This window comes from Podarcis cretensis (genome assembly GCF_951804945.1).
Source record: "Podarcis cretensis genome assembly, chromosome: 18".
NCBI lineage: Eukaryota > Metazoa > Chordata > Lepidosauria > Squamata > Lacertidae > Podarcis > Podarcis cretensis.
In genome coordinates, this window is record NC_137188.1 from 13,922,793 (window position 1) to 14,060,286 (window position 137,494).

Below are 137,494 nucleotides of genomic sequence, written 5' to 3' on the forward strand. Positions count from 1 at the left end.
TTCCTCCTCACTTTCTGCCATCAAGGTTGTGTCATCTGCATATCTGAGGTTGTTGAGATTTCTTCCGGCAATCTTAATTCCAGTTTGGGATTCATCCAGCCCAGCCTTTCGTATGATGAATTCTGCATATACGTTAAATAAGCAGGGAGACAATATACAGCCTTTTGAACCAATCCGTTGTTCCATATCCAGTTCTAACTGTAGTTTCTTGTCCCACATAGAGATTTCTCAGGAGACAGATGAGGTATCAGGCACTCCCATTTCTTTAAAAACTTGCCATAGTTTGCTGTGATCGACACAGTCAAAGGCTTTTGCATAGTCAATGAAGCAAAAGTAGATGTCTTTCTGGAACTCTCTAGTTTTCCGATTAGTTCTACTTTTAGTTTAGTGTTTGTTTAATTTACTTGATTTATTTCTTTGCCCCCCGCCCATGGCTGAGCCCCTCCACCTGCCACAGCAGGGTGGGGCCTGAATTGGGTCGAGGGGGACCCGAGAGAGGACGTCAGGCGGAAAGAAGGTTCGATTTGGCCGAGGGCCCGGCAAAGGCTTCCCCCGGCCCCCGCTTTGCTGACTCAGCTTCTCCATGAGCTGGCCGGCTTGTCATCACGTTTTGGAGGGGCTCGCCTGCGGCAGCTGGGCTACTCCGAGCACCATTCGCACCTGCAGCTCTGAGCTCATGCGCCGGTGACACCCAGGGCCTGCTCCACCCGGATGACTGTGTGGGTGCATACCCTCCAATATTTCTCCCCTGAAAGGAGGGGCGTCCTATTCCTTCCCCTCCGATGTTTCTCCCCTGAAAACAGGGACGTCCTATTCCATCCCCTCCGACATTTTCCCCCTGAAAACAGGGACGTCCTATTCCATCCCCTCCAACGTTTCTCCCATGAAAATAGGGATGTCCTATTCTATCCCCTCCAACGTTTCTCCCATGAAAACAGGGACGTCCTATGGGAAAGAGGGACGTTCCGGTATCAAGTCAGGAACTGGGACGTCTTCTGTATATCTGGGTCTGTCCCTGGGAAATAGAGGGGCCTACACAATACAAAACACTGTTGCTGGATATAGGTTTTATCTTATTTATTTTTTATCTTATATTTTGGAAATGTACATCCGGGTTTTTTCCCTCTTTCATTTTTTGGGGGCCCGCTAACAGAGTGGGGCCCAAAGCTAGAGCTTGTTTAGCTTATACGTAAATCTGGCACTGATCCACTGAGGAGAGTCCAGAGGCCGCACTGAGAATCTGGACGGCCACATTCGGCCCCCAATATCCTTCGCCCTAGGCATGGGCCCCCTCAGCTGACATTATCGTGAGTTTATGCCCTGAGAAAGAGGCATATCGGAGACCCCTCCACCCCAGAACAATTTTTTTTTTTTTTTGCTTTAGGCAAGACTACAGTAATTCCCCACCCAAGAAATCCATCGTTCGTGCCAAATCTGGAAAACGCCGCAGAAAGGGATTTATATTTCCCCGTTTGAACAAAGCCTGGCTCCAATTTTGTCCACGCGTTTTGCTAATATCGAAACCCTAGAGAGGGGGGTGGGAAAACCGAGAGGCGGGGTGGAGCCCCCCCCAAAAAAAAAATCCTGACTGCATGAGGCAAGTGTCCTTCCCCCCACCCCAGTCACAGTCTCCCCACGCCCAATTCCAGCTTTGAGGAGTTCCCATTCCCACAGAAATTGGGGGTGGAAGCCAGCCAAGACTTTGAGGGGGGGTGTCCTTTGGGGGTCCCCCTCCTGGGCCTGAGCTAATGGTTGGTATTCCAAATTATAAAAGGCGTGTATTTATGACCCCCTCATTCCTTGACCCACCCAGCAAGGAGGAGGAGGGGAAGGGGTCCAAGATATCCGTCACTGGGACGCATCCTGGCAACAGGCCGGGCGGTGGAGCCTGGCTCCGCGCCGGCTTTCTTCAACTCCCAGCCTCTGGCAATCCCCAAGAAGAGCACCGCAGGACTCGAACCCGCAGCGACTCTCTCCCCTCTGGGTGTTCAGAAGCAGGGCCCCGTCCCTGACCAGCGGGGAGGGAGAACATAGTTTGCAGCCAACGAGAGCCATGGATTTGCCGGGTCCTCTTTCAGAGACAGCCGGGTCAGTGGAATCCTGGGGGCGGGAGTTCCACAGGTTAACGCAGCGCTGAATGAAGCGTAGAATTGCAAAATTGTAGAAATGGAAGGGCTGCCCAAAATAATTTTCAAGGAGGGGGCTAGGCTCCCCCAGTATCCCACCGCCTTCTCGTAGCTGCGTTGGGCCCTAAAGTTGGGTGGAACCCAGCAGCTATGACCCCCCAGCGGTCATCTAGTCCACGCCCTTGCAATGCAGGAATCCCAGCTAAATTGTACATGACAGATGGCCATCTGACCTCTGCTTAAAAACCTCCAAGGAGAGGCCACCGCCTCCCATCCCAAACAGCGCTGACTGCCAGAAAGTTCTTCCTGATGTTGAGTCAGGATCTCCTTCCTCAGAACTGGGACCCACGGGTTCGAGTCCTGCCCTCCAGGAGAAAACAAGCTTGATCCCTCTCCCACATGACACAGCTCTTGAGATATCGGAAGATGGCTCTCCTATCTCCCCTCAACCTCCTCTTTTCCAAGCTAAACATCCCCAGCTCCTTCGACCGTTCCTCATCAGGCTTGGTTTCCAGAACCTAAGGACTAGAAACCTGTGCTGTTTTTGCAAAGCTTTAGCTAAGCGGCGGAACAGGAGCTTCTCGCATGCGATATATATCAGGCCATTGGTTTTAATCTGGTATATATGGATACATCAATGTATATCTTGATGCGTGTCCATAAAAATAGCCATATTTGTTTTAATCTGGTAGGTATTGATCCTTATCAGTATCAATAACTATCGATAAAAGCAGGCATGCTTCTTTAATTCTGTAATCACAAAGAAAAGATACTTTGCATTGGGTATGAACGTTTGTTTATCTTTTGATAACAATCAATTAAAGCAGACCAATTTGTTTCCATCTGGTATATATGGATACATCAATGTAAATATTGATGAGTGCCCACAAAAATAGCCCTATTTCTTTTAATCTGGTATGTACCTATCCTCATTAATGTCGGTAAATACAGTGGTACCTGGGTTCCAGAAGTCCGTTCCGAAACCAAAGCCTTCCAAAACCAAGGCACACTGCTTTCCCATAGAAAGTCACACAAAACGGGTTAATCCATTCCAGACTTTTAAAAACAAGCCCTAAAACAGCAACTTAGCATGGATTTTACTATCTAGCGAGACCATCGATCCATCAAACGAAAGCGAGAAACAATGTGCCGTGCTATAAAATAAACATTTCTGTATCAATAAAAACAGGCAATGAAAAGATGCTTCGAGGTGGGTACCAGCTTCCCACTACGAACTTTTGGGAAGCCTCGAACTTTTGGGAAGCCTTGCAAAAAGCGTGGTTCCAAAAGTTGGAGCGGCGCAGCTTCGGAGAATCACGATTTTTACGCGCGGCACTTTTGCGCGCGGAAGGAAGGAAGGAAGGAAGGAAGGAAGGAAGGAAGGAAGGAAGGAAGGAAAAGAAAGAAAGAAAGAAAGAAAGAAAGAAAGAAAGAAAGAAAGAAAGAATCTCGTGGGAGAGGAGGGGAAGAAGAAGAAGACCCCCGGGGGTCTGTCGCGCGCCTCCCCGGAACAAAGGGAGCGCGCGTGGGAGGCGGAGCGCGGAGGCGGAGGCATCGGCGGGCCGCCCCGGGCCGAGGCGGGGCTGGAGGCGGCCGGGCAGCGGCGGAGGCGCAGGGCCGGGGCAGAGGCGCTGCTGGCCGGCTCGGGCGTCGGCGGCCTCCCGAGGGAACAAAGGGCGCCCGGCCATGCCTCCTCCGGCCCGCCGCCCTGGACGCGCGCCCTGGACGCTGCTGCTGCCGCTGTGCAGCCTCTGCGGGATCTGCACCCCGAGCCCGGACCGGAGGTGAGGGAAGCGGCGACCGAGAGACCGAGGGGGTCCCCCAGGCGCCCCGGCCCCGGGCTCCGGAGCGCGCGCAGAGCGCACAGGGGTTCCTGAGCGCGTGCAGAGTGACCTCTCGCTCGCCTCCGGGAACCCAGGAGCAGGCAGAGGGGGAAGAGCCAAGGGGGGTGTTCCAGAGCATGTGCAGAAAGCCCAGGGGTTCCTGAGCGCGTGCAGAGTGACCTCTCGCTCGCCTCCGGGAAGCCCTCGCTGCAAGAAGCAAGGAGAGCACTCCCGAGCGTTTGCAGAGAGCCCAGGGGCTCTTGAGCATGTGCAGAGTGACCTCTTGCTCGCCTCCGGGAACCCTGGAGCAGGCAGAGGGGGAAGAGCCAAGGGGAGTGTTCCAGAGCATGTGCAGAAAGCCCAGGGTTCCTGAGCGCGTGCAGAGAGACCTCTTCCTCTGCTCTGCGAATTCTTCAGGGGGAAGAACAGAGGGGGGGAGTTCTGGGGCATGTGCAGAGAGCCTTCTTCCTTGCCTCTGGGAGGCTGTAGAGAGGAACGAGCCCAGGCTTTGTTCCTGAGCATGTACAGAGAGCCCTCTTCCTCGTCTCCCAAACCCAACTGATTGTGGTTGTGAGCCGAGAGGAACACCTTCCTGCCTCAGATGCTGGGTGGAATTTGGCCGCATCCGACCCACGCAAAGGATGGGGGTCCAGGAAATGTGTTTCCCCCCCCCGCCAAACTGCACCCTGGCCAGCCCCACAGAGCCCCTAACTTAAATGCACAACATTGCACCGTTTTTGGGGGTGGCGTATAATTTTGACTCCTGCTTTACCTCCCCAACACCCTTCCTTTGCCCTAAGGGGGTGTGGGAAAGGTCAGGGACCCCCCCCCCCATTTCCGAACTGGTCCATTAGGACAGAACAGCTCTCCTCTCGCCCCCAATCTGACGGCCGGCTTCTGGGCCTCCCCAGCAGGGAGTTTCTGAGCTGCTGTTTTCGCACTCGGGTCCCCGCTGCCGGGCTTCCCTCTGAGGCAACCTTTACAGCAGGGCTGAAGGAGCTCCCTTTGGCCTCATCCAGCGGGCCAGGCTCCCCTTAGGATTCCTAAGTGGAGCCTCCATAGACAGAGCCAGTCTATCTCAGAGGAGAGGAAGGCTTAATCCTCAGGGCTAGTTCTGACGCGTGGCTTTAAAAAGGCCAATTCACGGCGGACAAGGCTGCCCATGGCTATTACGCTCCGGTGTCCCCGAATCGTAGATTTGGAAAGGGACCCCCAGGTGTCATCCAGCCCAACCCGCTGCAGAGGCAGGAATCTCAGCTGAAGCGTCCATGACTGATGGCCTTCCAACCTCTGCTTGGGCGTCCGCCAGCTCCCATCCCACATCTCTTGACCGCCAGAAAGATTTTCCTGGTGTTGAGTCGGAATCGCCTTGCTTGTCGCTGGGAGCCGTGGGTTCGAGTCCTGCCCTCCCGAGCAGGAGGAAACAAGCTCGCTCTTCCACGTAAGATATCAGAAGGTGGCTCTCCCATCTCCTCGCAGCCTCTCCTCTTTCCCAGGCTAAACATCCCCAACTCCTTCGACCGTTCCTCATCAGGCTTCCAGACCCTAGACCATCTCGGTCTCCCTTTCTTCCCACCTTCCAGCTTCTCAACACCCATCTTAAATTGTGGTGCCCAGAACTGGACACAGGATTCCAGGTGGGGTCTGTCCACGGCAGAATACCTTGGCGTTAATGGCTCTCCTTCCTTGAAGATTTTTAAGCGGAGGTCGGACGGTCTCTGTCCGCTATGCTTTAGCTGAGATCCCTGCACTGCAGGGGTTTGGACCGAATAGCCGCTGGGGGATCCCCTTTCCAACTCTAAAATTCCATGATAGTCTAACCTCTGCATGAACGTCGCACAAGCAAAGCAAGACAAATACTCCGTAATACTCAAAATAGTCCGGCATGAAAAGCCCCAAACACGGTTCCATGGGTGATTCTGAGTCAACTTCCTGGGACAGTTTATTGTTGGACATTGTTTCTAAATTTAGTGTTGTATGTTGTTTTATTTGTCTGTTTAACCATATTTGCACAGCAGTTTTTAACATTGTGGGTGTCCTCTATTTAAGAGGCTTCTACTCTTCAGCCTCTTATAGTTGTTTTATCTGCGAGTCTTTTAGTTCCTATGGTCTTACAGTTGTTTTAACTGCGTGTCTTTGTTGGTTTTTAGCTCTTATCTGTTTTAATTATTAGTTTCTTATCCATCCATTATCTGTGTTTAATCTTGTATTTTATTCGGATGTTTTATGCCTGTTTCCTTGTCCTCATTTGCCCTAACAATTATCGGTCAAAAATCCCAACTGCTATTTTATCTATATGCTTTTCTTAATCCTGGTCTGTGACCATAATAAAGTTCATTCATACTCTGTAATAAACCGGCCACCCAGGGAGCAAGTCCTAAAGTGACAAAACTGGAAATCTCCCATAAGCTGGACAAAACCAGCCAGGGATAGATCAGCCGGTCGAGAGTGAGGCTCTTAGGGTTGTGGGTTCGAGTCTCGCGTCGGGCGGAAGACCCTTACGCTGCAAATATTTACTCGTTTTTTGCCCTCTTGCTAGACCGGTCCAGAAAAGGCGGTCGAGGTTTTGCAGATTTGAGCTTCTCATTGCTGGTTTCTTGATCTGGGCCGGTCCTAAGCGCTGCCTGTCGCCCAGGAGATCTCTTGCAATGATCTCCATGGCGATTGATCCCGCTGAGGGGGACGGAGTGTGCAATGTTTGGAATTTGGAGGGGAGGAGGGGAAAAGGCAGCCTTCGTTTCTCCCGGGGCGCCTGTTAACCTCCGGCGAAAGAGACCCAGCCGGCGAAGCTGAATTATGTTTCCAAAAGCATGTGACGCGAAGAGCTGTCTTGCACGAAGAAGGCCCATTGGGGATGGGATGGGCTGAGCAGCGGGGAGAGAAGCTGCGGAGGAGAATCACGACGGAGTCCGGAGAATTTGAATCGCATGTGTGTGCCATACAATGTGCCGCCGGCGCCTTAGCGGTGGGTTTGGACTAAAAGACGCAGCACAAAAGGGGAAGGCAGCGAGGCGGGAGGAGGAAAGACGAGCGCTCTGGCAAAGGGGGAATAGTTAACTTTGGGGGGTCTTCCCTGGGCTGGCGGGCTTTCTTCTGTTCCCATGCATTCTGCCCCACTGATGACACAAATGCAATAAGGGTTAAGGCGGGACCACATGGGTCTACATGCCATTCCGCTTTTTTAAGTTGTTCCTACCTGGAGGGGCTGGGAAGAGGGAACAGGGCTTTGTGAGCGGGGAGAATCGGTGGCAGAGAGAGTTCAGAATCGGAGGCAGGAGCGGAAGCAGGAGAGGAAGGAGGCCAAGAGGCAGAGATGGGTTTCTTCCCCCTCCTGCGGCAAGAATCTCCCTTCCCTACTGGTCTCCCAGGACCAAGAGAGGCAAGAAAAGGGCGCAGGAGAGGTGGGCTAGCTGGCAGGTGCAGTCTCCGATTGCTTGGGGAAAGCACCGCAGAGAAGGGGAGGCAAGGAACCTCAGTCTGTGCTGGTGATTTTCTAGTGAAAGCCCTAAACAGCGTCTCCACCCCGGACACCAGGGTCCATCTCCCGAGGACCTTCTGGCGGTTCCCTCATCGCAAGAGGTGAGATTACAGGGAACTAGGCAGAGGGCCTTCTCAGTGGTGGCGCCCGCCCTGTGGAACGCCCTCCCGTCAGATGTCAAGGAAATAAACAACTATCTGACTTTTAGAAGACATCTGAAGGCAACCCTGTTTAGGGAAGCTTTTAATGTTTAATATTGTATTTTAATATTCTGTTGGAAGCCGCCCAGAGTGGCTGGGGAAACCCAGCCAGATGGGCAAGGTAAAGGTAAAGGGACCCCTGACCGTTAGGTCCAGTCATGGCCAACTCTGGGGTTGCGGCGCTCATCTTGCTTTACTGGCCGAGGGAGCCGGCATACAGCTTCCAGGTCGTGTGGCCAGCATGACTGAGCCGCTTCTGGCGAACCAGAGCAGCACATGGAAACGCCGTTTACCTTCCTGCTGGAGCGGTACCTGTTTATCTACTTGCACTTTGACGTGCTTTCAAACTGCTAGGTTGGCAGGAGCAGGGACCAAGCAACGGGAGCTCATTCCGTCGCGGGGATTCGAACCGCCGACCTTCTGATCGGCAAGTCCTAGGCTCTGTGGTTTAACCCACAGTGCCACCTGCATCCCAATAATTATTATTATATGTGGATGGCAGCGGGGATGGAACCCGGGGCCTTCTGCCTGCCAAGCAGCTGTTCTGCCGCAGAGCTGCCCCCTCTCACCTCCTTCCTCTCTCCCTCTTTTTCCCAGGGGCTACTTGGTGGCCGTGCCCTCGGTCTTCCGGGCAGGGGTAGTGGAAACCATCAGCGTGGTCATCTTCAACCCGGCCAAGGAGACGACGGTTCAAATCCAGCTGACGGTCAAAGGGGAGACGGTGGCGCGAGGGCACGGAACGGTTTTGGGTAGGCCCCCATTTACGTACGTGCAAAGGGCGCCCGGGCACGGCTGCGTGGCAGCCTCAGAGCCCTTATTTTGCCAGAGAAGGGGCTTGAGTTTGGTGTGTCTGTGTGTCTTGAATATCGTAGTTAAATCTGGCGTGTTTGCACGATATTCTTCGGCTTTCTGAATCTTACATTTTTCCCTCTCTTTTTCTTTCCGGCGTTTGTGTAGGCAAAGGAACCATCAAGCTCAAGGTGAGTATATACCAGGGTGGATTTAAAAATAAACTATTTTTTTTAAAAAAGAGAAAAAAAAGGGTTTTTAAAAAATGTAAATCGGATTAAAAAAAAAATTTAAATTGGATTTTTAAAAATAAAATGCTTTCGGAGGAAAAGCCTTTCTAAAGATTTTCTAAGTTACATTGTAGCCCAAAGGCTGTTCATCAGGAAATGATTTGTTTTAAGTTTCTTATGAGTGCTAAAACTCAGGTTTTTTTTAAATTGTTTAACTGCAACAGTTAACAAACATGGATACATATGCTATAATGTTGGTTTTTTCAGTTAAATAGTTACTAAGGAAATGATTGTTTTTCTCCTTCCAATAAAGTACAGCAGAAAAGTTATCCAAAAATAAACAGTTAACTCAGGAAACCTCACCATAATTTCACAATTATCTGTCTATGTGTTTCTAAGAGTAGAACCAAATCTGTAATTTTTGATATAACTGCAAAAACTACTTATTATTCCAAAAACGAAGCCTTCATCCGGCTGTCAATATTAAGATTATACCAGCAAGAATGAGTCTTTCTGTAAAAAAAATGATTTAAATGAAGTCTTACTGACTAGTGATTTAAATTGATTTGATTTCGATCAAATCCACCCTGATGCAAATTGGTGGGCAGAAAGAGCTCTTATAACCCCGCCTTCTTTGCTCCTGTTTTAAAGCCATTCAGGTCGGTCGGCATGGCGGATTCCAGTGGCAGCAGGTTCCGCAGGCTAACCATGCACTTACTTTTTTTCCGGCGTTACACCTGGGAGGGAGAAAGCACATCTGATTTTATAAACTCCTGGCCTTCTCTCTGTCCTGGGCGCTCCAGCTGAGATCCACAATTCTTTTTTTTTTTTTTTTTTTTAAATTTTTTATTAAATTTTGACATAAATATATTTCACAAACATACAAAAGACAAAATGAAAAAGAAAAAAACAGAAAAAGAGAAAAAAAACAAACAAACAAAACATGAAATACATACAACTTTGATGACATTGATCGACTTCCCTTTATCTCGATTTCGGAAATTATTATCTTGTTTATCTATCTGCTGTGTCTATTCCTTAATAAAACTTTTTACGTAGTGAGCGTTATCTCATGCCTACTGTGATTTCTATAAGTACATATGTGTTTCTGATCAACATTTTAATTTTCCCCTTGTCTCTATTTCCATATATATCCTAAATTTATCCCATTCATTGTTAAATTTTGCACTTCTTTGATTTCTTATTTTCTGTGTCAATTTAGCCAGCTCCAAATAATCGGATAATTTAAGTTGCCACTCCTTTAGTGTTGGGATTTTTGGTGTTTTCCAGTACTGTGCTATGAGGGTTCTGGCGGCCACCGTTGCATATTGAAAAAAGGTTCTATCTTCTTCTTTGATATCCTTACCAATTATCCCCAGCAGGAAGGCTTCGGGTTTTTTAACAAACGTGTATTTAAGAATTTTTTTTAATTCATTATAGATGGATTCCCAAAATTTTTTGAGAATCTCGCACGTCCACCACATATGAATGAATTCGCCCTCCTTGCTCTTACATTTCCAACACAGTTTATCGCCCGTTCTATACATTTTATGTAGTTTTACCGGCGTTATGTACCATCTGTACATCATCTTATACATGTTTTCCTTTAGTGTCGTGCATGCTGAAAAATTCATATCTTTACACCACAATGCCTTCCATTTGTCAAACTCTATGTTGTACCCTAGGTCTACCGCCCACTTCACCATTACATCCTTTACTTCCTCGTCCTTGGTGTCCCACTCAAGTAACTGGTTGTACATTTTTGATAATAATTTTGTTTTACTTTCTATTATTCTATTATTTCAATCTGAAATCTAGATTTCTTGTCATTTATTCCGATCTTATTATCTTCTCTCCACATTGAATTAATTTGATGGTATTGAATCCAGCCAGTCAGCTTGCTTTTTATTTCTTCATAAGTTCTAATCCTCCACCCGGATTCTGTTTTGGTTAGTAAATCTTCATATGTCCATCTTTCCCCCTCTATATTTAATTTTTTAATTGTTAAAATGTCTATTGGTGATAACCACCAGGGCGTTTTCTGCTCCAGCAGTTTTTTATTCCTTTCCCACACTTCCAGCAGTGGCCCTCTGAAAATGTGGTTAGAAAAACCTTTATGAACCCTTCCCTTGTCTCGCCATAAATAGGCATGCCAACCGAATCTTAGATCCACAATTCTAAGCTTCGTCGGCGCCAGGCGCAGCGCTATAACTCCCTTTTGCCTTCCCGACCAGGTGCCCCCGGGGCTACGGGGCCAGGCTCACCTCAAAGTATGGGGCAACCGGCACTTGGCAGAAGAGGGCTACATTTTCCACAACCACACCACGGTCACCATCGACAGCAAAGGCGCCTCCGTCTTCATCCAGACCGACAAACCCGTCTACAAGCCAAAGCAGAAAGGTGGGCATTTATTCTTTAATGTGGGAATGTTCCGGGTGGCAGGAGAGGATATATTGTTTATTGATATCCTTCCTAACTTGTGCTAGCAAGTTCCTTTACATAGCAGAGTTACATTCCCCTTTTACATGCACGGCAGATAGCTGGTCGCAGGCTCGTGTAAGCCTCTCACTATTATACAGTTTGGTCTGTCTTCAGATTGAATTGTACATTCCTGGTAAGTTCCCTTCAATCCCTAATAACAATAATAATTTATTATTTGCACCCTGCCCATCTGGCTGGGCTTCCCCAGCCACTCTGGGCAGCTTCCAACAAAGATTAAAAATACATTAGAATGCCACACATTAAAAACTTCTTAAAAGAACAAAGAAGCCACAATCTTATTCAAAGTCAATAAAGGAAGTTGACTCACATCAGTTCACAGTTGGATCCCTGAAGGCAGACTTAGTTACAAAGATGTACATGTGGATCTGCCCCATATGGGGGGATAATCCCAGTGACTCTGCTGGGGGAGCAGTCCTAGCTAAAAGCTGGTCAAACGAAGAAGGAAGTCAAAAAGAGGGAGGTGTGCTGTGTGACTCGTCCTTTGTTACCTGGACAGGTAAGGTCACATGCAAAAGGGAGGATGCCAGCTCTCCAATTCCACAATTCTGCAATGCTCCTTTCCTTCTCTCCCTCTCTCTCTATTTCTTTTAAAATTCAGTTTTACGTTATACAATTAAATTCAAACGTGAACCGCCCACATTTAGGATGCCCTGAAGCCTTAGCCTTCCCTCCATGGTTTTCATTATGATCAGCCTTTTATCTGCTACATCTTATCATTTTTCTGTTTTGCTTAAAACCATCCTTTTTTCTTTTTCACCCTAATTTTTAATACGTTGCAAGTGTCCCTAAAACCCTGGCTAAGTTTTTAGCTGTTTACAGTGTAGCTTGTAGATTTTTTCCCCATTCTTAATTAAATTTTCTCTGGTTTCTCGTTTCCCCCTCTCCTTCTCTGTTTCTAGTGCTGATCAACCTGTTCACCGTCAACCCGGACTTGCGGCCCGTCGATGAGAAGGTGAGGAAGGGGCTGTAATAATATATATTTATCCTGGGTTTGTTTCCTCTGGGGTCTTCGAAGGAGAAGGAGCTGGCCAGGCTGGAGGCCTGCGGAACTCCCTGCCACTTGAGGCCACCGCCAAATTTTATGGCTTTAAAAAAGGACTGGGCAAATTCACGACGGAGGAGAGGCTCTTCCTACGCTCCCAGGGCAAAAGGGCCGTAGCTCGGCGGCTGGAGCAGCTGCTGGGCATGCAGAAGGTTTTGGCTTGGGGGGGTATTTCCCGGTTGGAAATCCTGCAGAGGTGCTGCTGTCGGTCAGTGTAGGCTGCCCTGAGCTAGACTGTTCAAGGGGACTAAGCGGTGTCCTAAATTCCTATTTAATTCATCCCTCTTTTTGTTGAAAACCATGAGGACTATAATCTTACATTGTTCTTAATGGCTCAGTGGTAGGACACCTGCTGGGCATGCAGAAGGCCCCATTTAATTCAGCCCCCTTTTAAAAAGCAATGGGGACTAGCATCTTACTTTGTTTTTAATGGCTCTCCGTCCGAACACCTGGGAAGCTGCTGCCAGTCCGTGTAGGCATTACTAGCTGACCCAAGAACTAAATAAAAGCTTCTTTGGGTTAAGTTTTGTGCAGGATTCCAAGCGAGTAACTCGCCTCTCTTTTCCCCCTTCCAGGTTGAGGCCTACATTGTGGTGAGTACCTGCTTGGTTCTCAAACTGAATCCGTTCCAGAAGTCTGTTCCAAAACCAAAGTGTTCCAAAGCCAAGGCGCGCTTTCCCATAGAAAGCAATGCAAAACGGATTAATCCGTCACAGACTTTTAAAAACAACCCCTAAAACAGCCATTTAACATGAATTTTACTCTCTAACGAGACCATTGATCTGTAAAATGAAAGCAAGAATCAATGCACTGTACTATAAAATAAACAAGACGGTATTGTAGATGATAAAGATAAAAATTAATTTTCCCCCTTACCTGCACACATGACGGTCATTCTTTGTATGGGCGGCTTTTATCCACTTCCGCAATCAATCCATCAGTCGCTGGACTGGGTTCCACACAGTCACAAAAACAAATGAATCGAAAAAGCCTCAAAAACAATAAGGCAAAATAAAGAGCAAAAGCAAAAGTGCCAAATACTGTATTATTATTATTATTAATAATAATAATAATAATAATAATAATAATAATAATAATAATAATATCTTAAAGACTAAAATGAAATTGAATGAAATTGTCTCTCCCCAGGATCCTCGTGGGTCTCGGATGATCGAATGGAACAACCTAAAGCCAGTTTGTTGCGGTGAGTCTGGAGGGAGCGGCAATGGGCTACCTGTCTCCCCGAAAAAGAGAAAACAGAAAGAAATAGGGGCCAAATCTCTTTTCTCCCCCTCTTTTGCCGGAAGCGACCCAGCGCCTTTTCGGCCAAACTTTGCCGACCATCCCCTTTTCTCTACCGCAGCAAGCACGCCAACCAACTCTATCATGACTTTCCAAATCTAATAAATCTGTATTTTTAAAATTTTTATCCATTCCCGGATCCAGCAAATACAAGAGGCTTCATCATATAATTTCAAATCTGGGCAAGGAGAAGCCTCCTCTATCTTTAGCATCAGTTAATAACTTATATTTTATTCTCGGCTTCTCACCCCGGCCGCAGGCGTCCTCAACGTCAGCTTCCCTCTGTCTGACCAGCCTGTCTTCGGAGAGTGGGTCATTTTTGCCACATTACAAGGCCAGGTGTACAACAAGACCTTCGAAGTCCAGAAGTATGGTGAGATTTTGGCGCAGCGGCTGGTGGAATCACTGGGGGGGGGCAGAGCCTTCTTTCCTTATTTTATATATATCGTTTTTACTAATTCTCCAATCTTTCGAAGCATCGATCGGCTTTTTTTATTATTATTTTAATCGTGCAAAGTTTCTTTTGTCTGCCACCAAATATCACCGGAACAGTTTCCGGATAACCAATCTTCATCAGCCAATCTTGATCGATTCTTCATCAGCCAGGCTTGTGATAATTAATACGAGAAGGATGGCAGTTTCGTTGCTTAACAAGCTGAAATTACAATATACACACGATGAAAGCCACGTCTGTATAAAATAAAATGCATAATACAATATGTACAACTAAAATACACACCCAAACTTACATGTAAGCAGATACGAACGCTGTAGAAAATATACTCTGGATCAGTGTTCATGTGATACTGTGGTCACCGGTGCTGGTAACCAATTGTAAAGAACATAATATACTTTCATAATATAATTTCAGCCACAGGTGAAACTAATATACTGTAAGGGAAATTAAAGACACGGCACAACATTAACTGCAAGAATGCCAAATGGAAACAGTCCCCCATCCAGTCAGTGGATCATGGCAGATCATGCAATTAAATAAAACAAAGAAAATCTAACCCATCGTCATCCATATTATTTGATATTTCAGTATTTGTAGCAGAACTCGTTTATTCTAATAGAAGTTCTGGTTTCTCAGTATGATTTTGCAAATATCCTTTAAACAGCTTCCATTCCTCGTCTATCTTCTCTTTTGAGATCCTTCCGACTTCTCCCATTGTAATACTCCAATAATTTGGCAAGCCGCTCTGTGTTGGTCGGTATAATACCACTTTTCCCGTTTTTAGAAATGGGAAATCCAACCCATAACTCAATCCCCACGGATGAACAGAGTTGAAGGAGGGAAAAGGCTGCTTCGATCTCATTGGGGGGGTCTCAAGAGGCCGGCCTGGGAGACCCCACCTTGGGCCTGACCCCCTTTGCAGAGGGGCTTTCGGGACGCCCCCCGTTGGCAGCGGTCAACATCTCCCCCCACCCTCCTCTCCCCCACCAGTTTTACCCAAATTTGAGGTGCGCATTGACCCGCCACGCTACATTCGGGACCTCGGCGCATGCGAGAAAGCGACCGTCCACGCCAGGTAAGGATGGGGTCGGGGGAACGATGTATATGCAAGGACCTTGGCCGGCCACGGGGGGCAGAGGGTCCGGAGGCGAGGGCCGGATTGGGGCCCCCTCTCTGAAGCCGCTTCTTTTTCCCCAGGTACACTTTTGGGAAGCCGGTCGCCGGCAGGCTGGCCGTCAACATGACGGTCAACGGAGTCGGCTACTACAAGCATGAGTCCGGCCACCCGGTCCTCAAAACCTTGGAGGTGAGCGGGAAAGGGGGTGATGGACAGCGGCTTGAGGAACGCGGCTAGAACCTATTCCGGCCATTTTTTTTACAAGTATTATAATTATAAATCTGTGCGGAATACAGTGGTACCTCAGGTTAAGTACTTAATTCGTTCCGGAGGTCCGTTCTTAACCTGAAACTGTTCTTAACCTGAAGCACCACTTTAGCTAATGGGGGTCTTCTGCTGCCGGAGCACGATTTCTGTTCTCATCTTGAAGCAAAGTTCTTAACCTGAAGCACTATTTCTGGGTTAGCGGAGTCTGTAACCTGAAGTGTATGTAACCTGAAGCGTATGTAACCAGAGGTTCCAGTGCATTTTTCATTTTCTTCTCTTCGTTCTCCTGCTGCGATCCAGAGCTCTCGGCGTCGGCACTTTCAATTCCTGCACACAAAGGGAATTTTCAAATGTGTCACAACTAAGGCAAAAGGAAATCTAGCCTTCTGCAGTAATAATAATAATAATAATAATAATAATAATAATAATAATAATATACTTATACCCTGCCCATCTGGCTGGGTTTCCCATTAGCGCCAGGCAAATACCCCAAATTCCCTTCTGGGATCTCACGACGGCGCCCACTTTGACTTCTGGCAGCCTCCCTGGGGCGAGGGCTAGGGAATGGCCCCTGCGGACCCCGGAGAGGCGCTGCTGCTGGCCAGTGCGGGCAACCCTGACCCCGCGCTCCCTCCCTCCCTCAGATCGACGGCTCTGCGGATTTCGACGTGTGCGTGAGTGACATGATGCCGGCCGACGTCCCTGAGCACTTTCGCGGCACCGTGAGCATCTGGGCAACGGTCACGGGGGCCGACGGCAGCCGCCAGGTCACCTTCGACGACTCCACCCCTGTCCAGAAGCAGCTGGTTGACATCAAGTACAGCAGGGGGACCCTGAAACACTTCAAGCCGGGCCTGCCATACAGGGCGAAGGTGAGCGCTGTGGGTTAAAACACAGAGCCTAGGACTTGCCGATCAGGAGACCGGCGGTTCGAATCCCCGCAATGACAGGGTGAGCTCCCGTTGCTCGGTCCCTGCTCCTGCCAACCTAGCAGTTCAAAAGCACCTCAAAGTGCAAGTAGATAAATAGGTACCACTCCGGCGGGAAGGTAAACGGCGTTTCCGAGCGCTGCTCTGGTTCGCCTGAAGCGGCTTAGTCCTGCTGGCCACATGACCCGGAAGCTGTACACCGGCTCCCTCGGCCAGTAAAGCGAGATGAGCGCCGCAACCCCAGAGTCGGCCATGACTGGACCTAATGGTCAGGGGTCCCTTTACCTTAGGACATCAAGAATGAATGGATGAATCTTTATTTGCATCAGCTGTTGGCCAGGGCAATAAAACAACAATACGATATACCAGGCATAAGCAAACACGGCCCTCCAAATGTTTTGGGACTACAAATCCCATTATCCCTAGCTAACAGGACCAGTGGTCAGGGATGATGGGAATTGGAGTCCCAGAACATCTGGAGGGCCGAGTTTGCCTCTGCCTGCAGTAGTACCTTGGTTCTCAAACTGGCCATTCCAAAACCAGGGCGTTCCCAAACCAAGGCGCACTTTCCCATAGAAAGTCGTGCAAAACGGATTCTATACTTGTAAAAACAACCCCTAAAACAGCCGTGTGTCATGAATTTTACTATCTAGCGAGGCCATTGATGCATAAAATGAAAGCAGTCATCAATGTGCTGTACTATAAAATAAATAAGGCAGTATTGTAGGTAATAAAAATAAAAATTATTATTTTTTCTGACATGCACTGATTACAGTCATCATTTGGATGGGGGGGGCTTTTATCCATTTCTGCAGCCACACAGTCAGTCAGTAGCTGAACCGGGTTCCACACAGTCACAAAAACAAATGATCAAAAAAAGCCTCCAAAACGCAAAATAAGGCGCCAAACTTAATCCGTTCCAGAAGTCTCTTTGACTTCTGAAATGTTCGGAAACCAAGGTGCGGCTTATGATTGGCGCAGGCGCCCCAGAAACAACAGCTGTGTCGGACGTCCGGCTTCTGAAAATTGTTCAAAAACCGGAACATTAATTTTGGGTTTTTGGCATTTGGGAACCAAGGCCTTTGAGAACCAAGGTCCCACTGTATTCCTAAAACCCCACGCCTCCTCTCCGATCAGCTGCTTAGCTAAACAACCTGCATGTTCTTAGTTTTCTGTTTTGCGGTAATTTAATTTTTTTTCCCACTTTGGGGCTGGAGGCATCCTTCCCCACTCGCCGTAGTTGCTGGATCCGTCTCCCCCCACCTCTCCTTTTCTACGCCCCCCCAGGTGGAAGTCACGTACCCGGACGGGAGCCCAGCGGATGGCGTGAGGGTCCGGGTCAAGGCTGAGCTCACCCCCAAGGACAACATCTACACCAGCGAGCTGGTGTCCCGCGGCGGATCGGTGGAGTTCGAAATCCCCTCCATTCCCTCGGCTGCCCAGTACGTCTGGCTAGAGGTGGGTGACAGCCCCGGATGGGGCTGGGGGGCTCAGGAGACCCCCACCGAACGACCGGGGGGCCGGCGGAAAAGGCAGAGCGGGTGTCTCATATCTCTGGGGCAGGGGGCTGGATGCTCCCTGGGGGGGAGGAATCCCTCCTTAAAAAAAAAAAAATACTGCATTTTTCCTAATAATAATAATAAATGTTATTTATACCCCGCCTTCCCCAGCCAAGACCGGGCTCAAGATCAAAATACAACATTAAAATGCAGCCTCATTTCAGTAGAAATGCAAATTTAAAACTTTTGGGGGATGAAAACGCCAAATCTAGTCTTGTATAAGGCTCTATTTCCCCCCAGTTTTCTTAAGTTTAAAATTGGGGGTCTTCTTATACATGGAATGTTGCCATTATTTATTTCTTAATTTGGGGCTCAAAAAATATAGACGGAAAAATATGGTATATTTGTCTCGGGGAGGGGGGGGTCCCTTCAATGATTCTAAGAGGCGAGGGGCTGGGAAGGGATCAAAACCTGACCTCCCTGCCTCCCTCTCCCTCCCCCCAGACCAAAGTCACGGCCCTGGGAGGGGCGTCCGCCGGGGACCAGTATCTCCCCAATTTCCTCTCCATCAGCGGCTGGTATTCCCCCAGCAAGTGCTACATTCAACTTCAGATGCCGGAACAGCCTTTTCAGGTGAGCCTCTCCCCGGTTGCCAAGGTTGGGGGGCTGGGGGTTGCTTGGTTTGGGAGCCCCCTCATTGGCCCTCCTCCGTTCGGAGCGACTCATCTCCTGGTGTGGGTGGCACTGTGGGTTAAACCACAGAGCCTAGGGCTTGCCGATCAGAAGGTCGGCGGTTCGAATCCCCGCAATGACGGGGTGATCTCCCGTTGCTCAGTCCCTGCTCCTGCCCACCTAGCAGTTCGAAAGCACGTCAAAAGTGCAAGTAGATAAATAGGTACCACTCCGGTGGGAAGGTAAACGGCGTTTCCGTGCGCTGCTCTGGTTCGCCAGAAGCGGCTCGGTCCTGCTGGCCACATGACCCGGAAGCTGTACGCCGGCTCCCTCGGCCAGTAAAGCGAGATGAGCACTGCAACCCCAGAGTCAGCCACGACTGGATGGTGGCGCTGTGGGTTAAAGCCTCAGCGCCTAGGGCTTGCCGATCGAAAGGTCGGCGGTTCGAATCCCTGCGGCGGGGTGCGCTCCCGCTGCTCGGTCCCAGCGCCTGCCAACCTAGCAGTTCGAAAGCACCTCCGGGTGCAAGTAGATAAATAGGGACCGCTTACCAGCGGGAAGGTAAACGGCGTTTCCGTGTGCGACTCTGGCTCGCCAGAGCAGCGATGTCACGCTGGCCACGTGACCCGGAAGTGTCTCCGGACAGCGCTGGCCCCTGGCCTCTTAAGTGAGATGGGCGCACAACCCCAGAGTCTGTCAAGACTGGCCCGTACGGGCAGGGGTACCTTTACCTTTACCTTTACCATTACATTAAAGGGGAATTACCAGGAAACTTATTTTAGAGACTTAAACAAGCCTGGCAAAGACGTTATCCGCTGTATACGTTTAAAAAGGGGAATGTTACTCTGCTCAATTGTAGAACTTGTTAACACAAGTCAGGAAGGATATAATTAAACAATATATCCTCTCCTGCCTCCCTGAACATTCCCACAGTCACTAAGCACGATTACTTGGTAGGAAGTGTTACTTTCTTTTCATCTCTGGGCAGAAATCATTTGAGCCGCTGTTGAGCAGCGTGCATAAACAGACACAGATAAGTATGTGAGAAGTATGTCACACCCTTTGCAAATGCCGCAAGGAAAATTAGAGCAAATTATATAGCCAAGATAGCCACCAACTGTAAAGGAGATGAATTTATTTGACCCTAAGCTATATTCTATCTTTATCACCAAACTCCGAATATAATTGCACATTGTATTAATTAACAGTATTTTTAAAAATATATTAGTGGCCATGTGGTGATTTTAGCCTATCAGTTTTATTGTTTAATGTCTTAACCCGTATATTAAGGTACTTTTATAGCTCTCTTTAGGTAATGTCTTGCTAATATAAATGTTTTTTGTATTAATCCAGCATATTTTCTTTTAATTGTTGAATGGTTCTGTGTACATTGCGGAAGCCTTAGGCTATGTGCAATAAAACTGACTGACTGAAACAAGGTGTTTTTGGGGGCGTCTTTGGGGATCTCTGACCCCGATATCACTCACATCCCTTCTCTCTCCCTAGGTGGGCGACGAGGCGTCTGTCGTGCTGAAGTCCACCTGCCCGTGCAATTTCACCCTCTACTACGAGGTGGTTTCGCGAGGGAACATCGTCCTCTCGGGGGTGCAGCCCTCAGACGTCACCCGACAAAGGAGCAAGAGGGATGTTCCCGGGAGCGGAGGCGTCACCCACGTCCCAGGCATGGCTTTGCGGCAGGGCCGTCTTACCCATAGGCGCAAGGGGTGCAGGGCACCTGGGCGCTGGGCTCTCAGGGGCGCCAGGCCAAGAGTCCGGGGCCCGAGAGTTGAGTCGGGGAAGAGGCACGAGTTCGGGCGCGACCGAGACGCTGAGGCAGCCGGCCGACTCCACCCTTCTGCGCGCCTGGGACTGGGGGCACCAGGTGGATCTTTGCACCCTGACGCCACATATCCTTAAGACAGCTCTGATTTGCAGTTCGGTATCGGGCAGCGGGCAGTTTCGTGCCCCCCTTAATAATTTTTATTTGCAAGCAAAAAGACCCAGGTTGTGCCAGTTCAGTGCAGATGGCAAGCGCCCGGTTGTGTCTGGCTCAGAGGTGTCTAGGGGGCATCGGAGGGGCTTTGTGGGAAAGAGACGTCCCCATGGGGGTCTCTCAGCTGGTAGCCCATCTCCTGGGTGCCCCTGTGAGCTGGGGGAATGCGTAGCATTGGGGGGTTGGTCTAGATGGCCCTCGGGGGCTCCCTTCCAAGTCTGTGGTTCCGCAAGCAGATGGTGAATTTCAGTCTGGTGTGCTCTGAATTATTCTGCATCATAACGGCCCCCCCTAAGGTCTTGGGGGTCTAAGGCAGTGTTTCCCAACCTTGTGCCTCTAGCTGTTTTTGAACTACAACTCCCATCATCCCTGACTAGCAAGACCAGTGGCAAGGGATGATGGGAATTGTAGTCCAAAAACAGCTGGAGGCACAAGGTTGGGAAACACTGGTCTAAGGGACCCGGTTCGTCCAGCGCCTTGCAAATCAACGCGTTTAATTTGATGGCATCGTCCTGATACAAGATTGCTGCCTTTCCACCCCCTCCCCTTAGGCCCGACAGACCCTCCTGCGCCCGAGATGAACACCTGCGTCACCTCGGTCCACTTCTCCGTGACCCCCAAGATGGCCCCCCTGGGACGCCTCCTCGCCTACTACGTCCGGGAAGATGGGGAAGGGATCACCGACAGCCTGCAGTTTGCTGTCAAGCCCTCTTTCGAGAACCAGGTAGCGGCTGTGGGTGGCCGTGCGGGGGGGGGGGTCTCTGGGGTGGATGGGGCTCCTCCTCCTCTTTCTCCTTCATCCTTTTCTCCTTCTCCTTTCCTTCAACATCTCTTTCATTGCCTTCTCCTTCCCAACGTGTCCTCCTCCTCCTGTTCCTCCTCCATCTCCTCCTCCTCCATCATCCTTTTCTTCTTCTTCTCTTTCCTCATCTTCTCCTTCTCCTTCATCTCCTCCTCTTCTCTTTCTTTTCCTTCTTTATCATCTCCTTCACAAGCTTCTCCTTCTTCTCCTTTCCTTCAACATCTCCTCCTCCTCCTGTTTCTCCTTCATCTCTTTCTCCTTCTTCTTCTCCTTCATCACCTCCTTTGTCATCTTCTCCCTCTGCACCATCTTCTTCTTTCTCCTTCATCCTTTTCTTCCCCTTCTCTTTCTGCTTCATCATCTCCTTCTTCTCTTTCATCATCTCCTTCTCTTGCTCCTTCATCTTCTCCTTCATGAGCTTCTCCTTCTTCTTTCCCTTCTTCTCCTGTCCTTCAACATCTCTTTCAACGCCTTCTCCTTCCCACCACCTCCTCCTCCTCCTGTTCCTTCTCCATCACCTTCTCCATCATCATCTTCTCCTCCTCCAGGTTTCCGTGGCCTTTTCCACCAACGAGACCCGGCCGGGAGACACACTGACCCTCAAGGTTTCCGCAGCCAAGGGGAGCTGCGTCTGCCTGGCCGTGGTGGACAAGAGCGTCCACCTCCTCAAGCCGGGCTTCCAGCTGACCACGGACCAGGTGAGTGCTGGTCCTCCATGTGTCCAAACAGACGTCGGGTGACACTTTAAGAGTTGGCACCAAGAAGGGCTGTCTCCCCATGGCAGAGACCTTGCTTGGCGTACAGAAGGCCCCAACTTCAACCCTCAACAGCCATTCTGTCTCCTGCCACAGATCTTCCAGGAGATGGCGGACTATGACGTTTTGGACGCCTTTGGCGCTGCCAAGGAAGACGGGCACTTCTGGTGGGCAGGGATGTCTTCCCGCCGGCGCCGTTCCTCCATCTTTTCCTGGCACTGGGACATCACCAAGGACGCCCGCTTCGCGTTCACGGTGAGGGGTGATCTTCCTGCATGTTTGCTTGCTAAACTAATCGGGGAAAGTCATAGGTTTGCGTACAAAAATGCACAGAAACTTCATTCGTGCCATAGCAATAAAACGAAAATGGAACATACAGTGGTCCCTTGGTTCTCAGACTTAATCTGTTCAGAAAATTCCATTCCAAAACCAAAGCGTTCCAAAAGCAAGGCGCGCTGCTTTCCCATAGAAAGTCATGCAAAATGGATGAATCCATCCCAGACTTTTAAAAGCAACCCCTAAAATTTAGCATGGATTTCACTACCTAACGAGACCATCGATCCATAAAATGAAAGCAATAATCAATGTACTCTATTATAAAATGAATAAGGCAGAATTGTAGGTGTTAAAAATTACAATTTTTTTTTTCCTTACCTGCGCTGATGACGGTTGTTGTTTGGATGGGGGGCTTTTATCCATTTCCGCAGTCACACAACCAATCAATCAATCAGTAGTCGAACTGGGTTCCGCACGGTCACAGAAACAAATGAACCAAAAAAGCCTCAAAAACACAAAATAAAGAGCAAAAACAAAAGCGCCAAACTTACTCCGTTCCAGAAGTCCGAAATGTTCAGAAACCGGGGCTCAGCTTCTGATTGGCGCAGGCACCCCAGAAACAATAGCCGACAGCCACGTCGGACGTTCGGCTTTCGGAAAGCGTTCAAAAACCAGAACACTTCCTTCCGGGTTTCCGGCGTTTGGGAACCAAGGTCCCACTGTATATCTATATACAGTGGTGCCTCGCAAGACAAAATTAATCCGTTCTGTGAGGCTCTTCGTCTAGTGTTTTTTTTGTCTTGCGAAGCAAGCCCATTGACAGCTTAGCGGATTAGCGCTATTAGCGGTTTAGCGGCTTTTAGCGGATCAGCTGATAAGCGGCTTAGCGGCTTAGGAAAAGGGGAGGGGAAGGGAAAAAACCCCGCAGGAATTCGCAAGACATTTTCGTCTTGCGAAGCAAGCCCATAGGGAAATTCGTTTTGCGAAGCGCCTCCGAAACGGAAAACCCTTTCGTCTAGCGGGTTTTCCGTCTTGCGAGGCGTTCGTCTTGCGGGGAACCACTGTAGTTCCATGGGGGTTCCTTGGTGCTCTGCCAAATGGGCCTTCCCGGGAGGAGATTTGGGGGAAGAGGGATAACGTCCGCCCTGCAGGCACAAGATCCCACCTTTGATCCATCCAAGGCTTCGATTTAAACCAACCTAAGAAGGACCATGTGGGACGCAGGTGGCGCTGTGGGTTAAACCACAGAGCCTAGGGCTTGCCAATCAGAAGGTCGGCGGTTCGAATCCCTGCAATGACAGGGTGAGCTCCCGTTGCTCAGTCCCTGCTCCTGCCAACCTACCAGTTCGAAAGGACATCAAAGTGCAAGTAGATCAATAGGTACCACTCCAGCAGGAAGGTAAACGGCATTTCCGTGCGCTGCTCTGGTTCGCCAGAAGCGGCTTAGTCCTGCTGGCCACATGACCCGGAAGCTGTACACCAGCTCCCTCGGCCAATAAAGCGAGATGAGCGCCACAACCCCAGAGTCGGCCACGACTGGACGTGACGGTCAGGGGTCCCCTTTACCCTTTACCTTTAAGAAGGACCATGGACCCTCTCTCTCTCTTTCTCTCTCTCTCTTATGTCGTTTGCGGTTTGCCGCCGCCCAGGAAACAGGCCTGGTGGTCATGACGGATGTGGTCAGTCTCCACCACCGGCAGCACGGAGGGATGTACACGGACGAGGCCGTCCCAGCTTTCCAGCCCCACACGGGGACCCTTGTCGCCTTGGCCCCCTCCCGGGTGGTGCCCAGGTAAGCGGAACTGTGGGCTTGGAGCAAATGTCCAAATGTACCTGTATTTTTCGCTCCATACGACGCACCTGACCATAAGACGCACCTGGTTTTTAGAGGAGGAAAACAAGAGAAAAAAATACATTCTGAACGAAACAGGTGGATGTAGGATTTTTGTGGTTCATGCCGTGGCCACAGATGTGTGAGTTTGGGGTAGCCCAATGCAAAAATCCTGAGGATCCATATAGATCCGTGCTTTGTAACCACATTTTTGCGCCATTGTGGCCCCACGAAACAGTGAGTGCAGGCTGTAGCCATGGGCATGCTGTGGGATCTGATGGTGAATTTGGGGTGACCTGATGCAAAAATCCTGAGGATCCATGGGCTTTTACCTCCCCCCTCCCAGGCAGCCTCCTTTATCGCTAGCGTCCCTTATTTCCCTCCTGATCGCTTGCCAATCAGCTGCTTCCTTTCCCTCTTGTTTCCCTTAGTGTCTTCTCCTTAGCTGGAGCAGTTTTTTGCTCCTCCTTTTCTTCTAATTTCTCTCCTCATTGCTTTAGATGGTCCAGCCGGTGATGGTTTGGGGAGCTGGCTGAGAGCTGCTGGTTTGAACTCCCAGAATCGTGGAGATGGAAGGGAACCCTGTCTCCTCAGGGTGGCGGGTTAGCTGTGCCCATTTGACCCCGCAAAAGTCCTTCAAACTCACGGTGCGTTTCGCCCCCTGCCTGTCCTCCCGAACCTTCAACCCTCCTGTCTCTCTTTCCACTCACAGAGCAGATAAGAAGAAAAGGACCTTCTTCCCCGAGACGTGGCTGTGGCGCTGCTTCAACGTCAGGTATGTTTCCAGGGTTGGGCACCACGCTGGCAGACAACGGGCTCCATCTCCTGTGGGTCTTCTGGCGGTTCCCTCCCTGCGAGAAGTGAGGTTACAGGGAACCAGGCAGAGGGCCTTCTCGGTGGTGGCCCCTGCCCTGTTGGAACGCCCTCCTATCAGATGTCAAGGAAATAATAAACAACTACCTGACTTTTATGAGACACCTGAAGGAAGCCCTGTATCGGGAAGGTTTTTTTAATGTTTGAGGTTCTACAGCGGTCTCTTGGTTCTCAAACTTAATCCGTCCCGGAAGTCCATTCCAAAACCAAAGCGTTCCCAAACCAAGGCGCGCTTTCCCATAGAAGGGAATGCAAAACGGATTAATCCGTTCCAGGCTTTTAGAAACAAGCCCTAAAACTGCAATTGAACATGGATTTTACTATCTGATGAGACCATCGATCCATAAAACAAAAGCAAGAATCAATGTACTGTACTATAAAATAAATAAGGCAGTATTGTAGATGATAAACATTTAAATTTATTTCTTCTTCTTCACCTGCACTGATGACGGTCATTGTTTGGATGGGGAGGCTTTTATCCATTTCCGCAGTCCCACAATCCATCAATTGAAGATGGATTTTACTGTCTAACGAGACTACTGATCCATAAAATGAAAGCGATAAACAATGTACTGCAGTCACACAATCAGTCCATCAGTAGCTGAACAGGGTTCCACACAGTGACAAAAACAAAACGAGAAAGAGCCGCAAAAAACAAAAACACAAAATAAATAGCAAAAAAACAGACAGACCTCAGCATAGCACTCAAATCGGAAGCGTAACACTCAAAGCGGAGCACGTTCAGCTTCCAAAAATAGTTCACAAACCAGAACACTTACTTCCGGGTTTGCAATGTTCGTGTTCCAAGTTGTTCGAGTACCAAAGCGTTTGAGAACCAAGGTAACACTTTATTGTGTTTTTAATGTTCTCAGAGCGGCTGGGCCAACCCAGCCAGATGGGCGGCATACAAATAATCAATTATTATAATATTATTATTATTTTGGCGGTTCCCTCCCTGCGAGAAGTGAGGTTGCAGGGAACCGGGCAGAGGGCCTTCTCGGTGGTGGCGCCCGCCCTGTGGAACGCCCTCCCACCAGATGTCAAGGAGATAAAGAACTATCTGGCTTTTAGGAGACATCTGAAGGCAGCCCTGTTTAGGGAAGTTTTTAACATTTGAGGTTCTATTGTGTTTTTAATATTCTCAGAGTGGCCAGACAGGCGACGTAGAAATAATAAAATTTTTATTATTATTGTTGTTGTTGTTGTTGTTGTTGTAATAATTTTTATTAGTTTTCAATACAAATATACATATAATACCATATCAAAAATTTATCACAAATTTTCTCTTTTGGACTTCCTTCAGCTTATCTGCCAATCATCCGCAATTAATTTTTAGTTACGCATTTCCTAAATTTAATACTGCCTTTTAATATACCCTCCCGATCTTATTTTCTTTTTTACAATACTCCTCAGACTTTCACAGAGCTTCTTGAAATCCCACCAGCGTGGTTTGCTCATCACATATATTTTTCAGATACTCTACAAATTTCCCCCAGTCCTCGATGAACTTATGGTCTCGTTGGTAGCTAATCTTCCCAGTTAATTTGTCCAATTCTGCATAAAATAAGATTATTATTTTTATCATTGTTCCCACGACTCCTTCTTGGCCCCCCGGCCGTCTTATCTCTCTCCCTCTCGACGCAGCGATGTTTCCGGGGAAGCCCAGCTGCGGATGGAGGCGCCCAGCTCCATCACCACGTGGCTGGCGGAGGCCGTGGGCGTCTCGGAGGAGAAGGGTTTTGGCCTGGCCCCCCAAGCCCAGCTGAACACCTTCAAGCCCTTCTTCGTGGAGTTCTCCCTGCCCTACAGCGTCATCCGTGGGGAGCAGACCAAGGTCCCCCTCACCGTCCACAACTACCTGCCCGTGTGTGCGGAGGTGAGAAACCCCGGCGTCATTCCCAGCCTGGAAGGGCAAGGAAGAAGGGAGGGTAGCGTGGCGTAATGGTTAGAGTTTTGGCCCAGGGTTCAAATCATGGGTAGGCAAACTAGGGGCCAGATCCGGCCCAATCGCCTTCTCAATCTGGCCTGCAAATGGTCCGGGAATCTGAGTCTTTTTTACATGAGTAGAATGTGTCCTTTTATTTAAAATGCATCTCTGGGTTATTTGTGGGGCATAGGAATCCGTTCATATTTCCCCCCCAGAAAAATACACCTGGAAGAGATCGTGCCCTTCTGAATTTGCTTGCGAGGAATACCACCCAGAAACCTTTGAACAGGGCAAGGTTTGGGGATTTTAATGCCTTGTGCGCAAAGCTACTCCGGGGGACATTCCTGCCTTTCCGGGGGCGGGTTGGTCTAGATGTCCTTTGGGGTTCCCTCTGCGATTCCCAAAGCGCAGAAGCTGCAGCCAAGCCGACAAATCCCCGCTGCCCTCATTTCTGCACAGGTCCACGTGAAGATCTCGGTGCCCAAAGGGATCAAGTTTGTCGGCCACCCCGGGAAACATCTCTTGACCCGGAAGAAGTGCGTCGCCCCCGGGAAAGCCAAGCCGACGTCCATCGTCCTGGCCTTTGCTGAACTGGGGCAGAGCAACATCACAGGTGCCATTAAAATAATATATCGGGATATATATGAGGGTTTATACAGTGGTACCTCGGGTTAAGTACTTAATTCGTTCCGGAGGTCTGTACTTAACCTGAAACTGTTCTTAACCTGAAGACCACTTTAGCTAAAGGGGCCTCCTGCTGCCGCTGCACCGCCGGAGCATGATTTCTGTTCTCATACTAAAGCAATGTTCTTAACCTGAAGCACTATTTCTGGGTTAGTGGAGTCTGTAACCTGAAGCATATGTAACCTGAAGCGTATGTAACCCGAGGTACCACTGTAAAGGAAAACAGAAAGGTTATCGTCCAATGCCTTTGTTTTGTCCAAATGGGAACATCCAAGCTAAAGGCAAAACAGAGAATGAAAAGAGGAAGGAGGAAGGAAGAAAGGGAGAGCCAGAGAAAATGGAATAGGAAGATATTTAAAAATGAGAGAAAGAATAGTTAAGAAGCTAAAGATCTTCTGATTCTTCGTCTGTCGGCTATATATAAACAATATTCCCTTCGCTCCTAATAAAGCCACTTTCTATTAATCCTTGTCTTCTTCTTTTAATTTTTAATTTCTACTTTTTAGGTTTATACATTTCATTAACTTCGCAGTCATTTTAACATTTCCAAACTTGGAGTTCCTTCCCCCTCTTTCTGCGGCTCCTTAAATTCATTTTTGAATCTCTTCTGCATATCCAAATTGATTTAATTTGCTCATGTAATTATCTTCTTTAGATATATACTCTTTTATAAAACGGCAGGCTGTTCCAATAATCCCGCCAATGTCTTTATCTGTTTGCAATTTATCTGCAAATATTCCACAAACCATTTCCATCCTTTTATAAAAAGTTTATCTCGATTTCTTCGTGTTCCGGTAAATTTCGCCGTTCATCCTTGCCGTCAATCCTCAAACCCAAATGCCATCATTCACTTTTTCTTTCCCACGCCGAAAGTCTATGGGAGCTTTTCCCGTTTTTTAACCGTGACTTTTCTCCAATTAAACATGTTTTTGCCATTTCTCAGCTCGGTCTGCTCATTTTGGCCACCCTCCCTCCGTTGCGGTCAGCGTCGGGTCTTTACGTCTGGACGCACGTCAAAGTCTCACCGCCGTGATCATGGCTTGGCGGCGACAGCGGCCATAATTGGGATTCCCGCTTTGTCTTTTAGCCAAAGCCTTTGCTTACACCGGGAGCTGCTGCCAGGACAGCTCTCCGTTCGCCAAGAACGGGAGGCACCCTGAGGTCTATCCCGACAAGAGGACGCCGATCGGGACCGACTATGTCCGGAGGAGCGTCTTAATCGAGGTGAGCGGATCCCAGCAGCAGGGCCTGCCCAGTGTTGGCCCCTCAATCTCTTAATTTTTTTCCCTGAGTGCAGAATGAATTAGGGGCAAGACCCGATTCAATGCGCCACATTCTCTTAGACTGCCCTTTGCGCAGCAGACCTCGCCAACTGATGCTGAGCAAAATGTCGGACCTCCGGCCCATAACTCCGAGAAGAAGCCAAAAGAGGTCTCTCCTGGCAGACCGGGACAAAGATATCACTAATAACAATAACAATAACAATAACAATAATAAATTTTATTTATATCCCGCCCTCCCCAGCCGAAGCCGGGCTCAGGGTGGCTAACAACAACAAAACAGTACAAAAGTACAACACAACACAACACTTTAAAATCATTCATTATAAAATTAAAGCTTTAACAGCTTCCTTTTTAGCCACAATTTTACCCGAAAGGATTCCCAATGAACCATCCTGGTTGGGGAACAGGCAGGGCAAAGCACACGATCACAGCTTTATGACCTTTGACAGCTTCACCCTGGTCCTTTTCATTATCCCGGTGATTTTAAATGTTTTATACTGTGATGCCCGTAAAGGGATTTGATTTGATTTGAATCTCTGTGTTGTTCTTTTGCTGTGATCATTAAACACTCTTAAACTGGCAAGGGACAATAATTGCTTTGGTGGTTATAATTATAATTATAATTATAATTATAATTATAATTGGGTGGCTTCCAACAAGAGATTAAAAATACATTAAAGCATCAGTCATTAAGAGCTTCCCTAAACAGGGCTGCCTTCAGATGTCTTCTAAACTTCAGGTAGTTGTTTATTTCTTTGATATCTGATGGGAGGGCGTTCCACAGGGCAGGCGCCACCACCGAGAAGGCCCTCCGCCTGGTTGCTTGTAACTTCACTTTGGAGGGAGCCAAAAGCGGGCAAACGGCCCCAGAAGGAGCACACTGTGCCCCCCAAATAACACCCTATATACCCCACAGGTGGCTTAATATTTGCAAGAGAAACACGCTTCATTGTTCTGCAAGCTTGTGCCAAACCTGCTCACGCCGCCTGCTTCTTAACCTCAAGAATGATATTGGGAATAAATTTAGCTATCTTTGACCAGCACTGTTTTTTAAAAAATCAAGGTACGCAGGCGAGATCTTTGTCTCCAAATGTGTGCGCACAAAAGCGGACTGGGGAAATGTCAATCTCAGCGCACTCTCAGAAGCGAAGGAAATTCGTCTTTCTGATCCTCGGCAGCATCACCCGTTGAACCTTTTAATTATCCCAGTGGCCTGAAATGTTTTATACTGCCATGCCAATGAAGGTATTTGATTTCTCAACGTTTTCCTTTTCTTTTCCCAGGCAGAGGGCCTCACCAGGGAATACACCTACAGCGTCTTTTTCTGCCCTAATGGTAAGTTTGAGGAGTAGAATATATCTCTGCCGTAGACGGAAGAGTTTTCCCCTTCTGGGTACGGACAGAGGTCATTTCGGACGTGCTGAATATTCTGTCCTGTCTCTCCCATGCCATCAAGGTGACTTGATTCAGTAAGCAGCCTTCCCCCCCCCCAAAAAAAAAACCTCTGGCATTCTTGGGTCTTGAGTTCGAATTGTGAGGCCGCCTGGTGCGCAAAGGGGTCCATTGTGGAGCTGGGTACATGTGTTGCCTTTACACGGAGAAAGACGCCCGTGGGGAAAATAACCCTGCTCCCCGTTTTAGTCCCCGGCTATGGAAAATCCAGGGATACGGGTGGCGCTGTGGGTTAAACCACAGAGCCTAGGACTTGCCGATCAGAAGGTCGGCGGTTCGAATCCCCGCAATGACGGGGTGAGCTCCCATTGCTCGGTCCCTGCTCCTGCCAACCTAGTAGTTCGAAAGCACGTCAAGTGCAAGTAGATAAATAGGTACCACTCTGGCGGGAAGGTAAACGGCGTTTCCGTGCGCTGCTCTGGTTCGCCAGAAGCGGCTTAGTCCTGCTGGCCACATGACCCAGAAGCTGTACGCCGGCTCCCTCGGCCAGTAAAGCGAGATGAGCGCCGCAACCCCAGAGTCGGCCACGACTGGACCTAATGGTCAGGGGTCCCTTTACCTTTACTTTAGAGAAAATCCACATTTTCACCCCCAACAAATATGAGTACCAGTACGTGAGGAAGCCGGCCTGGATGGGGCATTTTGAGGTGTCCGTCAAAGCCCACCACAGTGCCCACCTGGCGCTATCGGCCGGACCCCACGACATGGCCGAGATGACGGAGATCGTGATCGGCGGCCGCCAGAACACCAAGACCTGGATCTCGACCAGCAAGATGGGGGAGCCCGTGGCCAGCACAGAGACGCCTGCCATCCTCTCCTGGGACGAGTTCCGGAGCTTTTGGGTCAGCTGGGCCAATGGGGTCGTCCAGGTGAGAAATTTGGGCATTTCGGGGGGGGGCGAGATTGGGAGCGGGGTTTCTAGAAGCCCAGAGAGCATCCCTGACTCCACAGAAATTTTCTTACCCGGGGGGGTGGGCATTCAGCTGAGATTCATTTCATTTCATTTCATTATTTATTTATTGTGCTTTTAGATTACGTTATTTAACTTAAAAGGGAAAGAAAAAAACATAACACAAAATCATGCACTACAAACAAACATCGAAAAATTGTCCATATCTATTACACCTTGTCACCTTCTAGTTCCGTTGACTTCCCTCCAACTCCATCTAGCTTTAAATTTATATTTAATAATAATAATAATAATAATAATTTATTTTCTAGTTCCATTGACTTCCCGACAAATCCATCTAGCTTTAAATTTATATTTAAAAATAATAATAATAATTTATTATTTGTACCCCGCCCATCTGGCTGGGTTTCTAGCGCACTGTTTGTGTCTGTATTAAATAACTAAGTCTGAAGGCAGACTTGGTTACAAATATGTACATGTGGATCTGCCCCATATGGGGGGATAATCCCAGTGATTCTAAGAGCTAGCAGAGCAGTCCTAGCTAAAAGCTGGTCCAACGAAGAAGGAAGTCAAAAAGAGAGAGAGGTGTGCTGCGTGACTCGTTCTTTTATTACCTGGACAGGTGAGGTCACGCCCACCTTTGATCACATGCAAAAGGAATGATGCTCCAGCCAGGAGGAACAGGAAGTTTCGACCGGCTGGACCAAAAATTCCCTCGCATGTCTTCTCTAGCATTGCAAGGAATGTTGTACTTGACTGCCTCTCATGAATCACGTCGCACACTTAATGAAACGGTTGGGATTTGTTCCCTAATGTGAGCCCCTCGCTGGGACCCCGGAAGCAAAGGGGGGTGTTTCCTGATGGCCGGTGTTTTTCCATCCCCACAGGTGGGCCACGGCCCCTCCGCCCTCAACGAGTCGGTCATCGTGAGCTGGGCGCCCCCCCGGCCGCTGGACGTGAAGTACGTGGGGTTCTCCACAGGCTGGGGCTCGGTCGGCGAATTCAAGATCTGGAGGAAGAAGGAGGCAGACGAGAACCACAACGAAGCCTTCACCCTGGGGGTCCCTCAGAACGTCATCCCCGGGTCGGAACGGGCTACTGCCTCCGTCATCGGTACTGGACGGCGCAGGCGGATCAGCTGGGAGGGTGCCGAATTCCTGCATGTTCACTTGCTAAACTAGTCGGGGAAAGTACTGTATTTTTTGCTCCATAAGACTCACTTTTTCCCTCCTCAAAAGTAAGGGGAAATGTGTGTGCGTCTTATGGAGCGAATGCAGGCTGCGCAGCTATCCCAGAAGCCAGAACAGCAAGAGGGATCGCTGCTTTCACTGCGCAGCGATCCCTCTTGATGTTCTGGCTTCTGAGAGGCAGAATATTTTTTTTCTTGTTTTCCTCCTCCAAAAACTAGGTGCATCTTGTGGTCTGGTGCGTCTTACAGAGCGAAAAATACAGTTACAGGTTTTACATACAAAAACAAACGGAAACTTCATTCGCATCGGCCAGCAGCCATAGCAATAACACAAAAATGGAACATACAGTGGTACCTTGGTTCTCAAACTTCATCCGTTCCAAAACCAAAGCATTCCCAAACCAAGGTGCACTGCTTTCCCATAGAAAGTCATGCAAACCAGATTAATCCATTCTGGACTTAAAACAACCCTTAAAAGAGCCATTTAGCGTGAATTTTCCTGTCTGACGAGCCCATCGATCCATAAAACGAAAGCAAGAATCAATGTACTGTACTAGAAAATAAAGAAGGCAGTATTGTAGATGATAAACATTACAATTTGTTTTTTCGTCTTCACCTGCACTGATGATAGTCGTTGTTTGGGATTTTATCCGTGTCTGCAGTCACACAATCCATCCATCACTAGGCAAACTGGGTTTCCACACAGTCACAAAAACAAATGAACCAAAAAAGCCTCAAAAACAAAAACACAAAATAAAGAGCGAAAACAAAAGTGCCAAACTTAATCCGTTCCAGAAGTCCATTTGACTTCCAAAATGTCCGAAAACCAAGGCGCGGCTTCTGATTGGTGCAGGCGCCCCGGAAACAATAGCCGACAGCCGCGTCGGACGTCCGGCTTCTGAAAAATCATTTGAAAACCGGAACAGCCACTTCTGGGTTTTGATCGTTCGGGAGCCGATTTGTTCTGAAGCCAAGGCGTCTGGGAACCAAGGTACCACTGTATGTAACGTTGGGGAAATGCAAAATAAATGGCTTAAATTTCTGTCGTCTCGCTTGCCCGCAGGGGACGTGATGGGCCCGACCCTCAACAACCTAGACAACCTCTTGCAACTGCCTTTTGGCTGTGGGGAGCAGAATATGATCCATTTTGCACCTAATATCTTCGTCCTCAAGTACCTGCAGAAAACGCGGCAGCTCAGCCCCGAGGTGGAAAGGGAGGCTACAGATTACCTGGTGCAAGGTTAGAGCTCCATGGGGCAGCTTTATTTATTTCTCTCTCTTTTTTTGTTAAATTTTCCACTTTACCATTTAAAACGCTCCTTTTTAAATCCCGGAGATATCCATGACTCCCTTTCTTCTCTTTCCACGGTTCGTTTTGCACATCATAAATCCCTGCATATTTTACATAAACTGCGCCGTTCGGTTATTCCATTGTTACAACCACCGTGGCTTAGTTACGCTGGTAAATTTATCTGAGTGCTGCCAGCGTTTTCAAGGGTACGCTATTTCCCCCCATGTATTCCATAAACATTTTCCAGTCTTCTCCAAACTTCTTCTTGATCTCTTATTCTATATGTTAAGTCCATAAGCTGCTCATATTCCATCCTTCTTCTTTAGCCGGACCTCGCCTCCCACCATCTTTTGTGCTCTCTGTCGGAACGTTCCGGGTGGCGGTAGAGGATATATTGTTTATTCATATCCTCCCTAAACTTGCGCTAGCAAGTTCCTTTACTTAGCAGAGTTACACCCCCCTTTTTACACACACAGCAGATAGCTGGTTGCAGGCTCGTGTGAGCCTCTCACTATTATACAATTCAACCTGTCTCAGATTGAAGTTCCCTTGAATCCCTCTTAAAATAATAAAGAAGCCACAATCTTATTCAAAGTCAATGAAAGAAGTTGACTCACATCAGTTCACAGATGGATTCCTGGAGGCAGACTTAGTTACAAAGATGTACATGTGGATCTGCCCCATATGGGGGAATAATCCCAGTGATTCTAAGAGCTAGCAGAGTGGTCTTAGCTAGAAGCTGGTCAGACGAAGAAGGAAGTCAAATAGAGGGAGAGGTGCTGCGTGACTCGTTCTTTTATTACCTGGACAGGTAAGGCCACGCCCATCTTCGATCACATGCAAAAGGAAGGGTGCTCCAGCCAGGAGGAACAGGAAGCTTCGACCGGCTGGACCAAACATTCCCTCGCATGTCTCCTCTAGCGTTGCAAGGCATGTTGTACTTGGCTGCCTCTCATGGATCCTGTTCCACGCTCTCTCCGCAGGGTACCAGCGCCAGCTGACCTACAAAAGGCAGGACGGCTCCTACAGCGCCTTTGGCGAGAGGGATTCCTCAGGGAGCATGTGGTAAGGGGGCAAATGGGGTCCTTTGTGGGGAAGGGGGACTGGCTGCCCGCTGGGACCGGCTGCCCTGGGGGGGGGGGCTTTCCGGGTGCCCAGACGACAACGCCCTCCTCTCTCTTGGCAGGCTCACTGCCTTCGTCCTGAAGTCCTTTGCCCAGTCGCGCGGGTTCATCTTCATCGACCCCAAGGAGCTCTCGGCCGCCAAGGACTGGCTCATCCGGCACCAGAAAGAGGACGGATCGTTCCCAGCACGAGGGCGGATTTTGAATAAGGACATACAGGTATCGGAAAAGGGACAGGAGGCCGGGGCAGCCGCTAGGACCGGCCGATAACCTGGTTATCGCGATATGTCGCCAGCTAAACATCACAGCAGGTGATGCTGTGGGTAAAACCTCAGTGCCTAGGACTTGCCGATCGCATGGTTGGCGGTTCGAATCCCCGCAATGACGGGGTGAGCTCCCATTGCTCGGTCCCTGCTCCTGCCCACCTAGCAGTTCGAAAGCACCCCTAAGTGCAAGTAGATAAATAGGTACCGCTTTCTAGCGGGAAGGTAAACGGCGTTTCCGTGTGCTGCGCTGGTGCCGGTTGGCCGGAGCAGCTTCGTCACGCTGGCCATGTGACCCGGAAGTGTCTCCGGACAGCGCTGGCTCCCGGCCTCTAGAGTGAGATGAGCGCACAACCCTAGAGTCGGACACGACTGGCCCGTACGGGCAGGGGTACCTTTACCTTTACCTAAACATCGCAGCACACTGGTATATCACAATATATCAATACACCATACTTTTTGGTGTATAAGACTAGGTTTTTTAAAATTCAAAAATCATGTTAAAAATTGGGGGTCATCTTATACATGGAGAATCCCCCCCCTTTCTTAATTTCGAGTCCCCAAAAATAGGGGGTGTCTTATACGCGGGGCGTGTTGTACACGTAAAAATATGGTATCACGGTCAACCTCTTGGTATGTCGCAATATATTGGTATACTGATATATCGCGATGTCTGCCAATCTGGGGTGGATTTTTTTGTGTTTTTCGAATTCCAGGGAGGAATCCACGGGAAGATATCGCTGACGGCGTACGTGGTCGCTGCCCTGCTGGAGACAGGAGTCGCCTCCGAGGTAAAACTCAATGTTAAAACTTGGAGGGGGCTGGGATTCCCTTTTTTTTGGGGGGGTGCTAAGAAGCCAGGGTGCGGCGGGTGGTGCAAAAAAAGACTCCCAGACTTTTAAAACACCTGCTCATCTTGATCTGCCAAGAGAAAGGACCCTGGGGCAGTGGCTGGGCGACCTGGAATGGGCAATAAAAGAGGGGTGATAATTTCATTCCTCAAGTCTTTATCAAGAGGGCAAGCCAGAAGGGCATGTGCCACCGATTCGGGACGGCCGTCCCCGCACGGACGTTTTTCGTGTGGCGTTTGTTGGCATCGTCCATCAAGTCCAGCCAAGGGCAAGACATTCAATCTTGCGAGAGTCAAAGCACGTCTATATTTTGGAATTGCTCGGTTATGCAGATAGGGTGCCGGAGAGTCGAAATGGGAAGGTGGAAAATAGTCATGCCATGGGCGAAATCTTCTTATTGTGGCCAAGTTGTTCTGGCACTCGAGATCATTTAAGCCAGGCATAGGCAAACTCGGCCCTCCAGATGTTTTGGGACTACAACTCCCATCATCCCTGACCGCTGGCCCTGTTAGCTAGGGATGATGGGAGCGGTAGTCCCAAAATATCTGGAGGGCCAAGTTTGCCTATGTCTGATTTAGGTGCTGACAAATTGGCCTGTTTGCTTTGCTGGAACCCAAAGTGAGCGGCTGTTGTGGGGATAAACCACCGGAGTGAAGTTTTTTGAGGAAGACAGTTTTAGCAGCTCAAAGAATCCCTGCCGGGGAAAAACCTCCGAGGACGGGGGACCTGAGCGCCTGCTGAATTTGGGGTTTTCTTCCTCCACTCTCACCTTCCTTCCCGGCATAGGAAGAAAAGAGTTCGGTGGCAAAGGCCAAGCACTTTTTGGAATCCAACTTCTTCTCGGCCAAAGACCCCTACACAGCTGTGCTGACCGCCTATTCGCTCACACTCCTGCGAAGCCTGTCTGCGCCCGCCGCCCTGCGGAAGATGAACGCCATGGCGCTCACACAAGGTGAATCAGCCTCCCGGCCGCCTTATTCTGTTATAATAATAATAATAATAATAATAATAATAATAATAATAATAATAATTTTTTATTTGTACCCCGCCCATCTGGCTGGGTTTCCCCAGCCACTCTGGGCGGCTTCCCACAAAGATGAAAAAGACATTAAAATGTCACACATTAAAAACTTCCCTGAACAGGGCTGCCTTCAGATGTTTCACCTTATTTATATGTTTCAAGAGTTTCCAAATTTAACATCGAACGAAAGCCGTTGAAATAACCGCTCGACCCAACGGAGGCTTCCCCTCAAATTTTGCTGGGAAACACAACTCCAATTGGCCCTTTGCAAACAGCAGAAAGTCTGAACCAACACTGCGGCTGTTTCCAATCTTACCTGAGTTTTTACACCTTTGCAATAACTCCAAATATTCTACCGAAGGTTTCCAACCCTCCTTCAAGTCTGCCTGGTTTTGCTAGTTAAGATTTGCCAATGTGAATGTGAATTTTATTATTACGGTCGCAGACCAGTTCCGGCTTACTTACAATATCGGAAAAATCACAAAACACAACAGGAATACATTGAATTGCAATTGGGTTTAACAGAGACAATTCAGGTATAACAGCAGTTAAAAATACACATTAAATCTTGATCGCTAAAATATAACCTCAAATTGTCATTTAAAACCTTAATCATGATTTGCCAGTGTGGCGTATTCCATTTCAAGCGCCGTTCTGCTTTGGAGGGGTATTGCCTCGCCATTTCTGCACATATAATATCCCTGCTGCCATTGTTCCGGATAATAGAAATAAGTTCACCTGCCTTTTGGGGACATCCGTCGCAGTTCCCCTGGGAAATTCACCTTAAATATTCTCTTTCATCCGTTATATAAATCTCCCCCAAAACCCTTAACCACTCAGGTGCCCAGCTGCCTCAGCAAGGCCCTCCCTCTCCTGTCCTCGTCCGTTCTGTGCCCGCTGAGGACCCCCGGGGGCACCCCTTTGGGGTCCTTATCAGTCACTTGCAAAATCGGCCCGTTCTGGATTTGTGCCCCCCTCCTCCATATTGCATGGGACGCGGGTGGCGCTGTGGGTTAAACCACGGAGCCTAGGACTTGCCGTTCAGAAGGTCAGCGGTTCGAATCCCCGCAATGACGGGGTGAGCTCCCGTTGCTCTGTCCCTGCTCCTGCCAACCTAGCAGTTCGAAAGCACGTCAAAGTGCAAGTAGATAAATAGGTACTGCTCCGGCGGGAAGGTAAACGGCGTTTCCGTGCGCTGCTCTGGTTTGCCAGAATCGGCTTAGTCCTGCTGGCCACGTGACCCGGAAGCTGGACGCCGGCTCCCTCGGCCGGTAAAGCGAGCTGAGCGCCACAACCCCAGAGTCGGCCACGACTGGACCTAACGGTCAGGGGTCCCTTTACCTGTTGACCTCCATATTGCCCTGTCCTCTTCTGGACTGTTGAGTTTCCCCCTCCAAAATTAAAAGGATATATAGATATCATATTATTTATGCAAATTGATTTTCTCTGGAGTTAAAGATCTGACTGGGACAAACCTTGTTATGCCGAGCTCGTATTTTGCACAATTTGCATACGGTGTCTGTTTGATAATGTGTGGTTTGCTGTGCCTAATAAAGGACTGACTTTAAAAAATAAAATAAAAGGATTCCGAGTTCCCCCTGACTACCCGCCTCCTGTTTTCCAGACGGCTTCACCCACTGGAGTCTAATGGGCACCCTGGCGACGGACGAGGACACGTTCATGGGCTTCAACGACGGGCTCTCCCAGTCGGGTGAGTCTTCGCAGTTTGCAAGGGCGAAACGTTAATAAGAGAAGGGTCTCCCTGGTGGGCTTTCCTCTGGGGTTGGGGGGGCATTTGAGGGTAGCGGGTGCGGATTCTGCAAAGACGTGGAGAGCGGGTTGGTGTAAAGCCAGGAGTGCAGGTTGCTGGAGGGCAGAAAAGGACTATTGGCTCGGGGGGTGGGACACACGCCGTGGGTTGCCCCTGTCCCACAATTCCCCGCTCTTCTGCACCCCCCCCCCCTGCAGTGGTGTCGGCCGAAGTCGAGATGACAGCTTACGCCCTCTTGACGTACACCGCCCTGGGGGACGTGGCGTCGGCGCTGCCCGTCGTCAAATGGCTCTCGCAGCAGAGGAACGCCCTGGGGGGGTTTTCCTCCACCCAGGTGAGCCCTGTCCGAATCCGAGAGGGGAGAAAACGCCCAGAAACAGAGCGAGCCCCCTAAAGGAGGGGGTGGGAAGCATGGCAGCAGGGATCATCAGGTCGGGGACCGAGGGGTTAATCCTGCCGGGGGTGTGGCAGAAGAAGGGTTGCCCGGCAACCGGCCAGAGCGGCATGATGCTTGCTGCGGCCGTTTCATAGCTCAGTTGGGAGACTGGGAGACTCTGAACCGTGGGGTCGTGGGTTCGAGTCCCACGTCGGGCCAACGTTCCGTTGCATTGCAGGGGGTTAGGCTAGATGACCGCTGGGACCCAACTCTGTGATTCTATTATTCATTTGCACAGCATTTTTTTTAGGGGGGGACACAGGCAAACAAGCCTTTCAACAGTCACAATCCAGTAATTCTGTGGTGATGGATGCGCCAAACGTTTGGATGGACTATTTTGTTCCTGCAACAGCGGTTGACTTTTCTTATTTGCGGAAAGGCTTGTTTCCCTCTTTGATACTGATTGACGACTTTCTCTAATTATGTCCATGCAATTGATGATGGTTATTTTTGTGTGACCCCATGACGTATTTTCTGTTTAAGAATTGTGAAACAATTGTCGAACAAATACTTTGTTCGAACATGATTGGCCGCGTGTTGCCTGCGGTTGCTTAGAGCTGCAAGCGGGTTGGGCTAGATGATTTCTGGGGGTCCCAACTCTGCGATTTCTTTTTATTCTCCGTCCCTGCCACCGCCCACAGGACACCTGCGTGGCCCTCCAGGCGCTGGCCGAATACGCCATCCTCTCGTATGTCGGAGGCGTAAACCTCACGATCTCTCTGGCCTCCACCAACTTGGACTACCAGGAGACGTTTGAGCTGAACCGGGGCAACAAGAAGCTTCTGCAGACGGCCAGGGTATAAAAAAGGGTTTTCCACCCCGGGGGAAGTAGAAGGGGCTCTGGGCCGCTGGGGACCCTGCCTTTCACAGGGGGCACCTGGTCTCCGCTTGGGAGTTTGCGGAGAGGGTCGGCGGTTCGATACGCACGGTCCTGGGTTCGTTTTCCGATGATGCCCAACGGAGCTGCGAAAGACATCCTTCCAGGCATGAATTCCTGCTGCTGCTGCCGGCCCGTGTGGGCAATACTGAGGTCTATGTTTCCTCGACAGATCCCTTCGCTCCCCACGGGGCTGTTTGTGAGCGCCAAGGGAGACGGCTGCTGCCTCCTGCAGGTGAGGGTCTCCCTGGACTCGGGGTCTTCTGTTCCTGGACTGGGCCTCGTTCTGTATCCTACTACCCCCCCCAAAGAAATCAGAACCCCTGGGAAGCTGCTGCCAGCCTGTGCAGACAACGCACACCCGGATGGAGCGAGGGCGTAAGGCTCTGATTTAATTAAGCCCTTTCCGGAGAACGGTGAGGACTAGCCCCTTGCTCTGTTTTCAGTGAGGACGCCTGCTTGGAGTGCAGAAGGGTCCCAGGTGCAATATCCCAACTGTGGAGTTTGCCACGAGTTTGGAACCCCAGGGTGCCGCTTCTGCCCGCCCGTGTCAGCAACATGCAGCCCGGCGGACCCGGCGGTCTGACTCCGTGCAAGGCAGCTTCCCCTCTACCTTTTGCCATTTTTAAAATAATTTTTATTAGTTTCCATTTGCAAAAGCCCAAAATACGCCTCATTGTATCCGTATCAAATCACAACACCCAATCAAACATCCATTAATCAAATATCCAGTTGTATAAATTTGGTGGCTAGAATTACAGGTTTAATCATTTTTTTGTTAATTCCACTCCCAAAGTCTTATTTAACCCAGTTGTATTCCGGTCATAATAACGATCCCTTATTCAACAGCTGCAATATTTATAACTTCTATTTGTATTCACATATTCGATAATTTATTAGTGAAGATCTATATCCTTCCACAGGCAGATTCCTGTTAAAATCGGCGTCTCTGCTCTTTCATGAGGACTAAAAACTTTTTTTTTTTTTAAATCGCGAGGGCTGGAAGCTTTCCTTTTTAAGGGAAGCGTGCCTGCCTGGCATGCAGAAGGGCCCGTGATTAAAAAAGCAAGTTTCTAATCCTCGTGAAAGAGCAGAGAAGAAGCTTATTTAAACGGGACGTTGCCTGAACCCCTGCTGCTGCCGACCCGTGCGGGCAGCACTGAGCCGGGCGGAATAAAACCAGAGCCCGTTTTCGTTTCCAGATTGACGTTGCCTACAACGTCCCTGACCCGGTCGCCAAGCCCTCCTTCCAGCTGCTGGTCAACCTGCAGGAGCCCAAGATGAAGAGGCACCGGAGAGCCCCCCCGCGGCCCCCCAAGCCCGGCCCCCCAGAGGAGACCCCCCAGCGCAGGGCTGAGCAGGCGTTGGGGGACGACGACGACCCGGCCGCCGACCAGGACCAGCAGGAGTACCGGGTGATGGTGGAAGCCTGCATGAGGTCAGCTTGGGCCTGGGGGGCTCAGGGCGGGGGGCTTGGGGTGGGGGGCTGACAGGGCTGGCCTACCTTGCATAGACTGACATAAATAGATGATAGATAGATAGATAGATAGATAGATAGATAGATAGATAGATGGATAATATTTTGGAAATGTACATCCAGTTGTTTTTTCCTTTAATTTTTGGGGGACCCCCAAGCAAGTGGGGCCCTAAGCTAGAGATTGTTGAGCTTATACATCTATCCGGCATAGATAGATAGATAGATAGATAGATAGATGGATAATATTTTGGAAATGTACATCCAGTTGTTTTTTCCTTTAATTTTTGGGGGACCCCCAAGCAAGTGGGGCCCTAAGCTAGAGATTGTTGAGCTTATACATCTATCCGGCATAGATAGATAGATAGATAGATAGATAGATAGATAGATAGCTTATACATCTATCCGGCATAAATAGATAGATAGATAGATAGATAGATAGATAGATAGATAGATAGATGATAGATAGATAGATAGATAGATAGATAGATAGATAGATAGATAGATACATACATACATACATACATACATACATACATCGAGATAGCTGGTTGGATAGTTGATAGATATAGATAGATAGATAGATAGATAGATAGATAGATAGATAGATAGATAGATATAGATATAGATATAGATATAGATATAGATAGATACATAGATGATAGATAGATAGATAGATAGATAGATAGATAGATAGATAGAGATAGCTCTTTAGATAGTTGATAGAGATAGATGATAGATAGATAGATAGATAGATAGATAGATAGATAGATAGATATAGATATAGATATAGATATAGATATAGATATAGATATAGATATAGATATAGATATAGATATAGATAGATACATAGATGATAGATAGATAGAGATAGCTCTTTAGATAGTTGATAGAGATAGATGATAGATAGATAGATAGATAGATAGATAGATAGATAGATAAAGGTAAAGGGACCCCTGACCATCAGGTCCAGTCATGGCCGACTCTGGGGTTGCGGCGCTCATCTCGCTTTACTGGCCAAGGGAGCCGGCGTACAGCTTCTGGGTCATGTGGCCAGCATGACTAAGCCGCTTCTGGCGAACCAGAGCAGCGCATGGAAACGCCGTTTACCTTCCCGCCAGAGCGGTACCTATTTATCTACTTGCACTTTGACCTGCTACCTCGCAGGGGGAAGAGGAAGGCGCTGCCATGGCTGTCCCGTATGGGAATTGAACCCGCAACCTCAGTAGCATCAGCACCAGGCTCTAACTGATATACCGTATTTTTCGCTCCATAAGATGCACTTTTTTCTTCCTAAAAAGTAAGGGGAAATGGCTGTGCGTCTTATGGAGCGAATGCGTGGTCCCTGGAGCTGAATTGCCCAGGGGCAAAAAGCAGATTTTCTAGAAAGAGGGAAGTGGGTGTTGATAGGAGCTGCTGATTGTTTGCTGATCGGGAGAGAGATAAGGGACGCTAGAGATAAAAGAGGCTGCTGGGGGGGGGGGAGGTAAAGGCAGAAAACTTGCAAAGGAGGGAAACTAAAGCAATAAGGAGAGAAATTAGAAGAAAAAGAGGAGCAAAAAACTGCTCCAGCTGAGGAAAAGACACTAAGGCAAACAAGAGGGAAAGGAAGCAGCTGATCGGCAAGCGATCAGGAGGGAGATAAGGGACGCTAGCGATAAAGGAGGCTGCCTGGGAGCAGGGAGGTAAAAGCCCCTGGATCCTCAGGATTTTTGCACTGGGTCACCCCAAATTCACCATCATATCACATAGCATGTCCATGGCTACAGCCTGCACCAAAAAAATCACGCACTCACTATTTCGTGGGGCCGCAATGGTGCAAAAACGTGGTTACAAAGCACGGATCCACGTGGATCCTCAGGATTTTTGCATTGGGCTACCCCAAACTCACACATCTGTGGCCACAGCATGAACCACAATAATGATACCTCCAGTGTTCCGTTCAGAATATTTTTTCTCTTGTTTTCCTGCTCTAAAAAACTAGGTGCGTCTTATGGTCAGGTGTGTCTTATGGGGCAAAAAATACTGTAAAAAAAACCCTGGAGCACCGTTGCTGCCAGCCAGTGTTGGCACACAGAGCAGTGGTCTCCCTCGGTAGAACCTTAATTTTTGGAGGGGGGCTGGGAGAGGCACACAGCCTTTCCTGGGCTAGTGGGACTCGGTCAAAGGCGGCTCCCTTATACCCACGAAATCCTTTCTTCCTTCTCTTCTCCCCTCGACCTCCCTCTCCATGGACCCCCGGGTGCCTCTGGGGCAGGTGGCTGCATTTGGGATCTTCCAACATGGCCGTCCTGGAGGTCCCCCTCTTCTCGGGCTTCCGAGCCGACCTGGAAAGTCTGGAACAGGTAAGCGCCCGCCCCGGCTGCGCACCCTGGCTGCGCATCTCTGGGGTCTCTGGGGTCATCTAGCCCAACCCCGGGCAAGTTGGGGGGCAGACCCAGCCGCCAGGTCTGGCTGACCCCTTTCCCCCCCTCTCCTTTTCCGCCTCTCCAAGCTCCTCTCCAACAAGCAGATTGGCCTGAAACGCTACGAGGTGGACGGCCGGAAAGTCCTCTTCTATTTCGACGAGGTGAGTCGGCAAGGCTGGGGAGCCACCACTCGGAAGGCCCTGCCGGAAGTGGGGGGGGAATCCTGGGGTGGGGTTAGAGGGTGGGTGGCCCCTTTTTGGAGGAAATGGGGGATTTGGAGGGCTGGAAACCCCCCCCCCCAAAGAGGAGAGGGCCTAAATTGCCGTTTAGACATAGGGGAGCAGCTTTGGTTCACTTTTTTACTCTTCTGGGTAGAATTCCTTTATAATTTTATTTTCCCTTTCCTCGTTGTGCAATTATTTCAATGAAAAACAACATCTTTACATAATCACTCTTTGACTTCCCTCCTTTCTGCACAATTATTTATTTTATATCTCCCCCCCCCCCTCCACGGCGTCTCTGATTCAAATCTAATTTCCCATTAGTCTCCCTTTTAGTTTAATTTCTCAACGGCACAAGTTGAAGCCAACCTGGCTAATGCTTTAAGTTGTCTGCATCTTCAAATAATCAGTAATTCTCCGTCGGATTTTTAAAAGTCTCTCTCCTTGGTTTCTTATTCTTCCGGTACATTTCGCCATTTCTGCATATTCCATCCATTTTCATTGCCAGTCCTCCGTTGTAACTTGTTAATTTTTTTCCATGGGGTAGGGTTTGTGTGTGTTTCTTCTCGCCCCCCCCAGGGCTGCAATATATCACCAGCTAAACATCACAATATACCGATACGTCACTTCAAACTGGTTTGGGATGATAAATCGATATATCGTCCTAACACACATCACAATTTGCAATATATTGCCAGGTTCAAAAAAACCATTTAACCCATATTACGATATGGATTTCAAACTGGTTTGGGATGATAATTTCAATATATCGCCTGACCCTACTAGAAACTAACCTAAGGTAGAAATAGTTGGCCCCCGGCCCCACACACCCCAGCATGTGGCCCCAGGAACATCACCCGTCAGCTTCCGAACACAAGAGACGGCCCTATTTTATGGAAAGGTTGTGGGTTTGGGGCGGCGAGCCCCTCCTGCAGATGCCCCCCTCTGTGGTGGGTTGGCGGGGGCCGCGTAAAACGGCCCTCGGGACCTCACCGAATCGCCTCCTCCCCAGATCCCAAGCCAGTGCGTGACCTGCGTCAAATTCGTGGCCTTCCGGGAATACGTTGTGGGGAAGACGGCCCCCGTCCCCATCAAAGTGTACGACTACTACGAACCAGGTACGTCGGACCCACCTGTGCCCCCCGCCCCCCCCCGCCCCTGGCAGCCCCCTCTTCTGACCCGCCTCTCGCACCCGCAGCCTTTGAAGCCACCCGCTTCTACAACGTCAGTGAGAACAGCCCCCTGGCCCGGGAGCTCTGCGACGGACCCCTCTGCAACGAGGTGGAGAGCGGCGCCAGCCACTGGGTCGGTGAGTCCCGAAGGCAGGCGGGTGGGCGGGCGGCTAGTCTCACAGGTGTAGCCCCTTCTTGCGCCTGCCGGGCTCAGAAACGCTGTTCTGCCTTTTCCCCTTAAAAAAACCCAGAACGGCTTAGAAATCTCGGCAGTAAAGGGCAGGCGCTGGCACGGCACGAAAGGAAAGGGAGGGAGGAAGGAGGAGGAAAAAGGAAAGGTGGGCCAGTGGTTAAGTTTGGCAGTGGGTCTTTCGCTGGGGGGTCACAGGGCCAGATCAGAATGGTCCTATACAGTGGGATCTTGGTTCTCAAACGCTTTGGTTCCCAAACTCCGAAAACCTAGAAATAAGTGTTCCAGTTTCCGAACGGTTTTTGGACACCGGACGTCCAACACGGCAGTCGGCTGTTGTTTCTGGGGCGCCTGCGCCAATGAGAAGCCGTGCCTCGGTTTCCGAACATTTCAGAAGTCAAACTGACTTCCAGAACAGATTAAGTTTGGTGCTTTTGTTTTCACTCTTTATTTTGTATTTTTGTTTGGGAGGCTTTTTCGGTTCATTTGTTTCTGTGACTGCGTGGAACCCAGTTCAGCTACTGATTGATTGATTGATTGATTGATTGTCTGACTGTGGAAATGGATAAAAGCCCCCCATCCAAACAATGACTATCATCAGTGCAGGGAAGAAAGAAAAATTAATTTTCATTTCTATCATCTACAATACCGACTTATTTATTTTATAGCACAGCACATTGTTTATTGCTTTCATTCTATGGATCAGTGGTCTCATTAGATAGTAAAATCTGTAAAATTGCTGTCTTAGGGGCTGTTTTTTAAAAGCCTGGAACGGATTATTCCATTTTGCATGACTTTCTATGGGAAAACGCTGTTTTGGTTTTGGAACGCTTTGCTTTTGGAACGGACTTCCAGAACGGATTCCGTTTGAGAACCAAGGGACCACTGTATTATTATTATTTATTATCAATGGTCTGGTTAGATAGTAAAATTCATGTTCAGTTGCTGTCTTAGGGAATTGCTTTTAAAAGTCTGGAACGGATTAATCCGTTTTGCATGGGAAAGCAGTGCGCCTTGGTTTGAGAACACTTTGGTTTTGGAACAGAATTTCTAGAACGGATAAAGTTTGGGAACCAAGGGACCACTGTATAAGAGGGAAGGTGATCGCGCAGGCGAACTTCCTGCCTGGCAGTGGGTTGGACTAGATGACCGCTGGGGGTCCCTTCCATGGTTCTGCACCTGGTTTCTCTCCTTGCCTGCCCAGGTTTCGTCCACACGGGGCTCTGCAACAGCCTCTCGGGCTGCCAGGAGGAAGGCTACTTTGAGCAGTGTGAGTGTTCGCGGGATTGCGGCTCCGGTGGGGACCCCGTCTGCGGCTCCGACGGCCTCGTCTACCCCAACCACTGCCAGATGGAAGTGGCCGCGTGCGGGAACGGCACTCGGATTGAGCAAGTCCCCCTGGCCCAGTGCGCGGCCGGTAAGTCGCCTCCCCGATCTTCTGGATCCCCTTGATGGGGTGAGCTCCTGTTGTTCGGTCCCTGCTCCTGCCCACCTAGCAGTTTGAAAGCACAAAGTGCAAGTAGATAAACAGGTACCACTCCGGCGGGAAGGTAAACGGCGTTTCTGTGCGCTGCTCTGGTTCGCCAGAAGCGGCTTAGTTCTGCTGGCCACATGACCCAGATCTCCCTCGGCCCATAAAGTGAGATGAGCGCCGCAACCCCAGAGTCGGCACGACTGGACCTCATGGTCAGGGGTCCCTTTACCTTTATTCTAGCTATGGTCTAAACCACTGAGCCTAGGGCTTGCCGATCAGAAGGTCGGTGGTTCGAATCCCCGCAATGACGGGGTGAGCTCCTGTTGCTTGGTCCCTGCTCCTGCCCACCTAGCAGTTCAAAAGCACGTCAAAGCGCAAGTAGATAAATAGGTACCACTCTGGTGGGAAGGTAAACGGCGTTTCCATGTGCTGCTCTGGTTCACCAGAAGCGGCTTAGTGACCCGGACAAACTGTCTGCAGACAAACTCCGGCTCCTTCGGCCAATAAAGCGAGATGAGCGCCACAACCCCAGAGTCGGTCACGACTGGACCTAATGGTCAGGGGTCCCTTTACCTTTACCTTTAAGGTGTTTTAAATTTGTTCTTAACCGCCCTGAGCCTGGTTTTTGAACCAGGAAGGGTGGGGTATAAATAAAATTTATTATTATTATTATTGTTATTATTATTATTATTATTATTATTATTAACCACGGCCATTGCCCTAGGAATAAGCTACATTATGGACTGGAGAATGGGTTGATGTAAATAGCTGCACCGGGCACCGTGAAATCTTCTTACATTCTTATCATTTCTATACCAACGGAAGTCGAGGCCTTCTGCATGCCAAACAGGTGCTCTTGTCACCGAGCGAAGCGCCGCCTTCCCCTCAAAAGCCTTTCAAGATTCCGGTCCTCAGGGTTTCCGAATCGAGAGGCGGCTTAAATAGGAGCATGGGAAGCTGCCTTGACGTGGAGTCGGACCAGGATCTGGCTCCACGCTGACCGCACTGACCGTGTTCCTCTTCGCAGGCCAGAATCACCCGGGAGAGGCAGAGACTGACTTCCGACCTCTGGAGCTGCCTGGTGTCTCGGAGCAAGAAACCCCAATCGGTGAGACCCCTCGACCACTGGATCTCTGCTTCTGGAGATATATATTTGATATCTATCTATCTATATCTATCTATCATCTATCTATCTGTCATCTCTATCTATCTCATCTATCTATATCCATCTCATTTTTCTATCTCTATCATCTATCTATCTATCTTATATATTTTATCTATCTGTCTATCTATCTATCTATCTATCATCTATCTATCTATCTATCTATATCTCATTTTCTATCATCTATCTATCATCTATCTATCTATCATCTATCTATCTATCTATCTATCTATCTATCTATCTATCTATCTATCTATCTATCTCTATCTATCATCTATCTATCTATCTATCTATCTCATTTTTCTATCTCTAGCTATCTATCTGTCTGTCTATCTATCTATCTATCTATCTATCTATCTATCTATCTATCATCATCTATCTTTCTATCATCTATCTATCATCATTCATCTATATCTATCTACCTATCTATCTATCTATCATCTATCTCATTTTTCTATCTCTATCATCTATCTATCTACCTATCTCTTTCTATCTATCTCATCTATCTATATCTATCTCATTTTTCTGTCTTTATTATCTATCTATCTATATCTATCTATCTCTTTTTATCTATATCTATCTATTTCATCTATATTTATCTCATTTTTCTATCTCTATCATTTATCTATCTATCTATCTATCTATCTATCTATCTATCTATCTATCTATCCATCCACACGCATTTATATCATATCATAATCAGGCTTCCAAACCGTTTTGCGCTACAGTGGGACCCTGGTTCCCAAACACCGAAAACCCGGAAGTGAGCAACTACTGGCAAAAAACAAGAGAGCGTGGGAAAGATTAGAAATTTGGAAAAGTAACCCCGGAACCGTTTTCCTGCTGATGGTTCCCTTTTGGCTCCGGGGGGGGGGCGGTCCTGGCCCCCTTTGACCCCCTTTCTCTGCCTTTCAGAGGAAGCCCCCACCTCCCAGCTGGACTTCTCCTACTACTCCTACGAATACGAAGTCGACCCCTACGCCATGTCGGAAGGGGACGCCTTTGAGCTGACGGCCCCCAGCAGCACCACAGCAGCAGGAGGGGGCCGGTTTCAGGGGACGGCGGTGCCCACGGGGGAGTGAAGGGTGAGTGGGGACCCCGGGGTGGGGCGGAGGTGGGGCAGGGGCTCGTGACATCATCCTTCCCCCCCCTCCAGCCCACAGGGCAGCAGCAGCTGCAGCACCCAGGAGCCAGCTGGCCTTTGCGGTTCCAGCTTACAGGAGTTATTGACCTATATTTCAAGAAATATATTTACCTCTTAACTGGGAAAAAAGAAAGCCCAGGGCCAGATTCAACTCCTGAACGTAATGGGGCCTTTTATAAGTCCAGCTGTCCTTTGTCAACAAAAAATTGTTATGATTGTTATTAGGGGAAGTAATTTGATTATACTATAACTGAAATAGGAATTAGTAATTATTAGTTGTTGTTATTATCAGGCGGAGTAATTTGATTCCGTTCTCATTTCAATTATTATTATAATTATTATACTGTTACAGATATAGGATTTAGTAATTATTAGTTATTAATCAAGGGAGTAATTTGATTCCATTCTCATTTCAACAACAGTAGTTGTAGTAATAGTGATCATCATCATCTATTAATGAAATGGAAATTAGTAAATATTAGTTGTTATTATTAGGGAGACTAATTTGATTCCATTCTCATTTCAATAATATTAGTTGTTGTTATTTTATACTATTACTGATAAAGGAATTAGTAAATATTACTTGTTATCACTAGGGGGAGTAATTAGATTCCATTCTCATTTCAACAATAGCAATTAGCAATTATTTGTCATTATTAGTAATCATTATTATTGATATGGATTACTTTGGAATCAAATTGCACCTTCTAATCCCTTCCTTCTCCCCCTTTCTTTCTGTTCTCCTCTAGGGCTCTCTTCCCCCCAATCCAGCAGAGGCTGCCCCATGCCGGAGACCCAGCCAGGCTTTTCCCTCTCTATGCCGAGCCGAAGCCCAGCTGCCCCCCTGGCAAACTTTGCCCATCCTGCCCGCCCCCCCAGGCCCTCCGTGCCAACCCCTTGCCCCCTTGCGCCACGCCAACCCAGGAGCTATTCTGCCGCAGAGGTGGAGCACGGACTCCCTCCCTCCCCAGCCAAGCCTCGCTCGGATCCGGACCCTGCTTCCTCCCCACCTCACCCAGTTTTGAGAGGCAAAGGTGGGCAAGGGGAAGCTGCCTGCCCGTGCCCGGCAAGATCTCACGGCACCCTCAAGACGCTCCCCGAACCTCACCCGCCCAAATTGCCACCCTTCGTCAGAACTTTTCCGTCTCTGCTTCTGTCGTGTTGCGGCGGGTCAGGCTGGATGACCCCCGGGGGTCCCAACTCTGCAATCGAGGAGCCAGGGCTAGGCTTGGGGGGTTTCCTGCCTCCCCATTCCCACCAGATTCCTGGAATCGGTCGTTCAGGATGTTCCCTTCCTTTCCACTAGGAAACGTTCTCCGTTCTGCATTTCTGTCCTGCCTTCCTCCCCGAATGCTTGGTGTATAAACCTGCCCCGTGAAAAGGGCTTTTTTCCAACCCACCCGGGGGCGCCAAACAAGCCCCTTCCCCTCTTGAACCCACAACCCCTCGCTTTTCGCTTTAAAAAGGGCGGGGGCCACAGAGAAAAGGTTTCCCATATTGTTGGCAGATCCCGAGATACGAGCCACAACTTGGGGATTTTCTCTTTTTTGGAGGGTGAGAAATCAGCCTCCCCCCCCATGTTGTTTTCTTTGCACAAACACCCCCCGCAACAATCCCAGGGTGCCAGGACCCCCTCTGCCCCACCTCTGAGCAAGGCAGAATGTGCCCCCTTCGCTCGGCGGCTACCCAGAACCCTTTTGCTCTGCCGGTATTTATTTTGGAAACGGCTGTTCTGCCCTTCCAGGGTGTGTGGGGGGGTGACCAAGTGGGGCAGGCGAACCCCACCCCATGGCATCCGGCAGCCCCTCTCGCTTTCTCCCATTTCTGCCCTAGACCGGGGACCCCCCCTCTTCCGGCACGACCAGCACCTGCACCCCAGAAGAGCTGGGAAACCCCTGCCCTCCCTCTCCCCCCAGCCCCATTTCAGTAGGGCGGCCCACAAACCCGAGGCACGCAGAGAGGGGACTGCGGACCTTGGCACACATTTCGGTAGCGAGTTCGAGTGTCCAGGTTGTGGGCAGGTGGGGGCACGGGAGAAGAAGTTTGATTTAGATGCTGATAAAATATTTTATTAAAAACCAATGTCTAAAAATCAAATGGCGCCTCTTGTTTCTTTCCGGAGAAAGGCAAGGGTTAGGACTTTGGTACAATCCGGCGTTCTCGTAGGTCCGTTTGACGAACTTTTGCCTAAAAACGACGGAACGGCGTTTCGAAATCTGGGGGGTGGTGGAGAAGGTCGCCCCAAAAATCAGCAAATGAATTTTTTGTTTCTCTGTGTGCCTGCATCATGTATCAAAATTATCCAGCGCCCGTTGCAAATCAGGTTTGCGAACAAAATCTACAGGCTTCCCGCTGTTTGCAAAGGAGCAAATAAAAGCTGCGTTTTCAGCTGAATTGGGGGGGGGGCACTTGTGCTGAGCTATTTCCATGGTTTTGTTCTTTCAATTGCCCCCTACCCAAGTTCTGAGCGAAAGCTTGTCCCTTTACAATGCAGCAGACACGTCCAATCGGTCGATCGCAATCCACTGGTCGATTGCAGGGTCAATCCTGGTTGATTGCATGATCCTGATTGATCACCCCCCCCCAAAAAAAAAAAAACTCAGCAACTTTGGTCAATCCAATGAGTACATCACTGCCAGCTTTGTCATAGCGGGAGAGTAGATTGCAGTCTCTTGGGAGATGGGCATGCAAGGCAGTACAGGAAATTGTGGGGGTATTTTTTGGGGGGTGGGGGAATCAATAAGTTATGATACTGTATTGTCCGGTGCCAAGGGCTTTCTGGTGGTTCCCTCCCTGCAAGAAGCCAAGTTACAGGGAACCAGGCAGAGGGCCTTCTTGGTGTTGGCACCTGCCCTGTGGAACTCCCTCCCACCAGATGTCAAGGAAATAAACAACTACCAGACTTTTAGAAGAAATCTGAGGGCAGCCCTGTTTAGGGAAGCTTTTAATGTTTAATATTGTATTTTCATATTCTGTTGGAAGCTGCCCAGAGTGGCTGGGGAAACCCAGCCAGATGGGCGGGGTAGAAATAATAAATTATCATTGTTTTGTTTTCATGCCAGGGCCTGGGAGCATTTCGTGGGCAGCGTCTCTTTGCTGGTTTTCAGGGAGACGGCCGAGTCCTTCCTTGCGCCGAAGATCCTCCCCGCCACCTTGGCGCGGAATTCCTCCGAGGCATAATAGTACACAAAGGGGTCTACGCAGGTGTTGCCGGCGCTGGCTGCCAGGGCCCCCATGTACGCCATGTAGAGGGTCCCTCGGGCCCCGGCGCAGCGGTGGGAGTAGTGGAGGAGCAGGAGGACATGGCTTGGGGTGTACAGAGCCACGACCGATGCCACCACCACGACGGTCAGCTTGATGGCGGTGGCGTAGCGGTCCCCTTTCCCCGCCAAGACCCGCAGGGTGGCACCCGAACACAGCACCATGACCAGCAGCGGGGCCGCGAACCCGCCGGCCACCAGGGCGACGAAATAGGGGCGGAAATAGGTGGCGTCGTCTTCAGCGGGCAGGGCGTCGTGGCATAAGACGCGGCCCGTGCCCAGCAGGGGGAACGACTGGCGCCTCAGGGCCAGGGGCAGCGCCGAGAGGATGGCAGCCCCCCAGGCGGCGCCGCAGGTGCCCGCCGCGAAGGCCGGGCTGCGGAAGGAGCGGGCGAGGAAGGGGTGCGCCACGGCCAGGTAGCGGTCGGCGCTGATGCAGGCCAGCAGCAGAAGTGAGCAGTACATGTTGGCGTGGAAGGCGGCTGTGTTGAGGCGGCACATGCCCTCGCCAAAGGGCCAGTGGTTGCCCAGGTAGTAGTAGGCGGCTTTGAAGGGCAGGAGGAGGCCCAAGAGGAGGTCGGCGGCTGCCAGGTTCATCAGGAAGACGGTGGACGGGAGCTTTTCGATGCGCGTGGCCAGGACCCAGAGCGCCAGGGCGTTGGCGGGCAGCCCCACCAGGCAGAGCAGGGTGTAGAAGGAGGGCAGCAGGAGGGTGGTCAGGGGGCTGTCCAGCTGCGCCTGTGAGGATGGGGGCAGGGCCAGGAAGGTGGTGAGGTTGAGGGTCACCTGGGCAGAGGGGATGGCACGGGGGCACAGGCCAGGCGGCGGGCGCTGGGGAGCCTCTGTCCCGTTGGGGGTGGCATAATCTAGGGAGGCGGAAAGAGGTTGGGTTAGTGGTGTTGGCACCAAAGCCCGCTGCCCATGTCCTGTCAAGTGGGGTTTTCAGAGGGGGGCACCACCCCCCAGCTTCCGTGGGGCAGCAGCTGTGTGAATTATGTTTGAGATATCTCTGCGAAATTTCAAGTTGAAAAACTCAATCATTTTCAAGAAAAGGAAGTCCCGACACCTGTCTGCCGCAGCACCCGGGCCAAAGGCAGAATCCTGCACCCTCCTGCCCAGCTAAAAAGGGGGGGGGGGCCGGGGGTCTTCCTTGCCACTTACCATCGTAGTCGTCAGCCGCCGCAGCCTTCGCCGGCTGCCCGCACAAGAGGAACAGCGTGAGCAGCCGGAGAGGCAGGCTTGGCCCCGCTCCGCACAGATGCATCCTGCTTCGGAGAAGTCGCTGCTGCAAGGAGCAACATCCTGGCTCAGCCTCTTAACTCCAGGAAACACTCCCCACCCCAAACCCAGTGACTCTGCAGGGTCGCCCCCCCGCCCCCCGCAACTCCCTTGCATGCAACAAAAGTCTTATATTTCGCGGAATCGGCAGAGGAAGAGGCAGGCCTCTGCCAGATGTTGCTCAGACCACAGCTAATCTCCCCTTGGTAGAATGACGGATCTGGCGCAGGACGCTGAACTCTTGGCTTCGCCTAAACTCAAATCCCCCCTCGTCTTAATATCCCAAGTGCTGCAAGATCCCAAAAGCGCCTGGACTAAAATTGTCCGTCGAAAACTTCACTCTTGTGGTTTATCACCATGGCGGCTACTCACTTTGGGTTTTAGCAAAGCCAACAGTCTTAATTTGTCAGTGCCTAAATGATCTCAAGAGTCGGAACAACTTGGCGACAATCAGGAAATTTTGCTCGTGGCACGACTATTTTCCACCTTCCCCTTTCGACTCTCCGACACCCTCTCTGCATAACCCAGCAATTCCAAAATATAGACGCGCTTTGACTCCCGCAAGACAAAACTCTTCTCTTTCGCGGAATTGGCAGAGACCTGTCCCAGTCGTTTCTGAGACCACAGCTGGGAGAGGGAGGGCAAAAGGCTTTATTCCATTTCAGCCACAAATGGGGTTATCGAGGCTGTGGGGAGGCCAGGTCGCATGCTGGGCATGCAGAAGGCTGGCATGCTGAATGCCCAGCAGCACCTCCAGCCTGGAGCAGGGAATGAACGAAGGAATGAATGGATCTTTATTTGCGTCAGCCACCAACCATTGCAATAAAACAATTCGATATACAAAGAATAGAAACAAAAAGTCAATTCTATAAAATACATTTTAGGGCAGGCATAAGCAAACTCTGGCCCTCCAGAGGTTTGGGACTACAATTCCCACCATCCCTAGCTAACAAGACCAGTGGTCAGGGATGATGGGAATTGTAGTCCCAAACATCTGGAGGGCCGGAGTTTACCTATGCTTGTTTTGGGTTTTGAATCAACGGTCAAATAGTGGATCTTATTCCGATTGCCCCGGCTAAAAACCTTGCCACCTTTGCCGTCACCTGCTCATCTTGATCAGCCAAGAGAAAGGACCCTGGGGCGTGGCTGGGCGAGCCGGAATGGACGGAAAATAAAAATAACATAATGGAACATCACGAGCACAGCACAAATCGTATAAACACTGGGCAAATTGTCAGTAAAACAATCCCAAACACATCATTGCGCCTAGAGGCTAATCTTCCCCGGTAGAATTACGGATCTGGCGCAGGACACTGAACTCTTGGCTTTGCCTAAACTCAAATCCCCCTGGTCTAATATCCCTAGTGCTGCAAAATCCCAAAAGCGCCGGGACACTTCTAGCCCCACCCCGGAGATTCCACCAGGGATGGAAATCGAGACGTTCTGCAACCCAAACAGCTGCTCTGCCTCTGAGCTTATGGCAATGGCTCCAGAAGTGGCCCCGGGTGCAGTTCCCAAAGGGGGGCCGTCTCCAAGGGGCATATTGGCGAGGGACGGAGATCAGCCGCAGCTCTCCCACCCCCCTTGTTATAAACATCCTTCGCGCCCCCACAAAGGCTTGTCTTTCTGGTGCTGATAAGCGCTAGGAAATGACCTCGATGCAGAGAAATGGAGGAAGAGGAAACTTCTGGCGGCAGATAGCAGACTGTGTACGGCACAGGAGACCCCCACGTGTGGGGGAGAGCTCTGGGGCCAGGCAGCCCCTTAAATCGGTGGCGGCAAACCTATGGCACGTGCACCAGATGGGGCACTCAGAGACCTCTCCATGGGCACACATGCCACCGTCACCCCAGCACCAAGTTCGCCAGATTTTTACGGTTCTGTGAGACAGCGACAACCTTGTGTTTTCTTCCTTCTCCAGATGAAGTCCAGTGTGACCAACTTGGTCTTTCCGGCTGGTTAGATTGAGGAAATTGGGAGAGGGGGGTATTGGAACATGAAGAAAGCGCTATAAAATAAATCCCGTGCCCTGAGTGAAACACTTGAGAAGACGAAGAGGAACGACGGACAGCAGCAGCGTCCGTTCTGAAAGTATGACAAAATGACCAGCATGCACACAAAAGCAAAAATCGTATTAATTGTTCCAAACTTTTGCCTTTCAATAAAAATCGCATTTGTATAATTGGAAGCTCTGTTATTGTGGGTTTTTTTTAAATTTTATTTTGTTAATGTGTGAGTTGTTTTTTCTCCCTAAACTAAAACCTCAGTATTCAGGTTAAATTGCTGTGTTGGCAATAATGAAGTGGGTTTTGGGTTGTGGTTTGGGCGCTTGGTTTGTAAAAGGTTCACCGTCACGGCCATTAATATCTTCCTTGACACCCCCCCCCCCTTAAACTGGTGCAAACGTCTTCCAGTCTAGTCTGTGCAGAGATCGGGTTCTCCCTCTGGGAACTCGCACACAGAACCCATCTCCCCCCAAGGGCTGGAATTGTGAACATTGCACCCGGTCCCGAGAAGGGGGCCCTCAGGCGACCTACGCCCCTCGCATGGGGGCCCCACCGCCTGTTCCGTGGGGGAAGGAAGAACACGAGGGAGCCTCTGGCGTTTTCAAAATTAATATTTTATTTTTACTTGATGTGCAAATAAATAATTTCTTTTAAAAACTACATTCAAAGAGTTGGCAAAAGCAAATACAAAGGCGGAAGGAAGCCGGGGGGGTGCGGTGGGGGGGGATAGAGGAAGAAGAGAAGGAAGAGAGATCCTTCGGAGACGAAATAAAAATGGAAATTTAGGGGGGGGGACCCAGAAGCATTGTCTCTCGTGTTCTCTGCTACGGACAGATCTTTCCCGGCTTCCGGAAGCACCCCCCCCCCGTTGCTTTGCTGATGCCCCCCCCCCCTGGAGAGATGGACGCTTTGCCCGCCCAGATTATAAATTAAATTGGGTTTATTTATTTATTTTTAAAAACAACGGGATGAAGAAATATGGCCAGTGGGAAGAGGGGGGGGCTGGGTAGAGGAGGGTTTCTCCCCCCCTACAAACCTCACCATGGCCCCCCAATTAAAAAAAGAAAGAAAAGAAAAACGACACGTTAAGCCACAAAGCTACCATTTAAGTCATCGTTTCGTTAAGAGAGATTTTGGCACAGTCGGTCCCCCCGCCCCCCGCTTGGGAGAATAGCAGGTATGGGGGGGGAGATATGGGGAGGGGAGCCTTCCTGGAGTCCAAGGAGGGTGAAGGGGGATCTGATATTTTTTGGAGGGGAGGTTTGAACCATTCAATTTCCTTGGGGGGGGGGTCTTCCATTCCTTGGCAGTGATTGGAGGGAGAGAGACGAGGGAAGGGGCACAAGTGTGTCTTTTGTTGCCAAATTTGGAGGGGGGCGCAGAGAGAGAGAAATAAAAAGACAACAGAGTCCCCCCCAAAGATTATCTCGCAAAAGAAAACGGAGAAACCAACCCCCCCAAAAAAAGAAACCACTCAGGGCAATGGCCTCCCCCCACTTTGGGACCCCAAGAAATAAACCCCTGGAGTGTCTTGGAGGTGGCAGGGGGAGGAGCAACCCCTTGATCTTGTCCCCCCCCCAAAAAAAACCCACAGCCAGGATGGTCCACAAAGTGCCCACGGCGGGAGACGACCCCCCCCTTCCAGGTGGGCTTGGCCACCTGCCCCCCCAACCCACCAGATGCACACAAGAGGACACTTTAATTTTTTGCACCAAAAAGGCCACGCAGTCCATGGGGCGGGAAGGGGGGGCGTAGAAAGGAAAGCCCCCTTTGCTTCTCACAAGGCCTTGCGTTTGGGCGATAGGAAGTGCTCACCGTACAGTGACCGATGGGGCTGGGGGGGTCGGGAGAAAGGCCTGGCGGTGGTGGTGGGGGGCTCCGAGTTTTCTCTCCTGGGTCCCTCCTTGCCCCCCCCTCCTGGGCCAAAACAAAGCAGTCCGAGGCCTGGAGAGCTCTGGGAAGACCCCCCCCCAGTCCGTCCCGTGCCACGCAGGGAGGGCGCCCGAAACGAGCCGCCCCCCGCCCCCCAAAGTCACAAACCAAACGGAGAAAATGACACTTTGCCCCCCGCAAAGCTGGTCAGATAAATACCAGGGGTGGGCTGGCTGCAGGTCACCCACTGCCCCCCCCCCGGCCAGAGGGAAGGAGGGAGAAAAGGGGTTCAGGGGGAGGCCGGCTGGCGGCTGTACTGGACGCGGTAGCGGTTGACCGGGACGCCGTGGACGCTGAGCGTCTCGCAGGTGGTCTTGCAGGGCAGCAGGTCCTCGTCGTCGTCGCCCATCAGCCAGTCCTGGACCAGCTCCGACGCCTCGCGCCCGGCGTGCCGGCTCAGCCAGCCCAGGTGCCAGGCCTCAAAGCGCCGGTGGTAGCGCAGCAAGACCGACGGCTGTGCCTGCCCAGAGACAGAGGGAGGGCAGGGTCACCGGCGGAAATCTGCCCCCGCAAGCCAGGGAGCTGGACCTGAGCTCACCACCCGAGGCCCTTCTCCTTTGTACCTTTTCTGCCAGAGGTCCAGAACAGGGCCTTTTCTGAGGTGGCTCCCTGCACGTGGGATGCTATCGCCAGGTATTTACAGTGGTACCTTGGTTCTCAAACACCAAAAATCCGGAAGTGTTCCGGTTTTGGGACGTTTTCCAGAAGTCCTTTCAAACTGCTAGGTGGGCAAGAGCAGGGACCGAGCAACGGGAGCTCACCCCGTCGCGGGGATTCGAACCACCGACCTTCTGATCGGCAAGTCCTAGGCTCAGTGGTTTAACCCACAGAGCCACCCGCGTCCATTATTATTATTATTATTATTATTATTATTATTATTATTATTATTATTTTAACAGTAGCCCATAGATCAAGACCATAAGGGGAGGGAAACATAAGGGTCAGACTGAGTCCAAACCAAAGGCCAGGCGGAACAGCTCTGTCTTGCAGGCCCTGCGGAAAGATGTCAAGTCCCGCTGGGCCCTGGTCTCTTGGGACAGAGCGTTCCACCAAGTCGGGGCCAGTACTGAAAAGGCCCTGTCCCCAGTTGAGACTGTACCGCTGTAAAGGTAAATGAAAATAGCGCCCCCCCTCGAGACCCACCTGCCTGGCGCGGCCCAGGGCCCCCCGCCGGTACATGTAATCCTCCGCGTTCATGACGAAGAGCATTCGGTGCGTGTTGAGCTTGAACTTGCAGTCCACGTTGCAGGCGCTCTCCACCCCCACGAGCTGCTTCCAGGAGCCCCGGGCCTTGTCTCGGGCGGCCTGCACCTGGGCGCACTGCCAGCGCCGGAACTGCTTCAGGTTCCTGGGGGGCAGGAGAGAGGCAGGAGGGAGAGAGGGATGCCACCTTTGCCCACCCACCCCGGGTCCCTGCTCTGGAGGCAGGAGCGAGACCCGCCCCCCTCGTGCGCCGGAGGGTCCCTCACCTCTGCAGAAAGACGGGTTTGAGGAGGAAGCCTTCGTTCTGGCCGCTGGGGGTTCCCTCCACCCCCACGTACTGCTCAACGTAGTTGGCCAAGTGCTGGAGGAGAGAGGAAAAGGTAGGAAGCAAAGGGGGGGAGAAACACTCGGAGGTTTGGGGGTGGGGGCTCGAGCTGGATAACCGTGGGTCAAACCGGGGTTTGTGGTTTGGTCCGTGCTAGCCCACCCTGCATGAACCGGGAGCAGGAAGGCACGGACAAAACACAGGTTGGCTGCGGCGCAGCAAACTGCTGTCCCAGTGCAGCTGCCAAGCTAAACCGGGGTTTGCGGCTGTGGTGTTAAACCGGGGATTGAAACTGCAATGCTAAACCAAGGATTGGGGCTGCAGTTCTAAACCGGGGACTGAGTCTGCTAAACAAGAGACTGAAGCTGCAGTGTTAAATCGGGGATTGAAATTGCAACGCTAAAGCAAGGTTTGGGGCTGCCACGCTAAACTGGGGATAGAGATTGCAATGCTAAACCCAGGATTGAGTCTGCAATGCTAAACCAGGGATTGCAACTGCCATGCTAAATGCGGGGTTGCAGCTGCACCACTAAACCAGGGATTGCGGCTGCCACGCTAAACTGGGGCTTGCAGCTATAATGCAAAAGCAGGGATTACGGCTGCCACACTAAACCAGGGATTGCGGCTGCCACTAAACCAGGGCTTGCGGCTGCCACTAAACCAGGGCTTGCAGCTGCCACTAAACCAGGGCTTGCGTCTGCCACACTAAACCAGGGCTTGCGGCTGCCACTAAACCAGGGCTTGCGGCTGTAATGCAAAACCAGAGATTGCAGCTGCCAAGCTAAACCGGGCCCAACCCAGCCAGATGGGTGGGGTATAAATAATAAAATTGTTATCCTTGTTGTTTTCGGTCTTCCCAACAGCAGCAGAGAAGCGCAAGGGAGGCTGGCTGTGGTTTGCAGCCCACCCATTGGGACGCAACGCCTGACGACAGAAGCAACCGGCCGCGGGGTCCGCACCCCCATCAGGGAGGGATCTCACGGCGCGCGTGATAGGGAGGCCGGGAATCACCTGGACTTCCAGGGGGTCTTCTGTCTGGGTCTCCTCCGTATCCAGCAGCTCGATGGTCATGATCACTTGGTCCTTTCTCTGAAGGAACATCACCTGCGGGGAGGCGAGGCAGGTGGTCACACACATGGGCTCCGGCCACAAGCAGCATTCGAGGGGTCTCTCCCCAGCCCCCCAGCGTGGCCGACCCCCCACTTCCGGGCAAGCCGAGCCCCAGAGGGTGGAGGGCAGGGGGGCCGCACCTTGAAGCAATTCTCGTCCGCCATGCACCGCTCCGCCTTCCACTGGTAGCTGGTCTCCTTGGCCGCCCGGACGCACTGGGAGGACAGGTTGCCGCCGGCCGCCCCTCGCTTCCGCTCGCCCAGGTAGAGCTCCACCACCTTCAGGCAGACATCGTCGCTCACCAGGTGGTGCAGCTGGAGCCAGGGAGAACGGGGTCAGAATTTTAAGGTCTCAAATATAGAATAAAAACTCTTAAACGCACACATATCTAAACGTATGAACCATGTGCCTGGAATAATTCGGGGGAGCAATCCTGAAGCTATTTGGAGCAGCCTTTCTCAACCTGTGGGTCCCCAGATGTTGTCGAACTACAACTCCCCTCAACCCTAGCTAGCAAGGCCAGACCCCAGGGATGATGGGAGTTGTAGTCCGACAACATCTGGGGACCCACAGCTTGAGAACCGCTGAATTTTGGACTCTCCCAATGACCTCCAAATATTCCTCTGCAAATGGAGAAGCCTTGCCATTGTCTTTTCACTTGCAAATCCTGTCTTAAGGGCGCATTTGTGTATGAATAGGGTGAGGTTGTGACCTGGACTCAGGAATAAAGTATTTACCATCACAAAAGAACGGCCAGGATGCCCAGGTAACGCAATCAGTGACCATTATCAGGTATTTTTTTATTTTTATTATTATTATTATTATTATTATTATTATTATTATTATTACTACTACTACTATTATTATTAGTGCAAATTCTTCAAACGCCTTCCGTATCTCCTCAGAATCTTTTCTCCCACACGTTCCCCACCTTACCTTAATGGCACATGTTAATCGATCATTAATAGCTATATATCCCACACCTCTTTATACCATTCTTCTGTTTCATCTTCTGCTTGCCCCTTCCACCTCCTGGCCATCAGCTGTCCATAAATCTGTGAGCCAGTCCTTCATAGCCTGTGAACCTTCTGCCCTGTCGTAAATCGATAACAACGCTACCTCTGGGCTTCTGGTCAGCTTTTAACCCAGCGGTTTCTGTCCTCTCCTTAAACACCCTTTGTCAGAAAAATTGGACACTGCAATTCTGTGATTTGAAAGTCCTAGGCAAGGTAAAGGGACCGCTGACCATTAGGTCCAGTCGAGACCGACTCTGGGGTTGTGGCGCTCATCTCGCTTTATTGGCCGAGGGAGCCGGCGTACAGCTTCCGGGTCATGTGGCCAGCATGACTAAGCCGCTTCTGGCGAACCAGAGCAGCGCACGGAAACGCCGTTTACCTTCCCACCAGAGCGGTACCTATTTATCTACTTGCACCTTGACGTGCTTTCGAACTGCTAGGTTGGCAGAAGCAGGGACCGAGCAACAATGGGAGCTCACCCCGTCACCGGGATTTGAACCGCCAACCTTCTGATCAGCAAGTCCTAGGCTCTGTGGTTTAACCCACAGCGCCACCCGCGTCCTAGGCAGAGGCTCCCCAAACACTGGGGTCTTCCTTCCTCCGTGTGGAGCAGGGCAGGGGGCCCGCCTGCGGCCGGCCTCTGTCCCCCACAACTCCTGTCCAGAACCCCCCTGGGGTCAGGGCCTCCCCCTGCACACCAGTGCCCCCTACAGCCCCCCCCAGGAGGCAGCCGGTACCTGCCGGACGATGTTCTGCACCAGTTTGTCCATGGTGAAGCCGACGTAGGCGTGGATGGTGAACATTTCCCGCAGGGTGTCTTCGTACTGGGTGGGGTCGATGTTGCCGTCCAGCAGGTTTCGCACCAGGTCCAGGAAGGCTGGGTAGTACTCCTCCAGCTCCACTTCGCCTGGCAAGAACGCACACACACACACGAGACACAAAACCCCTCTGTGGCGTGCCAAGATGGGACACCCAGCATCTTGGCACGCCAGGACTCCTATTCCCCAGCCCCCCATCAGGAATTCTGCACATTTGGGGGTTGGGATAGGTGATCGTTGGGGGTCCCATCCGAATCTACAACTCTAGGATTCTGCGATCGCTTGAGTCCGGAGGGTAGGGGAGGCAGTGTGGCCATTGAGCAGCAGGAGAAGACTGCCTCAGATCAGCGGTCTGTCAAGCCCAGAGTCGCCCATGTTTCAGACTTAGGGTTGTACTGCCAGCCGTGTCTGGAGATTGAAACGGGCACCTTCTGTGCACAGAGGACACTCGACTGCTTGGGGACAGCTCTTCCCTTAAAGGCAAGCTAAGGTTCTGGTCCTCATGAATAAATAGGAACAGAAGGAGCTACCCTATCTTATCATTAGGCTATGTTATCATTAGAAGGCTGATTGCCGAAGAATTGATGCTTTTGAATTCTGGTGCTGGAGGAGACTCTAGAGAGTCCCATGGACTGCAAGAAGATCCAACCTCTCCATTCTGAAGGAAATCAGCCCTGAGTGCTCACTGGAAGGACAGATCCTGAAGCTGAGGCTCCAAGACTTTGGCTGCCTCATGAGAAGAGAAGACTCCCAGGAAAAGACCCTGATGTTGGGAAAGATGGAGGGCAGAAGGAGAAGGGGGCGACGGAGGACAAGATGGTGGGACGGTGTTCTCGAAGCTGCCAGCATGAGTTTGACCAAATTGTGGGAGGCAGTGGAAGACAGGAGTGCCTGGCGTGCTCTGGTCCAGGGGGTCACCAAGAGGCGGACACAACTAAACAATCTTATCATTATGATCATAGCTGGCGATGTGTCACAGCTCTCCAGCTGCTGCCAGCACGACGGGAGCAAGCGCCACACCGGTTTCGCACACTCGCAATCCCCGCACGGCTCTAGCTAGGAGGGCCAAGCGGTGAGGCCACTTCCCACCTCCTCCGCGACCCCCTTCTTCCCCTCCCTGGCCTTGCCGGGTGCCGGAAGCCAAGAGCCACCCCCTCCCCGGTCCCTGGCCAAACGCAGACCTCCTTCCCCGCCGCCCTGCTTACTGGGCTGCTTGAGGCGCAGTTCCATGGCCGGGTCGTTGGCCCTCTCCTTGCGGCCGTCACAGAGCAGTTTCTCCCTCTCCTTCTCGGCCCGGAACTCCAGGAGCTGCTTTTGCGCCTGCCGGTAGATCTTGAGCAGCCGGGAGCAGAGCGTCTGGTGCAGCCGCAAGAAGAAGTACCAGTTGTTGTTGGCGAAAAACAGCGCGTAGACGTTGTCCAGAGAGCGGCGCGGCTGGGCAGGGGAGGGGGCGGCCGGGGCGGGGGGAGAGGCCGCCGCCGCTGCGCCCTCCGAGCCGCCGCCGCCCTTCTCCCTGGCAAGTGCAGGGGGGTTCCTCTTGCGCAGCTCGTGCCCCTCCGGGGCGGGGGGCTTCTCGTCGGCGGGGGGCGTCCTTTTCCGCAGCTCGTGGGCTGCCTCCGGGGCGGCGGAAGGGGGCAGCGGCTTGTCCTCTGCCGGGGGAGCCCTTTTGCGCAAGTCGCGGGTGTCCGGCGGGGGTGGAGGGGCGGGGGGCCGCTTGGGGCTGCCCTTGCCGGCCTCGGGCGCCTCTTCCGGGGCGGGGGGCGGGGGGTCGTGGCCGGGGGGCTGGGAGAAGAAGAGGTCAGGGACAAAGCGGTGGATGATCTGCCAGATGGTGGCTTGGTCCTCCTTCTGAATGGTTGGCTGGCGCTTGACGTAGTAGCCCACCAGGGCGGCCGCGTCCTCCAGGATCTGCTGGTCCTCGTAGACGAAGATGAGGTGCGGCTCGTTCAGGGCGCCCCGTCCCTCGGAGTGCTGCTCCTGGTGCTGGAGGAGAGAGAGATGGATTTAACGACATCTTTATTGGCATTGTCCCACACAGAACAATGAAACTGACAAACTTTCAGAAACCCCTAACAACTCTGAAACCCCATTTTAAAATACAATGGAAAGCATGGTTCCCTGTATCATAAGGGGATGAACCTTTGCTTAGAAACACCAGAAAAAGGACCAATTTAAGGGAATGATTACTGCAATCATTTTATTATATATACCCCGCCCATTTGGTTGGGTTTCGCCAGCTCCCAATAGAATACTAAAAACACAGTAAATGATCAAACATTAAAAGCTTCCCTAAACAGAGCTGCCTTCAGATGTCTTCTAAAAGCCAGGTGGTTGTTGATTTCCTTGGCATCTTGTGGGAGGATGTTACACAAGGCGGGTGCCACCACCAAGAAGGCCCTCTACCTGGTTCCCTGTAACTTGGATTCTTGCAGGGAGGGAACCGCCAGGAGGCCCTCGGAGCTGGACCTCAGTGTCCGGGCAGAATGATCGGGGTGGAGACGCTCCTTCAGGGATACTGAGCCGTTTAGGGCTTTCAAGGTCAGCCCCAACCCTTTGAATTGTGTCCAGAAACGTCCTGGGAGCCAATGGAGGTCTTTCAGGACTGGTGTTATATGGTCTCCACTCCCAGTCCCCAGTCTGGCTGCCGCATTCTGGATTAGTTGCAGTTTCCGGGTCACCTTCAAAGGCAGCCCCACGGAGAGCGCATGGCAGTAGTTCAAGCGGGAGATAACCAGAGCATGCCCCACTCTGGCCAGACAGTCTGTGGGCAGGGAGGGTCTCATCCTACATACCAGATGGAGCTGGGAGACAGCCGCTCTGGACACAGAACTGACCTGTGCCTCCATAGACAGTTCCTTCAGGTCTACTGGGCCATTCAGGGCTTTCAAGGTCAGCACCAACACTTTGAATTGTGCTTGGAAACGTCCTGGGAGCCAATGTAGGTCTTTCAGGACTGCTGTTATATGGTCTCGGCGGCCGCTCCCAGTCCCCAGTCTAGCTGCAATGGCTGCCCCCCCCCCACGACCAAGGCACGGCCAAGCTCCTCTCCACCCGTTTGCAAATCCCCGAGCGACTCAGGGGGCACCCAAGCTCTCCCCGTCTCGACAACAAGAAACTGAGCCTCTAGTTTCATCCGCCCTGTCCTGTGGAACTCCCTGCCACCGGAGATTCCGGCAGGCGCCTCCGCTGCCAACTCTTGAAGCTTCCCATGCAAGGGGGGAATGTGGCCCTGAGAGGACCCACCTCGTCGTAGACGCTCTCAATCTCGTTGAGGAGGCTCTTGGAGCGCAGGGCCTTGGTGTCGTTCTGCTTGAAGTTGACGGCCTGGTGGTCGAGGGACTTCAGGTAGGCCTTCTCGTACTGCTCCCGCCAGATCTTGTTGAAACCCTGCTGGGCCTCCCTCCACTCCTCCTCCTTCGCCTTCAGCCTGCGGGACGGACGGACGGAGAGGAGGCGAAGGTGAGACTGCGGGAAGACGCGGGCGCCGAGCCCAACCCGGCCACCACCCTCCTTGCCCCCCGGTTTTTTAAATATACAAATCAATACATAATTGACAAATACCTACATTGATAACTTCTATATAGATCAAATGACATTAGACTATTTCATCTCAACACATGCAAAAGGAAAAAGGTAACGGAAGAAGACAAAAGAAAAAGACAAAACAAAGACAGTAACAAAATCAAATCAGAAAGGATCAATCTGCATTGTCCAATTCAATATGATTCAGTGCTCTTGTGGCCTTTCTCATATATACGTTTACATATAAATTGAATTTCTTATCCTTTATTTATTGTGTTGTGGTAGACTTCCATCTACCTTGTAGCGGTTCGTTTCACCTTACTAAAAAAATTCCCCTGTATTTAATATTTTCCCCTCGTCTTGGTATGTGGAAACGACGTATCCCTATTTACAGAGTTACAGTGCTACCTCGGGTTAAGTACTTAATTTGTTCCGGAGGTCTGTTCTTAACCTGAAACTGTTCTTAACCTGAAGCACCACTTTAGCTAATGAGGCCTCCCGTTGCTGCGCTATTTCTGTTCTCATCCTGAAGCAAAGTTCTTAACCTGAGGTACTATTTCTGGGTTAGCAGAGTCTGTGACCTGAAGCGTATGTAACCTGAGGTACCACTGTATTCCAAACACAACCAAATCTTAGAGGTGGAACCTTGTTTCCTTAAGCAATTGAGGAAACATTCCCACTCTTTTTTAAAAAATATTATCTATTGACTTATTTCTTCTGTCGTTTTTGGAACGGCTCACCTCTTGAGGACGATGGGGACGGCCGAGAGTGGGTTCTTCTTGAGGCTCTCGATGATCTCGGGCGCCTTGTCGCCGTAGATGCGGTAGATGGCGCGCCTCTGGATAACCTCGGAGGTGCCCCCCAGGCAGTCGTCCAGGCGGAATTTCTCCTGGTCCTCCAGCGACATGCGGCTCAGCTTCTTCTGCACGCTCTCCAGCACCCGGATCGTGGCCAGGTTCGTCTCCAGGACCACGTCCAGCTGGGTGGGGGAAGAGCGAGAAACGTGAGAAACGGGGGGGGCACACCACAACCCGGCTCCCCCCGTCAGGGAACTTCCTGCCCTCGTGGAGACCCCGACCCCCCAGGATACTGAGATAGCAAAAGGTGTTTCAAGGTGGCGTCAAACACTCCCTCCCCATGACCCGGATATTTTCTTTTTACGATATACGATATACGAGATCTTTATTGCCATTGTCCCATGCAGAACAATGAAATTGAAAAACTACATAAAAACTACATAAAACATTCAAAAACCCATAAAAACTCTGAAACCCCATTTTAAAATACACTATACCATAGAGACCCCTTATGCTGCGTTTAGAACCGAAGTTTTAGGGGTTATGGAAACGGATATAGCGAAAGAGTTGGTTTGTATACGTATTTGGCGGCAGCAGCAATAATACTGTATGCTCAAAGAGGGAAGGAATATTGCATGACTCTGGAGGAAGGAGGAGGGAAGCTTAACTGAGAGCGCCTTCACTCCGAGAATGGCTGCGTTGTTCTTTTGCTGTGATCATTAAACACTCTTAAAATGGCAAGGGGCAATAATTGCTTTGGTGGTGGTAATAATAATAATATTTCTACCCCGCCCATCTGGCTGGGTTTCCCCAGCCACTCTGGGCAGCTTCCAACAGAATATGAAAATACAATATTAAACATTAAAAACTTCCCTAAACAGGGCTGCCTTCAGATGTCTTTTAAACATCAGGTAGCTGTTTATTTCCTTGACATCCGATGGAAGGGCGTTCCACAGGGCGGGGGCCACCACCGAGAAGGCCCTCTGCCTGGTTCCCTGTAACTTCGCTTCTCGCAGGGAGGGAACCGCCAGAAGACACTCGGGAGATGGACCCAGGTGTTCGGGCGGAGACGCTCCTTCAGGGATACGGGGCCGAGGCCGTTTAGGGCTTTGAAGGGTTGCGGGGGGAGAGAAAGCAGTTTCCCCGAAGCCTGAAACCCCCCAGGGACTGAGCCAGCCTTGAGGAAGGACCTGGGGCCCTCCGCCCCCCAAGCAGGAGCCCTGAGCCTGCCCACGTGGCCGGAGGCACCCACCTCAAAGCGTTCGTCCTCACACCGGTGCAGCTGCTCCTCGTAGGGGGTCTTCTTGGAGCTGACAAAGGTGGAGTCCTCAGACCAGGAGGGGAAGGAGACCCAGGTGTCGTTCAGCACCTGCGGGGGCGAGAGGGGGCGCCCTCAGTCCAGGGGAGTCGCCGGGACGCCCCGCCGCCGCCGCCTTCCTTCTGCCGACGGCCCCCGGCCTACCTCTTTACAGATGGCTGTCCGTCCGCTGCACTTTGGCTGCTGATAGGTCTTGGGCAGCGCCCGGTAGCTGGAGCCGATGCGCTTGCAGGAGGCGTAGTCGATCTCGCGGCAGACGCCGTCCCCAGAGCGGTCCGCCATGGGGGACGCGAAGGACAGCTCCTTCACGCCCAGGAAGGACTTGAACTGAGCAAAAAGCTCTGGGAATTTCCTGCGGGAAGGAAGGTGAGGAGGGGGAAAGGCGGGCTGTGAGTGGCGGGACCCCTTGGAGGCGCGGTGGGGATTCGAATCGGGAAACTCGGGAAAGGCACAGCCCACGGGCCCCGAACTGGTGACGTTTTGCCTGCGGGCTCTGCCATATCTTAAATAAACTCACGAGCAGAGGGACGGGAATGAACGCAAGGTTTCTTAACCGAGGGGCAGAATTGTTACGTGTCAAAAATGTGCATGGGGGAGAAGGGAGAACAAAAATTTGGGGTGTTTTATGTGCAGCCAAGCTGACGTTTTCGGTGAGACACCAGAGAGGGCAGGCAGTGACTCTATTGAGAAATGGAGCCTTTTTAGAAGACACCCAACTTGGAAATTTGCCCCTGAAGGTTCAGTTCTGGCTATTCCCATCTACTTTTGCTTTCTTTCGCATGCCAGGGGTTTTACGCTCTCTTAACGTAAAAATATTTGGGTAAGGTAAAGGTAAAGGGACCCCTGACTCATTAGGTCTAGTCGTGACCGACTCTGGGGTTGCGGCGCTCATCTCGTTTTATTGGCCGAGGGAGCCAGAGTACAGCTTCCGGGTCATGTGGCCAGCAGGACTAAGCCGCTTCTGGCGAACCAGAGCAGCGCACAGAAACACCGTTTACCTTCCCGCCAGAGTGGTACCTATTTATCTACTTGCACTTTGACGTGCTTTTCAGCTGCTAGGTTGGCAGGAGCAGGGACCGAGCAACCGGAGCTCACCCCGTCATTGCGGGGATTCGAACCGCCAGCCTTCTGATCGGCAAGTCCTAGGCTCTGTGTAAATTTGCTTTGAGATGTCGCTTTCCCATGTGGAAAGCTATGCATAAACACAAACGGCAAGGAAACTGGGAAAGAGGCGAAGTGTTTTCTGGGAAGTTTGGGGGGGGGAGTTTTCTCCTGAAAATTGGGGAGGGGGCAGTGTTCCCCCTCCCTCCCTCCCTCTTTGCCAAGCCAACTAAGAGGAAGCTGTCTGCTTCTGCCTGGCTGCCGGGATTAGCCCCTGCCTGCCTTTTCCCCAAGGGAGATGGAGGACCCTCTGGCAGCCCCCCGACTCAACGCGGCCCCCACTTACCCCAGAAAGGGGGTGACCAGCTGGAGAAGCTCGGAGCCCGAGACCAGCTCCTGGTTGAAGAGGGCGATGCACCGAAGGAAGTTCTCGTACACCTCCTGGCTCTTCAGGACTCGCCGAACCTGAGCGGAAGAACCAGCCGGGGATGGGAGGGGGCACCTTGGGGCTGGGCAGCTCAGTGGTTAGAGCACCCGCTTGCAGAGATGGGAGGGACCCCTAGGCCTGCCCCCAGCCATGCAGGGTCCACAACAAGAGCGTCCCTGGCCAATGGCTGTTCTGCTTTGCTCCAGGCTGGGCTGCGAAAGGACCCCCCCCCAGTCGGTCTCAGGGAGGAAAGGCCTGTCTGTCCACCCCTCCTTTGGCAGAGTTGTGCAGGTTGGAGGTTCAGGGGGCCTCCGCTGTGCCCCCACACGCCTTATCATCATCATCATCATCATCATCATCATTTTTTATTTGTATGCCGCCTTTCCACAGTTAAAAGAAAATGCCCAAGGCGACTTGCAGCGTGACAAGATTTACTGTATTTTTTGCTCTACAAGACTCACTTTTTCCTTCCTAAAAAGTAAGGGGAAATGTCTGTGCGTCTTATGGAGCGAATGCAGCCTGCGCAGCTATCCCAGAAGCCAGAACAGCAAGAGGGATTGCTGCTTTCACTGCGCAGCGATCCCTCTTGCTGTTCTGGCTTCTGGGATTCAGAATATTTTTTTTCTTGTTTTCCTCCTCCAAAAACTAGGTGCATCTTATAGAGCGAAATATACGGTACATAGTTATGAAAGTCATAAACAATAAATAAACCACATAAAAAAAATACATAACCAAACGGGAAACCATTTCCACAGAAATCTAAATCTGAAATTTGACACACATCCGGCCTCCGTGCCGGACGACCCACCTTGTCGAAGAAGGAAAACTCCTGCAGGCTGCCGTACTTGCCCACTGCTGCAACCGAGAGGTCCTTCGTCCCCCGAAGCTTCATCTTCTTCTGCCGGGGGGGGGGGGAGAAAACATGCACGTATATGTGGGCTCGTGCGAGCACGCTTCCGTGTTTCACGAGTGGGGCTCAACGCTGCTCAATAGCCCACCCTGAGCGGACCCCGCCAAAACCCACCAGTCTCCCCTGGAAACAATGTGTCAAACTCCCTGCGGTCCACCTGAGCCCCCAGCAGGCTCCCTGGTCTCCCCACCCCTCCAGCCCACCCGCCTCCGCGTCCGGTTCGGATACCTTGGCCGGGCCGGGCACGGGTCGAAGCAACAGGGGCCTGGAACGTTTCTTACTGTGCTCCATGTGCTTTTCGTGCTCAAGTTTGGAGATGTTGTTGGCGTCGCAGGGCCCGTTCCCCGTGAACTGCGGAGAAAGGTGGAGGAGCCTCAGCGAGCAGGAAAAGGTGGAAGGAGAGAGGGACAGGGGGCAGCAGCGGGGGGGACACCCCCCACTCCTTTGCAGGGAGGGGGTCCCAGGCTGTGTCCCCGACAGCATCTCCCAGGAAAACCCCGTGTTCTCAGAGGGGTTTTCCGACCACCGGTTTCCCCCCCTCCTGCCACGTACCAGAGACCTCTTTGCCTCGGGAAGGAACTGCCCAAATTCGGAGAGCAGGTCCTCTTGGCCCCGGAAGAGGTTGGCCACTTCGGTGAAAACCTCCTCCTCCGACATGCCCCGGAAGGGGCGGCCTTTGGTGCTCAGCTGTTCTTTCTGAGAAGAGAGAGAGGGAGGGAGGAAGGGGTCAGCGTCGAGGGACGGGGGCCCCAGCTTGCGGGCAGAGCGGGTGAGGCAGAGCCGGGCAGCCCGCCACTCCCCAAAACAGGCACATGAAAAAGGGACAGTATTTAGACCTCGCTAAAATGACAGAGTTAACAAGAAATACATTGATAGATAAGGTGAAGGAGGATTGGGTATGCTTTTAAAAATTGCTTGGATCAATACGGTTCTTCTCTTTCTTTTCTCTCTCTCCTTTTACTTCTTTTATACAATACACATTTATCCCAGATTTCTCGACCACTTAATTACGCACATTGTAATAGCTATCTTAAGTCTAAGAATATTTAATGTAAGATTAGTTAATCTTTCATTTTCCTTTTGGTATGTAATGTTTGCTGTGGAAATGAAAAACTAAACTAAACACTAAACTAAAAACTAAACTAAACCTAAACCTAAACTAAAATAAAATGGTGGCAACTTATATCCAGGTCGGGCGAGGCAGCCCACAGACCACACCACGCGCACCAACCAGGGTTATATTTTGGGTTTTTTGTTTCCTGACCCCGGAACGCCGTGGGGAGAGAGGAGACCTTTCACCTGGTACGTGTGAAGGATCTCCAGGAAAGACCGGTAGATCTCCGGGTGGTCCAGGAAGCGGGTCTTGATCTTGTTGACGTAGCTGATGGCGTTGTTGAACTCCACCGAATCCGACTCCAGAGGCATCTGCAGCCGGCAGTCGTCCTTGCAGGGCTGTTGTTGCTGCGGCTGCTGCTGCTGGTGGGGCTGCTGGTGGCAGAAGTCCTCTGGGCAGTCGCCGTGGTTGTGGGCGTTCTCCTGGCAGTAGTGCAGGATGAGGCCGGAGCCCGAGAGGGGGCTTTGGACGGGGTCCAGGGACACCTAGGAGGAGAGAGGGAGTTGGGGGTCAGCAGCGGCTGAACACGGGTTGTGTGTGTGTGTGTGTGTGTGTGTGTGTGCACCTGGGTGGTCCTTGTTGCCTTGCTCCCGTGTTGTGGGGGGGCCAAGCTAGACGACACCAAAGTCCCTTCAATTTGATTTGGACCTGTTTTTCGGAGTGAATTTAATTATTGTTTCATTTTATACGAACGTTATGTGTCTGATGTTCGCCACCCTGAGCCCGACTTTGGCCGGGGAGGGCAGGATATAAATAAAAGTTGTTGTTGATGATGATGATGATGATGATGATGTCTTGTGCCCACCTGCCCCTTCCTCTGCCAGCTGCTCCTCGTCCTGCACTGAGACCAGGGGTCAGCAAACCTTTTCTGACCTTACTTCGGACTAAGTCTGACCCTTATGTTTCCCTCCCCTTATGGTCTTGCTTTATCAGATACTTTAAAACGAGGCTGCATTTTAACCTGTATTTTAAATTGGGTTTTTTCCTTTTCTTCCCCCTCCCCTTTCCCCCCTATTATGTTTTTACTGTGATTTTATTGGTGTTAACCGCCCTGAGCCCGGCTCTGGCTGGGGAGGGTGGGGTATAAATAAAATTTATTATTATTAATATTATTATAAAAGACTGAAAATGGTTAGGCGTGGAAAGGCAGAGGGAAGTCTAAAGATCCAGGGAATGCTGACGATTAAGTCTGCTGCTTGAATTTAAATGTGTAGTGTAAAACTGAATAAAAAATGTCTTTTTTAAAAGGGGGTGGGTGGGAATAAATCTCCCCATAGGAATGAGTGGATATGGTAAAAAAAAAAAAAACCCCAAGCCTGCTTCCTGGTCTAACCTGGCCGGCCAGAGGGGCCTGGATGCTCAGCTTCCCGTTCTTGGGGATCTCGATCCTGTAGCCCAAAGGCAGGAAGGCGTTGAAGCCGATGATGAGGTCGGGGTGCTCATGGAAGAGCTGCGAGACGCGGCGGATGACGCCGGGGGTGTCGATGCTGAAGACAAGGGGGATATAAAAACAATCAAGGATTTAAAAAAAAATAAAATAAACCAATTTTTTTTTATTTAAATCAATTTTTTAAAATAAAATGCTTTCGGAGGAAAAACATTTCTAAAGGCTTTCTCCTCCAAGTTACATTATACAGTGGTGCCCCGCAAGACGAATGCCTCGCAAGACGAAAAACTCGCTAGACAAAAGAGTTTTCCGTTTTTTGAGGTGCTTCGCAAGACGAATTTCCCTATGGGCTTGCTTCGCAAGACAAAACGTCTTGCGAGTTCTTGCGAGTTTGTTTCCTTTTTCTTAAAGCCGCTAAGCCGCTAATAGCCGTGCTTCGCAAGACAAAAAAACCGCAAGACGAAGAGACTCGCGGAACAGATTAATTTCGTCTTGCGAGGCACCACTGTAGTCCAAAGGCTATTCGTCAGGAAATAAGGATTCGTTTTAAGTTTTTCACGTTTGTCTTTTTTAATTGTTTAGCCACATCAGTTAGCGAACATGGATACATAAGCTACAACGTCATTGTTTTAGTTAAACAAATTGTCTAAATTGCTATTAAGGAAATGATTGTTTTTCTCCTTCCAATAAAGTGCAGCAAAAAAGTTGTCCAAATGTACACAGTTAACTCAGTGGGGTTGTTTTTTTTCTGGGGGGGGGGACGTATACCCCTAAACATTTTGTGAATCTATGTTTGGCCTCATTGAGGGGCAGTATTTCAATAGTAGGAAAATGAGAGTACCCCTGAACATTTTTTAAAGGAAAAAAAGCACTGAATTAACTTATTAAACCTCCCCATAATTTCATAATTATCTGTCTATGTATTTCTGATAGTACAACCAAATTGGTCATTTTTGACAGAGCTGTAAAAACGACTCTGAAAATTGATTATCCCCAAAACGAAAACTTCATCTGTAAATATTAAGACGGTGCCAGCAAGAATGAAGTCTTTCTGTAAAGAAAATAATGATTCCAATCGAGCCTTACTGACTAAAGATTTGATTTAAATCCAATCCACCCTGGATAGGAACAAGGCAGGACCCAAAATGAGAGTGGGAGGGAGATGATTTTGGGGGATGTTTGATGGGCAACAAAGAGGCCGGGTCCCCTGATTCGGGTGCAATTCCCATTCCCCTCGTTTCCGCCCTTTAGTTTAAAAATCCAGCGCCGGATTTATGAATATGTTATTATTGATTATGTATACCCAATGTATCAGCCGCCTGGGGGCGGGGGGTGGTTCACTGTGTTTTGTTGCTGGTAAAAAAGAAAACTTTAAATAAAGTAAATAAAACGTTCCAAGGTAACACTGGAAAAAAATTAATCCGCCGCCAGCCGGGGCGCTTCGTGGGTTGGGGGGCTGCGTAAAGATGGGGAGAGGGGCCCGGACCCCCTCCGAACCCGTTACCTCTGGCTCTTGAACTCTTTCATGATCTCCAGGAATCCGTTGTAGGTGGCCGGATCACTGCCAAAGCGGATCTTCACCTGGTCCAGGTAAGAGAGGGCATCTTCGACCTGCAGGAGAATTATTTTAGGGGAAGGCATCAAGGGGCCCTGATCTCCGTGGGCCCAGGAGGGGAGAGGCAGCTGCCCCGCTGACAGCCAGCCCCACCCCTGGCAAGGAATTGGGCTCCGTGAGTTGCTGTGGCTCAGAGGCTCTGGGTGCGGGTTCAGCCGCCAACGGCATCTCCCGGTACCCCCGCCCGAATCATAATAATAAAATTTTATTTATATCCTGCCCTCCCCAGCCGAAGCCGGGCTGAGAGCGGCTAACCACAGTAAAAATAACACACTTCACATAAAATCGCAATCAATTCATTGAAATACATTCTCAAATCAATTCAGAATCAATTTAATGGCAACCATTGGGCTAGAGTGCTATGAGGATTACAGAAAGAGGGGGTCAGACTGGCCAAAGGCCTGGGGGAACAGCTCTGTCTTGCAGGCCCTGCAGGGATTCGGGGAGAGAGCAGCCTCTGCTTTCAAACAGGGCTGTGGTGGGGTAGCTGCCCCCTTTTATGTGTTCGGAGACCCCAAGACGCAGCCCCTTCTGCCCGCTAGGCTTTGGCTCCCCTTCCCGGGGGAGCCCCAAACCGAACCTGTCTCTTGCCCCCCAAGACCCCCTCTTACGAGGCTGCAAATCCTCACCCCCAAATCCTCGCCAAGCCAGCCCCCTCTATGGCGGCCGCAGACTGCTGAGTAAGTGCTCGCAGGATCGGTCTGGAAGTAATCCAGATCAAACGTGCAAGAAGCTGGCAGATAAAGCGGACCGCTCTCTGCAGCTATATCTGCATTTTGAGGTGGGGGGGGGGAGGAAATATATCTATGCGCATTAAGCTGAAAATCTCTTATTCTTTACGGTCCGGGATCGGTTCTCTGGTGAATGTATTTACCCGGATCAGCGTTCTTGCGGCTCAGCAGCAGCCGCGCCTACTCTGCGGCAGGTCCTACTGAGATCCGTGGGGCTTACTCCCAGGGAAGTGGGGCCAGGCCTTCAGAGGGGGTTTGCGATACGGAAAAAGTAAAATAGAAAGACTAATGGGGGTAAACCCAACGTTTTAAACGCTAAATCCCGCAACTGACGCACGTTCGACTTGTGCATGATTCAGCTATATGCGCAATTTTAAAAATGCAAACTACAAAATAAATAAAAGGTGTGGTGAAAATGGGTAGGTTTTCAGGAGAGGGGAGATGATATTATTATTATTATTATTATTATTATTATTATACCCACAGGTCTTGGGGAGGATCACAGAATAAAATCAGACTAGGAAACCACAAAATACAGAATCAGAAGAAAAATAACAGCCGCCTTTGGCAATCCCAGCCACTCTTGAACCCAATGCGTCCTGACTATATGCAGTTTCGGCTTCGGGCCTGACTCCCCCAGAACGCAACTCCCCACATAAATTGTAGGTTTACTGTATATGTTTAACAGCAACAACCACAATATGTCCCCATCAGCTGTTTCAAACACAGAGTTCTCCCTACAGGAATGAATTGAAATAATTCCACATATGCATGGACACAACATTTAGCCATATTTAATTAAAGATATCCCCGCTTTTATTATTATTACTTGAAAGCTAAATTTCCAAGTGGTTTTGCTGGAAGCTTCGCAAATGAGTGCCCTTTAATGCGGGTATATACATAATTCGGGTTGCATCCCAAACGACTTATACTCAAGAGTAGCACCATTGAAATTAATGGGCATAACTTGCTTGGTTCCATTAATTTCAGGGTAGAACATTGGATGCAAACCAATGTAAAGGAACTTGGGGGGAGGCAAAGAAAGGAGGGTGGCATTATCCATAATGCAAAGCAACAGGAGAGGGTTGGGGAGCAAGGAGAAAGCGAGAGGCGAGTGCGAAGGCTTCACAAGAGACTCCCAACTAAGGGTTGTGGGTTCGAGTCCCGAGTTCGGCAAAAGTTTCCCGCGTTGCCGGGGGTTGGGCTGGATGACCCTCAGGGGTCCCTTGCAAATTCACCATTCTGTGATTCTACCTCCGTTAGATAAACACACCCACACGTTTACCTGCCGAAAAGGGAGTGGGGTGCAGTAGGGAAGCTTTCAACGTCTGATGTTTTAATGTTTTGTCGTTTGCTCCAAGCCAGAGGGGCTACGGCAACCCAGTGAGATGGATGGCATAGAGTAATAACAATTATTATTATTATTATTATTATTATTATTAGGGGGTGGAAACGAAAAACTGGAGAGGGTGAGGTTTTAGCGAGGGGGGTGTTTCCATACAGCAATATAATGCAAAGGAAAAGGAAGGGGGGGTTGTTTGGGGAAGAAATCAAAGGGGCTTTTTGCAAGGAAGTCTGCGATGGGGTTGGTCTAATGCATGCAGCTATTATTGATCATAACAACAATAATCATAATATACTCAATTGGATGGGGTCATCTAAGGCATGCAGCTTTTAATAATAATATACTCACTGGGGGGGGGGGCTCATCTAATGCATGCATCCAGGAAGAAGAAGAAGAAGATGATACTCAGTGGGGGTGGGGTGGTCTAATGCATGCAGCTATTATTGATCATAGCAATAACAATAATGATAATAATCCTGATATACTCAATTGGATGGGGTCATCTAAGGCATGCAGTTATTAATACTAATATACTCATGGGGGTGGGGGGGGGGCTCATCTAATGCATGCATCCAGGAGGAAGAAGAAGATGATACTCAGGACAGCCGGCCCTCTAAAACCACAACCTAAAATCCCAAAATGGCCTGATTAAAACCAAAAGCAAAAGCCCAAGGTGCGGGCTGGTTGTTCAGACCTATTTGCAAACTTCTCCCTGCATGGAGAAGAGAGTGCAAAAAACTCATCCTTATCCCCCCCCCCTTGCAAAGAAGGAGAGCTCTTTTGCCCTTTCCTTTGGGGGGGGGGGATTTTGGTGTTCAGGTCTTTCCCTGCCAATGCCTGAGGATGCAGCCTTCCTTTGGGGGGGGGGGTGTCTTTTCCCTAGCAAGAGCTGCAGGAGGCCAGAGGGTGGGGGGGGGTCTCTGTGCCTATTCAGCCCCCCCTTTGCAGGAAGGGGGGGACCTCAGACAGGGAGACCCCACTCCCACCCCATACTGGGGGGGTGTCTTTTTTGCGTGGGAGGGTGTTAATGGCCCCACTCCTCTGTGTGTGGGGGGGGTCTTTTCCCTAGCAAGAGCTGCAGGAGGGCAGAGAGTGGGGGGGTCTCTGCCTATTCAGCCCCCCTTGCAGGAATGGGGGACCCCAAGAGGGAGACCCCACCCCATATTGGGGGGTGTCTTTTTGTGGGGGGGGTGTTAAAGGACCCACTCCTCTGTGTGTGGGGGGTGTCTTTTCCCTAGCAAGAGCTGCAGGAGCGTGGAGGGTGTCTCTGTGCCTATCCAGCCCCCATTGCAGGAAGGGGGGACCCCACCCCATATTGGGGGGTGTCTTTTTGTTGGGGGGTGTTAATGGCCCCACTCCTCTGTGTGTGTGGGGGGGTGTCTTTTCCCTAGCAAGAGCTGCAGGAGGGCAGAGAGTGGGGGGGGGTCTCTGCCTATTCAGCCCCCCCTTTGCAGGAAGGGGGACCCCCAACAAGGAGACCCCACCCCATATTGGGGGGGGGTCTTTTTTGTGGGGGGGGTGTTCATGGCCCCACTCCTCTGTGGACTTACGTGGACGGGGAGCTTCTCCGAGGCGGGGGGCGCCGCTCCCCCCATCCTGCCCCCCATCCTGGGCCCGCTGCTGCTGCTGCTGCTGCTGCTGCTGCTCCCCCCCCGGCCGCCCCCGCCGCCGCCGCCGCCGCCCCCCGCCGCCATGTTGGCGCGCCTCCGTCTCCCCTCAGCCCCGCGGCCGCGCGCTTGCGTCACCACGCAGCCGCACGTCGCGAAACGTCTGAAGGGTAGGCGGGGAAAGGAAAGCAGGCGGAACCTTTGTGGCGAGGGGAGAGGGAGGAGGCCGGAAGGAGAAAGGGACCGGACCAAAACAGGAAAAGACCGGATGCGAGGGAGGAGGGGGAAGCCGGAAGGAGGGGGAAGAGAGAGGGAGAGGGCTAGAGCGGCCCGGACAGAGAGGAGCAGTAGAGAGGGGAGGAGGGAGCGGAGAGAGAAGCGGAGACGGAAGGGAGAGGGAGATAGGAAAAGGGAAGAGGGACACACGCACGCACACGCATGCAGAGGGAAATACTAAGGGCTTCTGGGTAGGGAAAGGGCTGTAAGAGAGGATAGAGGTAGGAAAGGGTAGAGGGGCCTCAGAGGTAGGAAAGAGGTAGAGCTCTATGGACCCTCGGCCACTTTTCTACCTCTGAGTCCCCTCTACCCTTTTCCTAGCTTTGTGACTCCTCTGCCCCTGTACTACCTCTCAGACCCCTCTACCCTTTTCCTAGCTCTGTGGCCCCCACTACCCCCAATTCTACCTCTGAGTCCCCTCTACCCTTTTCATAGCTCTATGGCCTCCACTACCCCCAATTCTACCTCTGAGTTCCCTCTACCCTTTTCATAACTCTATGGCCCCCACTACCCCCAATTCTACCTCTGGGACCCCTCTACCCTTTTCATAGCTCTGTGGCCCCATATACCCCCAATTCTACCTCTGGGACACCTCTACACTTTTCATAGCTCTGTGGCCCCCACTACCCCCAATTCTACCTCTGAGTCCCCTCTACCCTTTTCATAGCTCTATGGTTTATGTTCCTACCTCTGGGTCCCCTCTACCCTTTTCATAGCTCTATGGTTTATGTTCCTACCTCTGGGACACCTCTACCCTTTTCATAGCTCTATGGTTTATGTTCCTACCTCTGGGTCCCCTCTACCCTTTTCATAGCTCTGTGGCCTTTGGGACCATAGAGCTATGAAAAGGGTAGAGGGGACTCAGAGGTAGAATTGTGGGAAGTGGGGGCCATAGAGCTATGAAAAGGGTAGAGGTGTCCCAGAGGTAGAATTGGGGGTATATGGGGCCACAGAGCTATGAAAAGGGTAGAGGTGTCCCAGAGGTAGAATTGGGGGTATATGGGGCCACAGAGCTATGAAAAGGGTAGAGGTGTCCCAGAGGTAGAATTGGGGGTATATGGGGCCACAGAGCTATGAAAAGGGTAGAGGTGTCCCAGAGGTAGAATTGGGGGTATATGGGGCCACAGAGCTATGAAAAGGGTAGAGGAGACCCAGAGGTAGAATTGGGGGTATATGGGGCCACAGAGCTATGAAAAGGGTAGAGGTGTCCCAGAGGTAGAATTGGGGGTAGATGGGGCCACAGAGCTATGAAAAGGGTAGAGGGGTCCCAGAGGTAGAAAAGGGGCAGAGGGGCCACAGAGCTAGGAAAAGGGTAGAGGGGTCCCAGAGGTAGAAAAGGGGCAGAGGGGCCACAGAGCTAGGAAAAGTGTAGAGGCGTCTCAGAGGTAGAATGGGGTAGAGGGGCCACAGAGCTATGAAAAGGGTAGAGGGGCCACAGAGCTATGAAAAGGGTAGAGGGGCCACAGAGCTATGGAAAGGGCAGAGGGGCCACAGAGCTATGAAAAGGGTAGAGGTGTCTCAGAGGTAGAATAGGGGCAGAGGGGCCACAGAGCTAGGAAAAGAGTAGAGGGGTCTCAGAGGTAGAAAAGGGGCAGAGGGGCCACAGAGCTATGAAAAGGGTAGAGGTGTCTCAGAGGTAGCAAAGGGGCAGAGGGGCCACAGAGCTAGGAAAAGAGTAGAGGGGTCTCAGAGGTAGAATAGGGGCAGAGGAGCCACAGAGCTAGGAAAAGGGTAGAGGGGTCTCAAAGGTAGCAAAGGGGTAGAGGGGCCACAGAGCTAGGAAAAGGGTAGAGGTGTCCCAGAGGTAGAATTGGGGGTAGATGGGGCCACAGAGCTAGGAAAAGGGTAGAGGGGTTTCAGAGGTAGAAAAGGGGCAGAGGGGTCACAGAGCTAGGAAAAGGGTAGAGGTGTCTCAGAGGTAGAATAGGGGCAGAGGGGCCACAGAGCTAGGAAAAGAGTAGAGGGGTCTCAGAGGTAGTAAAGGGGCAGAGGAGTCACAAAGCTAGGAAAAGGGTAGAGGGGTCTCAGAGGTAGCAAAGGGGCAGAGGGGGCACAGAGCTAGGAAAAGGGTAGAGGGGTCTCAGAGGTAGAATAGGGGCAGAGGAGCCACAGAGCTAGGAAAAGGGTAGAGGGGTTTCAGAGGTAGAAAAGGGGCAGAGGGGCCACAGAGCTAGGGAAAGGGAGGAGGCGTCTCAGAGGTAGAATTGGGGGTAGATGGGGCCACAGAGCTAGGAAAAGGGTAGAGGGGTTTCAGAGGTAGAAAAGGGGCAGAGGGGTCACAGAGCTAGGAAAAGGGTAGAGGTGTCTCAGAGGTAGAATAGGGGCAGAGGGGCCACAGAGCTAGGAAAAGAGTAGAGGGGTCTCAGAGGTAGTAAAGGGGCAGAGGAGTCACAAAGCTAGGAAAAGAGTAGAGGGGTCTCAGAGGTAAAAAAGGGGCAGAGGGGCCACAGAGCTCTACCCCTTTCCTACCTCTGAGACTCCTCTACCCTATTCCTTCCTCTATCGTCCCTCACAGGCCTTTTCCTACCCAGAACCCATCACTAGGAAACAGCCCGAATAATGTCAGAAGATCCCATTGGATCAGGCTGTTCACACGTCCACCCCCTCCCCCCCCCCGGGGAACCCCGCAAGCAAGATCCCACCACAAGATCCCTCTGCCCTCCTGGACGTTTCCCAGAAAGGATTTGGATGACAATTCCACGTCTCCAATAATGAGAAAGTTTGCAATCGGAGGTAGACTGCGCTCGGAGCTGGAGGCTCCATCGCGACGTGGGAATAAGCTGCCGGATCGGGCCAAACGGGGTGTGTGTCTAGTTTCTATTTTGGGAGGAAAACCGGCACACAGGATTCGAACAACGCTCTCACCTTCCTACAGTTTCCAGCGACTGGGATCCAGAAGCGTTTTCTGCCTTCCTAGAAATATGTCCCTTCCTCTTTCAAAGCCATCCAAGTGGCAGGGAGTTCCGCCGCTTAACTGAATGAAGGAAGACTCCCTTTTCTCTGTCCCAAATTTCCCAGTTTTGCATCCACATTGGATTTCCACAGAGAAGGAAGGGGAACAAAATTTCCCTCCGCCTTCATCCCTACGCAAATTTTGCAAACTTGCACCATGCTGCCTGTTCTCCAAACTTGAAATTCAATTGGGCAAAGTGCCAAATATATGTATATTTGTTGAATTTTCAAATTGTACTCCTTTTCCCATAGACATTACATTGAACTCTCTTTGTGACCGTGACGTTTCCCCTTAAACGCTGTGTATTTTCAGTTCTTAATTTCTGTATTGAATCACCCTGAGTTATTCGTCTCAATATATCTAAGCTGCTACTCGTATTTCGAACCCCGCTCGCGTTTTCACAACTCTGTAACATTTCTTTGAATATTCTGCAAAACACTTCCTCCCGAAACGTTTCTTTTTATGTCCGATTTTCGTTCATTTCTGCGCGTCGTTTTCACATTTTTTACCTTTTGTTCGTCTCTCCCCTTCGTAATTTTTGCCGCTGTCGTTGCAATCAACTGATAGATGAAATCAATAGATTAAATCAGTAGATTTAAATCAATAGATTAAATCAAATCAATAGATTTAAATCAATAGATTAAATTAAATCAATAGATTTAAATCAATAGATTGAATTAAATCAATAGATTAAACCCTTCGCTATTTCCACTCTGGCAACCCCTAAAAGAAAGGCGCCATCTGGGTGACCCCTGTTACTTCCCTATGACCTCAACATTTTCCCCTATGACCTCACCGCCATTCCTATGACCTCACAATCCAGGAAGCCATATTCTGCCCCGGGACGCCTTTGAGCCCTCGGAAAATCCCTGGAGGTCCTTGCAAAACAGCCCCAAAAAGTGCTTTAAAAGGGGGTGCCGCACCCCACTTTTGATAAAACAATGCATATAGGGAATGTGGAATATTTGGGGGCGCACCAGAGCTTGTAAACCCAAATCGACGGTGCCCAGACGCCGGGTTCCGATTTCCCGCAGACCCCTGGCACATGTACGCACTCTGAGAAAATGGTGCCCCTTTGCTGGTGCCCGGGGGACCCCCGGACGGCGCCCCCCAACCCAGGCCGCGTCACAGAGGTCCGCAAGGTGCCCAGGGCCCCCTCTCGCCTGGCCAGCACCCCCTTCCTGCAAGCCTCGCACTTCGAGCTGGGCGGTGACCGTCGCCCAGAAGGTGCCACCCTGATCTCGCCCTACCGCATTGACTACCCGCCGCGGTGGGGCAGCTTCCGCAGCCAGGCCATCCGGCCCCCCAAGTGTGCGGGGGTCCTGAACCAAGATATGGACCCCTCCGCCTGGGATACCCGCTCAGAGACCTACCTCTCCTACCCTCCCCGGGGGCTGGAGGCGAAGGTGTCCGCCCGGCCGCCCTCGCCCCACCTGCAGATGCACAGAGACCCTCGCCAGGGCACCGGCGCCTCCGTCACCAGGGACAGCTACCCCTACCCGCCCCCCCTGCCCCGCGACGCCCCCCGGCGGGTGGACAAGTGGGACGACAGCGTGCCCAGTGGGGACAAGGAGAAGCAGCCGCTGCCCGCCTCGCTCTACCAGGAATCGTACCCCAGCCACGGGAGGACGGAGCCGGCCCAAAAGGCGCCCAGTCAACACCTGGGTGCGTTGGCACGGGGGCACCCGGTGATTTGGGGTGCCCGGGGGGGGGGAGCCAGGGAGAAGCGCCCACGGTGGGTGGCTGGGTTTGGGGTCGAGGGGTTGGAAAGGCCTTCTTTCCGAGTTTGCCCGTGGAACTGCCTGCCACTGGATGCCAACTTGGATGCCTTTAGAATTGGGGGAAATTCAGGGAGGAGACAGGTCCCCCCCCCATTGAATCGAAATCAACAGGAGCCGCCCCAGAGTCTGATCCCATTTGGGCTCCCCAAATGCGCAGAGTGTGGAACCCCCAAAATGGGCCTGTTGAGGACCGAAAAACAGAAGGAAAGGCTGAGGGCTCCTGGGTGGGAATCCTGCTCACCCACGCTGGACTGGATGAGCCACTGGGCTGGTCTTCTGGAGAGCCAGGGCAGCGTCACAGTTGGAGACGTGGGTTCGAATCCCGACTCCCTCCCACGGGACGCAGGGATGGCTGCCAACCTGGATGCCATTAGAATCGGGGGAAATTCGGGGAGGAAACAGACTCCCCTTTAGAATCGGGGGAAATTTGGGAAGAGACAAACCCCCTTTAGAATTAGGAGACATTCGATGCTTCTCTCAGGAAGGGCGAGGGCTCTTGGGTGCGAATCTCGCTCACTCCTGGAAGGAAGACATGATCAAGGTGGAAGGAAGACATGTTCAACACAAAACCCTTAGGTTCTTCCAACGGCATTTTAAACACGTTAAACAGCTTTTAACTGAGATCAGTTGTCTATTTTAAAGCCATTTTTAAAGCCATTTTAAAAAGAAAATTCTGGCTTCTTTTAAAAGAAAATTTAAAAGAAAATTCTGGCTTCTTTTAAAAGTAAAGTAAAGAAAAGAAAATTATTTCTAAAAGAAATTCTTTTAAAAGAAAATTCTGGCATTTTAAACATGTTAAGCAGCTTTTAACTGAGATCAGTTGTCTATTTTAAAGCCATTTTTAATAAGAATTCTGGCTTTTGAAAGCCACCCAAGGTAGACTGCATCTGTCCATGGAAGCTCTGCTTAGGAAGGGTTTTTAATTTTTATTTTTTAAATTTGGTATAATGACTTTAAACGTCTTTTAAAAGCTCCTGTCGTTTCCCCCAAACTCTCTCTCTTCCACGTATGAACAAAACCGCCTCCTTCTTCCTTGGCAGGAGGAAAGTCTCCCCTGAGAGGGCACGGGTGCCACGATTTTGGGACCACGTACCAGACTTACTACACGGGGCAATGGGCGCCCCCTGCCGAAAAGCACTTCGACAAGGTAAAGCCTATGGGACCCTGGAAAAACCGGCTGCCCCGGGCAGCGTGGGGTAGTGGTTAGGGTGCTGGGAGGCCTGGATTCGAATTCCCACTTGGTGGCAATCCAATTTGGCGTCCCCAGAGGGGAAAAAATGGGGCTATAGCTCACAGAATCGTAGAGTTCAAAGGGCTCCCAAAGGTCCTGTAGTCCAGCCCCTGCAAGGCCAGAAGCAGATACATGAATAGTAGGTCTGCCATACGGCAGAAAACAAGCCTTTTCGTCGCAGGGTTGCGGGTTCAAGTTCTGCGCCGCCGGGCAAAAGATTCCTGCATTTCAGGGGGTTGGGATGGATGACCTCCCGGGGTCCCTTCCAACTGTGCAATTCTACAATTCAATTGCAGTTGTTAATTAACTGGCAATTAATTCTGATTTTTTAAATTATTATTGTTCAATGATTCCTGCATTTCAGGTGCTTGGAGTTCAGTGAGATTTTTTTAAAAAAAAAAGGTTTTCATAGGCTGCGCATCCCTGTTCCTCAATTTGATCCTTTTACGCAGTTTTGTGCTGTCATTTTTAACCGGTTGTAGTTCAGCAATTGTAAACTATTTAATTATCGCGTGCTGCTATTTAGCTTTGCTGTTTAACGGATTACTGAATATTGCTTTGTTTGGTAAAAGTTGCTCATTTTAAAATCAGCGTGTCATTTTTGTATTGCTGTTTTGCGGTGTTTTTTATATGTATTCGAAGCCGTCCAGAGCAGAAGGGGCAACCCAGCCGGAGGGATAGGGTATAAATAAATATTAAAAATATTATTATGGATGATGCTTGTGGTCCCTTCTGTGATGCTGTCTACCAGCTCCATCTGGTATGTAGGATGAGACCCTCCCTGCCCGCGGACTGTCTGGCCAGAGTGGTGCATGCTCTGGTTATCTCCTGCTTGGACTACTGCCATGCGCTCTCCATGGGGCTGCCTTTGAAGGTGACCCGGAAATTGCAACTAATCCAGAATGCGGCAGCCAGACTGGGGACTGGGAGTGAAGACATATAACACCAGTCCTGAAAGACCTCCATTGGCTCCCAGGACGTTTCCGAGCACAATTCAAAGGGTTGGTGCTGACCTTGAAAGCCCTAAACGGCCCAGTAGACCTGAAGGAGCGTCTCCACCCCCATCGTTCAGCCCGGACATTGAGGTCCAGCTCCAAGGGCCTTCTGGTGGTTCCCTCCCTGCGAGAAGTGAGGTTACAGGGAACCAGGCAGAGGGCCTTCTCGGTAGTGGCGCCCGCCCTGTGGAACACCCTCCCACCAGATGTCAAGGAAATAAACAACTATCTGACTTTTAGAAGACATCTGAAGGTTTTTAATATGTAATGCTGTATTGTTTTTAATACTTGATTGGGAGCCGCCCAGAGTGGCTGGGGAAACTCAGCCAGATGGGCGGGGTATAAATAATAAATTATGATGATCATGATGATGCTATGAAAACACACTCTGAAGGCACTCTGCACGCTCTCCGTTGCAGAATCTGGTGTCGGTCGTCTTCGGAGACCCCCGATGCCACCAGATGCTGACCGAGCAAAAGCGGGCGTACACCCCCAAGGAATCGGACAGCCAGCGGTAAGGCCAGATCTCCAGACTGCAGATTTCCAGATTTCCAATTTGCCGCTGTGAAAACGGGCGGTGTAACCGTTGCCTTAGGAACTGTTCTGGTTGCCTCTCCTCAAAACAGAGTTGGAAAAGGACCAACTGGGGGGAAAACCCAGAGTCCTTTCTGTTGGGCATAATTCAGACTGAAATTCCCAGGTGTCAAAAAAGGTTATTTTTAATGTATTTTTAATCTTTTGTTGGAAGCCGGCCAGAGTGGCTGGGGAAGCCCAGACAGATGGGCAGGGTGTAAATTATTATTATTATTATTATTATTATTATTATTATTATTATTAACGGTATCAATATTGATAACTTACTAATACCCCGCCCATCTGGTCAGGCCTCTCCAGCCACTCTGGATGGCTTCCAACAGGATAATAAAAGCACAATAAAACATCAAACGTTAGAAACCTCCCTAAACAGGGCTGCCTTCTTCTAATGCCAAGGTTGTGGGTTCGATTTATGTATGAGTCGGCTTCATATTCGGGGTTGGACTAGATGCCCCTAAGGGTCCCTTTGAACTCTACAGTGGGCAGGATTTTAAAAATGTATTCATTCCCCCTACATTGGTTTTAATATATATCTGTGGGGGTGGTTTTGGGTCTGTTTGTCTGGTTGTAAGTTGCCTTGCGCAGCCCTGGGCAAGATAAAGCGGCAAACTAATAATAATTTTTAAAAAATTACTATTATTTTAATTTTTATTATTCTATTTAAAAACCAACAAAATTCAGGAAAACGATGTGCTGATCCGATATTCTCTTTCCTCTCTGCCGATCTCTCGCCAACAGCTATGACCCAGAGAGCGCAGCCGCCCAGGTCCGCCTGACGAATATCCGGCCCGGAGACGGGAGGCAAGACTTTACCACCGTCATGTCTGAAGCGTATCCATGGAGGGACCCAGGTCAGGAGAACCGGGTTCAAGCCTCGACACGCCCATCGCTATTCCCTCCACACCCCCAAGCCGTTTATTCTGGCCCTTTGCTTTTTCACATACGTCAAAGAGGGGGGTGGAACTCTGTGCATGCTCAGGAACCGCTTAGCCGCACTCCCCACAAAAACAGGATGGTTTGCTCCGCTCGCACTCAGACCCCTGAAATGAGATGCGTGCGACTTAACTCAGGTGCAGCAGGGTCTACTCTTGAGTAGAGTGTCATTGGGTGAGGTTGCCCAGAGGTCGGAGACCGGTTTGGATCATTTCTCCATTTATTTCTCGCCTCCCATAAAACTCCGGGGAGCAATCCCGCAATCGAAAGCAGGTTTTTTGGGGGGCAATAATTTTTCCCAGAGCAGCTTAAAAATAAAACAGGCCCTGGCCATTGGGAAGCTGCAATAATAATAATAATAATAATAATAATAATAATAATAATTTATTTATACCCCACCCATTTATACCCTGGCCATTGGAAAGCCATAATAATAATAATAATAATAATAATAATAATAATGGGCGGCTTCCAGCAAAATATTAAAACACCACAATTCACCAAATATTGAAAGCTTCCCTAAACATGGCACAAAAGGAAAGGGGATCGGGGAGGGAGAAGGAAAAACAAAACCCCCGCGCCTGACTGTGTCTTCTGTCGGGATGTCCCTAGGACCGTTGAACATCATCACGGCGAGGAAGAACGAGTCCTCCATTCTGAGAGGGGATCGGGACCCCGAGAGGAACAGGCAAAACGCCACCACCACCATCCACCGTCATTACTACAGAGAGGTAGCAAAATCCCCGGGGGTCCCTGGCCCCCATGACGCAGGGATCCTTTTGGCCGGGTCAAGACTCAAACCTGCGACTCGTGTGTCTTCTCTGCCCAGCCAAACCGGGAGGAGCCGGCGTCCCAGGCGAACCCCAAACCCCGGAAAGATTTGACTTTGGGCGACAACCGCTATGCCTACTTCTGCACCACGCAACACGAGGACTATCGCCCGCCCCCTGAGACCCACAAATTGGACGTGAACAAGTGGAAAATCATGAAGAGCAACATCCCATTCAACTATCCCAGTAATAATGGGGTTTTGGGGGGCCGGAAAACGCGGTTTCCCAAACCCCGGGTGGGTGTCTCATTCGGATAGGCAGAGAGAAGACTCAGCAATCAGGAGAGGCGTTTTGCTTTTTATCTGTTTATTTGTTATCGTTGTTGTTGTTGAGTCGTTTAGTGGTGTCCGCCTCTTGGTGACCCCCTGGACCAGAGCACGCCAGGCCCTCCTGTCTTCCACTGCCTCTCTCATGCTGGTAGCTTCGAGAACACTGTCCCACCATCTCGTCCTCTGTTGTCCCCTTCTCCTTGCGCCCTCCATCTTTCCCAACATCAGGGTCTTTTCCAGGGAGTCTTCTCTTCTCATGAGGTGGCCAAAGTCTTGGAGCCTCAGCTTCAGGATCTGTCCTTCCAGTGAGAATTCAGGGCTGATTTCCTTCCGAATGGAGAGTTTTGATCTTCTTGCAGTCCATGGGACTCTCAAGAGTCTCCTCCAGCACCAGAATTCAAAAGCATCCATTCTCCGGCGATCAGCCTTCTTTACGGTCCAGCTCTCGCTTCCATACATCACTACGGGGAAAACCATGGCTTTAACTATACAGACCTTTGTTGGCAAGGTGGTGTCTCTGCTTTTTAAGACAGTTGAGGGTCCTGAGTCAACGGTTGGATGATGGTCCTTATTCCAGGGGTAGGCAAACTAAGGCCCGGGGGCCAGATCCGGCCCAGTCGCCTTCTCAATCCGGCCCGCGGACAGTCTGGGAATCAGTGTGTTTTTACATTAGTAGAATGTGTGCTTTTATTTAAAATGCATCTCTGGGTTATTTGTGGGGCATAGGAATTCGTTCATATGTTTTTTTCAAAATATAGTCCGCCCCGCCCCCCCACAAGGTTTGAGGGACAGTGGACCGGCCCCCTGCTGAAAAAGTCTGCTGACCCCTGTATTATCTCCTCTTTTTCCTCCCTCTCTCTCAGCGCCCGAGGGCCTCTCCACCAGCACCCAGGACATGCTGGTTCCCTACCACCAGGCAAAGTGTCAGGTCCCTGAGGAGGAGCTACGGAAGGTCAGGAAGCATCTTAGGCCAGGCTGGCCAGGGTGCCAACTCAAACCATGAGGTCCAGCACCCTAGACGGGCTGTTGGCCCGAACAAGCAATCTCTCTCCATTCCTGCTTTAAGTTCCTTCCCTCTCTCTCTCTCTCTCTCCTTCCCAGATAAAGTATTCCCACCTGGTCCACCCCTGGAAGGACCGGCGCTGGTTCAGCACGGAGCAGAAAGACGCCTACACCAACAAATATGGAGGCCCCATCACCCTGGTGGTGGGGGACAACCAGAGAAGCAGCCTCCCCCTGGGAACCTTGCCGAATTATTCCCTCCGGAAGAAAATCACCCCTGCAAACGTCTGCCTGACTGAATAAACCCTATATCTCTATTTCGCCTTTTGGCCACCTCAATTCATTTGTTTTCGGCCTCGCTGCTGCCGTTCAGAGCCGGCTCTACTGTTAGGCAAGGTGGGTGGGATATTTCAAGTGCTCACATTCAGGGCCAGATTGAGGTTTGATGCGGCCCTCGGCTCCTGAAGGTAACGGGGCCCTTTCTATGTCCAGCTGTCCTTTGTCCACAACAAATTGCTGCTGTTTTTTGTGTTGAACATATGCTATATGGTAATTTATGGACCTCATAGGTATCTAAAGCCATTTGCACATGTTGCCGTGCAATCAGTCCATGCAGAATATGTGTTGAATATATGCTGTATGGTCACTTATGGTTTTCCCAGTCGTGATGTATGGAAGCGAGAGCTGGACCGTAAAGAAGGCTGATCGCCGAAGAATGGATGCTTTTGAATTCTGGTGCTGGAGGAGACTCTTGAGAGTCCCATGGACTGCAAGAAGATCCAACCTCTCCATTCGGAAGGAAATCAGCCCTGAGTGCTCACTGGAAGGACAGATCCTGAAGCTGAGGCTCCAAGACTTTGGCCACCTCAGGAGAAGAGAAGACTCCCTGGAAAAGACCCTGATGCTGGGAAAGATGGAGGGCAGAAGGAGAAGGGGACGACGGAGGACGAGATGGTGGGACAGTGTTCTCGAAGGTGCCAGCATGAATTTGACCAAACTGCGGGAGGCAGTGGAAGACAGGAGGGCCTGGCATGCTCTGGTCCAGGGGGGTCACAAAGAGGCGGACACGACTAAATGACTCAACAACAACAATGAACCTGAATATATATACACATAGCCCTCAATGGGTCTACTCTGAGCACAATGCGACTCGGAAGAGTCGGACACCACTAAACAACAACAACAACAACAAAATGACTTCCCTTAATCTGGACACTAATCTTCTGCAGATGCAGCCTAGAATAGCATTTGCTTTTTTTGCTGCTGCATCACACGGTGGGCTCACATTCAGCTTGTGGTCCACCCAACCCCTCGATCCTTTTCACATGTCCTACTCGTGAGCCAGGATCCCCATCCAACGTTTGCACATCTGCTTCTTCCTGCCTAAGCGAGGAACCTAACCTTTGTCCCTGCGGAAACTTGCTTGGTTAGCTTGTGCCCAGTTCTCCAATATGTTAAGGTCATTTCATGGAATAGCATTCGCCTATTTTGCCACAGCGTCACACGGTTATTCACCAAGGTTACGACCAAAGAAGTCCTTTTACAATGGTATCTCGGGTTAAGTACTTAATTCGTTCCGGAGGTCCGTTCTTAACCCAAAACTGTTCTTAACCTGAAGCACCACTTTAGCTAATGGGGCCTCCTGCTGCTGCCACACCGCCGGAGCACGATTTCTGTTCTCATTCTGAAGCAAAGTTCTTAACCTGAAGCACTATTTCTGGGTTAGCAGAGTCTGTAACCTGAAGCGTATGTAACCTGAGGTACCACTGTATAGTTCAAGCTCTGGTTTTCCCAGTCATGAGGTACCACTGTAATCTGTTTAGGTGTTTGGCATCAGTGAGACCCAGGGAAGTGTGTGAGACCCTGAGTGCCTAAGACCAAGACCCCGAGGTCCTGTTCCCACGTACTTCTAGGAAACTCCTACTCCCGAGCCCCCAAAACTCTCCACCGCATCCCTAGGTTTGAAACCCGACCCCTGGCTTCTGTTCCCCGCCAGCAGGGAGGGGGGCACCCCCTTGTCGTTTCTCGCCTTCGTTTTTCCCCCTCCTTCGCACCCAAACCCCGGAGCCACAAATTCTCCTCTTGCGCAAAAACGCGCCTCCGCCGAACCCGGCCCCGTGGCAAGGGCGGGCATGGCAGGGAAGGAATGTGAAAAACCGATGTTCCCTCTGCCTGTGTGCCCCCCCCCCCGCCGCCTCCTTCCGCACGTCCCAGGGCTTATTTTCGCCCCGCCAGCCGCTCCTGCAAGTGGGAGATAAGGGCGCTGCCAAACTTTTGGAGAAAGTTTCCGAAGTCTCTTCCTCTAAACCTCCACTCCCCTGCCGCTGCCAACGTCGCAGCAGCTGAGCTGATGTCAGAGCGAGGGGCCCAGAGAAGAATGCGTAAAGTTGAAGGAGACCCCGCGTAGTCATCCATCCCAACCCCTTGCAATGCAGGAATTTTTTTTTTGCCCAATTCGGGACTCGAACCCACAACCTCGAGATTCAGAGTCTACCGACTGAGGATGCCCTCCCCACCCACAAGAGCGTTTTGCAGGAGGGATGTAAGAGTAAATTCAGTCCCGGATTCGAGTGGAAGAAACGAACTTTTTAAATTTTAAAAAGCGCCTTCATATTCTTGTTATATTTGCCGTCAATTGAGTTCCTTTCAATGCTTTGGCTCTGAGCGCCCGCCCCCTTTTGTAGATCCACAAAAAAACCACGGCTGTGCCAAAGGGAAAGCCCACCCCAAAGGGACCAGGATTCGAACTCGGGGCCCCCTCCTGCCTTGCGCTTTGCGGCAGCTGGCACCTCGGAGCCGCCTCTCTGGCTCCTGTAGTTTTAAGACGCTCCCTTGAAGGAGGAGGAGGGCTTTGGAAAGGGAAGGGGGGCAGAGGGAGGGGTCTTGGCAAAGGTATTTCCCTCTCCTTGCCTGTCGCTGTCAGTTCAGCCCGGGCGCTGTCCGAGGGCGCAGGAGTTGGAGCCCAGTTTGCCCCAAAGCAGCAGCAGCAGCTGCTGCCCCAAAATTTGCCCCTTTCTGAGGGTTTCTGCCAGCTTCCAGCAAGGCACTGTGCCCACGGAGCTCCCTGGCGAGAGGGGCACCCCCTTTTTTGACATGCACCCCTTCACCCGGGTGAGGGGCTTCGCGGTGCAGTTGGATGGCCACTCCGGAGGTGGCACCGTCTACCGGGGCGGAGAGATCCTCTCCGGGCAAGTAGTGCTGGACGTCACCAAGAGGGTCAAGGTGAGAGAATGCTGGAAATTATTTTTATTTTAAAAACCCTGAAGTTATGCTATTGACGTGCACAGGATTTGATGGGTTTATAGAGCAAAAAAAAAAGAAGACTGGCAAAATAAATTATGGAACAATGCAGAAGAAATGAGATAACTTGAACCCCGAGGAAGAAAGAGCACTTTGTGTTGTTGTGTTGTTTTAAAAGGGCAAATGTTTAATGCGTGTTTCTTAAGCTCTGCGCATGAATTTCCACATCAGTGTAACTTTCAAAAGTCGCTTGTAAGAGGTGAAGGAGGTTTTGAAACTGGACAAGGTTTTATAGACCTGCAGGAACAGGCATAAAACAGTGGGAAGTGGTGCAAAAAAACATAGTTTAAAAATTGCTTTATGATGTGCGTTTTTTGGTTCTGTGATGATTTTGTCTTGTTTTTTCTTTTCGTTTCTGTTATTTTTGGAAAATTAATAAAATGTCAACCACAACAAAACAACGAAAAGGTGAGAGCGCTGGCCGTCTGCGCCCGTGGTCTGGCCACTGCCCACTGGCTGGAGGGAAAGAGCGTTGGCATGAACACCATCTACAGCGACTACACCGCCTTCCAGACTTACCTGAGAAGGAAGACGCACCTGATCCCAGGTAAGAGGGCAGGAGAGCAGGCTTGGCCCCGCCGTCGTGGGTGCCACGCAGGGTGCCCGTCCCTGGCACAGAAATTTGTGGGTGCCACGCAGGGTGTAGGGCGCTGGCACAGAAATCTGTGGGTGCCACAAGGGGTGCCCATCCCTGGAGCAGAAATTTGTGGGTGCCACGCAGGGTGCACGGCCCTGGCGCAGAAATTTGTGGGTGCCACACGGGGCGCAAGGCCCTGGCACAGAAATTTGCAGGTGTCCGGCCTCTTCATGGGGAATTTGGCAAGGGCTCGGGCACCTATATAATTTGAGAGGGGTTCCCGCACTCGCAACCCGGCAGATCTCCATCTCCTTGCTCTTTTGGGGGGGTATATTATTATTATTATTATTATTATTATTCGTTTTCAATTACAATCCAATCATCGCCTTGTTATAACCATTCACAGCGGTTCACAACACACTAAAACACCAAATAAAACAATCTGGACCCAAACTTTCCCGAAGAAAGATGAGTATAAAATGCACATTCAAAGCAACAAAATTAACAGGAAACTAAAACATTCCCAATAAAACATTGCAAAGGAAGTCGGCTGCACGATGCGTATTAGATGCGGCGAAGGGAACAAACATTGTAAAGATTTCAAAAGAAAACATTGGAAGTGAAATATGCAATATATATTGGCAGTTTTATTTCCAGTTCCCTTGCTCAGGATCTCGCGAGGGTGGAATTTGGCCTTTTCGCAGCTGCCAGGCCCATTTCCAGGCAGCGACATCTCTTCCCGCCCCAGAAACCCTTCTGGGGATCTCAGAGATGCTGTTTACTCAGCGACACTCGAACGCAGAACCGGCTTGGTAAACGCCGAAGCTCCTTGCCGCTGCTTGGATCCGGCACGACTCGGCTGATAACTGCTTGGCGACGCTTCCTGGTGCGAAATCGCTCGGCATGTTTGCCCATTTAGGCGGGCCCATATGGCCCACTCTGACCCGCAGCAGCTGCCCAAGCTCAGAGAGAGACACAGAATCATAGAATTGGGAGGGACATCGAAATCTCCTTTCCTGAGGCTTGAAGCCACGGGTTCAAGCAGTGCCAGATTTACGTACAAGCTAAACTAGCTCTAGCTTAGGGCCCCACTCTCTTGGGGGCCCCAGAAAACTGAAGGAAAAAAACCTGGATGTACATTTCCAAAATATCTATCATCTATCTATCATCTATCTATCTATCATCTATCTATCTATCCATCCATCCATCTACAGTATCTATCTATCTTTATCTATCTATCATCTATCTATCTATCATCTATCTATCTATCTATCATCTATCTATCTAATCTATCTAATCTATCTAATCTATCTATCTATCATCTAATCTATCTATGCCAGTGCCAGATTTTTAAAGGGGGAAAAAACTGGGTGTACATTTCCAAAATATTATCTATCTATCTATCTATCTATCTATCTATCTATCATCTATCCATCTATCTATCTATCTATCTATCTATCTATCTATCTATCTATGCCAGTGCTGGATTTACGTATCAGCTAAACAAGCTCTAGCTTAGGGCCCCACTCTATTGCAGGCCCCCCAAAAAATTTAAAGGAGAAAAAACTGGATGTACATTTCCAAAATATAAGATGAAAAACAAATGGAATAAAACCTACATCCAGCAACAGTTTTTTGTGTTGCGTAGGCTCCTCTGATGTAAGGCATGGGCCCTGCCTGCTAGCCTGCTCCCTCAAATATCACTGCTTTGCTCCTTTCTAGATATAGGGTGTGTGTGTGTGTGTGTGTGTGTGTGTGTGTGTGTGTGGTGGGGGACGCGGGTGGCGGACGCGGGTGGCGCTGTGGGTTAAACCACAGAGCCTAGGACTTGCCGATCAGAAGGTCGGCAGTTTGAATCCCCGCGACAGAATGAGCTCCCGTTGCTCGGTCCCTGCTCCTGCCCACCTAGCAGTTCGAAAGCACATCAAAGTGCAAGTAGATAAATAGGTACCACTCCAGCGGGAAGGTAAACGGGGTTTCCGTGCGCTGCTCTGGTTCGCCAGAAGCAGCTCAGTCCTGCTGGCCACATGACACAGAAGCTGTACGCCGGCTCCCTTGGCCAATAGAGTGAGATGAGCGCCGCAACCCCAAAGTTGGTCACGACTGGACCTAATGGTCAGGGGTCCCTTTACCTTTATATATAGGGTGCCTAGATTCTGCTATTTATCATTCTTAGTAGTTTGCATCATATATTTACAGCTATTATTATGTCATGTTATAGCAAGTATCTAGAGACTAGATGAGGAGTCTTTGTTAATTGTGTTTCCAAAGGAACTTTTGTTCTTGCCAAATGTCCATGCGTTTGCATTATAAAGTTTGTTAGGAATCAAAAATCATTTTAAGTTAGAGCCTCGTCATTATTTCACTATTAATATACTTCTTCTTAACTGTATTTCAGTTCAACAATGACTTTGATAAAATACATATTTTGTGATGTGCAAATGGCTTGAGGTACCTATGAGGTCCATAAATTACCATATAGCATATATTCCACACAAAAAAACAGCAACAATTTGTTGTGGACAAAGGACAGCTAGACATAGAAAGGGCCCTATTACCTTAAGTTGCTTAGGGTCTTATTTATTTTTTTGCTTTCATTTTATGGATCAACGGTCTCGAGAGTAAAATCCAAGTTCAATTGCTGTTTTAGGAGTTGTTTTTAAAAGACTGGAACGGATTAATCCGTTTTGCATGACATTCTATGGGAAAGCGCGCCTTGCTTTTGGAACACTTTGGTTTTGGAACGGGATTTCCGGAACGGATCAAGTCTGAGAACCAAGGGATCACTGTATTTGCTAAGCCCAATTTAACAAAAACAACTTCTGATTGTTGTTTTTTGTAACTCTTGTTGAGCGACGCTGTTCCTTTTTGAGCCACTAAGCGTCGCCGTTGTCCTTTGCAGACAACACACCGGGATTCGAACTTCGTTCTCAGCTGAGGCCAGGAGGGGTCAGCAAAGTCGGTGGAAGACGGTGCCAGGGGACAGATGGCGCCAGCTCCCTTTGCTCTGGTGCCAAGGGCCCCTTCTGCTCCAAACAAAACGTTTTCTGTGTTGCTGTTGTTGTTTTCTACCCGTCTTGGTCTTGTTTTCCCCATGAAATACTTTTTTCCCTGGCAGTGCATGGAGCCTCCACAGATCACCGCAGTCTACCTGATTTATTTATTCTGCCCTGGATGCTTTAGCTGAGTTCCCCGCCAAAAGAGAGCCTCAAGACTGCCCAGCGAAACTTCGGTGGCGATTCGAACCCAGGTCTCACTCCCAGGTCCTAACGGGCCAGCACTCTAACCACTGTGCAACGCTGCCTGTGGGGGTCGGAGGTGCATAAACGCCGCAGGGCGTGAGAGACCTTGCTTGGGATCTTCTCAGGCTGGGAGCAGGACCCTGCGGGGATCCAAAAAGGGGGTTTCGGGGACCCCTACCCCCCTTGCCGTCTGCTTGCAGCCCCCCAGAGATTTTACATTTTCGCCCTGGGCCGGTTGGGCTTTGCAAGAAGCTGGCGAGAGAGGAATTAGACTAGGATGGCAGAGCTGTCGAGTTTGATGGGGCCCTCCAAAAGTCATCTAGCCCAACCCCGTGCAGTGCAGGAATCCACTGAAAAACCTCCGGCGAAAGCACCGTGCGGTGAAGTCCATTCCGCCATCAAACAGGATCTCCTTTCTCGTGGGTTTTCCTGCCAGCGCGATTCAGCCCCATGAGGCCAGGAGTTCCCCTGTCTCCCACGGAGTTTGGCGTGGGCCCAGAGGCACGCCCCGTATGCCCCAGATTAGGTGCCCTGCCCGCCGGCGGAGAAACACGGCACGCCTTTCATCTCTTTCCAAAGCCCGTTGGCCCAGGACCAAATGACTGGGGGGTGGGGGGAATCTAGGGCAGGCCCAGGTCAGGAGGTTGGGGGGCAGAAAGCGGGTTGGGGGCGAATTCAAATGTGCAGGCCACTTGGCACATGTTGGTGGCACAGCTCAATCCTACAAAGGCGTCTGGGAATATCTCCTTGCCTGCTGCTGACAGTCAGTGTAGGCACCTCTGAGGTCCCCCTTGTCCGACGCAGTACCAGGCAATCTTAGTTTTCCAGGAAAGGGTTAGAACACCTGCTTTGAATGCAGAAGGGTTCAGTCTTGAGGCAGAGCTGGGAGAGACGCTTGAATCTGCAACCCCAGGAAGCCGCTGCTGGCGGTCAGTGCAGGCAATATGCTGGCGGTCAGATGGGCCAGTTGTCCTATGTTCCAAGCGAGGAATCCAGCTGGGAATTACGCAGGAAGAGGAAATTCTTGAGACAGCCCTCTGGGGGAAAAATCAGATTTAATTGTCAGTTACGTCACAGCTGCAACTGAATGGTAGAATTGCAGAGTTGGGACCCCGGGGGGTCATTCAGCCCAACCTCCATGATGCGGGAACAAGCAGCGGTGAGTTGCGCAAGTTAACAACGCTCTGCCTTTCGCTTGCATTTCTTCACAATGGAAACTACCCGTCGCAAAGGCTTGTTTGTGGATTCAATCCTTGTGCCGTTTCTGGTGGCGGTAAACCATGAGGACTAGATTCTTAGTGTCTTTTGAAGAAGCCGAGCTTGGTGTACAAAACGTCCCGCTTGGCGTCTCCAGGTAGGGCTTGGGGGGGGGGACATCAAATCTGAAACCCTGAAGAACTACTACCAGCCAGTGTAGGCAAAACTGGCCCGGCTGAGTAACTTAATGTCAGGGCTGTGGGTTCGAATCTCACATGGGGCCAAATATTCCTGCATTGCAGGGGGTTGAACTGAATGACCCCAAGGGGTCCCTGTCCAACTCTGGAATTCTATCGTTTCAGTTTATTAAGCCCAAAATAAGGGGCCAACAGTAAATTATTCTCTCAAAGGTTTGAACTGGCCCATACTTTGCACGGAAATAGTTCTTACTGTATATATTTTCATACTGCCTGCTGTTACGTTGTTTAATCCCGATTTAATCTTGACAAAGGGCGGTTTATAAATGGAAGGAATGAAAGAATAAATACATTGACAGGCGTGCGTCGGATGGTGAATTATAGCTCCGCCACCGGCTTTTCCGTTGGGCAATTCGCGTTTGCTTTTTGTAACTTTACGCGGCGATACAAACCCCCCAAATTCAATGGAAACGCTTCTAAGTTGTGATGCAAATAGAACCAACAAATTGGAAAATAAATAAGCGAGAAAGGGAGAGATGGATATCTGTCTGTTGGCTCAGCCTTTTCAGCTTTCTTGTTTGTCTTCCCTTCCCTGCCCAACTGGAGGAAAGTTTATCTCTCCAAAAGTGACCAGCCCGGGCGCGCATGCTCGCTGCCTTGTTTTTGCCAAAGCCTGCAGCTGCCGGCCAGACCTGGGGGCATTGGGGGTGGGAAACGGGGGGTGGATGGGGGGGGGTTCTGGGGGAGGGCTTTTTGCCGCGCACCGCCCCCCCTGCGCCCATAGGGCGCTGGGATCCAGGGGGCGCGGTTTGGAGAGCCTTGAAAAAGCTTTACGCGCGGCGCAGTGCGCACAGAACAGCCGAAGAGGCTCACTGACACGCGAGTTTGCCAGGATGCTTTTCGACCGTGTGAAACGCCTTTCGGTGGAGCTGGATTGCCCCGAGGTGGCCTCGCCGCCGGTCTTCAGCTCCGGGGAGAGCGTGGCCGGCCGCGTGGTGCTGGAGTTGTCCGGCACGGCGCGCCTGGGTGCGCTCCATCTTCACGCGCAAGGCGCGGCCAAAGTCCACTGGACGGAGTCTCGCAGCGCCGGATCCAGCACCGCTTACACGCAGAGCTACAGCGACCAAGTGGAATTCCTCAGCCACCGGCAGACCCTCCTGGCCCCGCCAGGTAAGGCGGCCTCTGAGCGCGGGCAGAGCGCGCAAGCTCGTTCTCCTCCCTGCGCTCCGCGGGAGCCCGGCTCGCCTGCCTGGAGCGATCTGTCTCTCTCTTGCAAAGCCTCTCCGCCTCGGCGGAGTTTTTAATGCAACGTTAAAAACTCTTTTTTTCCAAAGGGAAGCTGCTTTTCCAGCCAGCTCTGTAGGGCCGACACGGGCTGGCAGCGCTCTCCTCTCCCCTGCCATTCTGCCCTCCTCGGGAGCGCCGCTCAAGCGCCCAGTCTGTCTCTCTGTCTCTCTCCACGTTGCTTGCGAAGCCTCTCTATCTCAGCAGTGCCGACACGGACGGGCAGCGGCTCTGCTAATCCTTAAAAGGAGTTTTCGACAGGGAAGCTGCTTTTGGACCCGGCTCTGTAGTGCCAGCACGGGCTGGCAGCAGTCCTCCGACAGTGCTGCCGCTGCTTAGAAAACCCCAGAGCCTCACAAGTCAGGCTCTCGTGGTCCAGGCACCTCAACATATCTCCTGCTTCCTGAGAGCAGGAGACACTCTGGGTGGTGGGTTCGAGCTTATATGAAGCCCACCTTTATTGCCCACACAGGCTGGCAGTCACAGCTCTCTGAGATTTCCAGGCAAGGAGTTCCCCCCCCCCCAACAGACCTGGAAATTGAATCTGGGTCGTTCTGCATGCAGGGCAGTTGCCCTACCGGCAGAAGACGAACCGTTTCGCCATCCTTCCCCATTACATGGCGGGGGTTGGGCTGGATGACCTTTGAGGGTCCCCTCCCAACAATTCTAGGATTCTTTTGCATGCTCTGGCCCAGATTTCCCTTAAGAAACAGGATTTGCAGGTTTCGGGAATAGGGGTGGGGTGTTTGTTTGCAACCTTCCAGGGGGTAAATTAGCGGCTGCCGGCTTTTGGGACCCCCCCCCCCCCGGCCTTGCTGACCTTGGCTCAACTTCCTTGAGGAGCAGATTTTGCCCAGCCAATTCTATTCCTGGGAGCCGGGCGCTTACATAATGCCAGGCTCTTTCAATACCCTCTGGGATATCATGGGGCATATTTGGAATTCTGGAGGGGGGCACCTTCTGTTAAAAACTCCCTTTTGCAGGGCACCTGGGCTGTAGGAATCGAATATATTTTGGGGGAGAGAGAAATATTGTTGTGTAATACCTTCCTTTTGTGTCTTTTCGCTCTGTGTGCCTGAACTTTCCCCGGTTGTTTATGGGGAGCCAAAAAAAAGTCACATGCTTTTTGGCAGAGTGTGGATGTTGTGTTGAATTTCCCTCGTTTGACCGCTGCAGGAAAACACCAAGCTCTGCTCCAGAAAAACATCATCTTTTTAAAAAAAGGTCTGTTATTCATTTCAACTTCCTTTATTTCTTGTTTTCCCAACAGACAACGGAGACATCACCGTCCTTCAGGCTGGCCGACACGAATTCCCTTTTACTTTCCAGCTGCCAGAGTAAGTCAAACACGTCTTCAAAATACTATTATTATTCTTCTTATTTGATTTGTGGGCGATTGCACCTGGTGGCAAAAACCTATACACCATTGCATATCAGCGCCGCAGACACCATTGCATGTCCCCATTGCATTTATTACAATTATTGTTTCGTTATCAGCCTTTGCCCAAGCTGGTGCCCCCACAGGTATTTCTGGAGGGTACAGAATGAGCCTTTGAATCCCTTCCAACTCTATGAAACAAATTCGGGCAATTTCATACATAAAAAGAACTTCAAATACCAGTACAAAATACCGACCCAGATTTTTTTAATATAAAAAAGATAGTTTTCTAAGTTACTCGTCTTTGTTTCTCAATGTGATCCATTTACGTGGTTTTGTGTGTTATTTTATGCCTTGCGACTTTTGTTGGTTGTGGTTTAGTAATTTATTTATTGTCAGGAGCGAATTTCTGTCCAGCTATTATATTGTTTTGAGAGCTAATTTTTATTGGGTCCTATTACAGATTATGGAATGTTCCTTTATTATTTGAGACGAGTCGTTTCATTTTAAAGTTAACGTTTTATTGAGGCTTAACATCTGCCGATGTTTTGAGAGTCAGTTTTACTGGGTGCTATTCTAATCGATTGCGGAATATTCCTTTATTTGATAGGAACCGTTTCACCTTAAAGTTAGCCTTTTATTAAACATCTGCCGATGTTTTGAGAGTCAATTTTACTGGGTCCTGTTCTAATCAATTGCGGAATATTCCTTTATTCGGTGGGAACCGTTCCATCTTAAAGTGACGTCTTATTACGACGTCTGTTCTTGTACGTTTGGTTGCCTTAAACTGCCTTCTGTGTCGTCACATAAAAAGCGCACAAATTAAAAGCGAAATGGAACGAAATGCAAGATATTTGGGGTTGGGTTCCAGACTCGCAGGAGGAAAATGTTTAGGGAAGCTTTTAATAGTGGGTGAATTATTGTATTTTCACATTTTGTTGGAAGCCGCCCAGAGTGGCTGGGGAAACCCAGCCAGATGGGCAGAGTATAAATAATAAATTATTATTATTATTATTAATAGGCCTCGTTTTTCATACTTCCTTTCCCTTCCCTTGACAGATCCTTGGCCACTTCCTTCGAGGGAAAACATGGGAGCGTTCGCTATTGGGTGAAGGCCAAGCTCCACCGGCCCTGGTCCTCCGTCAAGAAAGCCAAAAAGGATTTCACCATTATTGAGCCCATCGATATCAACACGCCGGCGTTACTGGTGAGTCGGGGAGGCAAAGCGGTTTGGGGAGGGATTTGGGTTGGATTAGGAACCAAGGAAAGCACCCTGCCTTAAAACGAACCCCTTTAGCTCATTGCTACCCCTGCAACATTCGGGTCAGGCTGGATGACCCCCAGGGGTCCCTTGCGAGTCTCCAATTCTGCGACCGATTCCCCGATTTCGGGATAGCTCAGCCGGTAGGGCATGAGGACCCTCGGGGTCGTGGGTTTGAGCCCCACGCCGGGCAAATTATGGGGTCAGGCTAGATGAACCTTGGGGTTCCTTCAAGTTTTGAGATTCATTATACACTCTCACACATCTATATATATATATACACACACACACTTTATTGCATTTTCGGAATTCACAAAAAAGGAATAAAGAAAACAATGGACCACATATTCAAAGGTGAAAATGAAAATTACAAAATGCAGGATAGAAATGTTTTAAGGTCTAAAATAATCAAAATAACATTGAAAAAAGGGGGGGATATGCCAGTTTTGCAATTCTATGGCTGCCTGGCAACGTTGGGTCTCCCTTTTTTCCTGCTCAGAAGGGCTATTCCCAGCCCTTTTTGAACCCAGGACGTTTTGCCTTTAATAATAATAATAATAATAATAATAATAATAATAATAATAATATCTTCTGGAATAACACTTGTAGTGTAACGATGACTATGGACATAATGGAGATATTAAAATTTGGATGCAGAAGGAAAGGATTAATAGTAAGAGGAGGAGGGAAAGTCCAGGAGATTCTTGGGAATCTCGCTTTTATATATTATGTTGTGATGTGAATTTTAATCTGGAAAATGGATTTAATAATAATAATAATAACTTGTCTCCCTTCTCTGCTTCTGCCCATCAGGCTCCGCAGGCCGGTGCCAAGGAGAAGCTGGCCCGCGCTTGGTATTGCAACCGAGGGCTTGTCTCCGTCTCGGCTAAGATCGACCGGAAAGGCTACACCCCAGGTGAGTCGTGGGGGGCACTGGAAATCGGGGTGCGTGGGGCTCATGGCAAAGCTCAGCCCATCGGCCAGAGGACCCAGGGCACTTGACTCTGTGGCCTCCAGGGTTGGCATGCGGGGAATCTGCCGGTGGCCCTGCGGAAATGCAGTTGCTTCGAACCATCGGGGCCCTCCAGTGGTCATCCAACCTGACCCCCCTGAAAATACAGGCATCCCCGGCTGCTCGGCCCCCATTTAAAAAACCCCCTGAGGATGGAGAGCTGGCTGCCAGCCCTTCGCTCCCCACAAGAGATTTCCTCTCTTCCCAAAAGTCCAGCTAATTGTGATTTAATAATAGTAGTAATAATTATAATAAATGTATTATTTATACCCCGCCCATCTGGTTGGGTTTCCCTAGCCATTCAGGGCGGCTTTCAACAGAGCATTAAAAACAGAATAAAAATTCAAACATTGAAAATTTCCCTGATTTTTTCGGATGTCTTATTATTATTATTATTATTATTATTATGTACTGCCCTTTATCAGAAGATCCCAGGGCTCCGTATGCAACCTTAAAAACACATTGCGGAACGGTGATAAAAATGTCAAATCGCAGAGTTGCAAAGGGGCCCTGTGGGTCATCTAGTCCAACCCGCTGTGATGCATCGGGTCTCGAACCCGCAATCTTTGCGTTACTGGCACTCACAATGTAATAAAAAGCCAGCTGGCCGGCAGGAAAACTGTCAAGGGAGCCCGGCTAAGTTTACCTGGCTTTAGGAACAGGGTGCCCCCCCCAAAAGGGGTGTGTTTTCCTGCTCCCACCAACGCAGCATTGCGCCCATTCCCTTGACAGGCGAGGTGATCCCCATCTTTGCCGAGATTGACAACTGCACAACCCGGACAGTGGTGCCCAAGGCGGCCATCATCCAGACCCAGACGTTCGTGGCGCGCGGCACCAAGAAGCAGAAGAAGTCGGTGGTGGCCTCCATGGTGGGCGACGCCATCGCGGCCGGCAAGAGGGAGGTGTGGCACGGCCGGGCGCTCAAGATCCCCCCCGTGGGACCCTCCATCCTCCAGTGCCGCATCATCCACGTCGAGTACGCCCTCAAGGTGAGCAGGCGGGGCAGTATGGCCTAGTGGGCGGAGCGGGAGAGGGAGGGGAAACCCCGGAAACCTCTGCTGGGGGGGGACACTCTGCTGTTTCCAGGGCGTGTGCAGAGAGCCATTGGAGGCTGCTTGCTCCACCCAGTGTCGCCGACACGGGCCGGCAGCAAAGCCTAGTGGTCAGAGTGGAGAGCCATTGGAGGCCGCTTGCTCCACCCAGTGTCGCCAACACAGGCCGGCAGCAAAGCTCACTGGTTCTGGGCTTTTTGAGAGTTCGGACTTGGGATCTTCATAGAGTTGGAAGGCATCCCGAGGGTATAAGGCGGTATTTAAATAATAATAATAATAATAATAATAATAATAATAATAATACTACAGTGGAACGTTGGGTTGCGAATGGTGCTCCTGCGCATGTGCAAAGTGTGATTTAGTGCTTCTGCACATGCACGAGCGCCGAAACCCAGACGTAACCCGTTCCAGTGCTATTATTATTGGGAGGTAATATAGTCTCATACATGGGAAAATACAGTATTTTCTGGATTTAGATACCGCCCTATATGGGGGTTTCGGGGTTGGACTAGATGACCCTTGGGTCCCTTTCCAGCTCTCTGATTTTATGATTTCAGCATCTCTGCAATTCTGAGAGCGGGGAACTCACTTTCCGCGGCAGATCCGCCGCGTGAGACGAAGGAGGCCATTATTTCATTTTTATATTTAAAATTTCCCTGTTTTTTCGCCCGCCCGGCAGGTCTGCATCGAGATCCCGGGGACGTCAAAGCTGTTTCTGGAGCTGCCTCTGGTCATCGGCACGATCCCCCTGCACCCCTTTGGGAGCCGCACCTCCAGCGTCAGCAGCCAGTACAGCGTCAGCCTGGATTGGGTCCGGATGGGAATTCCCGAAGAGCCCGAGGGTAAGAACCCCGTAAACAAACCTTGCAAGGCAATTTTATACATTGTGCATGTGTAGCAGGGGGTTTTCGCCAGCTAAGTCCTACTCAAGAGTAGACCCATCGGCACCAATCGATAAAATTTGGTGTCTTTTAGAAAAGACCAGAAACCTCTCTCTCTCTCTCTCTCTCTCTCTCTATATATATATATATATATGAATAACTTTTCTTACAAAATAGCTATATATAAAGAACTTTTTTTAAGAAATGATTTTATATAAAGAACTTTTGAAAAACGAATTTTATAAAGGGAACTTTATAAAGCAACTTTACGAAATAACTGCATATACAAAGAACCTGTGTAAAGACTGGAAACCTACCTACCTATCTGTCTATCTATCTATCTATCTATCTATCAATCAAACTTTTCTTATAAAATAGCTTTATATAAAGAACTTTTTAAAAAAACACGATTTTATATAAAGAACTTTTTTAAAAAAGACTACAACTCCCATTATCCATAGCCGGCGTGACCATGGACAACGGGAATTGTAGTCCGACAGCATCCTGGTTGCTTTAGGCTTTTCCCACCTGGCAGGGTTCTTGTGAGGGGGAACAACAACCAGGTGCGCGAAGACGCCTTGGGGGGTGAAAAAGTCGGGGTCCCAAAATGACCCCCTAAAAATAAAATAAAACAAAACCTGCTCCAAGCAACCCCGTAACTCTTCCCCTTGTTCTCTCTCTGCAGCTCCTCCCGAATACTCGTCCGTCGTGTCCAGCGAGGGACCCCTGGAGACCCTCTCGCCGCCCGGCCAGGACAGCAGCCCCCCAGGCGTCCTTGAAGGGCCGTTTTTCGCCTACATCCAGGAATTCCGCTTCCGGCCGCCTCCGCTCTATTCCGAGGTGAGCTTACTGAGGACTAGAAACCCTGGTCTTCGAAAGGCGGCTGGCCGTGTTTGGCCGTCTCGCTGGTGGGGAGAAGGAGCAAGGCTGTTTTGGGTGTGGGACCCCCAGTGGTCATTCATCCCAACCCGCATATCACGCAGGGACCTTGATTCGAACCCATGGCCCTGAGTTTCGGGGCTCTTGGCACAGGCTCAGGTCCCTTCAATGGGGACACCCCTTAAAGCGAGTGCCGGGCTTTCCTTCCTCCATAGCTTTTCCCTTTTCTTGCAAGGAATCCTATTCGGAATAAGGAAAATTCCCTCTAGCCGCCCTGAGCCCGGTCTTGGCTGGGGAGGGTGGGGTATAAATAAAAATGTGTTGTTATTATTATTATTATTATTATTATTATTATTATTATTTTAAAAAAGGGAGCAGTTGACAGCTATGCCCTCCTCCGCTCTCGAACCCCGTGCCTTGAAGCGGGTTGGGCTAGATGACCGCCGGGGTCCCATCCAGGATTCGACGAACCTTCACTAACACCTCTTTCTCCTCCTCTCCTCCGCAGGTGGATCCCAATCCCCAATCGGACGCCGCCATCCGCCCCCGTTGCATGACCTGCTGAGAGGCGCCTGCCATCGGATCTCTTGGAACGGATCTCTTTTGCTTTCCCGGGAACGGGATCGGGCGAGGAAGTAGGAGACCCCGCGATCTGCGTGCGAACGAGGAGAGGGGCTCCGGCGGGGAGACGGCTCCTTGACCCCCCAGAGGCGGCAGAGGCGAGAGTTTGGGGTGTCCCAGACCGACGGCACCGATCCTGCGGGGTTTACGGAGGAGGAAATGGGGATGCTTGGACCCCCCCGGGGGGAATGCCTGCCTTGTGACTCAGACACTATCCGGCAGTCCCGGTTTCGACGACACCTACGGGCGAGAAAACAGGGCGGGGAGATTCCCCAGGCAGCAGGAGAAATTGCGGGGTTGAGCGAAAGTTTTGGGGTGACACACCACCCCCCGATTTTATCTCCTGCCCCACTAAGCTTTGCAGAGACGGGATTCGAACTCGCCGCTCTGGGAAGATCCACCCTGTGGGTTTTTAAGGTGGGGAAAAGAGGGTCGGAAGAGCGTGGCAGACGAGAGAAAGGAAGATTTGCGCTGTTGAAGGCAGAGAAAATGAGTTTTTTGGGGGGTCATGTGGGGTTTTCGGGGTGCACATCAGACCCCAAATTCTGGGCATTTTGAAGACGTTGTCGGGGGGATGGAAGAAAATCGTTTTCTTCTTCTCTCTGAAATTGCATTCCACTTTCCAAAGCTTGCTGGTCTCCTCTCCAGGGGAGGGACGTATTTTGGTTTTCCCCCCATGTTGGGACAGTGGCCTTACGTTGTAAATATGTGTAAATATGATTTTCCTGATATGCTGTGGCTCGGTGCAGAACTTACACCAAAGAACCGGTTTCCCGGTTCATATTTTTATAGAATACCTGCAGCCTTTTCAGAGACAAACCCCCCCCCCCCAAAAAAAAACAACCCTGTGTTTGGAAACCAGGCTTTGTGGCTTTTTTGTACAAGTGTTGAAATTAAAATTGTGAAATTTACTCTGTGTCCTGAGTTTCTTGCCCAAAATTTCAAGGAGGGGGGAGAGGGCTGGGGTCTTTAACCTGACTTGGGACTCCTGTGGTTTCCGGGGAACCTTTGTGTGCAGTTAAAATCTTCAAAAATCGCCCTAAATGACAATATTGGAAAGTGATAAGAAGCTGCTGTTTTCGCACTGAGTCAAAGCATCCATCTAACTCAATATTGCCTGCACGTGCTGGCAGCAGCGCTCTGGGATTTCAGGCCAGGATCGTAGGACTAATGCAGTTAAAATCTTCAAAAATTGCCCTAAATGTCAATATTGGAAAGTGACAAGACAGTGCTGTTTTCGCACTGAGTCAAAACATCCATCTAACTCAATATGGCCTACACTGGCTGGCAGCAGCTGTCTGGGATTTCAGGCCAGGATCGTAGGAATAATGTCAATAATGGAAATTGATAAGAAGCTGCTGTTTTCCCACTGAGTCCAAACATCCATCTAATTCAATACTGCCTGCACTGGCTGGCAGAAGCTCTTTTTCGGGAAAGGATCGTAGAATTGTAGAGCCATAAGGGACCCAAGGGTCATCTAGCCCAACCCCGTGTAATGCAGGAATCTCTGCTTTCTTTTGGCCCCTGCCAGCGAGACCGAGAGGGGGGGTCTGGGCCACCCAGGACCCCCAGACCCCCTGCCCGGGCTTGCACCCCAAGCAGAGGTCCCTCTGCTTTTTACCTTCACCCCTGGAAGCACACTCCGTTGTCTCTCGAGGTGCCAACAGCAACGGGTCCCGTCTTGGAATGGACCGGTGGGAATGGCCCTCTGGGGGCAGGTGGGCTCTTGAACCCGCCACCTTCTGCATGCAAGCATCTGCCAGAGTTAGGTATAAGCTCAACAAGCTCTAGCTTAGGGCCCCCCCAAAAAAATTTAAAGGGGAAAAAACCCTGGATGTACGTTTTCAAAATATAAGATAAGGTAAAGGTAAAGGGACCCCTGACCATTAGGTCCAGTTGTGGCCGACTCTGGGGTTGCGGCGCTCATCTCGCTTTATTGGCCGAGGGAGCTGGCGTACAGCTTCCGGGTCATGTGGCAGCAGGACTAAGCCGCTTCTGGAGAACCAGAGCAGCGCACGGAAACGCCGTTTACCTTCCCGCCAGAGCGGTACCTGTTTATCTACTTGCACTTTGACGTGCTTTCGAACAGCTAGGTTGGCAGGAGCAGGGACCGAGCAACGGGAGCTCACCCTGTCATTGCGGGGATTCGAACCGCCGACCTTCTGATCGGCAAGCCCAAGGCTCTGTGGTTTAACCCACAGTGCCACCCGCGTCCCTTAAAATATAAGATAAAAAGCAAATAAAATAAAACCTACATGCAGCAACAGTGTTTTGTGTTGTGTCGGCTCCTCTGATGTAAATCATGGGCCTCGCCTGCTAGCCTGCTCCCTCAAATATCCCTGCTTTGCTCCTTTCTATATATAGGGTGCCGACATTCTGCTATTTATAATTACTAGTAGTTTGCATCATATATTTACATCTCTGATTATTTCATGTTCTAGCAAGTGGCTACATTCTGCATGGACTGGTTGCGCGGCTACATGTGCAAACGGCTTGAGATCAATGATCCTATAGCATCTATTCAACACACAAAAAACCACACCGTTAAGTTTGAGCTTAATCATTATTTCACTATTAATATACGTCTTCATTGTATTTTTAACATGTGATTGGGAGCCGCCCAGAGTGGCTGGGGAAACTCGGCCAGATGGGCAGGGTAAAAATAATAAATTATTATTATTTCACTATTCCTATGCTTCCTCTTAATTGTATTTCAGTTCAGCCATGACTTGGATAAAATACATAATTTTGTTCTGTGCAAATGGCTCGAGATGCCTATTCGGTCCATCAATGACCATATATAGCATATATTCAACCCGAAAAACAGCAACAATTTGCTGTTGACAAAAGACAACTGGACATAGAAAGGGCCCCGTTACCTTCAGGAGCTGAGGGCCGCGCCAAACCGAAATCCGGCCCTCAACTCACGCCAGTCCCCATGTTGGGAACTGGCATCACTCTGGAGGGGTCCCCATCCCTGGGGTGGGGTACGATAATAATAATAATAATAATAATAATAATAATAATAATAATAATAATAATAATTTACTATTTATACCCCTCCCATCTGGCTGGGTTTCCCCAGCCACTCTGGGCGGCTTTCAACAAAACACTAAAATACAATAACCTATTAAACATTAAAGGCTTCCCTAAATAGGGCTGCCTTTAGATGTCTTCTAAAAGTCTGGTAGTTATTTTTCTCTTTGACATCTGACGGGAGGGCGTTCCACAGGGCGGGCGCCACCACCAAGAAGGCCCACTGCCTGGTTCCCTGGAACCTCACTTCTTGCAGGGAGGGAACCGCCAGAAGGCCTTTGGGAGATGGACCCCGGTGTCTGGGTTGGAGACGCTCCTTCAGGTTTACTGGGCCATTTAGGGCTTTCAAGGTCAGCACCAACACTTTGAATTGTGCCTGGAAACGTCCTGGGAGCCAATGTAGGTCTTTCAAGACCGGTGTTAATGTGGTCTTGGCGGCCGCTCCCAGTCACCAGTCTAGCTGCCACATTCTGGATTAGTTGTAGTTTCCGGGTCACCTTCAACGGCAGCCCCACATAGAGCGCATTGCAGTAGTCCCAGCGGGAGATAACTAGAGCATGTATCACTCTGGCCAGACAGTCCGCAGGCAGATAGGGTCTCATCCTGCGTACCAGATGGAGCTGCCCTGGACACAGAACTGACCTGCGCCTCCATGGACAGCCGGGAGTCCAAAATGACCCCCAGGCTGCACACTTGGTCCTTCAGGGGAACAGTTACCCCATTCAGATCGTGCGGATTCAAGTGCGCCTGGGACAGGGACACCTGCCTGGGTGTCCAGCTTTCCAAGGATTAAAAGCACCCAATGTCCCCTTTTCCGCCGTCCCCTCCCCCAGAACATCTTGTATCCTGCTGGTCACTTGGTCAGACGTCCAGCAGACACCTGGCTCTGTGCCTGGCCTGGATAGCTGGACGTGCGTCGAGACAGGCTGGGCGTCCCACCCCCCAGCGACGGTTTTACGTCTAAGCTAAACAAGCCAAAACTTAGGGCCCCACTCTCTTGGGCCCCAAAAATACTTAGGGGTATGGGTACCCTGGGGAAAAAAGTACTGGGTATAAATAACGTTGTTATTATTATTATTATTATTATTATTATTATTATTATTCTAAGGTTACCAGACGTCCCTGGATTTACAAATCAGTCGCCTAACAAAATCCATCTATTTAGCAGGAAAGTGTCCCTGGATTCACTGAAAAATATCTGGTCACCTTATATTAACCATTTTTAAAACAAGGCACAAGGCGAGGAGGTCGAATCCTAATAAAGAATCAAGCTATAGCTTAGGGCCCCACTCTCTTGGGGACCCCAAAAATGTTTAGGGGTATGGGTACCCCAGGAAAAATAGCACTGGGTAGAAATAACAGCATTATTATTATTATTATTATTATTATTATTATTATTATTATTAACCTAAGGTTACCAGACATCCCCGTTTCCCGGGGACAGTCCCTGGCAAAATCCATCTATTTAGTTGAAAAGTGTCCCCGGATTCATTGGAAAAAATCTGGTCACCTTATATTAACCATTTTTTAAACAAGGCACAAGGCGAGGAGGTCGAATCCTAATAATGAACAAGGGGCTTTGTTTTCGCTCCTGCGAACGCAGGAATGCAGCAAATTGCAACATAAATCGTATGAAAGAATCGACAAAGGCGTGCAAATTAAATGTGCGTCAGAAGAGCCGCATCGCCGGTGGGATTTCTGGCTGAGCAACCCCAGAAAACCCAGACCGTGCCGGACTTGGAACAAAAAAAACCCAACATCTGATCAGCTTTTTGCTTTGCCAAATTCCCTTGGCCAATCCCGAAACCTGGGAGTGTCTCTAAACTCCCTGCAGAAAGTAATTGTCCCCCGCTTGGCAAATTTCCCCAGGGACACACACCCAGTTGCAATCGACACTTTGCCCTTTGCAAGGAAAAAACACACCCTGCAAATTCACACAATATCGGCACACCCTCTCCCTCGCGTTTCCGAAACGCCGTCTCCGCCTGCCTGCAAGAACTCGGATTTTGCAATGGGGCAGCATCTTGGGAACTCCCTGCCAATGGATGAAGCAAAGAGGCAGGTGCCATCGTTGCACCTGTTTAAAAAAACACAACATTTTTGTTTAAGCCAAGTCAACCCGGATGATCGTCATTTTAACTTTTCCAAAACCTTACATTTGTTGTTGTTGTTGTTTACTACAGTGGTACCTCAGGTTAAGTAGTTAATTCGTTCTGGAGGTCCGTTCTTAACCTGAAACTGTTCTTAACCTGAAGCACCACTATAGCTAATGGGGCCTCCTGCTGCTGCCGCGCCACAGGAACACGATTTCTGTTCTTATCCTGAAGCAAAGTTCTTAACCTGAAGCACTATTTCAGGGTTAGCAGAGTCTGTAAACTGAAGCGTATGTAACCTGAAGCATATGTAACCCGAGGTACCACTGTATTCTTATTTTACCTTTTCCCGTTTGGCACCCAGGCAGTGTGCACATTTTGTGAAACAAATAAAAGATACAAATTGCACAGAAATAATATACCATATTTTTTGCTGTATAAGACTCCCTTTTCCCCTCCTAAAAAGGAAGGGGAAATGTGGAGCGAATGCAGGCTGCGCAGCTGTCCCAGAAGCCAGAACAGCAAGAGGCATTGCTGCTTTCACTGCGCAGCGATCCCTCTTGCTCTTCTGGCTTCTGGGATTCAGAATATTTTTTTTCTTGTTTTCCTCCTCCAAAAACTAGGCGCGTCTTGTGGTCTGGTGCGTCTTACAGAGCGAAAAAGACGGTATGCTGTATTTTCCCGTGTATAAGACTATCTTTCCCCACCATTTTTTTTAAGTTTAAAGTTGGGGGTCGTCTTATACACGGAAAAAACACGGCACATTTATTTCGGCTGGCAGTAACTCTGCCTGTCGCCCGCTAGGCTTCTACTTGCAAGTAAGTTGTCCGAGGAGAAGCCCCTCTGAAGATTTCTGAGCCCTTTTTATAAGAGGAGGGAGGTAGCCAAACTTTCCTGGCCCGTTCTCTTTTTTTATATATATAATATTTTTTAGGTTTCCATTTTATCACATTTCACCAAATCCTTATTATACTCTAACATATTGGCTCCCTCCCTCCCGTCGCACGGTTTCCATAATTCATTATCACTTCGTCGCGTTTATATTTTCCCTCCTTTCCGTTAATCCCAATTTTTTTTAAAAGGCACAAATCATTAGCATTGCAAGTTTCCTTAGAACGACCCCAGTTAATCGTTTGCGATCGCCCTTCGGATATTGCACAAATTCTCTCCGGTCTTTTGGGAAAAGCTTGATTCCGCCGGTTTCGAATTTTCCCGGTCGGCTTCGACAATCCTGCATATTCCATCATCGTTTTCCTGTTGCTTCCATTTTTGGATTAAAAGATTCCTTGCTGCTGTCGTTGCATACATAAAGAAATTTGGGTCTTTTGGGGGGAATTTCCTGACAGAAAAAGTTCCTGGCCCCTATTCTCTCTCTCTCTGAGTGCTGGACGAGGCCTGAGTTCGAAACCTCGTTCATCCAGGACACCCTTGCTGGGTGGGGAGGCCAGTCTCTGGGTCTCTGCTTAACCTCCCTTGCAGGGTCATAATGGGAATTAAAATGATGGCTGGGGGGGGATACCAGGTACCCCCTGGAAAAGGAAAAAGGCAACAGATCGAAGACTCGATTACACTAATGCAGCGAATGACCGGGATGGAAAAACACTGGACTCTCTCGGCCCCGGCAGCGTCTGAAACCGGAGACCCCTGTCTGGGGGGCGTCCGAGGCATCTGAGAAGTCCTGCCTTTGGCCATCACGACAGGGGTGTCCTTGGCCCCCATCCCGTTGGCTATTTCTGTGCTCGCGGGGCGAGGACGGGACCGGGCTGGCAGAACATATTTGGGATTTCCTGGAAAAGTGGGTCAGGCTGGAGGGGAGGCAGAAGGAAAGCAGGGAAGAGAGAAGAAGGATGGAGAGATGGAAGCATCTCCGTCCGGCTGGGGCAAGGTCCGGCTGGGGTTCTGAGTGCGAATCTCTCCGTACAGGATGAAAAGAGGGAGGTCCATGCCAGGCCTAGGCAAACTCGGACCGCCAGATGTTTTGGGACTACGACTTCCATCATCCCTAGCGAACAGGACCAGTGGTTAGGGATGATGGGAGTTGTAGTCCCAAAACATCTGGAGGGCCGAGTTTGCCTCTGCCTGGTCCATGCTGTAATATTCATAATAACGACAGTTCTATGGTGTGCCCACTGGACTGGGTAGCCCCAGCCGCTGTGAGCGGCTTCTAAGATATATAAATATATATAGGGGGGGGCAATGTGGGTCAGCTTGTGGAACGGAGGCACAAAAAATCTGCGCATGGCCAGAGGTCCGTCACTCATTTGTAGGGAAACTGGCTAGAAGGAACGTCCCTAAATTCTGGAGCTTGCAGATGAGTCCTGGTCTGCCGTACGCGATCTCTTTCGTTTCGTGTTTTGTTCTCCTGCTGGACTGAGCCTCAGAGATCAATCCATTGGTAGATTTCGATTAACTTCTGTGTACAAATCGGATAATTTTACAAAATTTAAATAATAGGGCTTAATCAAGGAACCCAATCTGGGAAGGCAATGGGAAGGTCGGAGGTCGTGTTAAATTTCATCACAAAATGATGTACAAAACAAGCATCAATTAAGAAATGAATAATGATTTGTTTTTATCTTGTCTTTAACATGATTATTTCTGTTATACTGTTTTCAACCAATGAAGCATTTTAAAGAGTCCTGCCAATGGTTTTTTGTTTGTGTGTGTCTGTTTGCAATTGTTCTGCAAATATTCAATATTCAAGGTGGCTTTTCTGACGTGTTTGCGGACAGAGAGGAAGAGATGGGGTCCCACCTTACGGGGGAAATTCTCCCTCGTCTCGCGTCACATCGAACCCTGAACTTTTCGGCTAAAGTCCACCATCTGCAGTCAGTTCTCTTGAGTCAACTTTGCCGGTCGGCAGAGATTTGTGTTCCCCCCCCCCCCCGGCTTGCCAAGCGGAGATCATCCCTTGACCGCCTGAGCTTTCGGACATGGAAGGTGTCTGGTCCAGAGAGCAGGCTGGGGTCAGGGGTCAGTTGCCCCAAGCTGTTGGAGGGCCGGTGATCAACTTTGGAGGCCGTTAAAAAAACCCACAACAAAAGCATATTGGGAAACGATTTATAACGACTTGAAAAAAATAATGCTAAAAATAACTTTTGTAAAATGAAGCTTTTTTATTAGGAATTTAGGTCCAGAAATACTTATTTAAATACAGTGGGACTTGGTTCCCAAAGGCTGAAAACCAGGGGGGGGGGTTCTGGTTTTTGAATGTTTTTCGGAAGCCGGATGTCCTGCGCGGCTGTCGGCTATTGTTTCCGGGGCGCCTGCGCCAATCAGAAGCCGTGCTTTGGTTTTCGAACATTTTGGAAGTCAAACGGACTCCCAGAAAGTTTGGCACTTTTGTTTTTGCTCTTTATTTTGCAGGTTTTTGAGGCTTTTTCCACTTGTTTCTGTGACTGTGTGGAACCCAGTTCAGCTACTGATTGAGGGACTGTGTGACTGCGTTAAAGTGGCGGAGGGAATAGGAATAAGGAAAATCTATATACATAGAGGTTTACATATATAGCAATAATCGTTGGGAATGGAGTGCTGAGAATGTTCAAATGTGTAACTGAATGTAATAATGTAAAGTAAGAATATCAGAGGCACCCTGGTCACTTCCGCTGGCCCCGATCCCGGATCCCAGACCCAGCTCAGCACATCGAGTCCGGACAGAGACATCTCTGGATCGGGTTTCGTCAACAACAGGGCGTTTTACTGGGTATTTATAGCACCAGGGGAAATATTTCCGAGACCACCTGGTTAAAAATAAAACGGCGCTTGCTATCTATATGCCTCTGAGTTCTCGCCCTCCTTGCTCATCTAGAGCGGAACAGGCACTCCCAGGGTCCCCATTTCCCAGGAATCCCAGAACCCGTCCTGGTTTCTGGTTTGTTCCCAGAAAGTCCCGCTTTTCAGGGAAAATGTATTTTTCCCATTATTATTATTTTTGTCCTCTCAATTCCTGAGTTTCCCAGACAGCCTTTGCCATTTCGGCGCAGTCCATCCGCTTAGTTTGCCGTTCCTGTCTGGCGGGGATTATTTCAGGGCAGGGTCAACAACAACAACAATAACAACTTAGATTCACAACATGTTTAGGGGCTTGCTTACCCCTGCGTCCCCCCCCAGAAAAAAAACACTGGGTATAAATAATAAAATTATTATTATTATTATTAACCATTTTTGAAACCAAGGCATAAGGCGAGGAGCTCGAATCCTAATAATTAATAGGGGGCTTTATTTTCGCTCGTGGCAGAGGGAAGCTCTTTTGCCGGGGTGACGGGAGAAGGGAGTTTGGGGAGGCTCAGGGTGAATGAATGAATGAATTAATCTTTATTTGCGTCAGCCGTTGGCCATAGCAATAAAACAGCAATACTATATACAAAGAATAGAAATAAAAAGTCAGTGATATAAAATACATTGTAGGGCTTTGAATCAATGGTCAAATGGTGGACCTTATTCTGATTGCCCCAGCTAAAAAGCTTGCCACCTTTGCCGTCACCCGCTCATCTTGATCTGCCAGGAGAAAGGACCCTGGGGCAGTGGCTGGGCGACCCGGGATGGACCCTGCATCAATAGGAGTATAGCATCTAGATCAAGGGAAGTAATAGTGCCACTGTATTCTGCTCTGGTCAGACCTCACCTGGAGGACTGTGTCCAGTTCTGGGCACCACAGTTCAAGAAGGACACGGACAAACTGGAACGTGTCCAGAGGAGGGCTACCAAAATGATCAAAGGCCTGGAAACGATGCCTTATGAGGAACAGCTAAGGGAGCTGGGCATGTTTAGCCTGGAGAAGAGGAGGCTAAGGGGTGATATGATAGCCATGTTCAAATAGATAAAAGGATGTCACATAGAGGAGGGAGAAAGGTTGTTTTCTGCTGCTCCAGAGAAGCGGACACGGAGCAATGGCTCCAAACTACAAGAAAGAAGATTCCACCTAAACATTAGGAAGAACTTCCTGACAGTAAGAGCTGTTCGACAGTGGAATTTGCTGCCAAGGAGTGTGGTGGAGTCTCCTTCTTTGGAGGTCTTTAAGCAGAGGCTTGACAACCATATGTCAGGAGTGCTCTGATGGTGTTTCCTGCTTGGCAGGGGGTTGGACTCAATGGCCCGTGTGGTCTCTTCCAACTCTATGATTCTATGATTCTATGGATGATAAAAGAGGGGTGATAATCTCATTCCTCAAGTCTTTATCAAGAGGGCAAGCCAGAAGGGCATGCGCCACCGATTCGGGACGGCCATCTCCACAGGGACATTTTTTGTGTGGGATCTCTTGGAATTGTTCCTCAAGTCCAGCCGAAGGAAGACATTCAATCTTGCGAGAGTCAAAGCACGTCTATATTTTGGAATTGCTCAGTTATGCAGAGAGGGTGCCGGAGAGTCGAAAGGGGAAGGTGGAAAATAGTCATGCCATGGGCAAAAGTTCCTTATTGTGGCTAAGTTGTTCCGACGCTCAATATCATTTAAAAGGTAAAGGGACCCCTGACCATTAGGTCCAGTCGTGGCCGCCTCTGGGGTTGTGGCGCTCATCTCGCTTTATTGGCCGAGGGTCATGTGGCCAGCAGGACTATGCCGCTTCTGGCGAACCAGAGCAGCGCACGGAAACACCGTTTACCTTCCCGCCGGAGCGGTACCTATTAATCTACTTGCACTTTGACGTGCTTTCGAACTGCTAGGTTGGCAGGAGCTGGGACCAAGCAACGGGAGCTCACCCCGTCTTGGGGATTCGAACCACCGACCTTCTGATTGGCAAGTCCTAGGCTCTGTGGTTTAAACCACAGCAGCGCCAACAAATTGGACTGTTTGCTTTACTAAAACCCAAAGCAAGTAGCTGTTGTAGTGATAAACCACAAGAGTTTTTGATAGACAATTTTAGTCCAGGCGCGTCTATATTTTAGAATTGCTAGCTTGCACATGGGCCAAATTTCCTGATTTCCTGATTTTAGAATTGCTAGCTTGCCATGGGCCAAATTTCCTGATTGTGGCCAAGTTGTTCATGAGGCTGAGGGTGCCCGCCTGGCAAGCAGCGACTTGGCACTGCCGGGCGCTTTTGGGAACGGAATGTGCCTCTTGGCCAAGGCGCTGAGCTGAGTCAGGCTCTGCTTCCCGGGGCGAATTTGTGGACCGACATCTTCTGCTGCCCGGCAGATTCCTGAACAGCCGGCCTGGACGCCCTCCAGGTTCTTCTGTCCAGGGGGGAAAAACAAGGTGCCCCACCCAGGGACCCGGCTTGTCAACATGCCTGGAGCCAGCTGGCCTCGGAGACCTTGTTTTGACACTCCAAAGTACAGTGGCAGGTGAAATTGTGAGAATACCTGGAGGACAAAAAGAGAAAATGTTTATGAAACAGGAAGATTTAGGTCTGAGATTGTCGCAGGGAAACCCCCCCCCCAATCATTCAGTTTGTACAAACTTCACACACACTCACACACTACATAGGCTACGCTTCTGTTATAAATTCATAGAAAATCAACCATACATCGGATTTGCACTGTTCCACTTTTATTTTACTCCATGAAGGAAGGACTACAAAATGGGGAAGGTTTGATACAGGGCAGCCATAATCCCTTGAGCATACCAGCACATCCACAGGAGCCCTGCCCAGTTGCTATGCCAACCCTGATGTCCTAGACAGAAGACCATCAAGATCACAAAGAACTTGCATATAGGAGTGGATTCAGCACAGACTGGAACAAAGGACAATGATCAGCTCTTCCCTCTGGGGGGCAGGAAACTGCAAACTCCCCTCTGTCACCTGGAAAATACTCATGGGGAGGGGGAAAGGGGGAACCAGCCAGGTGACAGGACACTCAGGTTGCCACCACAACTCCTCCCTCAACCCCTCCTTTCTGTGATGTATGCATGATGTTTCTGGGGGGTGGGCTTGATCTACAGGAGGGGAATTTCAAAAGTCTTTATAAGCCCTTGCACACCATTTTTTCTGCGTCCTTCCTCTCTCCTGCAAGTGAGGGGAGCACCCTGTTGCAACAGATCAATGAAGGCCAAGCCTACAGGCTGCTGTTTTGCTCCAAGTTATCCTGGTTGGTGTCTTTGTTTTTGTCCAAGGGAGCCCTCAGATTTTTCCGTTAACAAGATAGAATTACTGGCACTGTGGGTTAAACCACAGAGCCTACGACTTGCCGATCATAAGGTCGGCAATTTGAGTCCTGCTGGCCACGTGACCCAGAAGCTGGACGCCGGCTCCCTCGGCTAGTAAAGCGAGATGAGCGCCGCAACCCCAGAGTTGGCCACGACTGGACCTAATGGTCAGGGGTCCCTTTACCTTTACCTTTTTAAGAGGAAGATATTGTCAAAAATGCATAAATTATTATTGGACTGGCCTACTCAAGACGAGGAGGTTAAAGGGGTGATGATACAATGGATGTGATATTCAGTTAGAAATCTGGGAAAGGCTGTTGGAGGAACCCATCAGTTTTACTGCAAGCAGTGCGCTGAAAGAAAATGGGGTACAGAAAATGATGTACAGACAGTATTTAACAGCAGAGAAACTTGCTAAAATGTATAAGACAAGAAACCAGAATCATTTTTGCTGGTAGATCAAAGACTATTTATGTATGCTACTGTAAAATTAGCAAAAATGTACAAAACTAAGGAAAGAAAGTGTTGGAAATGTAAAATCACCAAAGGGAGATTTTTTTCATATGTGGCGGGATTGTAAAACGATAAAGAAATACTGGGAAATGATTTATAACGAAATGAAGATGTTTAAAATAACCTTTGTTTACAAAACCCTGAAGTTTTCCTATTAGGTATTATAGGAGTGGACTTACCAAAATCACAAAAGAATTTATTTATGTATGCAACTATGGGACGCAGGTGGCGCTGTGGGTTAAAGCCTCAGCGCCTAGGGCTTGCCGATCGAAAGGTCGGCGGTTCGAATCCCCGTGGCGGGGTGCGCTCCCGTTGCTTGGTCCCAGCGCCTGCCAACCTAGCAGTTCGAAAGCACCTCCGGGTGCAAGTAGATAAATAGGGACCGCTTACCAGCGGGAAGGTAAACGGCGTTTCCGTGTGCGGCTCTGGCTCTGGCCAGAGCAGCGATGTCACGCTGGCCACGTGACCCGGAAGTGTCTCCGGACAGCGCTGGCCCCTGGCCTCTTAAGTGAGATGGGCGCACAACCCCAGAGTCTGTCAAGACTGGCCCCTACGGGCAGGGGTACCTTTACCTTTACCTATGGCCGCAAAGACTTTATTAGCACAATATTTGAAAGAAAAAGGTATCTCAGCTAGAGAAGATTGGCAAATTAAACTAACAGAATATGGTGAAATGGCAAAATCGACAATGAAATTAAGAGGAAGAGACGATAATGAACTTAAGGAAGATTGGAAGGACTTCATTGCATATATACAGAAGCATTTTACACAGGTCAATACAGGGTTTTAAAATTACTTGCAATTTTGTTATGAATGGATAATTCAAATGGGTTTCAAGCTGAACACTGGACATTTGGAATATTAATAAATAACAGAACCAAGGAAGGGACTAGAGACAAGTCAATTTGTTTTGGTATTGTTGTTGTTTTTTATTTTGTTACTTTTGGAAAATCAATAAATTGTAATAAAGAACAAAAAGAGAATCATGGAATTGCAGAGTCGGAATCTCGCTTTGCATTTAGGAACGGGACTGCAACTCTGAGGCAGAACGCCTGCCTGGAGTGCAGAACACCCAGGTAGGACTGGGAAAAGGTTCCCTGCCCAAAACCCTGGCTTGCTGCTGCTGCCAGTCCGTGTAGACAGCACTGCGCTCAATGGAACCAGGGTCCGGCTAGGGTCAAGGCCCATTCCACCCCCAAAATGACCTGAACAAGAGGAGAGACTCTAAATCTCCACATTAAAGGGTGCAGGTGATCTGGAAAAAATGGGTTTTTCTTTCCGCCCCGCACCCCTCTAGAGAGCGGCTGCTGCCAGTCAGAGCGGGACAACACTCATCGGATCCTGCTTATTTTGGAGTTTCAGAGCAGCACACAAAGAAAGCTGTCCATAAAACGCAGCTCCAACTTTTTATTTATTTTCAAAGGCAAACATGGCGAAACAACCTCTCGGTAAACACGGGTTTTAAAATCGATAAAAGTTTTAGGACAAACAGAGGCGGCTCTATATTTAGAGTTTCTTAATCGGCTTCTAGCCTATTGCACCTTTGACATTGAATCCCTTGAATTAGGGTTGCCAATTCTTATTTGTCGTTTAATTGTTTGGATGTTTTCTAAGCAATTGATTGGTGTATAAATTATAGGAAACAAATAGGATAAATGAATATATCAGATTCCGTTTCTTCTCGCAGAGAAACCAGCCGAGAGGCAGAAAAAAACACTTTGCCTGTGAATTTCCTCTGCTGCCAAAACCCCACCTGTGTGACTAATACCTGTCCCGTCCCCCCCCCCCGCCTTCTCTGCCCCCACTAGCAAGTTGTGCAACCGACAGGCTGGTGAAACAGGCGGCCGTCACAACTTCCGTGTGAAAGACAGCACAAATATTTTTGGAGAAAACAGGAACAAGGCAGGTGGAAAAGTGCTTTTTCTTGTTGTTGTTGGAGAGAGGTATTTTCCTGTGAGCTGCCAGTTGAGTCTAGGCACACCTAGGCCATAAGGGGAGGCCTCTCATCCTAGAATCACAGATCTCAGCCTCAAACCTTTAATGGCATACAGACAAAATTCCTAAAAGGTTCAGTACAATAAAATCACTAGGACGTCCCTATTTTCAGGGGAGAAACGTTGGAGGGGATGGAATAAGACGCCCCTATTTTCAGGGGAGAACTGTTAGGGGGGTATGCATCCCCTCCAACCTTTCTTCGATGGAAACTGCAAGATTGATTTTGCCCCAAAGAGACTTCTGGCTGTAATGCAAAGTCTGATTTTAACAGAATAATCTGGAGAGAAAGGAAACTGTCATCAGAGTTAAAAGACGGTCGTCCTCTTTTCCAAGAAAGCAGAGCTCAGATATTGCACAGAGAAAAACAAGTTATGGTTTTGTTTTTACTTTTAAAAATGATATGATGATCTCCTGAAGGTCGCAACCCTGGGAAAATTTGCTTTCCTTTCTGGGAAAAAAAACCTTTCCCCCCCATTATGGGCTTGTTTACTGCCCTGAGATCCTTCTCAGCCCAGTCTCCAGTCTCCGTGTGGCCTATGGACAGAGGCTGGGATTTTTTATCTCTATTGAATCTGTCAACAGCCTCTGTTTTCTCCAAAGTCAGATGCTCTGAACTTTTGAGATGTGTTTTTTTTCTCGACAGCGAGACACGGGGGAAAAAAATATCCCCGAGGCAGCCAGAGGTTCTGCACAATTATGGGATTTTTGTTGTTGTTATCGCTGGGTTTTAAAGGTCTTATCTCTCTCAGTGGGGTCGGAGGAAGGTCTATTTGCCTTTTCGCCGTATCATAATATCTGGAAGAAGATTCCTGCAAGGCTTGGCATGTGAGTGTTTTGCAGAGGTCACGGCGAAGTCGCATTTTTGGGGATAATTCAGGCTTTCTAGGGAAAAGGAACCGAAAGGGTGCTCTTCTGCTTTCGCATGAGAACGCAAGAGGTGATCTTATGTTAGGGTCTGGCATCACCTTCTCAACGGGACCAAGGAGATACGGCTAGAAGTCGTGGGCATGGGGCGAAGATGAACATTGGGAGATTCAACAAGTACTGTTTTGGGGGAACAGGGGGCGGGCAGGTGTGGGGGACTCCCTGGTCCTGAATGGGGCAACTGGGCCCCCAAAGGATCAGGTGCGCAGCCTGGGGGTCATTTTGGACTCACAGCTGTCCATGGAGACGCAGGTCAGTTCTGCGTCCAGGGCAGCTCCATCTGGGACGCAGGATGAGACCCTCCCTGCCCACAGACTGTCTGGCCAGAGTGGTGTGGCTGATTGGCATCAGATTCCCCATTTGCATCAGCCAGCCTTCTGCAGCTAGCCATCATGACTCTGGCATTAGCCTTCTGCGTCATCTCTGCTGCTTTAAATCAAGCTGCTTTATACAAGCTGCGTCTCTGCTGCTTCAAGCCTCATTCCAAAGGCACTTTTAAAAGGTACTTTCGGTTTCCCCCAAGCCTAGGAGCTTGTGCCTTTGAGCCTTTGCCTGTGCCCGGCAAACGGCTCTAAAAGTTCAAAGTCCAGCCATAAAGCCATTAACTAGGAGCTGGCAGGCTGCCCGGAGCATGAGCACATACCTCTCATCAATCAATTTGACACGCAGAGATATCGTCCGATCCGTCTTTCTGTTCCTCTGCATTCCGATTCGACCTCTGGGCCCATAACCAAAAATGTTGAATTTGCAGTGTCCCAAGCACAGCGGAATGATGAGGAGTACGTGCCACATACTCTATATTACTTTATTTACACTTCAAAGCTGGTAGATTACAGAAAAACATCTTGCCTCTGCCGGAGCAGAGAAAGCATCCTCTCTCCTCTAAAGCACGGAGAGAAAAACACTTTGAGAACGGTGAAAAACAGGAAACCAGTGTACGTCACATCCAGTCTCCTTTCCCGTGAGAAACTCCAACAGCAATTGACTGTGGAATGTAAACACCTGTCTCGTGACAAGCACTTTCGCTGCACAGTGAAGGAAGCAGAAACCAACAAGTGGTGCATGCTCTGGTTATCTCCCGCTTGGACTACTGCCATGCGCTCTCCGTGGGGCTCCCTTGGAAGGTGACCTGGAAACTACAGTTAATCCAGAATCCAGCAGCCAGACTGGGGACTGGGAGTGGAGACCACTTAACACCAGTCCTGAAAGATCTTCATTAGCTCCCAGTACGTTTCCGAGCAAAATTCAAAGGATTGGTGCTGACCTTGAAAGCCCCAAACGGCCCAGTATCCCTGAAGGAGCATCTCCACCCCCATCGTCCACCCTGGACACTGAGGTCTATCTCCGAGGGCCTTCTGGCGGTTCCCTCCCTGCAAGAAGTGAGGTTACAGGGAACCAGGCAGAGGGCCTTCTCAGTGGTGGCGTCCGCCCTGTGAAATGCCCTCCCACCAGATGTCAAGGAGATAAAGAACTACTAGACTTTTAGAAGACATCTGAAGGCAGCCCCGTTTAGGGAAGCTTTTAATGCTTGATGTATCACAGTATTTTAATCTTTTTCTGGAAGCTGCCCAGAGTGGCTGGGGAAGCCCAGCCAGATGGGCGGGGTATAAATAATAAATAATAAATTATTATTATTATTATTATTATTATTATTATTATTATTATTATTCAGGGCAGGTGAAAGAAAGTACAGAGTTAACCAACGGAACTCCCCGCCACAAGATGCAAATGGGGCCTCTGGCTTTGAAAGGGTTGAACCGATTCATGGAGGGGGGAGGAAAGGGGACCAGGGGCTGCCAGCCGCAATGGCTACATGGTCCCCCCACTGTTAGAGGCCACATCTCTCCAAATATCAGGTTTTTTGGGGCGGGGGGGTTGCAAGTGCTTTGGGGGTGATAAGGACTCTGCTGCTGCGCTCGGGTCCTGCTTGTGGATTTCTCCTCTGGCTGGCCGCTGTGAGGAATTGTAGACTTGGAAGGGGACCCTCAGGGGTCATCCAGCCTGACCCCCCTCCTGCAGTGCAGGAATCTCAGCTAAGGCATCCATAACAGACGGCCATCCGAAAACCTCCAAGGAAGGAGAGGCCACCACCCCATGGTCAAACAGCTCTGACTGTCAGAAAGTTCTTCCTGATATTTAGTCGGAAATCTCCTTCCTTGGAACTTGGAGCCGTGGGTCCGAATCCTGCCCTCCAGAGCAGGAGCAAACAAGCTTGTTCCCTCTTCCATGTTAGATATTGGAAGATGGCTCTCCTATCTCCACTCGGTCTCCTCTTTCCCAGGCTCAACATCCCCAGCTGCTTCGACCGTTCCTCATCAGGCTTGGTATCCAGACCCTTGGCCATCTTGGTCACCATTGTCTACACATGTTCCAGCCAGTGGCGTAGCGTGGGTTGTCAGCACCCGGGGCAAGGCAAGTAATTTGCTCCCCCTAACCCGTGGATTTGCGCCCCCTAACCCTACCCCTAACCCTAACCCCCAGATGTTGCGCCCGGTGCGGCCGGCCCCCCCTGCACCCCCCACGCTACGCCACTGGTTCCAGCTTGTCCATCTCCTTTTTAAATTGTGGTGCCCAGAACTGGACACAGTGTTCCAGGTGTGGTCTGACCAAGGCAGAAGAGAGACAGACTAGGACTTCCCTAGGCAGGGAGAGATTTGACTTTCTTGGGCTCCATGATCACTGCAGAGGGTGACAGCAGCCACGAAATTAAAAGACGCCTGCTTCTTGGGAGAAGGGCAATGACAGGCCTAGACAGCATCTTAAAAAGCAGAGACATCACCTTGCCAACAAAGGTCCGTATAGTTCAAGCCATGGTTTTCCCAGTAGTGATGTATGGAAGTGAGAGCTGGACCATAAAGAAGGCTGATCGCCGAAGAATGGATGCTTTTGAATTCTGGTGCTGGAGGAGACTCTTGAGAGTCCCATGGACTGCAAGAAGATCAAACCTCTCCATTCGGAAGGAAATCAGCCCTGAGTGCTCACTGGAAGGACAGATCCTGAAGCTGAGGCTCCAAGACTTTGGCCACCTCATGAGAAGAGAAGACTCCCTGGAAAAGACCCTGATGCTGGGAAAGATGAAGGGCACAAGGAGAAGGGGACGACGGAGGACGAGATGGTGGGACAGTGTTCTCAAAGCGACCAGCATGAGTTTGACCAAACTGGGGGAGGCAGTGGAAGACAGGAGGGCCTGGCGTGCTCTGGTCCAGGGGGTCACGAAGAGGCGGACACCACTAAACGACAACAACAAGGACTTCCCTAAATCTGGAATTAATGGTCATCTGCCAGGGATTCTGGACAGGATGAGCCTTAGGGTCCCAATTCTACAATTCCATTATTTCTTTGTTGCTTTTCTATCTCACCCAACCACTAGGCCGCATTGCCTCCACGCGTGAACATGGGTTGGATTCCCCCTGAGAAGAGACTCCATCCTGATTTGGGGGGCACATCTTTCTGCCCTTTTTGCAAATCAATCGGCGGCCCCATATTCCCCGAATCAGGCCGGCCTGTTTTTATAGCCCTAGCAAATCTTTATCCGTTTACACGAGGAATGCAAAACACGGCGTGTGTTTTGCCAGCAGACACAAGAGGAGCGAAAACACTTCTCCCTCGTCACCCGAGACTCTAGGAAATAGAGATAACGAAACAGCATCCGCCTCCCTCAGGGGGAGTCTCGCCACCCGGGGCTGTTTTTCTGTTTATACAAAATCACGTTGTTTTTCATTCCCGGGAGAAAAACTCCTCTTGCTTTGCTCCACTTTGAGAAAAACACCTTTGCGCAAGATCCGGAAAATTTCCACCCTGGGAGGAAATAAGAGGCCTGGAGCCGAATGTCCCAATATGGCCGCCCCATCGCCAAGGGGGGAAACAGACCCTGCAAAGTCTCAATGTTCAGGGGAGAAACGTTGGAGGGGATGGAATAGGACGTCCCTCTTTTCAGGGGAGAAGCGTTGGAGGGGATGGAATAGGACGTCCCTCTTTTCAGGGGAGAAACGTTGGAGGGGACGGAATAGGACGTCCCTCTTTTCAGGGGAGAAACGTTGGAGGGGACGGAATAGGCCGTCCCTCTTTTCAGGGGAGAAACGTTGGAGGGGACGGAATAGGACGTCCCTATTTTCAGGGGAGAAATGTTGGAGGGGACGGAATAGGACGTCCCTATTTTCAGGGGAGAAACGTTGGAGGGGACGGAATAGGACGTCCCTATTTTCAGGGGAGAAATGTTGGAGGGGATGGAATAGGACGTCCCTATTTTCAGGGGAGAAACGTTGGAGGGGACGGAATAGGACGTCCCTATTTTCAGGGGAGAAATGTTGGAGGGGATGGAATAGGACGTCCCTATTTTCAGGGGAGAAACGTTGGAGGGGATGGAATAGGACGTCCCTATTTTCAGGGGAGAAACGTTGGAGGGGATGGAATAGGACGTCCCTATTTTCAGGGGAGAAACGTTGGAGGGGACGGAATAGGACGTCCCTATTTTCAGGGGAGAAAAGTTGGAGGGGATGGAATAGGACGTCCCTATTTTCAGGGGAGAAACGTTGGAGGGGATGGAATAGGATGTCCTTATTTTCAAGGGAGAAACGTTGGAGGGGATGGAATAGGACGTCTCTATTTTCAGGGGAGAAACGTTGGAGGGGATGGAATAGGACGTCCCTCTTTTCAGGGGAGAAACGTTGGAGGGGATGGAATAGGATGTCCCTATTTTCAGGGGAGAAACGTTGGAGGGGATGGAATAGGACGTCCCTATTTTCAGGGGAGAAACGTTGGAGGGGATGGAATAGGACGTCCCCATTTTCAGGGGAGAAACGTTGGAGGGGATGGAATAGGACGTCCCTGTTTTCAGGGGAGAAACGTTGGAGGGGATGGGGAAAAACACGCAGGGTTGTTTTCCAGAAACCAGAGCCACTCCTGGAGGCAACTGGGAGAAAGGGGAGATTCCCGCAGGAGACCCCCCAGGGGACGCACAAACTTCGCAAACACCCAGGCCAAGTGAAAGGTGATCCTCTGGAGACCTGTCTGTCCAGCAGCCAGGTGTGTTTTTCCATCCAAACAAGGCCTCCTTCTTCTTCCTCCCTCTGGGAATGCCTGAGGGCCTTTGCCTGACAACATGGGACTGGTGACGAAGTCAGGCGGTCTCAGGGTGGGAATGGCCCCAGGGAAGAAAGAGTTTGAATGAATAAATGAATGAATGGGCCTTCCAGGAAGCCAGAGGCAGGGGAAAGGTTGCAGAAGGGTGAATTTCCTCCCATTTCATTTTCTGGGTCAGCCTAGCGCTCTGTCTCCGAGGGAGGACAGCGCAGGTACGTGGGGCAAAAGGGCCACAGGCATTCCTTCGTGACATCCCTTCCCTCACAAGCCTTGCAAACGTGTATTTTCAATGGTCCTGATCACCTTCCCTTGGATTTCATTATAGCTGTGCAATTGGGCCTCATTCATTCGTTTTTAATCTCTTGCTCCCTCTGTTTAAATAGGGGACGTGGGTGGGGCTGTGGGTTAAACCACTGAGCCTAGGGCTTGCCTATCAGAAGGTCGGTGGTTCGAATCCCTGCGACGGGGTGATCTCCCGTTGCTCGGTCCCTGCTCCTGCCAACCTAGCAGTTTGAAAGCACGTCAAAGTGCAAGTAGATAAATAGGTACCGCTCCAGCGGGAAGGTAAACGCCATTTCTGTGCGCTGCTCTGGTTCACCAGAAGCGGCTTAGTCATTCTGGCCACATGACCCGGAAGCTGTACGCCGGCTCCCTCGGCCAGTAAAGCGAGATGAGAGCCGCAACCCCAGAGTCGGCCACGACTGGACCTAGTGGTCGGGGGTCCCTTTACCCTTTTACCCTCTGCTTAATACACACCAGGCACGTCCAACTTCCAAGAGACCGCAATCTGCTCCCATTATAAAATAACTAGTTACAGGTAGGTAGCCGTGTTGGTCTGCCGTAGTCAAAACAAAACAAAATAAATAAAATGAAATTTTAAAAATTCCTTCAAGTAACACCTTAGAGACCAACTAAGTTAGTTCTTGGTATGAGCTTTCGTGTGCATGCACACTTCTTCAGATAACTGGCCGTGATCTACCCATCAACGTTGTTCAGCTTTTTGGCGGGGAGGAAGACTCCAAGTTGTCGAGGTTTTCTTTGTTGTTGTTTTTTTGGGGGGGGGCCCTGACCGATCAGGATCATGCAATCGACCACGAGGTGATGCCCCACTATCGTCCGGCACATCGCAATGAACCGGCTGTACATTCCTGATATATATTATAAACACAGAATCCTTGAGTTGGAAAGGAACACCACAGACATCTAGTGCACTTTAAAAAAAAGAAAAAAAAACCCTTTAAAAAATTTATCTGTTTGTTTATTCTTTATTTATTTATTATTTTAAAATAACCTTTATTATACAACAATCTACATATGACAGAAAATACATAGACAATACATATAACAACATAAAGAACATGGACACTAACTAACGATATACACACACACTTTTAACTTCCGATTCATCTCATGCTTTTTACAGTTTGCAAGTCTCTTCTGCACTTTGTTATGGTTTTACTTTCCCGTTATTCATCAGCAAAAATTTTATTTTATAATTTCTTTATACTTCCGGATTCAGCCTGTCAGGAGGTTTGCGTTATCACAATAATTTTTTGAGATATTCTCTAAATATTATCCAGACTATAATTAACTTTCTGATTTCTGCTTCCTCTTGTTCTCCAGGTCATTTTCGCGAGCTGTAAAAACTTTATCATTTTCGCTTGCCAATCTAAAAAATAAATAAAAATTGAAAATAATTCAAAAAGGCATGAGAAACACTTTTGAAAACTTGCAGTTACGCAAAATGAAATCCACATTGTGCACTCGATTCTCCCTGCGTTGGCCTTTGGGTCTCCTTCTGTATCTTTCCATTCTCCTGGATTCCCTTAAATTGAGCCAAACAGCTTTTCTCTTCCGTCATTCCTCCTCCAAAAGCATTTACAAGGGGCTTAATTTAAGAGACAATAGCGTCTCTTTGGCCAGACAGCACCAAAACAATATCACGACGTAAAACCGGTAAAACAGGAGCATCCGTGCGCATTTATTTCTTTAAAAAATGGGCTTGCAGCATTACAAGGCTCAATACGAGGCAAAAAACACGAAATCCCTACCGCGAAAATCTCAGGTTCTTCCCCTGGCGAAAAGTCAAGTCCAAAGCTCTTCCTTTCACATAAAAGTCGCCAGAAGGGAGTGGACGGGAAAGGGCTGCCTCGAGGACGAGGCCAAAATAAGTTTCCTCCATGAGGTCTGGCGACATGTTTGGCCTTTGGACGGTGTGGCAGGCAAGGCTTGCCAAAAGGGGATCTGTGCTGCCAATGTCATTTTATAGGAAGAAATAACTGCAGGCTGGGGAGAATTCCAGAGGCCAAGCAGCTTCTGAAATATATAAGCTCATAATTAAATGTCTGATTCCATCCCCTCCAATGTTTCTCCCCTGAAAAGAGGGACGTCCTATTCCGTCCCCTCCAACGTTTTTCCCCTGAAAAGAGGGACGTCCTATTCCGTCCCCTCCAACGTTTCTCCCCTGAAAAGAGGGACGTCCTATTCCATCCCCTCCAACGTTTCTCCCCTGAGAATAGGGACGTCCTATTCCATCCCCCCTGCCTCTCGCTATCACATGCCTAGTCACACAAACAGTGCCACAAACATGTTCAAATTTGCCCTCTCCTTCCAAGAACAGGATTAGTCCCGGCAGCTGGGAATCTGCTGGTCAGGAAGTGGCAGCGCTTGCCAAGATGCAGCCTGATTTCGGTGGTCAGAGGGGCGACGGTCATCTTTCGTAATTCCCCGACATCCCCCTCTCTGCAGAGGCGGGCAAGCGGTTTCCTGTTTCCCCCAACAGAAATTGGAATTTTTCAGAAAGGGCCCCTCAGAGGTCCTCTATCCCAACCCGCAGCCATACAGGAATCACAGCTAATCATCGTGACACGACTAAAAACAACGCTTTTATTATTTGCACCCTGGGCTGCCTTAGCCATTCTGGGTGGATTCCAGCAGATATAAATACAGAATAAAACATCACATCCTAAAGCCTTGCCCATACAAACTTTGAATAGGCTTGCTAAAATGTATAAGTGTGAATCAAATAACTGCTGGAGATGCGATGAGCTGCAGGGAATGTTCTTTTGTATGTGGTGGGGCTGGAAAAGGGTATCGGGAAATAATTTATAACGGGTTGGAAAATATGTTTTAAAAGCACCTTTCCAGAAAAAAACCAGAGTCCTTTCTGTTGGGGATAATTCAGACAGAAATCCCCAGGTGTCAAAAAAGGTTATTTTACGTCTGCCACTACTGCGGCCTGTGTTTCGTTAGCTCCAAAATGGAAAATGAGCGAAGAAGAATGGCAACTTAAACTGACGGAATATGCGCATCTTAATATATAGAATAAGGGAACAAGAAGAACATCCGTTTATAGAGGAAGTCGGAAAACGTTTATTGAATATATGGGAAATAATGGTGTACAGCTGAAAACACTGGCAGCATTAAGATAAATTCAAGGAGGTAAATAAGCTTTGATGGATGCAATAACGGAATACCGAACGGTTTATTTTTTTTTTGTAAAATATGCAGGGATTTGTGATATGCAAAATGAACCATGGAAAGAGAAGAAATTGATGTTTTAAGGTTGTTTAAATGAATACTCTAAATTGTAAAATTACACACACACACACACACACACACTTCCCTACATAGAGCTGCCTTCAGGTGTCTTAAAAAATAATTAAAGCTACAGAATCATTATATGGTCAGTTGCCACAGCTGGTCAGTAACGCAGTTTCACCAGACTCTCGGACGCCAGCACCCATCTCCCCCCAAGGCACCCATGGGTGCTCTGCCTTTGCCTCCCGCTTTCTCCAAGCGCCCCCTGGTGGCAAGGAGATCAACACAAAGTTTCTTTTTTTAAAAAAAATTATTTTAAAAATCAATTTTTAAGATGCTGTCTAGGTTTGTCATTGCTTTTCTCTCAAGAAGCAGGCATCTTTTAATTTCATGGCTGCTGTCACCATCTGCAGTAATCGTGGACCACCTCTTTCTGTGATGCATATATTATGTTTGGGGGGTGGCGGCCTTGAGCTACAGGGTGTTGCTGTCGTGGTGTCCGCCTCTTGGTGACCCCCTGGACCAGAGCACGCCAGGCACTCCTGTCTTCCACTGCCTCCCGCAGTTTGGTCAAACTCATGCTAGTAGCCTCAAAAACACTGTCCCACCACCTCGTCCTCCGTCGTCCCCTTCACCTTGTGCCCTCCATCTTTCCCAGCATCAGGGTCTTTTCCAGGGAGTCTTCTCTTCTCATGAGGTGGCCAAAGTCTTGGAGCCTTCTTGATGGTCCAGCTCTCACTTCTGAACATCACTACTGGGAAAACCAGAGCTTTAACTATATGGACCTTTGCTGAAAAAGTGATGTCTGGGCAGTTTCAGAAGTCTATATAAGAGCTTGCACCCCATTGTTCTGGGTTCTCTCCTCCCTCCTGTGTTTGGGGAGTGAGGACCCTGTTGCAACAGTTTAATAAAGATTATGCTTACTAGTCGCTTTGCTTCTCAATATTCTCTGCTTGGCCTCTGTTATTTTCTCCTACTGATAGGGAACCCACTTAAGGACTCTATATGGGCTCTTAGATACCCCATAAGGGAAAAGGAGCAGTTTTTTCTTATAACAGTTTCATCACACAAAGTTTCTCAGCCATTGCCACTGACTCCAGAAAGACAGAGGGCTTTCTTTATTTTTCTTCCAGAGGACCAGAAGAAATTGTTCATGTACACGACAACGGCCGCTGGGATACCACTAGCCCAGAGATGGAATGAAGAAATAACCCCGACTAGAGAGGAATGGCAAACCAAGTTGATGGAATACAGTGGCACCTTGGTTTTTTTGCTATTTCTTTTGCTATTTCTTTCTTTTTTGTTTGCATGGCTTTTATGTTTTCTTGACTGTGACTTGTTCTTCGCTTTATGGGACTGACTTGTGACTGTGGCTTGTGACTCCGTTTTTGTGGTTTGTTTCTGTGACTGTGTGGAAACCCAGTTCAGCTACTGATTGATTGATTGATTGATTGATTGTGTGACTGCGGAAATGGATAAAAGCCCCCCATCCAAACAATGACCATCATCAGTGCAGGAAAGAAAAAATGCTAATTTTAATTTTTATCATCTACAATGCTCAGCCCAAGAAGATAATGATCGCCTACAACACTGTCTTATTTATTTTATAGTACAGCACACTGATTATCGCTTTCGTTTTGTGGATCAATGGTCTCGTTATATCAGGCATAGACAAACTTCGGCCCTCCAGATGTTTTGGGACTACAACTCCCATGATCCCTAGCTAACAGGACCAGTGGTCAGGGATGATGGGAGCTGTAGTCCCAAAACATCTGGAGGGGCAAGTTTGCCTATGCCTCCGTTAGATAGTAAAATTCATGTTCAGTTGCTGTTTTAGGGGTTGTTCTTAAAAGTCTGGAACGGATTAATCCGTTTTGCTTCCCTTCTATGGGAAAGAGCGCCTTGGTTTTGGAACGCTCTGGTTTTGGAACGGACTTTCGGAATGGATTAAGTTTAGGAACCAAGCTACCACTGTATGCCGAAATGGCAAAATTAACTGGGAAGCTCAGAAACGAAGAGGACAAGAAATTCCAAAAAAAGAAGGGGAAATGTTTATTATGTATACGCAAAATCATTGTAAGCAGGTTGAAACATTAGCAGGTTTTAAAAAACCCCACACACCCCACGGGCGGCTTAACATTTGCAAGAGAAACACGCTCCATTGTTCTACAAGCCTGGTCCAAACCTGCTCCCACCGCCTGCCTCTTAACCCTGAGATGATATCAGGAACGGCGGCTAAATTTAGCTATTTTTGACCGGCACAGTTTTAAAAAAACAACAAGTCACGCAGGAGAGATCTTTGTCTCCAAATGTTTGCACACAAAAGCGGACGGGGGAAATGTCAATCTCAGCGCACTCTCAAAAAACCAAGGAACTTTGTCTTCCCACAACTAGGCAGGGTCAAATCAGTCCATTTCTTCAATATTATTATTATTATTATTATTATTATTATTATTGGAATTTATATACAGCCCAGGGGTCTCACTTTTATCTCAGTTTCTCCTTCCATCACCCCCCCAGCCTTAAGGTCGATCTTCCAGCATGTCGCGATTTATTTATTTATCCATTTTAATTCTCGTGAAAATTCGCCAGGGTTTCCGGGAAGCTGTGGACGTTGACACTGATTAGAAAGAACATTGGAAATTAAATGTGTGCGCTTGAAAATTCACAATGAAACATTTTATATATATAAAGGAAAATTCGCCAGCAGGGGAAATCCGCGTCGATCAGAAAGAACGGTGGGAATGAAATGTGTTTGAAAATTCTCAATGAAACATTATTTTTTAAAAATAAAGAATGCGCTGGTGTTTTATTTGCATTCAGTTGCGCAGTTTGTCTTATTTATTTGTCTGCTCTCGGGGGAGCCAGAGGTCGGCTACCTCTGTTGTCCTCAGATGACTTTTGCCCCTGCCACATAAATGCCGCCCCCTTTCTCCAATTTAAACGGACGAGCGGAAAACAGGTTTGGAGTGCAAACTCCTGGAAAAGGTTCCGGCCGAGTTTGGACTGGCAAACATGCCCTCCTTGGGGCAGGTAAGACCACAGGCAGCCTTGGGGATTCCCAAAGCGGAAAAACAGGCCGCAAGTTCGGTGTGCAAAGTCCTCAGTTCCCCCCGCCGTGTGAAAAACTAAACCCGAGGGGCATTGGGGGGCTTGCTGGCTTCCCCAAGCCGGTGCCCACGAGATGCTTTCGGATGGCGAGGCAGTGTGACAAAGGACCAAGTAATAATAATAATGATAATAATGTTGTTGTTGTTGTTGTTTAGTCGTGTCCGACTCTTTGTGACCCCCTGGACCAGAGCACGCCAGGCCCTCCTGTCTTCCCCTGCCTCCCCCAGTTTGGTTAGACTCATGCTGGTAGCTTCAAGAACACTGTCCAACCATCTCGTCCTCTGTCGTCCCCTTCTCCTTGTGCCCTCCATCTTTCCCAACATCAGGGTCTTTTCCAGGGAGTCTTCTCTTCTTTTGAGGTGGCCAAAGGCTTGGAGCCTCAGCTTCAGGATCCGTCATTCCAGTGAGCACTCAGGGCTTCCTTTAGAATGGAGAGGTTGGATCTTCTTGCAGTCCATGGGACTCTCAAGCGTCTCCTCCAGCACCGGAATTCGGAAACATCCATTCTTCGGCGATCAGCCTTCTTGATGGTCCAGCTCTCGCTTCCATACATCACTACTGCAACATGATGATAATAATAATAATAATAATAATAATAATAATAATAATAATGTATTATTTATACCCCGGCCATCTGGCTGGGCTTCCAGTCTTGTTGGCTCTGGATAAAGGACTAATTTGATCAGAAAGGAAGAGGCTCCCTCGCTGCAGAAAGCATAGCTACAGGGAACCAGGCAGAGGGCCTTCTCGGTGGTGGTGCCCGCCCTGTGGAACTCCCTCCCACCAGATGTCAAGGAGAAAAAGAATTTTGCATACACTAGATAATAAATATAAACGCAACAGTAATATTAGGAGGTAGAATTAAAGATGCCACGCATCACAAGGGAAAGATGTATAAATGCTTGACGAATGTGAGTATATCATTTGTCATGTTAAAGTTGAAGAACACATGAGGTGTTTTATTTATAATACCTACAGTATTTGAATATGTAATGTATATGTAAAAATAAAATAAAAAATAAAGTGTTTTTTAAAAAATAACAATAATAAATAACTGCAACCAGGAAGGCAGAGAAGCAGAAAGTGGGGAGGGAAAAACACCTCCTGGGTTGCTTTGCATCTTGGCAGAGACACCAAGCAGGACAGATCTGGAACCAGGCCAAAGCAACGGGAGTCAGGCAGGTATTTTCTGGCACAGGTTATCTCCCAGGCCGCATTCCTAAGCTTTTTCTCAGTTCAAGGAGGTGGGAAACTTGGTCACCTTACGCATCAGCCTCTCCTTTGCGAAATAAAAATAACTGAGCAATGAAACAATGGAGTTCCGAGTCGCATTGTCCTCAGAGTAGACCCATTGAGGGCTATGTATATATATATTCAGGTTCATTGTTGTTTAGTCGTTTAGTGGTGTCCGCCTCTTGGTGACCCCCTGGACCAGAGCACGCCAGGCCCTCCTGTCTTCCACTGCCTCCCGCAGTTTGGTCAAACTCATGCTGGTAGCTTCGAGAACACTGTCCAGCCATCTCGTCCTCCGTCGTCCCCTTCTCCTTGTGCCCTCCATCTTTCCCAACATCAGGGTCATTTCCAGGGAGTCTTCTCTTCTCATGAGGTGGCCAAAGTACTGGAGCCTCAGCTTCAGGATCTGTCCTTCCAGTGAGCACTCAGGGCTGATCTCCTTCCGAATGGAGAGGTTGGATCTTCTTGCAGTCCATGGGACTCTCAAGAGTCTCCTCCAGCACCAGAATTCAAAAGCATCCATTCTTCAGCGATCAGCCTTCTTTATGGTCCTGCTCTCACTCCCATACATCACCACTGGGAAAACCATGGCTTTGACTATACGGATCTTTGTCGGCAAGATGATGTCTCTGCTTTTTAAGATGCTGTATATACCCTATATATAGAAAGGAGCAAACCAGTGGTATTTTAGGGAGTAGGCTAGCAGGCGGGGCCCATGACTTACACAACACAAAACACGGTTGCAGGATGTAGGTTTCATTTTATTCATTTTTTATCTTAGATTTTGGAATTGTACATCCAGTATATATTTTTTTCTTTACATTTTTTGGGGGCCCCCAAGAGAGTGGGGCCCTAAGCTATAGCCTGTTGATCTTCTATGTGAATCTGGCACTGGCTCAGCAAATGAGTGTCTTGGGAGGGGGCGAGGAATTGTGCTCTTTGCACCCGCAGCCAAAGCCTTCAAACTGGCCAGGCCAGGGAATGACTTCTAGTCTCCATGCGGCGACTGGTCTGGTCTGGCGCCAGCAAGATCCCATAAATGCCCAGCCCAAGCGGACCAAACTGCTTCCCCAAACTCGCTGGACCTGTTCTTGGCCTCCCTTGATCCTGCCTCCTCCATCAAACAAAGAAACCCCTTTTATTTGCATTTCCCACAAATAGCTTTTGACCGTCTAATTGCCGCTAAGATCATAGGAGCTAAAAAAGATTCCGCATAACTCCTAAAATTTGTGCATAAATACAGCATCTCCTACTATATCCAAATGGGCTGGGGAAATTTGGTCCCTAGGAACTGTGATGAAGCTAACTCTGCATACAGAGCAGTGTGAAAATGTAATTATTCTTATTATTTTGGGTAATGTTTTGGAACAACCCAAAAAACAGCGACCATTTGTTGTGGACAAAGGACAACTGGACATAGAAAGGGCCTCAGGAGCTGAGGGCCGCATTGAACCTCAATCCGGCCCTGGCTGAGACCCGAAGGGGCTCCCCAGGGTGCTGTGGGAAAAGGCGAAGGAAGGAAAGGAAAGGGCAATTCAACTGGCAGACAATGGAGTGCACCTCCGGGGGTGAGGCCAAACTAATGAGCTCCCCGGGGTGCAAGCCTGGGCAGGGTGGCAGGGGGTCCTGGGCTGCCCAGATGACAAGACCCCCCCCTTCCACCTCCCTGATATGGGCCAAAGGAAAGCAGAGATTCCTGCACTTCAGGGGGTTGGGCTAGATGACCGCAGGGGTCCCAAATCGACTCTTTTCTGATTCTATGACGTTTGGCAACTGCAGGTGTTGCGAGAAACAGCCGTCCCAGGCACCCCCCAGCTCTGCTCCCCCGGCACGCGAGAATACCTCCATGCCAGCAAGAAGGGCCAAAATTCGTTCCACGGAGAGGCGGCGGTGGCGGCCTAGTGGTTAGAGAGTCAGCGCAGGACCCGGATTCAAATCCCCCCTCAGCTGGGAATGAATGAATGAATGAATGAACCTTTATTCATCGGCCAACAACAATACAATATGCGAAGAACAGAAATAAAAAGTTGATTAGAGAAAATACAGAAGGCTCCACAGACTGGAATTTTTGGGCTGCCCAAGGAGATGGGTTTTACGGGCGCACGCCAAGCCGGCCCGGCCCGGATCCTCGCACGTCCCGAGCGTTTTACGAGCCCGTGCGGCTGCGGCACGGGGAGGGAAACCCATTTCCAGGAGGGCATCCCTTCTGAGCACATGGCAGCTGTGCCAATCGCCCGCCCAGAGTGGCAAACAAGGTTTGTGGTGGCAACACCAAGGCACAGGGCCGGATCCGGTGTGGGGCTGGGCCAGGCTAGGTGGGAGCAGTGCTGGATTTACGTCTAAGCTCAACAGGCTATAGCTCAGGGCCCCACTCTCTTGGCCCCCCCCCCCAAAAAAAATTAAAATTAAACTTGGATGTGCATTTCCAAAATCTAAGATAAAAAGCAAATAGAATAAAACCTACATCCAGCATCCGTGTTTTGTGCTGCATAGGCTCCTCTGCTTTAAGTCCTGGGCCCCGCCTGCTCCCTAAAATATTCCTGGTTTGCTCCTTTCTAGATATAGGGTGCCGACATTCTGCTATTTATCATTATTAGTAGTTTGCATCATATTGTTTTTAATATTCAGTTTTTAATATTCAGTTGGAAGCTGCCCAGAGGGGCTGGGGAAACTCAGCCAGATGGGCAGGGTATAAATAATAAATTATTATTATTATTATTGCTATTGCTATTATTATTATTACTATTATTATTACTATTATTATTACTATTATTATTATTATATATTCACAAATATTATTATTTCATATTATAGCAAGTTTCCTGGGAAAGGTGGCTCCGCGATGGATAGACTAGGGTTCCCAGAATTTTTGGGGAGGGACGACGACAATACTGGGAATTGTAGTATCGTTCAGGGCGCTGCACAGCCGTATAAGTGTCCCCATAGCGTTCAATTTGTGGCAACGAGAACCCACAGCCTTAAGCTTTCAAACCGAAAGACAGTGGCAGACTAGAATGGGAAGGGCTGGAA

General features: G+C 49.8%; 5 protein-coding genes across 6 annotated transcripts; 3 read left to right on the forward strand and 2 right to left on the reverse strand.

Moving 5' to 3' along the window:
- The first annotated feature begins 3,704 nt into the window (after window positions 1-3,704).
- Window positions 3,705-51,384, forward strand: CPAMD8 (C3 and PZP like alpha-2-macroglobulin domain containing 8). Its single transcript, XM_079960412.1, has 43 exons — window positions 3,705-3,910; window positions 8,225-8,376; window positions 8,585-8,607; window positions 10,881-11,046; window positions 12,048-12,100; window positions 12,766-12,783; window positions 13,340-13,394; window positions 13,752-13,865; window positions 14,940-15,024; window positions 15,147-15,255; window positions 15,978-16,205; window positions 17,550-17,720; window positions 18,266-18,394; window positions 19,940-20,114; window positions 20,978-21,150; window positions 21,777-21,926; window positions 22,080-22,238; window positions 23,909-24,051; window positions 24,803-24,865; window positions 26,608-26,839; window positions 27,350-27,503; window positions 28,662-28,798; window positions 30,141-30,192; window positions 30,880-31,178; window positions 32,107-32,332; window positions 33,472-33,648; window positions 34,683-34,764; window positions 34,886-35,042; window positions 35,803-35,877; window positions 36,724-36,889; window positions 38,583-38,669; window positions 38,927-39,063; window positions 39,807-39,962; window positions 40,215-40,277; window positions 41,245-41,480; window positions 43,774-43,861; window positions 44,011-44,085; window positions 45,158-45,263; window positions 45,344-45,454; window positions 46,712-46,924; window positions 48,009-48,089; window positions 49,059-49,228; window positions 50,037-51,384. The coding sequence occupies exons 1-42, from the start codon at window positions 3,813-3,815 to the stop codon at window positions 49,223-49,225; spliced, it is 5,541 nt and encodes a 1,846-aa protein (XP_079816538.1). The 5' UTR covers window positions 3,705-3,812; the 3' UTR covers window positions 49,226-49,228; window positions 50,037-51,384.
- A 629-nt stretch (window positions 51,385-52,013) lies between these two features.
- Window positions 52,014-53,848, reverse strand: F2RL3 (F2R like thrombin or trypsin receptor 3). Its single transcript, XM_079960831.1, has 2 exons — window positions 53,709-53,848; window positions 52,014-53,413 (listed from the first exon to the last, which is right to left on the reverse strand). The coding sequence occupies exons 1-2, from the start codon at window positions 53,809-53,811 to the stop codon at window positions 52,341-52,343; spliced, it is 1,176 nt and encodes a 391-aa protein (XP_079816957.1). The 5' UTR covers window positions 53,812-53,848; the 3' UTR covers window positions 52,014-52,340.
- Window positions 53,849-56,427: 2,579 nt separating this feature from the next.
- On the reverse strand, window positions 56,428-78,201 carry SIN3B (SIN3 transcription regulator family member B). The gene is made up of 19 exons (XM_079960456.1): window positions 78,053-78,201; window positions 74,316-74,422; window positions 72,758-72,911; window positions 71,610-71,909; window positions 70,863-71,006; window positions 70,539-70,661; window positions 70,209-70,298; window positions 69,320-69,438; window positions 68,017-68,224; window positions 67,807-67,923; window positions 66,498-66,736; window positions 65,479-65,662; window positions 63,441-64,218; window positions 62,155-62,324; window positions 60,542-60,715; window positions 60,303-60,395; window positions 59,233-59,327; window positions 58,907-59,111; window positions 56,428-58,223 (listed from the first exon to the last, which is right to left on the reverse strand). The coding sequence occupies exons 1-19, from the start codon at window positions 78,194-78,196 to the stop codon at window positions 57,993-57,995; spliced, it is 3,675 nt and encodes a 1,224-aa protein (XP_079816582.1). The 5' UTR covers window positions 78,197-78,201; the 3' UTR covers window positions 56,428-57,992.
- A 4,004-nt stretch (window positions 78,202-82,205) lies between these two features.
- On the forward strand, window positions 82,206-89,293 carry SAXO5 (stabilizer of axonemal microtubules 5). The gene is made up of 8 exons (XM_079960736.1): window positions 82,206-83,003; window positions 84,160-84,266; window positions 85,765-85,859; window positions 86,678-86,790; window positions 87,485-87,603; window positions 87,702-87,888; window positions 88,835-88,923; window positions 89,073-89,293. The coding sequence occupies exons 1-8, from the start codon at window positions 82,403-82,405 to the stop codon at window positions 89,274-89,276; spliced, it is 1,515 nt and encodes a 504-aa protein (XP_079816862.1). The 5' UTR covers window positions 82,206-82,402; the 3' UTR covers window positions 89,277-89,293.
- A 2,625-nt stretch (window positions 89,294-91,918) lies between these two features.
- Window positions 91,919-106,765, forward strand: ARRDC2 (arrestin domain containing 2). Of its 2 annotated transcripts, XM_079960811.1 has the most exons (9): window positions 91,919-92,195; window positions 92,682-92,820; window positions 100,041-100,107; window positions 101,208-101,355; window positions 102,223-102,325; window positions 103,154-103,410; window positions 104,153-104,315; window positions 105,040-105,194; window positions 105,742-106,765. In XM_079960811.1, the coding sequence occupies exons 1-9, from the start codon at window positions 92,067-92,069 to the stop codon at window positions 105,796-105,798; spliced, it is 1,218 nt and encodes a 405-aa protein (XP_079816937.1). In that variant the 5' UTR covers window positions 91,919-92,066; the 3' UTR covers window positions 105,799-106,765. The 2 variants fall into 2 exon arrangements, with proteins under 2 accessions (XP_079816937.1, XP_079816936.1); XM_079960810.1 differs by lacking the exons at window positions 91,919-92,195; window positions 92,682-92,820 and adding an exon at window positions 98,339-98,656.
- The last annotated feature ends 30,729 nt before the right edge of the window (window positions 106,766-137,494 follow it).

What these genes read in the sequence shown, in the direction of transcription:
- CPAMD8 (XM_079960412.1), top strand. Translation starts at nt 3,813, where the DNA reads ATGCCTCCTCCGGCCCGCCGCCCTGGACGCGCGCCCTGGACGCTGCTG. An exon ending in CCTAAAGCCAGTTTGTTGCG is followed by an intron (nt 13,395 to 13,751) that starts GTGAGTCTGGAG and finishes CCCCGGCCGCAG; the next exon opens with GCGTCCTCAACGTCAGCTTC. An exon ending in CCTGGCCCAGTGCGCGGCCG is followed by an intron (nt 46,925 to 48,008) that starts GTAAGTCGCCTC and finishes TCCTCTTCGCAG; the next exon opens with GCCAGAATCACCCGGGAGAG.
- F2RL3 (XM_079960831.1), bottom strand. Translation starts at nt 53,811, where the DNA reads ATGCATCTGTGCGGAGCGGGGCCAAGCCTGCCTCTCCGGCTGCTCACG. An exon ending in GGCGGCTGACGACTACGATG is followed by an intron (nt 53,414 to 53,708) that starts GTAAGTGGCAAG and finishes CCGCCTCCCTAG; the next exon opens with ATTATGCCACCCCCAACGGG.
- SIN3B (XM_079960456.1), bottom strand. Translation starts at nt 78,196, where the DNA reads ATGGCGGCGGGGGGCGGCGGCGGCGGCGGCGGGGGCGGCCGGGGGGGG. An exon ending in GGACAGCCATCTGTAAAGAG is followed by an intron (nt 67,924 to 68,016) that starts GTAGGCCGGGGG and finishes TCGCCCCCGCAG; the next exon opens with GTGCTGAACGACACCTGGGT. An exon ending in CGGACGAGAATTGCTTCAAG is followed by an intron (nt 60,396 to 60,541) that starts GTGCGGCCCCCC and finishes GCCTCCCCGCAG; the next exon opens with GTGATGTTCCTTCAGAGAAA.
- SAXO5 (XM_079960736.1), top strand. Translation starts at nt 82,403, where the DNA reads ATGGTGCCCCTTTGCTGGTGCCCGGGGGACCCCCGGACGGCGCCCCCC. An exon ending in CCGAAAAGCACTTCGACAAG is followed by an intron (nt 84,267 to 85,764) that starts GTAAAGCCTATG and finishes TCTCCGTTGCAG; the next exon opens with AATCTGGTGTCGGTCGTCTT. An exon ending in GTATCCATGGAGGGACCCAG is followed by an intron (nt 86,791 to 87,484) that starts GTCAGGAGAACC and finishes GGATGTCCCTAG; the next exon opens with GACCGTTGAACATCATCACG.
- ARRDC2 (XM_079960810.1), top strand. Translation starts at nt 98,380, where the DNA reads ATGCTTTTCGACCGTGTGAAACGCCTTTCGGTGGAGCTGGATTGCCCC. An exon ending in GACCCTCCTGGCCCCGCCAG is followed by an intron (nt 98,657 to 100,040) that starts GTAAGGCGGCCT and finishes TTTTCCCAACAG; the next exon opens with ACAACGGAGACATCACCGTC. An exon ending in TTTACTTTCCAGCTGCCAGA is followed by an intron (nt 100,108 to 101,207) that starts GTAAGTCAAACA and finishes TTCCCTTGACAG; the next exon opens with ATCCTTGGCCACTTCCTTCG.